Raw genomic sequence first — 121,735 nt, 5'->3', positions numbered from 1 at the left:
ATAATCACCTCTCTTGACCAGCTTGTTTTGCTGTGTTTGATGCACCCCAGGATGGGGTTTGTCCTCTTGGCTGCCATGGCACACTGCTGAGTCCTACTGAGCCTGCACCAGCACCCCCAGATCCCTTTCTGCAGGGCTGCTCTCCAGCCACTCCTCTCCCAGTTTATACTTGTTATTCCATCCTAAGTGCAGAATCCAGCATTTTGATTTGCTAGATTTCATCCCATTAATCATAGCCCAATGCTCCAATCTATCTAGATCCCTCTGCAAGGCCTCTTGTCCCTCCAGAATCAACAGCACCTCCCAGTTTGGTATCATCAGCAGACTTGCTAATGGTGTATTCAACTCCTGCATCCAGATAGTTCATAAATACATTGAACAGAATTGCCCCCAGAATCAAATGCTGAGGAACATGGCTGGTGACTGGTTGCCAGCCAGATGTAGCCTCATTCACTACAACCGTTTGAGCTCTGCCCTTCAGCCAGTTCTTCACCCAGCGCACCATTTATCTGCTCATGCCACAGTTGGACAACCTGTCCAGAAGGATGCTGTGAGGGACAGTATCAAAAGCCTTACTAAAATCCAGACAAACTACATCCACCTCCTTCCCTTCACCCACTGGGCAGGTGACCTTATCATAGAAGGATATCAGATTAGCTGGACAGGACTCTCCCTTTGTGAACTCACGGTAACTGTGCCTGATGATTGCATTGTTCTTTAAATGCCTTTCAGTAGTACCCAGTGTAATCTTCTCCGTAATATTTCCAGGAGCTGAGGTTAGACTAACAGGTCTGTAGTTCCCTGGGTCTTCCCTCACGCCTTTTTTGTAGATTGGAATAATGTCGGCTAGCTTCCAGTCAGCAGGGACCTCCCCAGACTTGCAAGACCTTTGGTAGATGATCGAGGGGGGTCCCTGGTGTATCATCCACCAGGTCCTTCAGTACTCTGGGGTGAATCCCAGTCGGGCCCCACGGACTTTTGAACATTCAGCTGATATAGCTGGTCCCTTACAATTTCAGTGTCCACAAATGGAAAGTCACTTTTCCTGCATTCATGGTCCTCCGACTCAGGGGACCGGGCAGCCCCAGGTCTATTGGTATTATTAAAGACTGAGGCAAAAAAAGTATTGAATGCCTCTGCTTTTTCTTTATCCCTATTAGTTGGGGGACCATCTTGGACAAGTGTCAGTCCAATGTTTTGTTTAGACCTCCCCTTGCTATTAACATACTTTAAAAAGCCCTTCCTATTATCTGCAACAACACTGGCCAGTGTCAGCTCTAAGTGAGATCTGGCCTTTCATGTCTTCTCCCTGCATATATGAACCACAGCTCTGTAATCTTCCAGCGGAGCCTGACCTCGCTTCCAGAGATCATACAACGTCTTTTTCCTCTTGAGCTCCACAAGGAGTTCCCTGTTCAGCCAAGCTGGTCTTCTGCCCCCACTTGGTTGACATGCTGGAATTGCCTGCTCCTGTGCTTCTGAAAGGTGGTTCTTGAAGACTGACCAGCACTCATGGACTCCTAAGCCCTGAAAAGCAGATTCCCAGGGGACACTGCTAAGTAGCTCCCTGAACAGCTTATAGTTTTCTCTTTTGAAATCCAGGGGAGCAACTCTGCTGTCCTTTTTTCTCATTACACTGAAAACTTTAAACTCAACCATTTTGTGATCACTGTGGCCAAGACAGCCACCTACCATCACATCTCCCACAAGTCCTTCTCTATTCACAAACAGCAAGTCTAGGAGGGCATCTTTCCTAGTTGGCTCACTGAGTACTTGTGACAAGAAGTTATCATCTCCTACAAACTGTAAGAATTTCCAAGACCTGCTTGTCTCAGCAGTATGGTATTCCCAGCTGATGTCTGGGAAGTTGAAATCTTCCATAAGGTCAAGGGCTACCAATCGTGAAATTTCTCTTAATTGCCCATAGAATCAGCACTTAGAGTTTGAGCATTGGAAGTGCTCAAACACTATAGTGTGAATTACCTCCAGGAGTGGGCTGAAGCTCCTGTTTGTCTATAACAGGAAGATGTCCTACTGCTAAATGTTTATTAATAGTATTCAGGTTGGAAGATTGGGCCAACAAGAATTGCATGAGGTTTAAAAAGTAAATGTAAAGTCATGCATGGATGGAACAATCCCAAGCAGCAGTAGAAGCTGGGGTCCGACTGACTGGGATGCAGCTCTGCTGAAATAAACCTGGTGGTCATGATGAACAGCAAGCTCAACAGGAGTCAGCAGTATGCCCTTGACGCAATGAAGGCAAACTGTGTCCTGGGCTGCATCAGTAAGAGTGTAGTCAACAGATCAAGGAGTGTGATTATTCCACACTACTTGGCACTTGTTAGGACATACCTGGAATATTGTGTACAGTTTTGGTCCCCCTAGTTCAAGAGAGAAATTGAAAAATTTGATGTGGTCTAGTGAATTGCCACCAAGATGATCTGAGCGTTGGAGAACTTCGACAACTTAAGGAGCTGGGTTTGTACAGCCTAGAGAAGAGAAGGCTTGGGCACCTCATGAGTGCCTGCTCACAGTTTTCCAGTGTCTAGTAGGTAGTTACAGAGAGGATGGAGGTACTCTTCAGTGAGGATACATGGTGACAGGACAAGAGGCAATAGGAAAGAGGGTAAGTGCCTCCGGATATAAGAAAAAAGTCTTCAATGTGAAAACAATGAAACGTTGCAATTACTTACCCAAAGAAGTGGATGAATCATCTTGGCTGGAAATTTTCAAGGCTCAGCTGAGTCTAAAACCCTGCTTTCAGTTCCCTTGCAGCCTAGATTTACAAATGTTTCTATGTTTTGAATACTTTTCCCTTATAATTGTCCTTTTGGCTGCTGACAGATAAAGGACTTTCAGCTCTGATTGTTATCCATTCTTCTCTTTCAAGAGAATTCCTTTGAAGATGGCAGAGTTAACATCCATGTAAAGAGGAGGAAGTCAAGCTTCTGGTGTATAGCATGTCATTTTGCAAGACTATCATATAAATGGGAAAACTGGTTTGTTTCTTACAGCTCTTTCCATTTCGGGGTTGCCTAGTGTTGAGAACACCTTAAGTGCTAAGGAAGATTTGACAAAACTGTTTTCACAGCCTCTCTGCACAGAAAGCATGACTGACTCGAGGTGGAATCTGGATGCCTCAATACTAACAGCAAATTCCTTCTAACTGGGGTAGCTGGTGGTTGTTAGAGATAAAAGAGTTATATCCTACTGGGCTGAGGAGAGCATTAAAATATATTACAGACCCTGGCTAAGTGTTCTGTTTTACTGAGCTACTGTAATAAAAGAGCATCACTGCTATGAGAATGGTTCTACTTTTTAAAGTAAAAGTGTGGTTTCACAAGGCAGATGAAATTCCTGCCTCTTCTCCATCTCCCAGCTGTCAAAGCCTGTCCTCCTTGCAGTGATTCTAGTGCTCAGTTGATCTCTTGCTGAGCCACCTCAGCTGTCTCAGGTAGTGGGAAAGTATTAACATTTTTCCTGAGTTAATTTAGTGAGCTCAATCCCCCCAACTATCTGACTATTGTTGAATCTGCCTTGTATCTACAGAAAGTACTTATCCTTCTGTAGGCTATGTAGAAGGAGTTGAGGCACTTTGCTTGCCTGCACATTCTCCTGTAGGGAGTAGGCATGTAAAAACTGCTTTGGGGCTAGACCTTTTTCCTAAGTTAGGAGAAAGTCAGAAAGGTGAAAAAGTCTTCATTATTTGCTGGAAAACTACCTCTGTGATTGGAAAGGCTCTGTTTGACTTGTGGATAGAAAGATAGAGGTTTTGCTGGAAGTGTGTATAGTAGTTTTGATTGGTGCACCACTTTTTAAAATGTTTATATAGTTATGAAATATCAGGATGAAAAAGGCTAAAAATGGTACGTACCTCTGCTGCATTAGTTGTTGCTTGTACTACTTCAGTTTATTTCAGTTGAAGTTCAGAGTTCAGTAACTCCTCTATATTTTACCCATGGAGTTGCGTGGATGACTGGGCTGAATCTTTAGGAATCATTTTTATGCATTTACAAGAATGATACTTTGCAATGCAGCATTAGTTGAACATGTTTATGAATGTACTCATTGCTTTGTGAATCTAAAGATACAAAACAGGGCAAGCTTCTATGAACTAACCTTTGCAATATGATTTCTAGCAACACAGTGCTTCTAAGTGAGGGCTTTTGGTGTTCCTGAAGGACTCCTGAAACTTTTATCTGTCTGCCATTTTGATTATCTCCATAGTCTGGTTCAGACTGTCGTTGGTTACAGTGTGTGAGGATCCATAACAAAGCAAAATTGATCATGTAGCTGCATCAAGAAGTGTTTGGTGATGATGATTCAGAAAACGCAGAGGGGCTTGGGAAAGGCCTGAGAGGTATCTCTAAGCAGTGTTTGTGAAACAAGGGGTAGAAGTCAGGGAGACTGAACAATGACATTTATACTACTGTCCTAAACTGTCTCACTTCCATGTGCAGTAGAGATGCTTTTTACAGAAAGCTTTCTGTTTGTCTGTTGTTCAGTCATGCCATGGGGATCAGACTTTATTTAACAGCAGATTTCTTTAGTTAAGATCACAGATTTCCCTTTTTCATTCTTTCTTTCTTCCAGTATCTCATTGTTGATCTTCGTTCTTCAGTCTCTAGGAAGCATTTTACCTTTCCCCTGTTTCATCTCACTATCTGCTCTGCCTCCTGCCCAGACTGCTACTAATTAACTTAGTACCTACAGTAAGCTCGCTTATCAGCTCGGTATGCAGAGAAGCTTGCTTTATTCCCAAGGGCTTGTGACGTACATACCACTGCATGATTAATCTCTCTCTAATCACTAAGTCTATTCTTCCCTATAACCTTGTCCTGAAGCAATTTCTGAGAGCCTGAGCAAGTACTGGGGACAAAGTGCTACTGAACCGCCTTTTCCTGTTTTGTCTACCTCTCCTTTTGTCTCCCAGGTTCTGCTTAGTCACCTTTGTGAAATATGACTTTGATTTTTCTGTTCAGGAGCATGATTACATTGTACCTGCAGAGGTCATGGGGCAGCCATGACCTACGGCTGATATGTTTCTGGTCAGTGTAATGTCTTGAGCAGGAGAAAGCAAAACCCCAAGAAAGTTATGCCTGTGCTCAGATGTTCAAAAAATACGTGTAACTTTGAGAAATCCAGTCGTGCTTGACCTGCCATAGCTGAATGTTCATGTTTCTTGGGACCTGTCAATCTCTTTTTGTCTTCCAGCTTATTCCAGTTTTCATAGGACAATGGTTGAAAGTTATCATATATGTAGTCACAGTATGGTGTGGTTTTTTTGGCATGGCTGTCTTCTACCTGCAGTGGCTTTTCTCTGTAGATCAGAGTTGAGATGTGGTCACCAAAGGCCTGATATTGCAAGGAGAGCTTCTACTGCTGCTACTAGTTCCTCACTTGTCTCAGGGATACCTGCAAAGCACAAATCTACAGAGATTGAGTCAGAGACACTTGTTATGTTGTCCAGAACTAATAGATTTCTATTTTCTGACAGTGGGGAGTCACATTTAAGGTAAGAAGGGTTTCCAGAGATGCCTGCACACCTAAAGTTCCTAAGTATTTAAAATTAACAAAGCAGCACCTCCTTTTCTGCCATGAGAATGACAGAAAAGTAAGAAGTGTTTTCCAAGGCTATGATATATGAGGTTTTTTATCTCCTCTTGCAGCCTTTCAAACTCACTTATGTCAGATGTTTCATTTTTTTCTCTGCAAAAAAGAAAGAAGAGGCTAGAAAAGTCCTCATCTTTTTATTCTGAATACTCCTTAGGGCAGGAGCCTTACAACTGTGAGGTTTCATTAGCACTGGTAAAACTCTGCAGCTGGTTTAGTTTGATGATGAAGCCCAATCTAGTCTATATTATTTACTTTTTGTTGGAAGACTTTCTATTCTTGTGTAGAATCTCTGCACATTGCAGTACTTCTACTGATGAAAAATCAGAACTTACTGTATATAGGATGTAAATTGGCAGTACGCACTCCTTTGAAGGAATTTACCCTGATGACTGTAATGCTACTAAATGGAATACTACAGCGACTTCTCATTTTGTGCTAATTTAGAGCTCCTAATGTGGATCAGAGGAGGAGAGAACTTGACAGCAACTAGGGGTGAAGGAGGGCAGTTAAGATCCTACTGCTAGAATATGGTGAAAGAATCGAGTGGAATATCTAGTGTGAAAAGAGCAAGTGATCAGAAAAAACCAGTTTCAAGATGAAATTAAGGAATCCATTGAGAATAGTTAAAAGAACACAGGAAGATCATTTGCTATCATTCTAGACTGTACTAGGTGTCACTGGAAATAAGAGAAAATAAGACCTGTATACACTGAGCTGCTTTACTACAGAACAGTGTTCGCATTCCTTTTCTCCAGAGGTAATTTCACCATTCCAAAATGGGAAAGTTTTCAGCCAAAGGATAAAAGATGCAGTGAGAAAAGTTAACGTGTAATTGCCACAGAATTCCTGTTCCCTATCATCCTCCTTAGTTCTAGCCACATATTCTTGCTGCTTATGTTGCCAAACCTGTTATGCGCTGGAGTCTGACATGCGCCCTCCCTGGCATGTTCTGAATTGCTAACAAGGCATAAACCTAACCAAGTAAAAAGGAAAAAGAAGAGCTATTTTATCTTGGGTTAGTAAACTAACAGTCACAAAACCATGCAGGAAGCGCCAGTGTGGCCACAAGAGAGGAAAAAGGACCTCATGGCCTATTTCTGTGTTGAAGAATAGGGGGATGCCCTTTTCCTTTCAACAGCACTAGATGGTTCTGCTAGGGAACCACACCTGAAATATTTGGGAATTACCACCCAACATTAAAATATAGTCTCCTTGTGTTGGAATTCTGTGACTGTATGCAACTCGCTGTAATACTAAATAACTGTGGACTGAAAAGTAACGGGCATGAGAGGAGGAGAAAGAGGTTGAAATTACTGTCAGAGAATGTAGTTTCCTGAGCAGGAATTTGGCATTGTTCACTGTCGCTGGTGGGACCCACAGCGTCTCTCCTTGAGGCGTTCTTACATTCCTGTTGTATAATGTTGCACTTTCTTCCAATTCTTTCAGTAAATAGTGGGGTGGGAGAATGGGGGAGGTATTGCCAGATAAAGAGCTCACTTAACTATTTTATTGATGAGCTGTGCTTTGGAGAAAAAGAGTACACTGCTGTTATTGGTACTGGTCACTCTTTGAGCGTTGTCCTTTATAGCAAATGTGGTGCAGAATCCCATGGGCTCCTCAGCGCCTGTTCCCAGCCTAAGGTGCTCATAGTCTAAAGCAAGTGAGACAAGGCCCCACAACAGCAATTCAAGTACAGAAGGCCAGAGAGAGATAACTTGGTAAGAAAAGAAATAAGAAAGAAAAAAAATTAGTCAAATCTATTTTAATAAAGGCAGTTTTTGCTTGAAAACTAGATCTATAACAGTGATCCTTTTTTTGTTTCATTAGATATTCTCCATTCAAAGGCAACACTTTGTTTCAGTGCTAGTTTAGCACTAGTTTTCACTGCATTTTGCTCCAGCCATGTGCCATAAAGGGAACACACCTCAGAGAGAGGAAGCTCGATGTGGATCCTTTCCCTGTCTGAGGAAAAATGAGTGTTACATTTCAGTTACATCCATGCAAATAGTCATTCACAGGGGTCAGTGAAAGAGCATTTTCTTTGTTTCTTTATGAAAGCAAATAGACACATGAGCTGATAAGAACATCACTTTTATCTTAGCATGGTTCCTCAATGTGCGAGATGACAGTTTATTTAGTGATATGTACAGGTTTTATCCAGTCCTGACATGGATTTACATTTCTAATGGCTGCTGCCAAATTAGCAAGAGCACATCATAGTGAATTTCTGGTATGTGCCATGATTGTGCCCTGTAGTATTGCAGTTTGTATGGCATCTGAATTGTTATCCTAGTACATTCTAGCATGGCATTGTGAAGATGTTTTGTATGTTTTTTCCTGTGGGGTGAACTACTGTTTCTGAGGTCAGCCATCAGCTGCAGGAACAGTCTTACAAAGAACACCGTGCCACATCACTGCCAGACCAGGCTGCTGTTTGTAAAATCTGCACTGTGAAAGCAATACACCACTTTTGCTTTCTCCTGAGGCAGCAGCAGTAGTGATACTGCAACTCCTATTATTTGTAAAGGGGAACTCTGTTTTATCAAGACTTCTGTTGCTGAGAGATAGCTTTGTTGTTCACTGTAGGCGACAAAAAAACAGGACATGAAATGTGTGGAACTAAATGTATATCTGGTTGAACTGACGGCTTTGACAGAATTTATTAACAGTGATAACTGTGCAAGTCTGCTTGTTCCACAGCGTGTCTGTACTCATGAAGAGTGAAGACTGGTTGCAAAGGATCTTTCTGTGAATGTGAGAAGATTGCCCATGAAGGGAGAATTTCAGGATAGAGCAGTCATAGTTCATGGACATCTGTGCTGGATGAAGTCATATTTGATGCCAAAGATGATCCATGTGATGGTGCCACTTTTTCTTGAGAAGAGTTGTCAAGTCTACTGCCTACTGGCAACCTCTGATTCATAAGACTGTTCTGTGAAATCCCTTCCAGATGAAAGATGTCAGAGTGATTCAGGACACAGTGTTGACTATTTGAAAAGCTCACATTGACACTTGGTACATGAGAGATCCTAGTTTTGATTGAAGAGACTTCTTTGAATATGTTGGAACTGCTGATGAAGTATATATATTCTTGTCCACTGCCTCCTCTGTTCCTCCCTGCTCCCTTCAAATTTTGTCTTGCTTGATTCCAAAAAAGGAATAATAGTCTCTTCTGAGAATCACTGTCATATGACCCTTCACTTCTCACGCTTGAAAGTGTGGCAGCGTGTAACACCCAGATCTCTCACAAGTTTCCACTCCACACCTGGTTGTAGTTCTACTGATATTGACAGAGTCTCCAAGTGTCCATTGGCGTTGATGAAGTTTCCAAGTCTCTGATACATGGTGGTGCTTCTTTTACCCTGGTTCTCCTGCTCATTAAGCTACTCAGCAACAACTTTGACCATCATCAAGGCTTCCTAAATTTCTACTCCTGCCACTGCTATGGGATGTACATTTGGCCATCTGAAGAGAAAATAAAGGACCTTCACGATGAGGGCTGACTCCTCTGCTTTCTTGGCAATATCATGTTCATCTGCTGTTCTTGAAATGATATTTGCAAAGTAGGGGATAGGGCAGAATGAGGAATGTGTGGAGGTGAAGAAGAATTGTAGCCTTTAGGTGATTTGTTCAATTTCCTATGAGCACTGTAAAGGCCAAATGATGAACTGATCTTTATTTATGCAAAATCCATGACAGGTGTTTGCTTATATTGAGTACTACAGTTTTCTGCATCTCTTGATTCTGCTTGCTGCTTTCCCTTTGCCACCCTACCCTGAAGTGTCCTTGTGTGGCAGCAGCCCAGCTACAGTGAACTTTGCTAAGCCTGTCTCACAATTTCTAAAATTCCAAACCTCAAGTACATGACACTGGCAACATGAGTTTCTACCAGATCAACACACTTCATCATGGGGCTGGGCAAGGCAGAAATACGTTCATTTCCATGCAAACTATGTATGGCTTATTTAATGTAATTAAGACTAAAATATGAGTCATTAAAACCCATTTAGAGATCTTTTCAGAGATTTTTTTTTATGCTTCTGTTTTATATTTTGTTAATTTGCAGACTGAATGTTTTTCTTACAGGTTGTTTTGAAACTGGTAGGTCAGACAAGAAGTGTAGAATCTGACTGTAAACATGTTTCCAAACAAACCAAAGACAAAAGCAAGGCTTCATGTGAACTGTGGCTCTCTAAATGGAGACATTTTGTCTAGAAACCAAACCAGTAAGAGGTTTTCATGGTAAGTCGGAACGAGACAACTGAAGTGATACAGCTTGAAAAACATACAGAAAAAGGTGAAAAATAAAACCCGATATTCTCCAAATCAACACCGTATGTATGCCTTTGGATGAGTCAAGGAAAAAAAAAATACTGTTTTGGGGTGATAGATTAAACACTGGTGTTATAAACAAAGAGGCTGTGGTTAGCTGATTGCCCACGTGTGACATGCCTATGAAAAACTCTTCAGGATGAGAGAGTAATTGGTGGTTGTTGCTGGTCCTAAAGTCTCTGGTTTAGCTGTTGACCCTTCTGAGTTTTCTCCGTAGTGTTCACGCCGAGCCAGCTGGGGTTTGAGCACTAACACAATATAAATATTTACTGCCTAACAAATCTAACTTTCCTCATTTTGGTAGGGCCCCACTATTGATTATAGTTCTACCTTTCATTCCATGAATATATTTCCATCAGTTATATCAGTATATTCACAAATTCTTAATGTTCTTTGAGAAGGAAGAAAACATCTTGCCCTCCTTTCATTATACTTTAGTTTGTGCAGCTCTACTTGCTGTTAGAAGATTGCTGGATTTTCCCTGTTCTTGGTTTTATGTGTCACCAAAGCATTGCTGGCATTCTTTGTTTCAGGTCTACAATTTATAGCAGTTTAGAAATTGCTGGACATTTCCTATTCCAGCCAAGTGGTCACTTGCTGTCAAAGAATGGCTGGATGCTTTTTATCCCATGCTGATTTCACTGCAATCTATTGGGATTTCTTTTGTGACAGCAGTTCAGTACCCTGCAGTCTTGGAATTCTGTTGGATTCATACTATTCATAGCGCTCTATGCAGGCTCATTTTCCAGTGGTGCTCAGTTGTTTGTCCTCTTAGCACTATCCAGGCCAGTGAGGTGCTTAACAAGCTGGGCCACAGAATCATTGTTCCTTAGTCGTTCCGTCATTTAAGTTTGATACGGAAACTCTGTTTTGTGAGACATGTTGTCTGACAGTACTCCAAAATGTTTAGGGAGCACTTCTCTATAATAAGTAAACTTTAAACCATAGATTTAGTTTTTACTGCAGGGCTGATAGAATATATTATGTATTTTATAAATATATTTGCACCTATACTGTACAGCCCACACATGCCAGTTGTGTCCTGTTGTGATAGGTACTGTACAAACACAGGAGGATATATATATTTAGCCATTCACACAAGCAAAATGTCTCCAACATTCTTCATTAATAGATTTTCTGGGTATTTAGAGTTAGTGTATGGTTACTACGTGCAGACATTTTCTTACTGAATATCACGAAGTGATTCTTTTTAAGATGTTATATGTGCTAAGTCTCAGCTGTTCTCTGCTGTTGTAATTACTTACACTACTAGACCCTCCTTATTCTTTATGTGTCCTTGTTGGTTAACAAATAAATGATCCATTATTTTGTCTCCTAATGCTCTCGATAAACCATCTTTGCCACTTCCCTTGTGGCTTGTCATTGTGGAATAATCCATAGGTGCTTTTTGATGAAATTCTCCTGAGACAGTAATTGTGAACAGTCTGCATATTGTTTGTTTACTGCCCTGATTCAAGTAACAATGTCCTCCCTTTCCTGTAATTAAAGAAAGGCACTGTATTTCATGTTTTTCTTCTATTGAGAAGTAATAGCAAGGAAAGGGGAAGCAAGGAGACTGTACTTGTAACTGCTTTCTGATTCAGGTAATCTCAGTTAAATTTCCAGTTGCTACAAACCTTTTGGCTGTAACTTTAAGCAAATCCATTGGCTCATTGCAGGTCTCTTGGAGAACAAATTTTTTGAGAGTGGGGACCGACTCTTATTTTGTGCCTTGCAAATAGGGCCGAGATCTTACTGAGCTCTCCTGCAGCCTCCTTCACTGAAAAAGAGAACAGAAATGTTTCATCATTTCACAACATTCCAGGTGTTGATGAAGTCTGAGAGATTAGCAGCACGGACTCACTCACCCCCTCGTGTATTTAGAAGTGAACTTTCGTACCTCGGGGTGTATGTCCCGTCGGGTTTCCCTAACATTTTTAGGGCAGGGGAGTGTGCGGATGCTCCCGCTCCCCGCCCGCTGCCGCACCGCAGTGGATCGTGCCGTCCACACTAATAAGCCGCTGCTCCCGCTCTTAAAGGGGCCGCGGCATCTTTCTCATTTCCCGGGAACCCTCCCAAAGGAGGGGGGCTCCTGCCAGAGGAGGGGGCTCTGGGCTGATGGAGTCTACAGCCAGGGATTCCCCAGCTTGAGGTGGCCTGGCAGGGGCCGCTCCCTGCCGCCCCTCATGCTGCAGGCTGCTTTAACCCCTTCTGCTCCCCTCAGAGTTTCAGGATGTTGGGAGATGTTTGTGGGGAATAATCCCAGCTGGTTTGGATTATCTGGACAGTGAGAAGTTGAGAGCATCTTTATCCCTAATTTTGCAAAAGAAACTTAATTGTCCAATTGCCTTTCCATCCAGACATTCCCCTGTTGTCCTCACCTGCACTGCCTCCCCCCGAGTCTGACCTCCCTTCCTCCCCGTCCCGTGTATCTTTCTAGCAGTCCCAGTGCCAGATTGGAAACTTGTGGGTATGTACATAGCACAAAAACTTTGCATGTGTGCCCTGTCTTTCTGTTTGGATTAGACTGCTCTTATTCCCCTTGTTTGAATACAATTTCATTGCTGCAAACTGTTAAACTTCTTGGCCCAGCCCAGGCAAGGCCTGTATCTTCACCTATGTGCTCTTCAGCCTTTCCTCACTCTGATGACTTGCCTCGCTGCTGTCAAAAAAGTCTGTCCATCCGTCTGTTTTAACACGACCCTGGCAATCCTTTCACTTCTCTGCCTTGATTTCACATGTAATTCATGGACATTAAGTGGCTTTGTATTATCGCTTTTGAGGGACTGGGCTGACAGAGTATAAAGAAAGCTTTTCTTTGTTAAAATTATTAGTTAAAGCCAATTATGAAGTTAATTGTGCAGTAAAGCCCAGGAACTAAGTCCTTTCTCTTAGGCATGATTGTTATATAGATAATGCATTACTGTTCGCAAAATATGGGCTTGTTAGAGTACCTTCCTCTACTAGAGCTGTCCTCATGTCTCATGTTTTCCCTCTGCCTGAGTTATCCTCTTGTTGAGCACCTGAGATGTACTTCCAGGGCAAGACTTGCTGGATGCTACAAACTCTCTCTGATTTACAGAGTGCTCTCACATATACCAAGAAAATTTCTACCTGCTGAATTACGAGAAAACTTGATGACTTCTGGGTGGAAACTGGTGGTGAAGAATTTCAACTTGGTTATGATCTGATACACTGCAGAACTTGAAGCTCTTACATTTCATACTGAAATAATGAACTTTGAGCTTCTGAACGTTTCATGCCACAGGTGTTCTAACATGCAGGGAGTAAAATCATAGTTAGGATGGAAAGGTCTCATTTAGGTCAACTACTCTGCACAAAATGAAAAATGTCAAAGCTAGAAAAGATTTCTTAGGGCCTTGTCCATACATCTTCTGAAGATCTCCAAGGATGGAGATTACTGAGGCTCTCTTGGCACTTCTTCCCAGTACTGAACCACTCTCATAGGAGGAATGCATTTTTCCTTACATATAGCTGAAATTTTCCTTGGTGGAACCTGAATGTTACTTCTTCTCGTTCTGCTGTACACATACGTGAGAACCTAGAAGTCACTTCTGTGGAGGAGATACTTCCTCTTTTCTGAATTGTGGCCATTCCAGGCATCTCGGAAATTAGCAAGGAATTCCATAATTTCCATCCATATGAATTTTCCCTGTTGACAAATATCCAGAGTTATACTGCCAAAAACTCCCCCAATTCATACAGTACCAACAATCAGATAAATTAATAAATACTTCTCATATCATTAAGTTCTACTAGCAGGTGACTTTGGTCAAAGCTTGAAAATAATAGGGGCTCTGCCAGGAGACTGATGATATCGTTTCATGGGCCAGTTTAAAATAGCGTTGCTTGCAAAAAAGGGAGTCCTGCCGTCTCCCATTTCCATCTCTGGCCACTTATTCCAGTCCTCTTCATTGGACCAGCACTAGCATTCAGGATGATCCAAGTGGGACTGTCCTGGTGGCAGTGCGGTACGCAGGCGTCGCAAGCTGTTTATGCAACTGTACTGATGGACTGCGAGCTCTGTTTGCTTTTCCTGGCCCTGGGTGACAGTGAGAATTCATCTCTCTGTGCTAGTTTATCTGTCTGTGGAACAGCGGTAATAACGGGAACCAGTATCAATAATGTATTGTGAGATTTTCAAATAAAGGTGGCAAGGAAATGTGAAGTGTTAGTACTTATATGGAAACAATTTCTTCTAGATTCTTTATAGATAAATTTGAAGGCACAGTCAATTTATAATCTAAGGGTGATTTAAAGGCTTGTAGGAATGGCAGGAGGTTATAATTTCATTAATCAGGTTATGAATAATACTAATTTTAAATTGTAAGATACCAGAATAGTCATACAATAAGTAAAGTTTGAGTCTAATATTCAGAATAATATGCATAAATTTATGGTCCTGTATCTGTAGGTAGATACACAGGTATTGATATCTGCTGTCTACTGAAAAGCGGAACATGACTGCTTTTCTAATATTTACAATGCCAGTTTTCTTACTTTTATTGAGTTTTAACGTACTTTGTTCTTAGCCTACTTTTCTGGAAACAAAACATATTTCAGACAGTTTATGTGGGTGTCTGTACACCACTATCCCTTAGTAACCTTTGGAATAGTTATCTTCTACCAAGATTAGGGGATCGAGGTCTCAAAGATAATTTGTTAATTTGATAATTTTCTCTAAATTATATTTTGATAATTTGATAATTATCTCTGTGATATGTCTTTGATGATTATCTCAAAGGTAATTTGTTCTCTTATCTCAGAGAAAGGTTCCTATAAACTTAATTAAAACTGTTAACCACGAAAAAAATTTTCCATAAATGTCACAAAAGAGGGAAAGGTTGCAAAGTGAACCTCATCGAAGATTCAGCACAAGAGAAGGGTCTTGTAAGTGCTCCAGCAGATTCAGTCAGGGTTCTTAGACCTGGAACAACTACACAAAACAAATCCATGGGAAATTCGTTGTTGTTCCATCTATAGAACTTGTTGGTTCCAATGCTCATGTGAAAACAAAAAGGTGCTGACTTTTTTTTTTTTTAAATAAAACATTTCTAGCCTGTATAATTGTGGAGAAAAACTTGGCAAAGTTTGATCCACGAGTTGATGTGGTTTAACCCCAGCTGGCAGCTAAGCACCATGCAGCCGCTCACTCACTGCTTCCCGGCAGGATGGGGGAAGTAACCTACATGTGATGGAGCCCTGCTTTTCTGGAGATGGCTGAACACCTGCCTGCCGGTGGGAAGTGGTGAATGAGTTCCTTGCTTTGCTTTGCTTGTGCGCGTGGCTTTTGCTTTACCTATTAAACTGTCTTTATCTCACCCCACGAATTTTCTCACTTTAACTCTTCTGATCCTCTTCCCCATCCTGCTGGGGGAGGGGAGTGAGTGAGTGGCTATGTGGGGCTGAGTTGCTGGCCGGGGTTAAACCACAACAGTGAAGTTTTGTAAAGAAGAACATAATTAAAAACAATTGTAGACACAAACATTCACAGTGCCCTCTTAAAAAGTTGCTGGTTTTCAGGAGTTTTGCTCACAGTTGCGGTAGTAATGCTAACAATTTTTTATTAGGCACTTTATTTTTAATCTAATTTCATGAAAATCTTTATTTACTTCTGGTAAAATTCCTGCAGATATTTTTTCAAAATATGGGACAAGTTAAATAAGGCAGAAAAGCCAATTATGACCTACTGTTTGAACACCCTAGTATGCTGCTTTTTTGTCTCTGTGGTGCCTCTGCCATGGTTATGGTCGTGGGAAGAATTAACAGAAGAAATTACTGTGATGTTTGAGATGACCTAATAGAAGGTCCCCCAGCAGACTGATGGGACCAGAATGAGTCAGGCTGAGTTACCCAGTGCAAAATGGAGTGGTTAATTTGGCCTGGGAATTAAACCTGATTTTGCTCTGGGACAGATGTAAACCACCCAATTTTACATAGTAGCCCACTACAGAGGCAAAATGCTTTAAACGCCTTCACCTAGGTCTGCCAGAACTCATTTTACCATTGCCTAAGACTGGTACCACATAGAAAATTCTTTAGTTATCTACAAAAATTGTGACTGAACAATCATTCCAAACCACAGATCAGTCTCATGACTCATGATTACCAAAAGCATTTCCAGAAAGTACCATGTCATCCTGTCCCCTCAGATTATCCTCTTTCAGTGCCTTTGCTATGGGACTAAGTCAGTACTATGTAAGCATTTTTCAGATTTTTCCAGTCCGCTATTTTGCTTCCTACTCTGATCTATATACGTGAATCCGCTTGACCCAGTTCAGTGGCACCAAATTACTGACATTATACTTGAGAGGACTAAAAAAATGTGCTTTCCTGTGGAAAAAAAACCTCCAATTTTTAAAGGTCATCCATGCAGGTCTGGGATTAGAAGTGCAGGGAGCCGGATGTGGGTGTACAGAGCTGCCCATGCTCCACCTATGGAGCTGCCAGTCTGGCCCCTTCCCCTAGGACCAAGCTTCTCTGCTTAAGAGCACAGCTGCTCCACGGGCTGGCTGTTCAATCAACAATGATCTCTAGTTTCAAGTATGACAGCACTGACCTGCTTGATCTCCATTCATCTGCAGGTGGGGGCAGCGGAAGAGAAAGGGAGGGAGGGAGAGGGAGGACACTGCAACATACGTGAATAATTGATAGTGCAAGGAAAGGAGAGCAGCTGGGTTCCCTGTCTCCATCCGCTCCCCAGCTGGGGATGAGAGATCCTTGCTCAGGTAGGGGATGAACAGCTTAGCTGCTTTTATTCTTGTCTTGCCTGCAATGCCAATTAAATATATTTTCCGTCTAGAAGGAATGGGAGCAAAGATAGCTGGGGGAGGGTTGATCTAGATCTTCTCTGCTGCTAGCTTGGCGTTGTGTAATAGATGGACCTTGGGGCAGTTTCAGCCTCAGCAGGGAAAGGGGCTGTATGCTTTTTAAAAGACATTGTGCTATAGTGCATTGTGTAGAGAAGCAGTTCGGGGCCGGGGGCGGGGGGAGAGAGAGAGAGAGAGGAGGTGGGGAGAGCGGGTGTCTGTAGGAAATGAGACAAACTGAAGAGATGGAGGGGCACGAAAGAGGGTCTGTCCAGACTCAAAGGAATCCCACCCTGATTCTGTCAATCTTTGACATAAAACGATGAGTCCAAGTGGGCAGTGGGAGGTGCTGTCTGTGCACACTCAGTACTATATTTAGAAGCTGTGTGCATAGATCTGTGGAAACAGCTGACATGAAAACATGTATGTTTCTATCTGTGGGCGCATCTATGAGTTTGTGATGACCAAGTGTGATATTGTAGTAACACAGATAAAAAAGACAGTTTCTGCCCTGAAGAGTTTACCATTGAAGGATATGCTGCTGTGTTTATGTGGTACTGCGCAGCTTCTGTGGAGCTTCTGATGTTCTTATGATGACTCAAATAATTGATAAAATTGCAGAGATCAGTTTATGTGTTACACCCAATACAGACTTTTCCTATGTGAGCAAGATAAAATGCTAATGCAGTTATAAGAATGAAAAAATTCTGTTAACAAAAACTGGAAAAATACATAGCAAAAGGTATAGACACCAATTACTGTAATATATATATTAACATAAGGATACCTGAAAGAACAGAAGCTTGTGTGCCAGTCCCTAAAACACACAGTAACTATAAAATGTATAATGATCTATGCAAATATAGACAAATATATGGATTACAATATGATACTATAAGTACACAGAATTAGTCATATAAGAATGCAAGCATCAATAGGAACTGGATCTACTTAGTACAACTAAAGCCTTAAATTAGATGATATTGTTGCATCAGCTGTGTAAATAGTAAGAATTGTTAGCTTGATTATAAGTTGAGGAACAGTAAAGCCTGTGATTTGCTTGTATGTGGAAGTGATTTATTCATATGATTATTGCTAAAGAGGCTAATTAGAACAGTAATTAGGGTATTTAATAATTGTTTGCTGGTGGGTCTTGAGGACTTCATACACAACTGGAGTTGCACAGGAGGTTAGGTAAAGCTGTGAGACGGTTAAATGAAAGCTGAGCCCAGTGTGGTTTTCAATGTGAACAAAGTTGGCTGTTGTCTGCAGTGGCAAGCTGCCAAAGAATGGCAGAAAGACCTGGGCCTCTCTGTATACTTTGCTTTCACCATAGCTAGGCTTGCTATTGCTGCTGATAATGACCCTGGGATGGGGGAGGGCAGTAGTTATTGTTGGCAACCCTCTCTAGCAGCAGAAAATAATATCTCTTCCTCCTTCCTGGATGCAGCAGAAGTGGCAAGCTTGATCTTTGCCTTGGCCCAGTCACATCTCTGCTCAGAGATTCAGGTCAATGAGTAAGAACTGCTTGTGTGGAGAGCAGCTGCTGTCTTCAGTGCCCTGGACTGGTGTGGAAGGTGTTCAGGTTGGAGCAAGGAGGTGGACTGTATGAGTTAGCCCAAACTCCATCATCAGATCTGCTGGGCCAAAAAAGGGTAGACAAGAGGAAATGGAAACACCTGGCTTCCACCCAAGTTCCTAAAACCAGCAAGTGGATCCTTTCTTTGTCCATTCAAAGTTGTCACCTGCCTTGATTTATTCCTTACTCCTTACAGTCTCTATTCCCACCCACAGACCCTTGAAACCCCCATAATGATGTCTATCCAAGTCTTTCATGAGTAGAATTTATAGGAAACATTAGGATGAAATTGCCACACTAAAACTAAGACTTTGATGTAGTTGCTTGCTTTCTCTATTTTTCTCTTTACCAGTCTGTATCAGCTATCTCATATTTTCTGTCTGGTCTCTCTGCATTCTGCTTTCACTCTTCATTTGCATCTTTTCCTATCTCTCTGGCTCCTCTGCAAATTCTGTCTCTCATTCTGTGTTTCTTACTATCCCCTTCATGAATTAGAACGAACCCAGTGTGAGGCTGACACTTGGGGTAAAAGGTTGTAGCTGCTGTCTTTATAGGTCTTGATGTAAAAAGGAAACATTACATCATCCTGTGGGATGAAATTGAGAATCACAGAAAAAACATGCCCACAAGAGGTCTGTGTTCTTACTTAAACACAAGTATATGCATGCTCTTGCAATGGAAGACTGTATTCTCATCCTCAGTTTTTATCAGGAATGACAATCTATCAATGCGTGAACACAAATACACATGAGGGGTTTCTGACCCCTCAAAATTTGAGCTTCCCTAGAGAATAGCTTACATGTTAGATCAGTGAGCTGCTTTGTAAGGGGGATGTAGTGCCAAATCTCTGTAGTGCTTGATGTACATCAGCTCCAAATACCAAAGGCTAGTGAGTTTGGTATCCCTTTAGACTTCCCTTGAAAGGAATGGGAAGTTGCAGAGGATTGCCATGATGCTCACTTTTCTCACTGGATACTGAGCTCAGGGAGATCTTACTCTACAGCAGAGTTGAATAAGGAACCCCTCTGCTCTTCCTGTCCAATTCTGCTTGCCTTATATCACCGACAACCCAGAGCACAGCTTCCTCGGCTCAGCTGTCCCAGCAGAGAGCTCCCGCGGGCTGCCCACCGCCCATGGATCCTTCAGAAAGGGGTAATGTAAGGGAAACTGATCTTCCACAGCAGAGGAGGGGCAGAAGTCATCACCCCATCCCCCACTGTCTCATCTTCCTCCGTCTCTTTTTCTTCTCTCCGTCGTTTCCCTGTGCCGCTGCCCGCCTCGGCGCGGCTGGGGCCCGGTCCCAGCCGTGAGGTGCCCTTTGCCGTCTCTCCTTTGAAGCCCGGCTTGGGAGGCAGAGGAGGGGTGGGGGCGGGAGCCGGGGCTTTGCAGGGAGCCGGTACCCTTCTCCATGGCGAGGCAGGAGGAGAGGAAGCTCCCGAGGCGGGAACCCGGGAGCCGACTCAGCGGAGCAGTGCGGCATGTCTTCCCGGCAGCACGGCTTCCCTACCGGAGCCTACGGGGGGTACGTACTGGTACCGGCACTGTTACCGGGCGGCCCTGCCTGTCCCCCGGCAGCCCGGGGACGGGGCAGGGGAGCGGCTGGAGGCGCCCGGGACGAAGCGCTGGAGCGAGTGCCGGCCCCCGCGGCTGCCGTGTGGCGGGAGCAGGAGGAACAGCCTCACGGGCTGCCCGAAAGCGCGGGGAGCCGAGGAGGGGTAAAGTGATGGCCGTGCCCCAGCCCGGCAGGTCTGGGGCCGGCTTTGGGGCCGGCCCCGGCGGAGCGTCGCGGAGCCGCCGCGGTCCCTCCCGCTCTGGGCCGCGCTCTGGTCGGGAGGAGGTGGGCGAGTGAGGCGGGCGGGTGGTCTCTTGGCGAAGGGAGAGAGGGGGCGAGTGCGGCTCGCTTGCTTTTCTCCAGCCTCCCTGGGAACGGATGAGCTCCAGGTTGGACTTCTCAGGAGGTGGGAGTGCGGGTGCCTGGCGGCAGTTCCCTTTTCTCCCGTCCTGCAGGGTCGTACATAGTGGGGAGTGAGAGCCAGCTGGGTTCTCCGGGCCTTTTCCATCCCCTGCCCACCTTTTTTGTCGGTACAAGAGGGGACCGAGGAAGTCCGGATGCCTATGTATCGGAGCAGGGGCTCTCACGGGGGGGCAATAGCTGCTCTCCCCCCCCCCCAGTCAGAAAGGGCAGTGCAGCTGGAAGTGAGGTTCCTAACTGGAAGTCAGAGTCTGTGGGCAGAAAAGTTTGTGACCAGCTGAGAGCAAAGTGCGTCTCATCAGTAGTAGTTGCTTCCTTTTTCTAGTTCTGGCTTGATAATTCCTTTTCTTGAATTTTAGAAATCCGTGTGTGAGCAAAATTCAAAGCTGCAGTTTCTATACGTACTGGTGCTAGTAGTAGAGTAAGGCAATTCATGTCATATTTTCAGCTGTCTTCACTGAATACCTAAAAATCATACTTGGCAGAGCAAATATGTCTCTCTAAGGGAGAAACAAGGGAGTGAAAGAGCAGAAGCTGTTGCTCAAGGGAAGTGGTTGCCCAGAATTTTCCTTATGAGCATTTCAGGCCTGTTCTTGTTTCAAATTACATTCAGTTCTTCTGAATTGCCTGTCCCTTCTAGTGAGTGATTTCAAAAACACATCAGTGTCTCATTGCAAGAATCGCTCATCAGGCTGGGACACCAGTTACCATATTGACTGTCGTTCCATAATTACCTGCTAATCATGCAGCATTGTTTGTCCTACTGGAAGGCTTCCAGATTAGCAAATGTTTTTACAATAGCTATACACCTGTTTCCCTATGAACTTTCAAGAAAATAGTTACCTGAGGATTTGGGGCACTTGTCTCTTCAGAGTGCAACAAATGTCCTCTACTTCTGGAATACTTATGAAAGATGGATGAAAGGACGTATGAAATCTGTCAATGCCAATTTGTGTTTTTCTCAGAACAAATATTTGCATTGACTTGGTTATTGAACTGGCTCAGCTATAGAAGATGGGAGTGAATTTGAGAGCAGTATAGAGAGATCCCAGGACTGAAATAGCAGAGGATGCTGCCAGACAGGAATACAGGATGTGAGCCAAGTTGTGTGTATGGAGATAGTGGCTTAGAGGTCCCGCAAAGGTGCTTCTTGCACCATTTCAGATTTGAGAGTCGAGTCTTTAGCAGCAGATCAGCAGTGCCTACTTTTAGTTTGGCTACCTGCTTGAAATTAATGCAGTGGTTACTGGCACTAGTAAAATCCTGGTTTAGTCTTCAGCATTTTCCAGGCCCTCTGCTTCCCCTTGTTGCCATTTTCTAAAAATAAAGCTTCAACAAGTATACGTTTGCACATACAGATTCCTCTCCTAGTCTGCAGAATTGCTTTTCTTTTTCAGAAGGATGATATTCTGCTTTTCTGTGGTCAAAGAGTTTGAAGTTCCAATTTGAAAAGTATGTTCTCTTTCTATAAATAAAGCTTAGAGCTTTTCATTCCAGAAGTTCAAAATTCACAAATGGATTTTCAAGCAGTAGTTACAATGCCTCCAAATTTTTGTGGTATTTCATAAAAGATACCATAAAATCTAAGTAATTCTCCTTGATTTTTAAAGTCACTCAGCACATTCCTAATCTGGGATAATTACAGAATTGAGAACATCTCTAAATGTATGATAAGACCTGTGATTTTGGCATCTGCTGGAGCCATTTTGACAATTTGTACTAGGATTGAATGGTAAGGAGCAGTTGCTGCATGAGGTGCTCCGTTGAGTCTAAAGTGTAGAGATGAATTCATGGTGAGAGAATAGGGGCAGGACTGGCCACACTCATCTCCTGTAGGAGCTGCCAGAGTTCTCTTCTCTACTGAATGATTCAGGATTCAAACTAGTGCCAAACAAAAAGACACGAGCATGCAACAAAGCCCAGGGCATCCAGTTGCACAAAAGTTCTACTATTAACACTTCTCTGGAGATGATTAGTTTCTGAAAATGAGAATTTATCAAACTAAACTCTTACTTTTTTAGGTTAACAGAACAGAAACTTCAGATTTCTGAAAGAAACAATGAAAATCTTTCATGTACTGCCTTGGACGTAAATTTTGTTAGCCCCAAACATGCTTCAAGTAAATGAATAAGATGATAAATAAAGCATATGTTGGTATAATATTAATATTAATTTAAAATACATTTGCTATCTAACTATTCCAATATTTATTTGAGGATGTCAAGATTATTATATCTTCCCTCCCATATACATTATGGATTTAATCTTCAGATGCATTACACAGATCTAGCTCATTTGAGTTTTAGGAGAAAATTGTGGGATGGAAGCATTATGTTGCTTTGTGTAGATCGTGTTACATGGTGCCATTGGGCTACCAAAATAAACTGTGAATTGTCAGAGAATTGGTGGACACAGAGACTCTTGGAGCTTGTAATAGAGTGTAGCTTCATGATTACAAAAATATGTTATACTTCCATACAACAGGGAGTGTAGCCACTAGTTTCAGAGCAAGAGTCTGCATGACTTACAGATACTGATATCTTAGCATGGAAGCAGTAGGAGTCATGCATCTAACAGCTAGATGATGACAATTCATGATTGCATTATATGATCACTTAACAAGCATATTCATGATTGCATTAGAAAATGGATGAGCCTTGTCTCTTGTATTAGCAACTTGGGCTTTGTTCCCAGCCCCACCTACGTGACCTTCATCATGACTTCAACCTCAGTTGTGACTGCTAGTAAAAGCTGTGAATGGCATGGAAAGTTTATTGACTAACAGTAAGAGAGCTGCAGTTAGCGGTGAGACTGTCCATTGTGCAATAGGCAATGCAATATATGTCTTTGAAACTGCAATGTATTGTTTGTGTTATTTTTTTGTTTTCTATGAAATCAAGTAAGTGCTGCTGCTATTTGTATACACTGCTCCTCCAGCAAGGGCCAAAATAATAAAATATTTTCAATAGATGATGTGCAGACAAAAGCCCATCTAATGTGCATGCTGGCTTTACCAACAGTGGTAACACAGAACTGTGCCTGCATCTCTCCTGCAGGGTGTATTGGTTCTGTTCTAGCATCACTTCTGTTATGTTCCTGACTTGGAGACTAATACCCAGGCTGTGGCAACTGGGGCTGTCCTTTAGGTGCTGATTTCAGTGATATTTCAGAACTTCCAGCTCTTAATATGGCTCAGTTTTGAGATTTGATCCCAAAGCTTCCTGTGAGACTTATCTTTATTCTGCTGCAAATCTGTGATGGGGGAGGAACTTGGCAAAAAAGATCATGCACTTACATGACAATTGTGAGGAAAATAGTGCATGTGAACAGAGAGCGATCAGGGCCAGAAGATATTTGCCGTTATATCCAGGGCATTTGCAGGTGGAAAGTGGTAAGTTAGCACAGCTAAGGGAATCTCGCAGGGAATGACAGCTTCCTCATAGGCAAGAAACGGTCTGGGGAGAGCAACAGTAAGCAGAAGACAGCAGAAGGTAAAGGAGGCACTGCAGGCAAGCACTGGCATCTTGAGTTCTTTAAAAGTTAGAAGTTTGTCTCTGTCTCTTTTTTTTTCTTTTTTTTTTTTTTCCCTTCTGCCTCTCTCTCTTGCAGGAGGTCTGAGGAGGGGGTGCGCTGCTTCAGTGATGTTATAGACTCTCCCACCCAAGGCTTTCCATGTGCTCTTGCTCCTGCTGTCTCCAACAAGGTAAAGGCAGTCCACAGTCCTCTGGCTCAGGATTGGAATGTGCCTTGAACCGCTGAGCAGGAGGAGTGACTGAAAGCAAGCTTGTGTGCATGCATGTGTTACAGCTATAGTTGCCCACTTCTGTGTGAGAATCCTGAACTTGCTCATTTAATCATTTCTTATGCTATCAAGTCAGTATTCTGACCCATTGAAAGAGAAATTCCTGATACTTGTCCGATCGGGTTCCAGGTCAAGCTGTTGCAACACAAGCTGAACACAATTTGGCCAGTTATATTGTCCATGCTATCAGTTAAGGAAGAACGATTCCATCTCGTCTTCAGTGAGCAAGTAGTTTCTGTGCCAAAACATGGAAGGAGCTGTTGGCTTCTTCAATGTCTGGGTTACCACAGAAGATAATGTTAGCTTCTGCAAATGTTAAATCCTTTCCCTGTTGTCTTTTCCTTTTCACAGACTGTGGACTTGTTTGAGATGATTGAAAAAATGCAGGTAAGGAGAAGTTACTCTGTCAAACTTTGGGATCTCTTGATTTTTCATAGCCAAACAAATAATCAGCTGGTATTTGTCTTGCCACTTCACTCCCAATACCCTTTAATTTGGACTTGCAGAATATTTAGCTCTTCTAGGCCCAAACTCCTATACCTACTCTTAAATAGGGTTTCAAAAGCGTTTTCATGTCTTCATTTTTTCAAGCAGCATGATGGAAGGAATAGACACAAATTATTATAATTGTCTGTTCTCTGCAGAAGTGTGATTCTGAGAGAAAACCAAAGTTGAATTAGGATATCTCTGGCATCTTCAAGAAACTATGTTTCTGCTGGGTAGCAGCTGCTAATGACAGGTGATTAATGGGATGTTAACATAACTGCATTTAGCAAGGTCAAACAGTTTAATAAATATTTATTGGAGGCCCTGTCTTTAATTCACACAAGAAAGAAGGACTCTGGCTTGATTCTCTCATGGAAAAATGTGCATTTAGTTGCATATATTACATTATAAAATTTAAATAGAGTAAAAGGGGAAAAAACAACTCTGCCCTACCAAATAAAGACATAGTAATATAATAATATATGTGTTTTTAATATATATTTATATATAAAACAACAAAATCTTTAAAACTAAATTTTTCAGATGATCTGTTCTCAGAGCATCCTTACAGACTGCCAATATTTTCTCCGAGTGGTACACCTTCTTTAAAATGCTGTGGTTAATTTTGACCTAACATAACACGTAATATGGCATGTAACTCCTGCCTTTTATTATGTGCCAGAAACTTACAAGAAACAATTAATTTCTTTTCTGGAATTTGTGTAATTAAATTATGGATATGAGGAGAATGCAAGACTTTGGTGGGACTATAAAGGTGAGGAGGTGGAAGGTAGCAGCAAAATGCTGAGTATAGAGTTATGAGGCTGAAATACAATCTGGCAGACTAGAAAGGAGAAGTGGGGAAAGGAGGGGCTGAAGGTATATCTTCTGTATATTCATGTGTAGGCAGACACGGGCCTTGAAACCACTGTACTGACACCCGAACTATGTTTGGGATATCAGTGCTTTAGAGTAACAAGCTCTGGAAGCATGCCTTGCTCATTTAACTGTGTGCTGGAAAGTAAGCTTGAGCATGCAGAGCTTCTTGCTCAGTGCAAGCACATGTTAAAAGGTATGACAATCCTTTCCAGGCCTCTTGAAATCTGTATAAGGAAGAATCACTGGCAGAGGTCCCTTATTGGAAGACTGTGCTGCTTAAGATTCTCAGTGTTTATCAGCTGCCAGTTGACCGCATGAAAACTGTCTCTCGCTGGATGTGGACCTCTTTATTTAGAGATATAACAGAGGGAGCTGATGAGAATTTCCAGCATATGCAGACCACCAAATTTTGCATCTATATTTGTTTCTTAGCTGCCCATTATTAAGACTGTATAGTGTATTTTATTTTCTTAAAATTTAGCTTGTTTGGTCACCTGACTTGCACTAGGAGAATTAATAACTGCTGCTTAAGTATGACAGCAATTTGTTGAAAGAAGGGAAGAGAGGTGTTTTCCAAAAGAAGAAACTTCTCCCCTCCAATATTTCTTTTTATTATTTGTTGTGATCTTTCTTTATATTTTATACTAATTCTTTATTCTTTTTTGTTTGTTTTTGCTTTCCCTTTCCTTCCATTTGACTCTGGCTATCCTTTAGATTTGTTGAATCATTCTTGAAAATTAAATCTGGGATTTTCATTAGCAATCATGAGTAAAAGGCAAAGCAGGAGACTTGGACATTTATCCTCTAAAGTAACAACAACAAAGCCACAGGATAGAATTAGTTTTTGAATACTTTAACAGTAGGACTTGAGTAAAATCCTATTGAACATTGGTGAGGCACTGGAACTGGTTGCCCTAAGAGGTTGTGGAAGCCTCATCCCTGGAAGTGTTTAAGACCAGGTTGGATGAGGCTTTGGGCAACGTAGTCTAGTGGAGGGTGTCCCTGCCCATTGCAGGGGGGTTGGAACTAGATGATCTTTAAGGTCCCTTCCAACCCAAACCATTCTATGATTCTATGAAAATTGTTTGACTGAAAATTGGCATAGCCATTTTACATTATGTGTGATGAATTAACAGGTAAAGCTGTGCTCTTTTTTTAAACTGCAACCTGTACCCAATATTTGGGAATGAAGTTTGCCATTTTTTTTTTTTTTAATCTTAATAATCGTTACTTGAAGTAAATGGGCTAGTGACTGCATTGTCCTATGCTTACAGATGTAGCGAAGTCACAGTAACTACTTTGTTAAAGACACTTAGGAATATGTTGTTCCTAGATTGCTCTGCAGTAAAAGCAGTTGAAAAACAAGCAAATCTTATTTCAGCTGATAAACTCAGATATTTCAGGTCTTGACATACTTACATAGCCAATCCCTCTTCAATTACCTGCTTTTGTCTTTATGGTGTGATGTTCACTACCTCTATTCTGCATTCGTACCATTTCAACATATCCTTCAGTCTTATTTTCTTACAACTATCTTCATGTTTGTTTTTTCCCTGTGTCCCCTTTTATATCTAAGTCATCCGTTTTGAACTAGTCCTCTCAAGGCACTGCTCTTTCCCCATAAAAAACATGTGTTACCATCGCATTGTTATGCCATGTTGGAACCCACTGTGGGTCTGGACAGCTTTTTCTGTGCCATCCATTCTTTCATCCTGCTTAGGCCAGTTGTTTCACCTGTACGAGACCCTGGGAATATCAGATTCCCAGGCTGATACTGTCTCCAGTAAGCTACCCAGGGAGACAGTGAGGGAAAGTCTTTCCTTAAAGGCAGTGCTGCAAGCCAAACCGGACCAAACCAGAAGGGTGTCTCAAAAGGTGGCTGAGACTGCTATAGTTTATGCCTCTCCCGTTTGAAGAATGACAGTGATCATCAACCACTTGTTCTACCCTTGTTTTGACACTTCAACAACTTACACTATAAGTTACCGTGGGACTATATGGCCCAGGGCTGCATTAGATCTTTGCCAGGATCTTAAGCTTCACTCTAGAGGAAGCGTTGGTAGATTTAGGCCTACATCTTCTGCTCCCAGGCTGCCAGGAGCCCCTTTAACAGTGCAGAGTCATGGAATATGCTGGCTCATTCCTTCGCTCTCTGTAGAGGCTCTGATACAAGCAGAAGCTCCTTTACAGCAGCTCAGGAAGTTTTCTCTTAGGCCTCCCTGAGATACTGGTCTTCTACCAGGACCTCCTTTGAAACTGGAAACTTTTTGCAGTTATCAGATCTGCCAAAAATGCCAGTGAAGGGGAGGGAGATCTTACAAAATTGTGATTTCCCAACCTCTGTTTCCTTGTGCAGAAATCCCCCGGTGCGTAGCAAGTTTGTCTTGGTACTTTCCACAGTTTGTTCCAGAAGGCTGGGGCTGCTTTCTACCTGCATGTGTCTCCAGTTTCAATCCTATTTAGATAGAGCATAGGAATTTCTTGCCCCGAAGAACTGTTCCCAAGACCTCTGTTTCAGAACCTAGCATTCCTCATGAGCCCCAACACACTAGGTTGACAAGTGAAACTCTGGGTCACATCAATAGAACATCCATTTGCACTTAGGATTTCATGCACTCTGCTTTCTCAGCTTTATGACTTCCCCAAATGCAAAATGGTTACTACTACCTCTGCAAAAGGTAATGATCACTTTTCAGCCTCTGTTCCATCTTAATTTCACAACCCACCACGTCCTGCTAATTTGTTCGTTTTGTCAGTGCTGCGTACTGCCATTGCAATTTGAATCAGGTCTCCTGATGCTTCCCTGTGAAGAATAGTTCGAAGCTGGTATTTGTTCAGGCTTCTCTGTTAACAATACAAAGTAAAAAAAAAAATAAATTTGGGGGGTAGTAACTCTCTCTAAGCTCAGTTTTTATAGTTTGATTCTGTGTCACCCTGTACACATTTTGGCAGGCTTCTTTCTCCTAATATAGTTAAGGAAAATAATGTTTCTTCTGTTATTATGTTATCTGCAGATTGTTCCTCACTTGCTTTTACTGTGTTTCTATATTTAACCAACTAAAATTTAGTTTTACTGCTATTTTTTGTGTTTGAACTCAACTTCAGACTTATGAAGAATGGCCTCATGCATCTACTACTAGTCTCCCTTACCCTGGAGTTTAGCCATACGGGTTTATTTCTGGTGTTTCTAAGAATTTTTTGAAGGTGTTATGCATTTGCTGTGAGCTCAAGGTCTGGCTCCTCCTCATTTGATGAAGGTTTAGCTTTTTTTATGGCTCATTTTTAGGTTCTTTTAATAAGCTTTCTCATTTTTCTATGACCTCATTTTTAGGTGTAATGAATGTCTTTTTTTTTTCTTTCTTTTTTTTTTCCTTTGTTGCTCCTGCAAGGATCATCCTGATTATTATTAATCCTCTATCTAATGTTGCTGTTGCTCAGTATTAATGTAGTTGCTATACTAGCATTTTTCACCCTATATGGCTGGAGCATTGGCCCCAAACTTTTGTTCTTGAGTCTCTTACATTTCCATTGTAGAGCTCCACTCAGATATACGTATTTCTACCAGATACCAGTTTATAAGCTAGTTCCACTGTAGAATACTTGCATAGACATAGCTGTTATAAATCAGATCCTGCTTATTTTCAGAACAAAGTCGAGAGCTGCTTACCCCATCTGGAATCCCTGATTAGCCACTCCATTAAGCAGTCACTGATGGTGTATAAAAATGTAGAGTCAGCATTATGTTCCGGTATGAGAGTTACAAGATTTAGGTGGCAGTAGTTGAATACTCGTGTATTGTGTATAAGAGAAAGCTACAACTTAAATCCTGGTCTTCAGCTTCCTATCTGACAATGCAAATTTTGCCTCTTACTCTTCTGTCTGTATTGATGCCCACTGTGACTATGGCTAGCATTTTATGGGAGCCTGTTGGCCCCCATATCTTTTTTGCTTCTTTTGTTCTGGGCCTCTGCTCAGTCCTCACTAAAATTTTCCTGTTCCTGTGTGCTTCTGCTGCAGCAGTGTGGTGGAAGTGAGCTAGGCTTGCCATGGTGAGAAGGCAGAGGATGGAATAGCCTTAAGAAAGAGAATCAAGTCTGCCAGCTGCCGATTCAGGAGGAAAACTAGGCATCCAATAATATTTTGCCCTGCCATTCCAACCCACCTCACAGTAATGGTGCCTAGGAAAGCAGATGTGCAGGGCTTTGCTATGTGGCTTCTTGCTGCCTGCAGGAGTCTGGTGCACTAGTATGGATGGAGAGATGTGTGGATGATTTTCTGTTACCTCCAGGAGACAGATTTGTTCCCTTATGTGGATGGAAGCAAGGCACATAAGCTGCTTAAAAGTCTTCTTGCCTAGCCCTAATCCTCAAAACAAGTGTTTGTTACTTCTCTTAACCCTACTCGGAGGTTCTCAATGCTTTGCCTGACAGTGTCTTCAAGGGAGAGGGAAGAGCAGAACAGAGATGAATGGTCTGAAATACTGTTCTTTTGCATTTTATCTTTACCTTTTCCTTTTTTTATTGCTTGGGATAGAAAGTAGTTAGAAGAGATTAGAGAACTAAATAAGAAAATTAGTTTGGGAGACTGCTTTTGATTTCTGCCAGCTTTCTGCTTTTTAAGAGATGTAAGGTGTGTGTGTGTGGGGGGAGTTTTCAGTTTTAATGCCAAGTTTTAGCTTTACTCCTGATTATTCCAAACTTCCAAACTTGCATAAAATAGAAGATTACAGAGAGAGACAAAATATGCATATTGGGGATATGGAAAAGGACACAGAGGATAAGTGAAACAGACATGCTAAAACATAGGATTCACTGTCTGTGACTTTGTTTCCAGGGCAGTCGTCTGGATGAACAAAGATGTTCCCTTCCAGCTCCTCTCAAGGTCAGGCCAAGCTGTTGTTGCTTCCTAAGTTGCTGAGAATGGCAGATAATAACTGACCTCGCTTGCAGTGAATTTTCATCTTGGAGTGAACAGGGAGTCTACAAACAGCTCAAGAACACATATATGCTTATCTTTTTTATTTATTTTTTTTAAGTTGCTGCGCAAGAGGGTAAAACTATGTAGCTGAAACAGAATCAATACTTCTCTTTTTCAAATTTAAGTGGTTCCAATAAACATTCAATATTATTAATAATCTTAATTTTGACTAAATGATTTCTTAAATTTTGTTCAATTTAAGAGCTTTAATAATATGTATGAAATCACATTGCATTTATTTCAGTAGTCTGCTAGAGGACCCATAGATGCTACTAGAAAGCTGGTCTGTTTCCCTCAATACTGGACCAATAAGAACAGATTCCCATCTTCAAATTCTCAACTCTTCCTCTCCATTCTTTCAGTCTCAGCTCAGGCACAATCAGCTCAGGCACAATGACCTTAAAATCAGGCTTGACCTTGAATTCAATCTTGGAATGACTTTAAAAAAAAAAAAGCCACATAGAGAATTGATACAGCTCAATTTTGACAGAGATAGTCAGTGATCTTTGTGGTGATGGAAGAGGCATCCAACTGGCATAAAGTGGCTCAGATACTCCTATTCTTGCAGTCATGCCTCAGTGCTGCTCATTTGTATACAACAGGTCTAGCTATAGAGATAGTAAATACAGTACTTTTTCTACCATCCCTACTGTCATCTCTGTCTGCAGCTGTCTAGCTGTGTGGAAGGAAAGGAGAGAGGCTTTCACTTCTAACCGCATCCAATTTGACTACCTCCTCATTTTGCATGCCTGTATTCAGTGTAGTTTCAGGGAGGAAGGTGGGTGAAATCTTACTCCTAAATTTATTGTTCTTAAAGTTCTATGATATAATGCTGAGACCTGGGAAGTGGAGTCTGACCTTAAATCCTGAATTAAAACTCTAAAGCTGGACTAGGGCAGAGTGGAAGCTGAGGGCACAGCTTGTGCCATCATGAGAGCATAACGCTTTAAATGATGTCATGCATTTTTGCTAACGGTCTCTTCTGATTTCAGACAGAAGAGGAGTATATTCCTTACCCCAGCATCCACGAGGTGAGTTAGTACTGCTGTCCTCTGTTTTTCCTTGGACTTTATTGGCCTTTCAGCTTATTGGCCTTTCAGCTCATTGGCCTTTCAGCTTTCGTGCTCTGTGTCCTTCTGAATAGGTATTACAGAAAGGGTGGCCATATCCTCTCATTATCTTACCCCAGTTTGGGGGCTACTGGATTGAAGGGACCAGCCACAACCTCTCGAGCTTGAGTCCAACTCTGCCTGACATACCCTTTCCCTTGAGTGGTAAAGTGAAACTGGAGAGCGACCCTACAGCCAAGCTGTACCGCAAACATTTTCTGGGGAAGGTAAGGATGATCTTCAGAGCCTTCTCTGCCCACAAAGCCTCAGGGCTGAAATGTGTCTCAGGCTTTTCCTGAAGGACTTAGAAATAACTGCACAGCCACTCCCTTTCAATTCCTCATGATGCCTTGAACTAATGTAAATAAGGTACATACTACTGTATGGCTAGTAGTGTGTTAGGTTGGTCCTGTCCCCTTGTGATATGTGCAGCATCCTGTACATTAACAGAAGAGAAAGGTTTGCACAGGAAATGCTTATATTTGGTTAAGAAGCTCTTTTGAGGCCTGGGCAGATACCAACTTTGGGATGACAAAGGGAAAAAAGTGTAATAATATTGGAAATGGAGACAGTATTATTTTAGAGGGTACTTCAGCATTGACAGTGCAAGCCCCTCAGCAGAAAGCAAAGTGGTCTGTTTTCCTTGGTGTAGATAAGTAGCAAGTATGGTCACCAACGAATGTGTATGAAGAAACTGGACAATGTGTTTTATAGTTGTTTGATTTGAGCAAGTTTGGTGCTAAGTGTTGCCTGACTTTAAAAATTTCAGTCTGATAGGGAGAGAAAGCTTGACTTCATTAAGTGGATGTTGGTTGGCTGGCCATTAAGGTCCATTTGGGTTGGCCTGTTTAGGGAGTTGCTTGATTCCCAGACTGGACCTCAGGATGATATTAACCATCAAGAACAAGTGAGAACAAGCCCATGATATTTTCTGAGATTCAGTTCATGGCACAAGGAGATAAGAAAGCCTGACAGATATACTCACGCTGCCTCTTATTCAGTGGTCTTCCTCTGCAACTGCTTAATAAGTTCAAAACCAGGAAGAGGTGGAGCTTTGTGCAGTGCTGAGTACCTGTTCTGTAGTAGTTGGACTTGTCTGAATGATCTTGTGTAGTATGCAACACTAGAAACTAATATTAATATAATTTAAATGTAAAGTACCCTTCCTGGAGGCTTCCTCTCTAGACCAACAGATCTGCGGTCCAATGGACGTCTATCCTGTGACATTCTGGAAGCCTTCAGTATGCCAACTGTAATTATTTTTCTGTTATGGTAAATTTAGGGTTGTGCTTGAAGGATTCCAGAGCCAGCTAGGACCAGAGGCAAACTGGGATGATTTCTTCAGTCCGATTGTAGGATGCTGACCTGGTATCACAGAATCACAGTATGGTTGAGGTTGGAAGGGACCTCTGCAACTCATCTCGTCCATACCTTGGCTCAAGCAGGGCCATATCATCATTGTTCCTTCCAAGCGAGATCCAGGAATTCCCATACCATTGGACTCTATACATTTGCGAAGTGCCTAACCATCAGTACTACTTCAGTACTACAGAAAAACTCCTCTCGCCTATGTTCTTCCTTTTCTACAGCATCCAGTGTTTTTTTTCTTTGTCTTAATTGACATGAATACGTGTCTATGTTCCATTAAACATGCATATTTTTGAGCAAGCCAGTGTCAGAAAAGAACAAGGTGCACAGGACTCTTGTCACAGGAAACTCTACCCATAGGTAGAAAACTTTATCCATGGCTTAAAGGCTTAGGTAAGGAGAGAGGTCAGAGCTTTTCCACGAGGAGAGTATTTCTTCAGTTCAAAATTAAGAGACACCAGTGATTTTGATGCTGTGTGGATTGGGTCCTTTCGTTGCTGATAATATGGGAAGGTAATTTCAGACAGGTAAAAAAAGGTGTCTTACATATTTTGAATAACTGCTAATAATTCTTAGCTGAAGAAGAGTCCGTAAGCATCATGTGATGGGAGAGGCATAGCCAGTGGTTTAGGGAATATCCTTTAAGCAAGATGGGAGATTAGAGTATGTGTGTGTCCTGGTTTCAGCTGAGAGGGTTAATTTTCTTTAGAGTACCTAGTATGGGGATATGTTTTGGATTTGTGCTGGAAGCAGTGTTGATAATATAGAGATGTTTTTGTTCTATGGACCTATTGCTGAGCAGTGCTTACACAGAGCCAAGGCCTTTTCTGCTTCTCGCACCGCCCTGCCAGCGGGATGGCTGGGGGTGCACAAGAAGTTGGGAGGAGACACAGACAGGACAGGTGACCCAAACTGACCAAAGGGATATTCCATACCGTATGATATCATGCTCACTTTATAAGGAGCTTGGGGGAAGAGGGGGGGGCGGCGGCATTGGGAGTGATGGCGTTTGTCTTCCTAAGTAACCGTTACATGTGACAGAGCCCTGCTTTCCTGGAGATGGCTGAACACCTGCCTGCCGATGGGAAGTGGTGAATGAGTTCCTTGCTTTGCTTTGCTTGTGCGCGTGGCTTTTGCTTTACCTATTAAACTGTCTTTATCTCAACCCACGATTTTTCTCACTTTAACTTTTCCAATTCTCTCCCCCATCCTGATGGGGGGGAGTGAGCGAGCAGCTGCGTGGTGCTCAGCTGCCAGCTGGGGTAAAACCACGACAGTGTGGTATTACAAACTTAATATGCATGTCTGTGTTGTGAGTGTGCATATATTAGGTCATTCGAACTTGGCTAATTCTTTTCACACTTTTTGCAGAACACTTTCTAGCACATCCTATGAAACAACCACAAAAAAAAGTGCTGGGACATACAAGCCATAGCTCAGTTCCTTTTCTTGTTTCATGGTCTATATTTTATATGACGATTACACAGTTAGATTCATTTTGCTGGTAGGAAGAAGACTGTAAAACTGTATTTCTTATACTCAAGGAATTATTAAATGTCTACGTTGTTTTTCAAGACTTGAAGAAGTAAGAGAGAAGTAGCCTGAAGCCAGGAAGGATTTAATAAAGATATACATTGGAAATGCCAGTCAAAGAATTTTAGGGTGCAATTTCACAAGCACTTGAAACTGGCAATGCTGATGAGAGAAGCTTTCTTGCCGTATATTCATATGTGGTCATATATTTCTCCATTATGCTCTCCTTTCTTTGTGCGGGTTAAAGTGGTGTTGCTGCAGTGCTGTTAACTGTTGCAGAACTGACTCAGTGGAGTCCTCTCAGCGGAAAGAACTGTATCTTAAGTTATTAGTGTGAAATTTTAGCTTAACCTAGGACAAAGAGGTAGAAACTATTTAAAGCAGTCAAAGAACATTTTTATTATTAAATACAATTGCAATGATCACTTTTGTTATTTTAAAGTCTCTCTAATTTTATTTAATTTCTACAAGTCTGTCATTCTAGTAAACTTGTTCTCTGACTTGCTGAGACTGCAGGTCTTCTCATATTTAGCATTGTTTTCCTCTGGTATGCAAATACATGTGTTTTGGATCTTGTTACTGTTTTCCTGTCATGACAAGCTGACATCAGCTCAAAATATTTATTTATTTAAGTTTTCTCCAAGAAGAGATGCAGGGAGGGCCTGCAAGGAAACAACCATATCAGGTATTATTTCAGGACCAGCCTAGCCTTAGTGGTTCTGTGTTCTGCAGTTGCCAACAATGGCAGTAGCTTGTAGGTGCTTGTTGTCATCTGACTGGCAAACACCTTACACTTTTACAAAAAGAAGGCTTGCTGGAATAATGATGCTGCCTACTCAGTACTGTAAGTTTATTAGTTACCTATCACTATTAATAGGTTTGCATGTTCAGATATCATTATCTTCCTGTAGGTCATCATATAATCATTTGGCCACCTACTTTTCTTCCTTCTTCAGGGATTAAATTATCCCAGTATTTTACCAGGTGACCAGAAGTTGCCAAGTTTTTTCAAAGTTAATTGTTTGGGTTTTTTCTTATTTTCAGTTGTCTTGAAGGAAGAGAATGGGCTAATGAACCCATTTTGAATCCTGTAAAGGTCTTTTAGTGTTCTCTGGCTTCCTGTGCTCCTATTGCTGAAATAACTGGTGAAACATACCAGGTCCCATGGGGAAGTCATCTTTTACTTTTGCCTGGTTTGTTCATCTTTGGTGCAATTGCTGCTACTGAGTAGTAAAAAATAATTCTATTTCATCAAAAAGAACCAAGGTGGCTAAGAACATGGCAGATATCTTAATAGCTTTATAACTTCTCAGGCAAACTGTCAGCACTTCTTGTGTATTCTGTTGGTCTTTTTTGTTGGCCCCATGCAAGATACTTAATTGCTTTTACAGAGATCCATCTGAGATGTGGAACTTACTTTCAGGCTGCCTTAAATGTTACAGAAACTGCTTCTATGGCTGAATAAATTTGTACCTATACATAGGTCATCTTGGCTCCAGGGTATCTTGTCACCTTCTTCATATTAACCATAAAGCCTTTTGATGGTTCATCTCTAACTTCAGGACAGCTAACGATAAATGGTGTTGTATTTTGAAGGACTCTGAGTCTGCCTTCTGTTGCCTATGTGTTTTAACAGAGAAAGAAAATCACAGTGGAAAAGTCTTCAGGAGGAAATTATAGTTTTGTTCATACACATACACTGAGATCTCAATTTAAAACCCAGACTTACATTCAGGATCAAGCTAGGCAGCTAGAGTAGCTTTGACAAAAATTCAATTGTTTTAAGACCTCCACTAATTCTAGTGCCTGTTCCTCTGTGAAGATTGCACCCCTTTGTGCAGCTCTGCCCAGTTATGCTGGCTGCAGAGCTGGTAGCCCAGCCTCCAAAGCAACTGAGATCCCAATGTGTCAGACCTTCTGGAGTCTGGCTTAGAAGTCTCATCAAAAGATGTCCTGTTTTCTGGTCTTTGCAGCTCAGTGTTACTTTTGGCTGCAGCTAACCTCAGGCCTTAGGTCCTATTCCTCTGTCCTGCCTTTTAGTCCTGACTTTTCTTGACATTATGCCATCTTTTATCCGTAACAGCTAGTCTTGGGCATCCACCCTAGCATATGCCTTCTTTGGTTTATGGACTTCTTTGATTCTAGACTTCAACTGACCATTGAACATGCTCTTGTTTTGCTCCTTGAATCTGTATTCCTCAGTAGCTCTGTCTTGCTGCCCTTGGTCACAATGCACCTAATTCTTGTTCACATCCTAAAAATCTGTTGGTATCCTGAAAGTCATGGTCAGGAGAAATAAACTGTCCTCTCAGCCTTCGTGGCCTCCTTTGATTTAATCTTTTCTTCCCACGTAAAGATAAGTTCAGTCACTGCCATGGACTTGTGTGACAGATCACACTGGACTTCTGTGAGTTGAACACTGCAGCTAGAGGCCACGTTATTCTGTTTTCCTGTTTGCTGTTCATTACTTATACCTTATCTTTTTCAGGACCCACTTGTTCAGTCTGCTTCAGCAGAAGGTAGACCATGCTTGCACCAGAACCCATGAAACTTCTCCCCATAAGTCAGTAGCAGGCCAGTTTTGGGTGTTGGGTTTTTTCTGTTTCAGAGAGGAAGTAAGGACAATGATTTCTCTAATACTCAAAGTAGTTCAATAGCTTCATCTTCACATACAGGTTCAGGGTAGTGACGGTAGTCTTAGTTTTGTTTGTTTTTTTTTTTTTTCCAAAGAGAGGATTGGTTTATGTCTTACTTCAAGATGCCTACATCCACACAGATACCAGAGTATTTCACTAGATGTATCTTTTTCACAGTGAGTCAGAACTATGACTAATACAAAAAATTGTTTAGTTTTTCCACAGCAAAAGACAATCTTACCGGTGTGCTGAGAGAGGTTGCAATCCACCAGAGACAGAACAGACCTTCTGTATTTTCTAGGCAAAAGGCTGAGGAAGGAACTCTTAGACTAGCAACTCTTTGATTAAATTAAACACTTTGCTCCCCTTCAGTCTTTATTATTAATTAATTGTATCCAGAGTATTCCTTTCACAGAACACATTCCAAATCGTGCAAGTTGTGACTGTACAACTGAACACTTAACTTACTGTCCCAGTGCATAACATGTTTGTGTCATGCACAAGGATGCAGTTATACAGTGCTTCCTGTGATGCTCCCTCTGAGTCTTGCAATCCTGGTTACTGACTTCATGCTCCCTGGCTGTCTTCTTGGGTTGCAGGTGACTCTGTCTTTGATTTGAGATGACTGCTATTCTGGTGGTAGAAAAGCCCATTCATTGTTTGCAGGGGAATAGTGTTTTATCTCTCTCCTCCATTTAATCTGACCATGACAAACACTTTGAATTTAGGCTGAGGAGATCACTTCTACAACCAAACAGTATAAAGCCACTGGTGTACATCAGAAAAGATCTGCGCACACTAAAATGTATGCAGAGTACTTTGATTATGTCTTTCAAGTAAGTTGGTGATGGGCAACGCTATCATTAGAAAATGTATCAACAGTTTGTACCTCTTCTCTATGAAACAGTTGACAAGTAGAATTTGGGAATCAAGCTCCCTGTTAAAGTGCGTGCATTTTATCTCCTGGGAGTGTCTGACTTTTCTCAGTGAGTGGACAGAGTTGCTTTTTCCAACAGAAACACGAGTGGAAATCCAGATGGATATCTTGAGGTACGTGATCTGGGATTTGGAAAATCCCAAGATTTGTCTACAAAAGATACCAAAAGAAAGCCTTGACTTTTGTGTGTTGTGTAAACTGTTCTGCACTGAATATCTCTGTGGACACATTCCTGATTCCACCATCAGCAGATTGCTGTATGATTTTCTGCTGATTTTCATGGTCCCAAGGAGGCGCTGATAATAAGGTGCATAAGGAGGCACTGATAATTCTGCCTGCTGTGGGGTAGCTGAGATGATTTTGGTTTGGGAATTCTTTGTTTTGTTTTATTTATTATTATTTTGCTTTGCTGAGAAAGAGTGCTACCTCAACTTCCATCACTGCTAGCTCAGAAGTACCATACCATTCTCACTATATTCTCCTGGGTTGGAGGCTAAATACTGGAATGTACTACTGCCCCTTTCAACAGAAGTTCTCATTAGCAGCAAGAGAGAATCGGATCCCCTGCATGACATTCTCATTGGTCTCTTGGTCCTGCTTAGACCTCAAACCCAATAATTTTGGACTGTTTGCTGAAAGCATGAGTTCAGTCTCAGCTCTTTGTTTAGTCAGAGTTTATGTAGCAGCCAGCTCCAATAACTGGCCATAAAATGGTTTTCCACTAGGAAGATGAGAACTATCTATGCATTTCTGGATGATTCCACCTATATAGTATTCTCACGGTGCTAGAAGTTTCAGTTCACATCCCTTGTCAAAAGGCTTTAACCTTTTGAGGTTAGAGGTTATATATATCATAGAATCATAGACTGGTTTGGTTTGGAAGCGACCTCAAAGATCATCTAGTTCCAATCCCCCTGCCATGGGCAGGGATACCCTCCACTAGACCAGGTTGCCCAAAGCCCCATCCAACCTGGCCTTGAACACTTCCAGGGATGAGGCATCCACAGCCTCTCTGGGCAACCTGTTCCAGGGCCTCACCACCCTCACAGTAAAGAATTTCTTCCTAACTCCTAATCTAAATCTACCCTCTTTTAGTTTAAACCCATATCAATACATATGTTATATATATAAAATATATATTGGTATACCCAGGTGATTAAAGCATGGATGTGTACTGAGGTGAAACATATGGCCACAGATGCTTCTAATAGAGCCTGTGAAAATGTTTGCATTACAGTTCATTGTCTGACTGAGTGACTGTCTGTTCGAGGCACACTCCACTAAAGCTCAAGCAGTGTTAGTTGCACTACTGAGAACAGCCTTCATCTGCAAAGTAGTTACCTGGAGCTCTGACTGCATCCTCCCTGAGATGTGAGCGCACATAGAGATCAACGGTTTGGTATAATGATCCTGCCATTACTGTTTGCATAGAAAATTCCTCTGACCACATCCAGTTGAATGTGCTGGAGGCCACTACTTATCCATTCAGATTGTGAGTGGATACAGGTAAAGTCCATGAAAGATTCAAATTAATTTACAAGAAACTCAATTTCTTCAAAATGTTTTGCTGAATGTTCTCATCCTATTCCTTCTCAGGAGCCCTGATTATGGACAGCTTAGGCAGAACTGAACTGAGAGTAGATGAACTTTGACTGATATGCTCGTGCATTGATCACCAAGGGAGCTGGGAGATAGCATATGCATGTCTTCAAGCATGCTAATGCTAGCTAATGAAAAGAATTAGCTAATCTTGAGTGACAGGTTGTATGCAAAAAATCTGGTAAACTTCTCTGGGAAGTGTGTTGGGAATAATGCATTTTTGGATTCCTGTTTTCAGGAGCACCAGAACTTTTACTCCAGTGACATGTCCTTGGGCTACCTGGTACTTTCTGTGAAGTATGAACAGATCGAGAAACAGGAAAATCTACGCCTGTTGCTGAGGTAACAGTGCCTGTGGTTGAAGTGTATGTTGCTGTGCTGTGCTGTGTCTCTCATCTTACCTTGAGCTTCCTCTGCATAGATACGGGTGTGAATCTTATGTCTTTATCCAAAAGGACTGCAAAGGAACCTTTGATCCTTCTTTTCTTGCCTTCCTCTCTGAGTTTCTCTCAGCAGTTTCCTTCAGGAAGCTGAAGTGGTGTTTGCAGACACATCTTTGTAGTTTCTGTGTGAAAACCATCTGTTCTTCCATCAAAAAGGAAGGTTTTTCTGTTTATTCTGTTTACTTAGAGACATGTGAGTACTCTCTAGGAGAATATGGATTCCCTGATGGAGGGCAGTCTAGTCCAGGCCTGTCTTTGGACTTTGTACTTGAGACCAAGACTCCCTTGAAGGTGAGCTGGAACATTCCTTAGCTTCCCAGGACAGCCTACAAAGTCCATAACCTTTAGGGCTTCCACAGAGAGCCATTACCCAGAGAGAGTTGCTGAATGAACTAGAAGAAGAACAGAGTTGGATCTTGCATAGGTGAGAGGCACCCTGCAGAAAAGCTTTTTACCACACTATGGGCTGGGCGCACTTCCTGTAGGCAATATGCTACTGAAAGCCACTGATGTACAGTTGCTGCTGACAAAGACTCATCCAGGACTGAGGGAAAATACTGGTTGCATAGGAGTCAGCCACAAGAGAATCAGTGGTGGGTTTCCTCCATTGTATGCAGAGTATACTTCAGAGTGCCAAGTGGAGCAATAATCTAGGGTGAAAAAAGAGAGCTTATTTGTGAGCTGTGCCAGGGAATGTTTGTGTGAGCCCAGAAACCTTCCTATATGGAAGAGACCAGTGAAGAACAAAAGGTAGTAATTCCTCTATTAAGATACTGTATTATATGCAGCATATTTTGCTCAATAGCTTGTTTATAATGGTTTGAAGAGGACTCTGACAGCCCAATATTTCTTCTCCCTTAGAAAAACATCTCTCCTTTAATATATGTAGAGAGAAAGGAAGCTTTTCTCCATCAGCTTTCTGGAACAATGCTACACCAGTTTCTACCTCCTATACTTTGCATAGATCTGCTTTCCTAGGCTGTCTCTACCAGGCCTTTTAACAGTCTTTCAAACCCTCATTGTATGATCTTATGAATCCATTATAATAATGTGTCCATGAATTGTTGTCCTGGTTCTGGCAAGGAAAGAGTTAATTTCACAAGGAGCCAGGACAGGTGACCCAAGCTGGCCGGGGACTATTCCATACCATGCCACGTCATGCTCACCATAAAAGGGGGGCTAGTCAGGCAGTGGGGGGGCGGCGCGGTTTCTCGGTGTGGGAGGGGCTGAGTGTCGGGTCGTTGGATCAGTAAATTGTTCTCTGTTATCACCCATTGTGAATATCTGTTATCAGTACTGTTGTTGATTGTTTCCTTCTCCTTTGCTGTCCCAGTAAACTGCCCTTATCCCAACCCTCGAGGCTTTGCCGTTATTTTTCCGTTCTCCTCCCCATCCCGCTGGGGGAGGGGTGAGCGAGCGGCCTCGTGGCGCTCAGCTGCCGGCTGGGCCTGAACCACGTCAATTGTATTTCAAGATTTCTGTGAAAGAAAATGGTGGGGGGTGGGGCAGGGGAAGTGTGGAGGGGTGAGGGTGGGAGGGTGGAAAGAGCAAAGTATTTCTTCAAGCAAGAAAAGAATGCAAAGTAGCAAGAGACTAAGCATCCCTATTTTGTCTTCCTCTGCTCCCCACAAGTGATGAGGAATAAGAAGTGTAAATACCCCCCTTTTCCAGTGGTTTTATGCACCAGGCTTGATATTAATCCTCTGAAATTAACTGCTTTAAGGATAATCTGAAGGAATGACTACTCATTCTTTAAAAAGCCATTGTGGCTTATGTCTCCCTTCAGCCTTTGCTCTAATGCCTTTTTGTGTTTTGTGTCAGGACTCGGATGGGCACCAAACATGACCTGATCCCCATTTCCTGTCTGAATGAGTTTCCCAATGCTGTCCAGATGGCGAAGGTGAGATTTGTGCTTGCCTGTTCGCTCTTACAGCTTCATTCTTCAAGTTATTTTCAGCTCTGTCCTCCCATTTCCTCTTTTCTACTATTCCTGAATAGTACTGTCACATACTTCCCTTTCACACTTCCATTTAGCTTCTCTTCTTTCTTTTCTAATTTTACTTCAGAATTTTTGCCTGAAGGGATTCGTATCGGATAATTATAAACAGTGCCTATGCTGTCATGCCCACAGCAAGCTAGGGCACATGATAATCACACTTCTGTTTCCCTCTCTCTCTTTCTCACTTCACAGCTACTGTGTGAGGATGTGAATGTTGAACGCTTCTTTCCTGTCCTCTACCCCAAGGTATAATGTTTTGATATGTCTGTATGTCTCTTTTCCATCAAAGTCTGGCTAATGAGGTCCAACTGATAATTTGTATTTTCATTACCTCAGGCTTCACAGCTTATTGTTGCATTTGATGAACATGTCATAAGCAATAACTTCAAATTTGGGGTCATCTACCAGAAACCTGGACAGGTAAGCTCCCTCAGATCCCATGATACTTGAGGCAAAACACAAAGTCCGTTCTCTTAGCTTAAATGTAATAACAAGGTCTGTACTATCCTGTGAAAAATACAGATGCTGTAAAGAGAAAGGATAGAAACTTGCCTTATTTTGATCGATTTGTTTGTGCAGGTCCTCAAAGCTGGTTGAACTGTGTGTAGAAATTACTGCCTGTTCTTTATACTGCTTGTGCTCCTTATGACTTCTCCTTTCCTTTTGAAGACAACCGAAGAAGAAGTCTTCAGCAACACAGAAGAGAGTCTGGGTTTCCTTGAGTTCCTGGATTTCCTTGGTGACAAGATTCAGCTGCAGGATTTCCGTGGGTAAGGTTTCTTAAAAATCACCTTCGATAATATTGATGTACCAAGCTACCATTACTGATATCTTCTTTATTCTCTCCACTTTCTCTTCTCTGTCCTGCCTGACCTGTGGTGTGGATTACTCAGGTTCCGGGGAGGCTTGGATGTCACTAGAGGTCAAACAGGCACAGAGTCCGTCTATACAAATTTCCGGGGCAAGGAGATCATGTTTCATGTGTCTACAAAGCTGCCCTTCACGGAGGGAGATTCCCAGCAGGTATTGGAAGAAGAACTAAGGAATTCAACAGTGTGGCTAAGAGGGGAGGGGTATTTGATGAGGGGCTAGTTAGAGGGGAGAATGCCTAACTGCATAATGTTGGGAATTATGGCTGGAGTAATGGAAAAAGTAGTGATGAGGGGTTTGGTTGAACAGATGGGTTAGAGATGCTGCACAGGCAGATATTTGCACTGTTCTACTCTTTTTTGCCTGCTTTCTTGCTTTAGTATTTTTTTCCTCTCCAGCTTCAGCGGAAGCGTCACATTGGGAATGACATTGTCGCCATCATCTTCCAGGATGAAAGCACACCTTTTGTCCCTGATATGATTGCTTCTAATTTCCTACACGCTTATGTGGTAGTTCAGCTCACTCATGGCACCACTGAGGACACTCTTTACAAGGTAAACAGAACCAATAGATTCCTCTGTACGGATTTATTGATACTGATCCCTGAAGCGGAAACCTGTTCTTGGGCCTTTGGGAGAGGTACAAGTTCAGCCAGCTGTCATCCTAACAGCAGTGCTTGCTCTTTTAGTAGACCAGATCAACGTTTTCAGTGAAAGGCAATAATTACATTTATCACCAGTAAACCTAAAAATCCAGTAGCTGCCACCAGCTCTCCTTCCACTTCACACAGTCTTTGATCTCTGACCAGAAGTCTCCTTCTTGCCAGGTTGTTCTCTATTCTATAGGTTTGCAGAGGTCCTCTCTGTTTGATGTGATTGCTAATACTTAGCAATCTGTGTTCATTTTTGTTGCATATTCAGATTTCATAAAGGTACTGATAAGCTGGACAGGGCTAGGAGGCGAGGCTGAGAATGATTACAGTTCTGGAACATAAGTATTTTACTGGAAGGAATTCAGCACGGCTTACTGCCTCTGCCTACCAAATAGAAGGTTAAAGAATAATTTGATCAATTTGTTAAGTATCTACACATAAAGCTAGAATGTACTTGTATGTTTTTCAAAGTAGCTGATGAATTTCTGAAGTTTAAAGCTTGGGAGCTGAAGCAGGATGAATTCAGATAAAAAACTTTGTTTGCATCAAAGAGCACAAGGAGCAATTGATGCCATTTTGGGGGATGTCTTGCTTGCATTATATAAGTCAGGTAAAACTTACTCATCTGACTGACAGCCATGTCTGCATTGCTCATGCTGCAGAGCACCGTGTTGAGAGCTTGCGCTGCCTGAGACTGCAGGTCAGATACAGCTGGTTGGCCTCATCTGTGGAATCCAAACCAGCTACATCTGCCTTGGGGGATCCCAGAACTGATGCCCACCTGGCAGGGAAGTGCTACCTATCAGGGCCCTCCAGTTGAAGAAGCCCTACTAGAACATGAATTCCCTGTCTGCAGCCTTTGGACACAGGTCTTTCTCTGTCACATGGCTCTCTATGGATGTCTGTATAACTTTATGTTCAACTTTCAATCATGCTGAGAGAGCAGAAAATACATAGAATCACACATTCTGTGATGGTTTTTCTATTGCAGAAGCATTTTAATCAAAGCGCTATGTCTCGTATTATGTAGGAGTTCTGATTTGGTGATGATGAGTCCTTATGCCTTGGAGATGTATAAGAACACCAAGAATATCAAAATTAGGACAGGATCCCCATCTCCCCACTAAAGAGGGTGCTGGAGGTGGAGCAACCACCTTCCATTGTTCCCTGTGCTATGGGCAGCCAGGTCTGTAGTGACGCAATAGCCTCATGGGGTTCCAGTCCTCCTCTTGCTTTGTTGTGTAGGAAACAGAAATTTTCAGGATTTTTTTAATGACAAGAGAAAGAGCCAGGGAAGCTTGTCTTGTCTCTTCCTACTATTGTTTTCATCTTTGCCTGTCTGCAATGCCATTGTTTTTGTTACTGTAATAGAGTTGCCTGTATCATTTCATGAAAAAGAAGTCAGGACCCTAGAGCCAATGCAGAATTTTCTGTAAAGGCTTTTCCAAAGGGGTTTTAACTCATTCTGCCTTGAGAGCATTCTAGTGCTTAAGAGACTGCAGTTTGGGAAGATTTTTTTTTCCCATCAATTGTCCCATTTACTTAAGCTTTAGTGCCTAGTGGTTAAATTGGAATATTAATGGCATTTATTTCTTTGAATCAATTTCTGCAAAAATTAAAAATGCAAAGTAGGATTTTAACTGGTAGATATCTACTGGGAGGGAGACAGAGGCCTTGTAATTAGGGGAGCTGGCCTAAAATGTGAGAAATCTGAATTAAATTCAGGGCCCCTTTCCTTCTTCCTCTCATTAAACTATTGCCTCTCATTGGCTCTGTGACATTTACACTGGAGTGTTATTTTGAGGCAGTTGCTGTTAAGTTGTTCTGACATTGTTCCCTGTTGTATGAAATGACAAATTCAGGAGAGCAGACTTTTGCCTCTTCAGGGACCTGCTTGGTAGAATACCATGGGACAAAGCCCTGGAGGGAAGAGGGGCCCAAGACAGCTGGTTAGTATTCAAGGATCACCTCCTCCAAGCTCAGGAGCGATGCATCCCAACAAAGAGGAAGTCAGGCAAAAATGCCAGGAGGTCTGCGTGGATGAACATGCAGGAGCTCCTGGAAAAAGTCAAACGCAAAAAGGAAGCCTACAGAGGGTGGAAGCAAGGGCAGGCAGCCTGGGAGGAATACAGAGAAAGTGTCCGAGCAGCCAGGGATCCGGTTAGGAAAGCTAAAGCCCTGGTAGAATTAAATCTGGCCAAAGGAATGTCAAGGACAACAAGAAAAGTTTCTATAGGTATGTCAGTGATAAAAGGAAGACAAGGGAAAATGTGACCCCCCTCTGGAATGAAACAGGAGACCTGGTAACCCAGGATATAGAGAAAGCTGAGGTACTCAACAACTTTTTTGACTCAGTCTTCACTGGCAACTGCTTGAGCCATGCTGCCCAGGTCACAGAAGGCAAAGACAGGGACTGAGAGAATGTAGAATCGCCTGTTGTAGGAGAAGATCAGGTTCGAGAATATCTAAGGAACTTGAAGGTGCACAAGTCCATGGGACATGATGAGATGCATCTACGGGTCCTGAGGGAACTGGCAGATGACGTGGCTAAGCCACTCTCCGTCATATTTGAGAAGTTGTGGCAGTCCAGTGACGTTCCCACTGACTGGAAAAGGGGAAACATAACCCCCATTTTAAAAAAAAAGAAAAAATGAAGATCCAGGGAACTATGGACTGGTCAGTCTCACCTCTGTACCCGGCAAGATCATGGAGCAGATCCTCCTGGAAACTATGCTCCAGCACATGGAAAATAAGGAGGTGATTGGTGACAGCCAGCATGGCTTCACTAAGGGCAAATTGTGCCTAACCAATTTGGTGGCCTTCTATGATGGGGTTACAGCGTTGGTGGACAAGGGAAGAGTGACTGACATCATCTACCTAGATTGTGCAAAGCATTTGACACTGTCCCGCACCACATCCTGGTCTCTAAATCGGAGAGACATGGATTCGATGGATGGACCACTCGGTGGATAAGGAATTGGCTGGATGGTCGCACTCAAGACTTGTGGTCAATGGCTCAATGTCCAAGTGGAGATCAGTGATGAGTGGCGTTCCTCAGGGGTTGGTATTGGGACCGGTACTGTTTAACATCTTTGTTGGCGACATGGACAATGGGATCGAGTGCACCCTCAGCAAGTTTTGCTGACGACACCAAGCTGTGTGGTGTGATCAACACACTGAAGGAAAGGGATGCCATCCAGAGGGACCTTGACAGGCTAGAGACGTGAGCCCGTGCAAACCGCATGAAGTTCAACAAGGCCAAGGGCAAGGTCCTGCATGTGGTTTGGGGCAATCCCAAGCACAACTACAGGCTGGGTGGGGAATGGACTGAGAGCAGCCCTGAGGAGAAGGACTTGGGGGCATTGATTGATGAAAAGCTCAACATGAGCCAGCAGTGTGTGCTTGCAGCCCAGAAAGCCAACTGTATCCTGGGGTGCATCAAAAGCAGTGTGACCAGCAGGTCGAGGGAGGTGATTCTGCCCCTCAACTCTGCTCTCATGAGACTTCACCTGGAGTACTGTGTCCAGCTCTGGGTCCCCAATACAAGACAGACATCGAGCTGTTGAAACGAGTCCAGAGGAGGGCCATAAAGATGATCAGAGGGCTGGAGCACCTCTCCTGTGAGGACAGGCTGAGAGAGTTGGGGTTGTTAAGCCTGGAGAAGAGAAGGCTCCAGGGAGACCTTTTTGTGGCCTTCCAGTATCTGAAGGGGGCCTACAGGAAAGCTGGAGAGGGACTGTTTATCAGGGAGCGTAGTGACAGGACAAGGGGTAATGGGCTCAAGCTGCAGGAGGGTTGATTTAGATTAGGAGTTAGGAGGAAATTCTTTACTGTGAGGGTGGTGAGGCCCTGGAACAGGTTGCCCAGAGAGGCTGTGGATGCCCCCTCCCTGGAAGTGTTGAAGGCCAGGTTGGATGGGGCTTTGGGCAGCCTGGTCTAGTGGAGGGTATCCCTGCCCATGGCAGGGGGATTGGAACTAGATGATCTTTGAGGTCCCTTCCAACCCAAACCATTCTATGATTCTAAATATTGGTATTGTTCCATCTCAAAACATGACGAATAAACCCCTGTGAAATAGTCTTAAGTGCTGTATGTATCTGGTAGGATAGCTGCATATAGTATAAGTAAGTGCTGTGAAGAGTCAAGTGACAGTATGTAAAAACTGGACTACATTAGGGTTACTTTTTTTGCATTTGTATGTCAGGTAGAAGCATGTTTAAAAAAAAATAAAAAGAAGCATGGATTTCTTTATCTCTTAGCGGGAAAGTGCTTTTGTATGTTTACCATATGTGACTTGGAGAGGTGGTGTCACTGAGATACTCCCCTCAGTGTGCAGTATGTCTCCATTGAGGATTCTCTGTCAAAAAAAATTGGTCAGTACAACCATATTGACAAAGGTTGTTCTAACAGAGGTAAATCTTGCAGCCTGAATAGAAGGTTTTTTTTTTTTCCTAAATACACTGGTTATTATTAAAAATATTTATTAAAAACATTTTTTTACAAAAGCAATCAGTTCAATTGTTTTTGTTGCTTTTACTGTGTGCACATCTAGCTGACTGAATTTCTGGGAGATAAATCGGCACATCCATTCACTGAGTTCAGAAACAGATGGACGTGTGGGACAGCATACTAGATCTCTTTTGGATATGTAAATGATTCAGGAGGGATCAGATGTACCATAGTAGTTTGAAAGCTGTGATAGCCTCACTTGTGTTATGATACTCACTTTTTTCCTCTTCTATTGTTTCAGGTTTCAGTCACAGCCCGAGATGATGTCCCCTTCTTTGGACCCCCTCTGCCAAATCCAGCCATATTTAGAAAGGTTTGTTTCTCTGGTCCAGCATTAGATGGCAGGGGGGATGTGGTACACACCCTTGTGTTCTGAGTCAGTATTGTCAGTCTGGCTACATGACTTTGGAGGTCTAAAAAGTAACAAGGTAGAGCTTTTCTCATGTGATATTTTTATTGCTGTTTTCTGCTCCAGTCTAGTCTTCATCTTGTCTTGTAGAGTGCAGAGTTTCGTGAATTCCTCTTAGTCAAGCTCATCAATGCTGAGTACAGCTGCTATCGAGCTGAGAAATTTGCTAAATTAGAGGTGGGTCTATTACCTGGTTGCTTCCATTAAAAATTATAAAACTATATTACTGCAGATTAAGAAAATACAGTATATTTTTTTACTTTCTTCTACTTTTAATTTTGTGTTGCTTAAAAAAGGAAGATGACATGTGATGACACTCAGCTATGTGATGCTTCCTTTGTATTTCACAGCAGGCATGATAGAATACGAACAGGTACATTCTAATGTAAAGATCTCATCCTTAAGTAAGAATGGGAATATGATGCATACACTTTCCTAGAGGAAATTCTGTATTAGCTAAAACTTAGTATTGTGCTACTGGATGCGTACTGATATCACTGATTTTGGTTCAAGGTATCAAAATTCTGTTCCAGACTGCTGCTTGCCTGATCTAGAAAAAACTGCCCTCAATCCATGACTCTGTAAAAAAATATTGATGTCCTTTATGACTTGCTTTTTAAAGAGTTTAAAAGGGCTGGGTATTTCTGTAATATATTCCATAACTATACAGCTAAAACCACTTCATACTGTTTAAATTAATTTTAAAAAGTGATTTTTTTTTTTAAAAGGGAGATGTGAGACATTGCAAAAAAAAAAAATCCCTCCACTCCCAATAATAGCTATGTTTTCATTCCCAATGTTGATGCAGGAAAGAACCCGGAGTGCCCTCTTGGAGAGCCTTTTTGAGGAGCTGCAGCTTCGCAGCCGCAGTATGATGGGATTGCCTATAGGGGAGGATGACAAGATAGAGAATGGCAGTGGGGGCTTCCTCGAGAATTTCAAGGTGAGCCATAGTGGATTGATTCCTTACCCAGTTGCTCACACTTATCTCAAGCTCATTGTGTGCCCTTCCAAGGAATATTGACCCTGCTGATCAGCTGCACTTAGGGTGAGACAGAAAAAAAGTCTTTCCATCCAGCAGCCTTTCTTTAGAGCATCTTCAACTGTGCCTTCCTTACCATATTATTCAAGAAAAGACATTTTTCCACTTTCCGTACTCCTTTCTACAGAGATACAGTGTGGTCCAGGGTGGAATTCCATACTGTCCCTGAGAAGCCAAACTCTTTCCACATGCTGGTGTCTAGTGTCAGATGGGGTTTCACTCCATGACTTAGAGAAAAAGGAGTGAGTGTTTGCAAGAGGAACTGTAATAAGTAGTAGCAATCAGCTTTCAGTTCCTACAGCAGATCTCTTCCAATTAATTTTCATTATAACTGAAAGAGTTTCAAGAGCCACTGCAAGAGAGATTCTAACATATCTGAGTGTACTGTCTAGAAAAACTGTGATGCTTTACTTACCCTCTAAAACCCAGAGTTAATTTAAATTAATTCAGTGTAGATGACACTTTTTTTTTTTTAATAAATCAGGATCAGGTAACAAAACTTTTAAAAGTGATCAAGATGATAGGAGAAAACAAAGTTTTTGTATGGCAAACTGAGTTTTGAACTGATTATAGAGAATCTTATATCACTTTCCTATCAACTTCCCCTTTCCCACTTCTGTGGGAAGTGTCTCACCACTTTTTTTGTATAATAAATTATCTGTCTGGACAGAGAGACATATTATAAATAGCATTTCTTCAGATGACCTCCACCTGCTTTGTATGGTGGGCTTGTTAGAGTTGTTAAGGGCTGTGAAATGAATCCATTCACATACAGGTCTGGTAGCTATATGTGTAGCTTTGGTCAGAGCTGGGATGCGTCAGTGAGGTGTATTTTTACGTACAATCAGTCTACACTGCCTTTTCTGCTAACCAGGAATTTCATACCCATCCATGTCTTTCTTACACTAATTATCCTGTAATGTCCTTTCCCGACTTTTAGCACATGCTGTGATTTGCATGTCATGTACACAGATGACCTTTGTAAAAGGCTGGAAAAAGCTGAGTGAACTCAGAAAACAGCTTTTTCAAATGCTGCAGATTTTGATGTGGCTACTTTCCCCTTGGAACCAGCACTCAAATTCATGCAAGACTGAACCTTACAGTCTTGAACAGGAGTTTGATTTTGTGTTTTGTAGCCTGTACTGGGTAGGACTGCTCCAGATGATGCTGTCTTATCCAGTATGCTGGGATGCTGTTAGGGAATCTGTATTTATTGCAACAGGATAGGACAAGGGAGGTGAAAGTAGAGAATATACTTGAAGATTTCTTCCCTGGCAATGAGGTCTATGAATTGTCTAAGACCAAAAATGGGTAATATCTAATATGCTGCCTTCTAGGAGTTAGGATTTCTGTGGTTCTGGTGTTAGTCTGTCACAACTTTCCACCCAATTCTGTGGTGCTGTTCATACTGCCCTACCGTGTGCATGCCTATATGTGTATCTGTGTTTGTCTGTTTCCCTGCCTGCCTTCTGTTCAGCGGGTGATCAGAGGCCGCAGCCAGAGCCTGGATACCATGGGGATATCCATGAGAAAGCAGCAGCCAGCCACCCTGTCCAGCCGCCCAACTACAGCTGGCCTTGCCCTCAGCCAGAGTGTCGCCGAGGGCCCTAAGGCCATTGCTGCGGTAAGGTATTCCGGTGGGCTGTAAGAAGAAAACCCAGCATACCTTTTTGACCCACCTATACCTTTTATTTATCTTTCCCTATTAGCTTGTCCTCTTGTCTTTCTGTGAATCTCTTTTTGTTGTATCATCCCATTTCACAAGTGGTGAGAGCACGTGTTGCAGTCTGTTTTGTCTGTGCCTATCTCTAGCCCCAGTTCATCTGTAAACTAGAGCTGAGATTAATGCAGACTGGGAGAAGAAAGCCAGACGTGGTTCTACATCAAATGTCTATCTCTGCTATCCTGGATTAGATTCTGTATGTTGCCATACCTTAAAAAAGTGCATGCACTGATGCTTGACCAGGATGGTACTGTATTGTCGTATGGCAAGAGCTGAGAACATAAGGACACTAGATCTGTTCCATTTTCTTCAATTTCACCAATCATATTCTTTTCTGTAATATAAGCAGGTGCACAATGTTTATTCAAGGTGCTGTTTTGTTGTAAATAGACTTTGCATGTTGGGAACAAACACCAGAATTAATAAAGTTTGGGGTGAGAAAGAGAGTGAATGTTTCTAGTCACTATTGAAGCCTTTCTTATTTGATAGGGGTACTAAGCATGTGTGATCAGTGTGAGCATAATAAATCCATGACAGATGTTTCCAGGAAAGGATCCATGTTTCTGATATTGGAATTATGGTTACCTTGGCGAAAGTGCATCCAGCTGATTATGGTCTCTGCAGTAGTGATGTCAGTACAGGCAAACTATAAAGAAAACAAAACAAAAAAATCTCTGAGTAAGCCAAGAAGGTGCCTTTCAGTGTGGAAATTTCTTGGTGACAGTTTTCTCAGTTGTATGCATTCTTTATGTCAGCACAACAGAATAGTAATGACTTGGGTTTGCTGCCTCGTTCTCTCCTTTAACTTGTAGTTTTCTCTACCTTTCTGATTCTGCCTCTCCTTCTCATATGGGGATACCTCTCTTCCTGAGCCTCTTTCTCTGTATACTGGCTGTGTATCTTGATCTGCCTTTGTTTCTGTATCTCTGTCTCTTTCTCATACCACCTTTCGTAAGCCCTAGCTTCCTTTTCTCACTGACAGAAAGCACTCCTCCTTGCACTGGTGGAGCTCTGCTGTGCTGTTGTATTGCAGAGTAAAGGAGAGGATCTGGATCCACATCGCAAACTCCCTCTCCCATGCTTCCAGTTCTCCACAGTTTTTCCTGCCTTGTTCCCCTGCCTCCTTTCTGTCACGCTTTCCTTTTTTCTAGTCTTTTGCCTTGCCTGGTAGGAGCCCATCACGTACTCGAGCCAGCCGCTTCCATGGGCGACGGAGTAGTGCCATTGGCATTGAGAACATACAGGAGGAAAAGAGGTATGAGCCATGGGAAGATGAGAAAAAAGCAGGAGGAGATGAGAAAAGGGAGGTAGAAAGGCACTTAGAAGGACAGAAAGGGAATCGACAGGAATGAGAACTGAAATGGAAATGGTTGGAATGGGATGGAAAGCCTAATTATCAGCTAATGGAGAAATGGACAAATGACAGAAACAAACAAAATAAAAAAGGACATTTAGAAATGGAGAGAATCAACATTTGAGGAAGAAGGGAGGAGATGGGTGGAGGAACATAGTAAGATCGCTCTTAAACATTGTGCAGTATGATCCAGGACGGTTGGCTCCCTTAAACATTGTGCAGTATGATCCAGGACTCTTGGTTCCCCTGTTCTGTATTCACCACTTTTAGGTAAGAGTCAGATGAAAGGCTTTTACTTGGGAAGAGGGAATTGGGTGCTTGTTTGATTGTTTGTTTGCTTGTTTTCATGTTAAAAAGTTCAAATAGACAAAACTTGTGATATCTTAAAAAAAAAGGATTTTTTTTTAAAAAGCTGTTAGTCAAAACAACTAGTGTCTAAGTTAGATGGTCTGAGAAATAATTAAGGGATAGCATACAGGTTCAAGGAGTGATTTGGAATATTTGACAGAATTATAACCATTCAAAAGTTGTCTACTGATTACAAGAGATTATTTAGTTAAATCAATAAATTTGTCTCGGCTCTAGCTAAGACACCTTTTTAAGATTATACAGAGTCTCAAAAGTATGAGTCTTCTGCATCTAATATACAGTTTTCCCAGTTGAAAGAATTCCAGGGAACAGCTTAAAGACTCGGTGTAAAAGGGGAAAAGCCATCTTTAATGTGGAAACAAGTGATTTCACAGCAGGAAGAATTACTACATTTTCCCTTCTTTCCAGTTATTCTCTTGGACCTTTCCTTAATGAGGAGCCTGTGACCTAATCTGAACAAAAATAGTATAGAACTTTGAGAAAAATAAAATTTTCTGAGACAACTTCCCTGTAACAGTCAAAGGCAACACAGTAGCCATAGCTCCTCAATGCTTTAAATAGTTTTGTGCCTTATGCAGCTTCACCTCAAACCATTACTTTGTGTACAACATCCTTCACTATCCCCTTAAAAGATATGTAAAAGTTTTCAACAACAAGGAAAAAACCTAGATTTATTTTCTTTCTTTCCTGCTCTTTGCTAGGAGGGAATTGGTAAGCTATTAATTAGGTTTGTTTAGCTTTATTTTTGCTTATTTGTAATCTTAGATACCAGGAACAGTGAACCTTATCTTGTGTTTTGTGAAGGTGCGGTGTGATTCTGAAGGTGCAGTTTCACTAGCAACTGGTCTGTTCTAACAGTTTATTGCTACTGAAAAGCAGATTTCATACTTTCCCTCTCCCAGTGTCTCTTTCAACTACCCCATCCTGTCCCATTCGTTGTGATGGCTCAGGTGCTTATGGACCCTTCGTGGAACTGATTCAGCCCATTAATCTAACAGGAAAAGTATCAACTTTCTTTCAATGGATTAATGGTCTGTCAGGTTCTGCCATGAACTGGCCCATGGAGAAGACTGATGGGTACCAGGACTGATGGAAAATACGCTCAGCAAAAGCGGAGGAGGCTAGAGCAGGCTCTTTCTCTGGCAACAGAGCGCTTAACGTGTTGTGTCACTTCAGCCTGAAGCTGTATAGTTTAATGCTATGCAGGCTTTGATGACAGAGCTGACCCAGTCGATCCTGCTTGTTCATGTGTCATAGAAGTTTCAGGGTTGTGTTAGTTTCAGGATTGTTTTTTGTCAGGATAATTTCCAGTCTCAAAAACAGTTGTATTAGGACTAGTGAGAGTACAAGGAACTGTGATGTGAGGGGTACAGGTAGGATCAACTAACCAAGAGAGCAGAGGAGGAACTTTGTAAACTCCATCACTGAAGGCACAAAAAAACCCCAACGAAACCCTGAGTTTTTCCAGTCCTTCATTAAATATACCACACTTTTCAGTTATTCACACAGACAGCTTTCTTCATAAGTATCTTGACAAGTAACAGTAGCAATAAAACTATTGTAACCACCCTGAAACAGGGAAATGTGCTGAATCCTTTTTATGTAATAAATGTATAAGCTCTCTAATCAATCATCCAGCTTCTTAAGACCAGTGAAGTGGGGAGGGCAGAATAAAAAGTTGAAGAATTAAAGAGGAGTACTGAAATTAATTTAGGCTTTTAGATCAATGCAAAAGGAGCTTAAAGTTGGCCATTTCTAATATATTGCCTTCAACAGGTCACATCTAAGGAGTCTGTCCTTTTCAACATAACTGCATTTGCTTCCCTTTCGTGTGTATATGAGAGATCCAGCTCTGTACTGTGGCTTGTAAGGAAGTATTAGATAGTGGTTGACTTGGGCATTGGGGTATAGCTGGTTCCTCTTTTGTCCCAGTAGAGATGCTGCAGAGAGGATACAGAAGGTGCTGGACAGTCCAGGAACTTTCTTTGACCTGAAGTCTGATGGATCATCCAGTCCCAGCTCCCCAGAGTTCCCCAGCAGGAAGAGCAAGTGAGTTGAAAATAATTTTAGTATTTGAAAGATGCTCACTGTGTCTGGTATTGGCTTAAATGTGGTGCATGTCTTGCTCTGTTGGAGGCTTTACTGAGATTTTCCACATCAGGCATTGCAGCACCTTAAAAGTTAGATGTCTGGCTGTGGCACAGTAATTCAGAGCATGTAAGTAAGGAACTCAGCTTTCTTAAATAGCCAGTGAAGAGATTAAAGGTGATCTTGGCTATATCTTTACTGTAATGTTAGCTTGCATCCAACAGGATACACAAAGCCCTAGCTGTCCAATTATCCATGCTTACTCATGTATATGTTTCCTCTATAGTTTGCTCTGGAGTGATTTTGGAGCTTCATGGAGAAGCTTGGACAAGGGTATGTTGGGTTGTACTCAAGTTCTGCCCCTTTAAGCAGGATTCATGCTGCTGCTCCCAACCAGTGTGAACTGTCCTCAGCCCTCCCAAAGTGTTACAGTAGGTGTTACAGCAGGGTCTCATGTGTTGCACCTATGTTTCATTGCTAAAGCACGCCATACCACACCCAGTCTTCTCCTGCAAAACACTTCATGCAGTCATCTGGAAAATAGTTCTCCAGTTTCTGGTGGTCAAAACCTGGAAAAATGCACTTTCCTGGTAGTGCAGCTTTACTGTTACTAAGCTGTATTATGCTGGGATGTGATCCTATCTAGGATACTTCAGGACTTCATGGAAACCACACATTTACATTTCCAAGATTTCAGAGCAGCCTGTCTCTAAACCCAAGACTGTGGCTGACTTTCTGCAACAGCTTGCCACACCTGATTTTTTTCATGAGAACTTGGATGAGACCTGTGGCAAAAAGGACACTGAGTACTTTGTAGGAGGGCATGTCCCTTTCTCAGGACTGCGGCTGCTCTAAGAAAATTTCAGGAGGTGCCCTAGAGCCACACCTCTATGGCTGTAGTTGCTCCAGGTGCCAGGTCTGACAAGGAAGGGCCTTCCTTCCAACTAGACTTAAAGGTCCCTAAGAATTACAGGCTGGTGACTATCTGCAGTAGTTCAGCTGCTCAATTGTATTGCTGTAGGACTTCCCAGAATTTTGTCACAGCCAAGATGTGGAGTTCTGGTAAGTATGTTTTTGTGATACTAGTTTTTTGGGTTGGGTGGGTGTCAAAAATTTTGGTGGGGAAGAGGATGGGAGCACAGCTAGGAGCTACAGACCATTTAAGATGCTAGCTCTGGCAGCCAAGGACAAGAGAGAATGCAGGATGTGGAACTGCTGATTGGTCAGCAACCTCCTTCTTCCAGCATTACCACATCATTCCACCTCCCCATCCTCATCCTGCCTAGGACCTTGTTAGTGAACTAGAAGTTTCTGGCTAGGCACATGTGAGGAACCCTTGCTCTGATTGGGTAGCCAAAGCAACCTTGCATAATCAGCAAGATTTCTGCCTAGTAAGAAAACATCTCATAGCTCGGCTAGTCCTGGTTACCCTACTGTAGAATGTGTGCGTGTCCTGGAAAAAAAAAAAAGATGAAGCTTTCTTGACTTCTGTCCCTGATTTCTGCATCTGATTGCAGGCTTCCCCTACTTCCCAACCCCCATTCTCCATTCATCAGCTGAGGAGGTGAGCCAGCTGCAATGGCTGTTTCAAATTGATAGCACATGCTTTCAGAGAGCAAACATAGCATGGCATTTCACTAACAATACTTGCATGAATATTGTTTGTGCACATGAGGCATGACTTGTATGATTTTGCAGTCTGTCTGCTTCTGTCCCCAGGATTCTCTCTGTGCATCTTTTTCCAGTCATGGACTCAAAACCACTTGTACGATCACCAGAAAAAGTCTTTTCGCAGTTGTGGTGGTTTAGCCCATTCCTGGACAGTTTGTTTAAGAGGTGGGATGTAGCATGATATTTCACACAATTGGCGATTAGCCAGAGTTAGAGTTGTGATTTCACAGTAGGGGACCAGCCCACATGCAGTCATATCTTCTGCATCATGTCTGGGACAAGGAATCAAGGACATGTAATTCCACCATGTAAAGCACACCATTTTCACCAAGACAGTATTGCAGGAACAGGGTAGGAATGTAATTCTAACAGTCTGTCTCAGAGAAAGTTCCACTGAAATATTCTATTTATTCATTAACTTCATTAATTGTGGAACCACAAATCAGGATCATGATATAGGCATATTTGTAACGCAAAAAGAGTTCCAGCTGGTTCTAGAGTAATTTATGCAGCCTATAGTAAAAATCTTATCCCTCGTAGTATGTCATCAATCCACTCCTGGTTCTCTCCAGGAAGTAGAGTCACAGGAAATTTCTCTATCACAAAAATGTCCAGCATGTTGCTGCTGATCTTAAATAATCATTTCAGATTCCAGACTTGAATGATCGAACTTTTAATCTATGTTCTACTAAAACTAACCTGGAAATAAATGCAAAGGGAACACATAAATAATAGATTAATTCTTACAGTACAGACAAACCAGCATGCACTTTCTTTCCTCACATGCTGATTTCCAACACACCCTTCTGCAGTGATCAGCCTGCAATCCATGAAACCGCGTTGTTGACTTGCGCTAATGGTGTCTTCTCTCCCACATGCAGGGACAATTGTCCTTAGTTTTTCTGCTCTACTGTCCAGATAGCCTTCCAAATAATTCTTCTTCCCAAGGGACAGACGCAAAAGAATGAACCCAGCCTAAGTAACCAGGTAGCAAAACTCCTCAGGATGGGTTGCATCTGAAAAATCAAGCACTGTACTCTGTATGTCCAAATCCTAGGAAAAGTACATGGGGTTTTTGTGTGTGTGTTTTCCCTCCTCAGACACATCTGAGTGGGGACATCAAGCCAATCAGCAGTGGACCGGATGCTACTCAGTCATTGGTTACCTCACTGAAGATACTGGCAAGACTTTTGGGGTGAAATGAGAGTCCTGGCTAAGAGAAGCATGAACTTAAAGGACCTCAAGGACTGTGGAGAGACCAAGTGGCACCAAGTAACGCTCCACTGGCAGTTTCTGGAGCAGGAATCCTGAGAAAGGGAGATGGACACATAGCTTGTATTGGAGCATTTTGGCTCTATGCCCTTCCCATTGCCCAGTCAGCAGCCACTGAACCAGCCTCTACTAATGACGGGAGAAGGAGACCACCTTGAGTGCTCCCCTTCTCTTCCCCTTCCCTCAGATGAGCAAGAAGAGAACAGCTTGGCCCACAGAAGGCAAGAGCAGAAGAACATGTTTCCACCTCTGTCTCTAGTGCCTTTGGATGACATAGGTCAGGAAGTGCAGTGCAGAGAATGAGGATGGAGAAACCTGCTGAAGAAGGATGCTGATAAGGAGATACTTTGTGGAAATCTAGGTCCCAGCTCACTTAAATTCATGTTATTGATTTGCTCTGCCAAGGGAGAAGCATGTTGGCCTTTGTGTCCTCCAAAATATATTTCCTAATCTCCTGAGGAAATATCTTTGGCCTATATTGGTCCTATCTTTACTGTTCTCCCTGTTGCATGCTGGCATGTAATATGCCTGGGACTTTAGATTTCATTACTGCTTGTAGGTCAAGACTGGCCACATTTTGCAGTGTTTCTGAAGGAATAAATATATTTAGTATGTTAAAGGTGTCTTATCTTTCTTGCCTCCCTTAGCTTTTTTTGGTTTATTAACATTTTTAAGCACTTCATCTGTCTTATTGGCTGGTCTCTTGTGCAGGCAGTATTTCACCATAAATGTTAGGTTTACATGCACAGTGCACCTTCCACCATGTAAGCATATCAGCCTCATGGACTGCTCTTTCTCCTAGATGACTGCAAGCAGTGGATCCCAAATTCTGAGTTGAGAGAAGCTGACCTTAAGGGTCTTTCTTGACAGATATGAAACTTGCACCAGGTTACCTCAGTGTCTGTGACATTTGAGAGAGTGGTGGTCAAGTGATCCAATACAGTTTGCTTTGAATGTTCCCTTTGTAATGACTCTGTGGGAGCGAAAGGTCTAGTGGGATAGTCCCCTTGTACTGTCTGGAATTTCATGTAAGACCAAACATGATACGCTGAGAGTGGCTGTGGGAATGGGTGGCCTAGTCTGGGTAGTGCCTTCTCTTTATACTCAGTTTAACACCTTATCATGTTGTATTTGGGCTCCTAAAATCTCTGACCTCCAAAATGAAGGCATCTGTTGATTTTAATGAACGTCTAGACATAAACAGTCCTTAAATGCAGGTGGTTTGACTCACTCTGGTTTAAGATGCTTAAGCCTGTGACTTAAAAATTCAGTTATTCTTGTCCTTTCATAAAGTTACCCAGAACGGAAACAAGAAGTGGTGTTTCTACTCAATGAAGTAGCAACTAGAAACTAAGGAATGCAAGCCAGTTCACCTGAATTCTGTTCCTAGGTGGAAAAACTAGCTGTGGATGAATAATTTCTACTTACCATTTCTGACTGCTATATCATAAAGCTATGTCACAAAAAGTGCAAGCCTATGTGTAACAATAAGCATGATGATGTTGAATGCTTGCATTTCACAGAATGCTCAGGAGTCAGACTTCAGGATACTGTGTGATGCAGCCGTTCTCACGTTCTTCATCCAGTGGAAGCAGTTGTTGTAGTGGTTTGAGGGAAAATGAAACATCTGAGGAAGAGGAGAATGACAGGGTGGGTGTATGATCTCTAACAAACAGGCTACCCTCCCTGCTTTTACCAAGTGCATTATTAAAACACATCTTCTTTGCCCTCTCCAGGAGGTGACGTGCTCTCTTAAGGGCCCTCCAAAACAGGATTCAATGGTTCAGAGTATGTGGCTGGATGACAGTGACTGCACACCCAGTACTTCCAGCTCACCAGGTAAAAAAGAAGGAAAGAAACCCAGAAAAAATCTTCTGCTTATGCTTCTAGAAACATATGTGATGTTGAGCCACATTCGTTTGGCAAAATCTTTTGTATGCTATACTTAAGATTTGAGAAGCATAGGTGATAGGCTCAGAGAAATCATCTATCTTCATAGACGACAGACTCAGAGAAATGGGGAGAGAAGCTAGCATGCAAACTGTAATGGGGAGAGAATGGGAAGGGGAAGGGTGTTTCAGTAGCATGAATAAATAGTGCTTCACACATTGCAGAAGGAGTTACAGTAGATTGCAAAGAATGAATGCGTTTATGTGTTTCTATGGAGAGCATGTATCTCAATGGGTGCTTTTCTGAATGCAGTGCCCATAGCCCTTTATAAACTAGATAGTTTGGATATGGGAATTACAGAAACAGTGCTTCCTGAACAAAGCACTATGCTCCTGAGAAGGTGGGTAATCAGGTAGCTAACCTGCACTGAGCTTTTTGACTGCCAAGGCTGGGCTCTTAGTGTAGTAGTTGATTAAAGTCAGCTTGGATCCATTCATAGTGCAGAGATGATTATAATCATTGTAAGTTCTCTATAGTCCCATAGCAGGCAGAAGTATTGCAGTTATCTGTTGTTGCAATTATATTAACTGCCCTAATCTCAGACCCTGTTTGCAGTTGTGTTTCACTTTAAATGGACTGTTTTGGATTGAAGCATTTCTTGTTGAGCATCAGCCTAAAGCTAAAAGTATGGAAAACTTAAATCAGTTTCATTCTGTTTCTGAGAATGAGGCTGAAGGGACTGTAAGATTTTGGGGGATTGAAAAAATGAAAATTTTCAGATTAGGAAGTCATTAGGAACTGTGGAAAAGGAAACAACATTTGTTGAGAAAAGATTCTGGAGTAGGAGGAGGCTGAGATTGTAAAAGATACTAGGGATTATGTGGATGGCAAGGAAGAGGGTTGGAAGGAACAGTGACATCTTTATAGGAATTCTGTGAAAAGGGACTGTTGAAAAAGATGACAAGTCAGAAAGTGGAGACAATTTACTTGAAAGACAGAGGTAGGTCTCAATCTCTGCAGCAGCCCTGTGTGAGATATCAACAGTGGCCATCAGATCCCCGCTTGAAATTGCCTGTATCTTAGTAACAGCAATGGAGATGTGATACTGTGAGATGTTCTGCAGAGACCTCTGTTCTGTGAGAGGTTCTGTAAGATTTCTCCACTTCTGCAGAACAACTCACAGCATGAGTGCTTGTATACTTAGAAGCAGAAGAGAACCCAAGGGGCTGGTATTGAAACTCTGGAAGACCAGGAAAAACAAGTGGAGTTATTGATCGTGCAGAGGCAGAAGACAGCCATGCTGTATGCTCTAATTAGTAAGTCAGGTCCTATATACAGAGCCTGCCTCTCCTGAGGGAGACATATATAGGCGTTAAATGTGGTGATAGGAAAAAGCAGCATGTCAGGAACCTTCACAGTAGAAGACAGCTAATGAGCTGCTATTAAAGGGAAGAAGCTGGGAATGAGCTTCTGTAGATCCTTGTGTTGAAGGCTAGGAAGAGAGTTCAGTATCATCAGCTCAGAGCAGGAGCAATAAATAAATACAGTAAGGCCAACAGGCCCAACACCATGTCATTGTCTCTTTTTGAAGGGATCTGGAATAGCTGCTTTATGCCTGGTGGTGCAAGGATTTTGACACCATGGTGTTGTCCAGGTTACCGTTTCCACAGGTCTTGGGTTTATCCTGAGCAGGCCATAGCTCCCCTCACAAATGTTTGAGCTTTATTCATTCCCTTTGCCTTTGTGGCACCGCACTGAGACCACGCAGGTGTGAAAGATGGTTCCCTGTCAAAAGTGAACACCTTTTATTTACTTGTGATGAGAGCAGAAGATTAGTGTAAATGCAAACTAGTTTGTTTTGCTTGAGTGTCAGAAATTGTCCATTATAGAATCATAGAATCATTTAGGTTGGAAAAGACCTTTAAGATCATCAAATCCAACCATTAACCTAACACTACCAAGTCTACCACTAAACCATGTCCGTAAGTGCCACGTCTACATATGTTTTAAATACCTCCCACTTCCCTGGGCAGCCTGTTTCAATGATTGATAACCCTTTCAGTGAAGAAATTTTTCCTAACATCCAATCTAAACCTCCCCTGGTGCCACTTGAGGCCATTTCCTCTTGTTCTATCACTTGTTACTTGGGAGAAGAGACCAACACCCACCTCACTACAACCTCCTTTCAGGTAGTTGTAGAGAGCGGTAAGGTCTCCCTTCAGCCCCCTTTTCTCCAGGCTAAACAACCCCAGTTCCCTCAGCTGCTCCTCACAGGACTTGTGCTCTAGACCCTTCACCAGCTTCGTTGCCCTTCTTTGGACACGCTCCAGCACCTCAATGTCTTTCTGGTAGAGAGGGGCCCAGAAATGAACACAGGACTCAAGGTGCGGCCTCACCAGTGCCGAGTACAGGGGGACGATCACTTCCCTGGTCCTGCTGGCCACACTGTTTCTGATACAAGCCAGGATGCTGTTTGGCCTGCTTGGCCAGTTGTCATTGAGGATTGTACATTCTTTTGACCTTGTGTAGTGGGTTGACTCTGGCTAGAGGCCAGGTGCCCACCAGAGCCGCTCTCTCACTCCCCTTATTCACAAAACAGGGGAGAAAAGGCATAACGAAATGCTTGTAGGTCGAGATAAGGACAGGGAGAGATCACTCACTAATTATCGTCACGAGCAAAACAGACCAAACTTAGAGAGGGAATTCATCTAATTTATTACTAGGCAAAACAGAGTAGAGGAATGAGAAAATAAAATCAACTCTTAAAACACTTCCCCCCACCCCTCCCATCTTCCCGGGCTCAACTTCACTCCCGGCTTCAACCTTCCCCCCCTCAGCCGCACAGGGGGACGGGGAATGGGGGTTACGGTCAGTTCATCTCACGGGGTTTCTGCCGCTTCTTCATCTTCAGGGGGAGGACTCCTCTCATCGTTCCCCTGCTCCAGCATGGAGTCCCTCTCATGGGGTGCAGACCTTCAGGAGCAAACTGCTCTAGCGTGGGGTCCCCCACGGGGTCACAAGTCCTGCCAGCAAACCTGCCCTGGCGTGGGCTCCCCTCTTCACGGGTCCACCGGTCCGGCCTGGAACTTGCTCCAGCGTGGGCTTCCCACAGGCCGCAGCCTCCTTCAGGTGCCTCCACCTGCTCCGGCGTGGGGTCCTCCACGGGCTGCAGGTGGAATCTCTACACCCCCTCATCCTTCCTCCATGGGCTGCAGGGGGACAGCCTGCTTCACCATGGTCTTCACCAGGGGCTGCAGGGGGATCTCTGCTCCGGTGCCTGGAGCTCCTCCTCCCCCTCCATCTGCACTGACCTTGGTGTCTGCAGAGTTTCTTACATCTTCTCATTCCTCTCTCTGGCTGCAAAAGCTCTCTCTCTCTAACTGTTTTTTCTACTTCTTAAATATGTTATCACAGAGGCGCTGATTGGCTTGGCCTTGGCCAGTGGCGGGCCCGTTTTAGAGCTGGCTGGCATTGGCTCTATCAGACACAGGGGGAGCTTCTAGCAGCTTCTCACAGAAGCCACCCCTGTAGCCCCCCCACTACCAAAACCCTGCCACGCAAACCCAACACACCTTGTAAGTAACTGCAGTTCCCCTTGCCCTCCATTCGTCCGAGAGCACTCCTAGGCACAGACATAGCACAGTGCTGTTTAACAGCTGTTACACCTCCCCTACCACAGCCCATAGTTTAATCCAAGTGTGATCTTTCCACAAATCCACTTGTCACTCCCACCTACCTGCATCACGTAGAGCCCAGTGGAAGTGATCCACTATAAACTTTTATTATATTGGCTTAGGTTCTCTTACCTTTTACCCCTCTATGTGCTTGTGCAACATGTTCCTTCCTGCATTCTTTTTCTTGCCATAAAATCCCACTGGATCCTAGAGCTGTAGCTGAGCTCTCTCTGGGCTCCCAGCTTGCCACCTTGGGGAAAAGCTGCTGACCCAATATACTCTCTGGTATCTCCAGAGATACACACTCCACTCTCCAGAGTGCTACATTATTCAGCCTAGCTGTTCCCTTTACGGATATTGGAAGTACGGATGCTTTCCAGTGGACTCTGCTGCTCTTCTCAGATAGTTTCCCTATCTGCTGACTCCTTATTGTCCCACAGGTATATACATCACTAATATGCATCACTGAGAATAATGTGAAGTTTACATGATATGAAGTTTAACCTAATTTTTAGGTTTTATATACTCCATTGTGAATGGCAGTGATCCAATACTGACACTGCAAAATTTTCACTGTGGATTCTCAGTACCCTGGCATTGTAAGACAGCTGCACCCTGCAGGAGATGTTATTTTTTGCTGTACCATATCTACTCTTAAATCTTCAGAGCAGAGGGTTTTTTTTTAAATTATATATATAGGTACACCAACAAACATGCAGGTTTGTCTATGGACTTCTGACTTATTCCAGGAGAGCCATGGTTAAAAGGGGTAAACACAGTGGATGCTTTTCTGACTATTGAAATCAACTCACCTAATCAGGAGACTGTAGAGATGCAGTCTTGAGTGCCATTGCTGACTGCAGTAAAAAGCTTGATGATGTCACCATCCACACCATTTAGAATGTGTTTATAGTAATAGATGAAGGAGCAGAGACAAAGGAAATAAGAGGTTATGTGTGTGTGTGTGAGGTACGTGAGGTAGCAGAGTTGAGCCTGCATTTTCTAAGCACAAAGTGAAATCTTGTCCTTTAACTAGAAAAAGATAGTATTAAGAGCAACTTGTTGTGCTAAAAATTTAGGAAAAAAACAGGAATGATATATTGATTTTTGCAAATACTAAAAATGTTTCTATCTATGTACTACAGCCAGTTCTAACAGAACACTAATTACCAAAAGATGGAGTGTGGCAATACATGTTAATAGTCCAGTCTTGTTCAACATATTCATCAATGACCTGGACGAGGGGACAGAGTGTACCCTCAGCAAGTTTGCTGACGATACAAAACTGGGAGGAGTGGCTGACACACCAGAAGGCTGCACCACCATTCAGCGAGACCTGGACAGGCTGGAGAGTTGGGTGAAGAGGAACCTGATGAAATTCAACAAGGGCAAGTGTAGGGTCCTGCACCTAGGGAGGAATAACCCCAGGCACCAGTACAGGTTAGGGGTTGACCTGCTGGGAAGCAGCTCTGTGGAGAAGGACCTGGGAGTCCTGGTGGACAACAAGGACTGAGCCATGAGCCAGCAATGTGCCCTTGTGGCCAAGAAGGCCAATGGGATCCTGGGGTGCATTAAGAAGAGCATGGCCAGGAGGTTGAGGGAGGTTATCCTCCCCCTCTACTCTGCCCTGGTGAGGCCACATCTGGAGCACTGTGTCCAGTTCTGGGCTCCCCAGTTCAAGAAAGGCATGGAACTACTGAAGAGTCTCCAGCGGAGAGCTACAAAGATGATTAGGAGACTGGAGCATCTCTCGTATGAGGAAAGGCTGAGAGAGCTGGGTCTGTTTAGCCTGGAGAAGAGAAGACTGAGAGGGGATCTCATCAACACTTATAAATATCTAAAGGGTGGGTGTTGAGATGATGGGGCCAGACTCTTTTCAGTGGTGCCCAGTGACAGGACGAGGGGCAATGGGCACAAACTGGAACACAGGAAGTTCCATGTGACTATGAGGAAAAACTTCTCTGTGAGGGTGACCGAGCACTGGAACAGGCTGCCCAGAGAGGTTGTGGAGTCTCCTTCTCTGGAGATCTTCGAAACCCACCTGGACGCGATCCTGTGCAACCTGCTGTAGGTGATCCTGCTCTAGCAAGGGAGTTGGACTAGATGATCTCCAGAGGTCCCTTCCAACCCCTGCTGTTCTGTGATTCTGTAATTTGGTTGATCTATGCAACAGGGAAGAAGTGTAATTATCCATAATCAAGTGTAGTAAACTGAAGAAATGCCACAGTTAAGCTAAACTGAAAATAAAACACCTTGGGGCAGAGAGAAGCATCTGAGTATTGTAGTCTTCCCCTTTAGTGAGCTGTACAATAACTATTCAGCCACAGTTCATGTATTGTGTAAAAATCAGACAGAACTGATTTTTTATGAAGAAACCTAAGACATTTTGGATGCCCACTGTAAGTCTGGATCTAGAATTCCTAATGCTTGTATACATTCTTGGGTTCCCCAATTTGCCATTCAGATTGTGAGATAAAAGTTACAGAAAAGAAAAAAAGAAAAATTGGTAGCAGTCTGTGGTAATTATGCTGCCAGAGCTAGATAGACATAGAGAACTGTCATTTCCAAAACTGCTATTTTTCTGAGCTGGCTTTAAAGCGTCAACATGTCTCATATGCTAGTGCATATCACATGAGGCAGGTGACTTTCCCCCTAGCCTCAAGGCCAGGATATAAATTCAGCTTTAACCCTCTTTAATACTTTTGCTAAGACACTTTTAGGTTAGTTCATATGCATAGTTCTTTCAGATGTGTTTTTGTTCAGTGACTTGGTCTATTAGTCACTACCTACAAACAGACATAATAAAAGTACTGTAGCTGGGATATATACAAAATAGAGAAGAATCCTGGTACTGCAAATTCACATTGTTTAGCCACAGTTTAGCAACAAATGGCAGTGATTTGCCAGTTTTGTTTTAAACCTCAGAGTTTGAAATTACATCATGAAACTGGGAAAGGGGATAGTCTACCTTTGAAAAACTGCTGAAACACAATTGCATCTCATCTGTTCCCTAGAAAATACTGGTATGATCATGTATAGTTCAAAAAGAAAAAAATGTTCCTGTGAGGATCTTGACTTACCATCTTATTGCAGGAATCCCTCATTAGCTGAGTTTTACAGCTTTCTTAACTTTCCTGATTGAATGATGGGTAGTTATGCCATCAAAGTAATTCATCTGCTCCTTCTTCCCCCTTAGCACATTCCACACTGACACCAACTCTTTAATTAAAATTCTTTCCATTTTCCTCTGACTCAAAGAGTTATAATACAGATTTACTGTTGCAATACAGCTATGCATAAACTCCCAGAAACTATACTATTTATGAAATGATGATATTTAATAATTTTAAGCCATCCTTAGTGCATAGGTTAGAGGGTCACCTAAGAATAAATTAGAATGGTATAAGAAAGAGGGCTGTTACATTGAAGACATCATACTCATTTCTTGTGAAATGTGTATGGTGAATATAAGCAGATGATTACAGAAAACAAAAGAATGTTTTAAGTTTGTGAATTTTGCGAAGTATTTCATCCCTGTTTTTGCTATGGTGTTGATATGTGATGATAGGAAAATTCCTTAAACCCTGAGGTCAGGTATGGGAATCTTAGGGGGCAGAGGGAAGAGAAGGAAGAGAAACACTGTGAGAGTGTAAGATTAGACTCTGCTTCACAAAGTATATTCTTAAGGCTAAGGCATTCAGATTGCACAGATATATTCAGTAATGGCATTTCTTCGCTTGACTGCATGACACTGCCACCTACTGGAATCTGCTGTATTATTTTAAACTAGTTTTTGTGTATAACAGTAAACTGATAACAGAAATTGAAAAAGGGACTGATGGAAACATTTGGGAAAGTTGGAGAATGCCTTTATTACTCGTTAAATAGCTATAGATATAGCTTCTTTAGGCAAGAAGCTATAGCCAGAACAGATGTGGCATTGAAACACAATCTGGAACCAGTAGTCAATGACTTTTTTTTTTTTAATGACACAAGAGCCAAGTAGTTACTTTCCTCGTGTTTCAAGCTGGTATGAGAAATAGGTCAAGTTGGGCATGGATGCATTTCCTTTCACTCCTACCTGTGGATGAGCCACAGATCTGTGAAAAGTTGGGGTAAAACCACTATATGTGCACCTCCTGGGATACCCTCTTGATTATTTCTTTATTGTTCTATGCTTGGTTCCCTTCTAGGAAGCAGGTTGCTTCCTTCCAGCAGTGTTGCTGGCTCCACTGGAAAAGGAAAAGGCAGCAAAGCAGATGCTCAGCACCATAATCCAGTAAGTGCTTTAATAAAATGTTTCCTTCTCACTTGCATAAAGATAAGGATGGGAGGAAAGAGAGACTTAATTTAGGAGGCTTTGCTTTCTGAAGGTTGAAAGGACAACAAGAAGGTGTTTGCAGGGGGAGGTTAAAGAACTGCCTTGTTCTGCAGGCCTCCATTCTGTGCTGCGTGTGAGGTCACCGCTGGAGGACTCTCTCGGTGCACACTGGGTGAGGAGCACAGGTAACGGACATGGAGAAGCACCGTAGGCCTGTGGTTCAGGGTGGAGGCAGACCCCTGGGCCATCCCTGTTCTCATAGAAAGAATGCAGCAAGTACTGTACGGCTCCACAGTAAATACGGTTAATCCTATACCTTTCCTTGCCCATTTTCTTCTCTGGCTTGACAGCTAAACAGCATGCTACCTGGAAAGCGATGTGGATGTGAGGCTCTCAGGAACTAGTTTGGTATATAGCCAAGTAGAACAGGTATTATCTTTATGGAGGAAAATTCTTTCAGCTATTCCTAAAGAGCTGGCAGTTCTTATTACTGCTTAGCATTTACCCCTTTGCCTGGTAAAAAGACACAACAGTTTAGATGCTCAATGTTTTTCCAAGTAATGCTCAGCTTTCAGCTACCCTGCCACCTGGTGGCATTCGGAGCAGTCAGGTAAACAGTTCAACTCCATGCAGTGGTGGCCATTGCTGTGGCAGCGGACTGACCGTTACAGACAGCACATCAGAAAGGGAAGCCAGGTAAAGTGCTGAGACCACTTAAATGCATGCTGCACCAAAGATAAGTACCGAGAATGACAGCATACCTGCCAGCCAGTGTTTACTGGGAAAGTCACCAGCATCTGCCAAGAGCTTGTGCTCACGATCAGGTCTCTCTAATGCAGGAGTAAGGTTGTCTAAAAAATGAGGCAGAACTTCCTCAAAATTCTGCTCCCAGGCAGCTTTTGCTCAAAGTAGGTTTACAGTCAGAATTGCAACAATATGCATACTCACTGATATAAATGCAAAGGCTGTAACCACTACTAGTGGTTATTACAGGCAATAAGCAACGTAAGAAAAACCCTGAGTTTTGATTTTGTTGATCTCAGTAGTGTTTAAGTACTGTTTTAGTACCTAAGGCTTTGAGCATTTCATTTCCACTGATTTCAAGTAGGTCTAAGGGCCTTTTAGATAACTGTGGGAAATACGTAGCAGCCTATAAGATCCATCTCGTTTGGTCCATCTGTCAAACCAACAACGCTCTGTCACAAAGGCTGGCTTTTTTTTTTTTGTCAGGCTGGTTCAAAGGACAAAGTTTCATAAGAGGCTGGCTTTCACCATAAGATTTCAAGATGTTCCTTGCATTCTCCCCACCTTCCCACCAGAGTTCATTACTTCCACAAAAGTGCATTTTACCCATTTTCGAGACTGCACCACCTATTGCAGTGGCTCCAGGTCACTGGGGTGATCTGGCTTAAAGTGATGTTTCAGTCATTCCATTTTTATCACAACCTAAATCAGTTTGATAGCACAAATTGGAGACTAGCAAATTTCAAGGGGAAAATGGCAAAAAAATTCTTTAACATGTCTCTTTAACAAGGGACAAAAAGAAACCTATGGCATCACATACGTGGTAACTTCCCTGTCATTCTGACTCCTGAATGAATGTAGCCTCTTACATCTCACAAAGATTTCCTTAAATTCCAGGCTGGTTTTGCCCAAAGACTAATGGGTGTGCTGGTGGAAAGGAGGAAGGAGTTCTCAAATTATACGATATTTCCTGAAGAACTGAAAGAGGTGTAAGAAGGAAAAATTGTGGATAGGGGAACAAATGATACTCCCACAATACTTACAGCTGTAAGAACATGAAGGATAGAGATTTTTTTCTGATGCTTTGTTCCAGGATTTTCTGTTCAAGGGAACAAGCATGAATATGCTTAGAAGTTCAGAGACAAAAAAAATGGAATTCCAGCTGCTGCTAGTTCTGCTTCCTTCAGTGATGCATCAGACACAGCCAAGAATCATTAAGTCAAACCTCATACAAATCAAATTAATTCAAGTGTGTTATTCCAATTCAGCCAATATCAAACTATTTCAGTGTGTAATTTCTAACTACTGTAATCAGAGGTGAGAGTGAAAAATGAAGTGTTTTGGTTTTAATTTTAATGTTTGCCTATCTTTCCCTCTGCAGACTATATGATGGGAAGCCCCTCATAGCCATAACCAAATCACCTCTGGGTAGGCAACGATTCGGCCATCCTTAAGGAAGCTAAACAGAGTCTGGTTCAGTTACCAACTAAACTTACATGGTATTCACCACTGTCCTCCAAAGACATTACTGTAAAACTGGCATTAATTAAAACCCCCTGCAAGGTTAGTGCCTGAGAATGCAGCATGTGTGTGGTGGTCTCCTCAAATGTCAGTCACTGCAGAGCAAGATGTATAAAATACTGTCCAGGAGAGGGACAGTTCCTTTTGAAATACCTGATTGGTTCCCCAGATTTTTCTTTGGGCTTGAATTGTCCCTCTCTCTTCCACTCTTGTCTCTCATGTCCCCTCCAATTGCCATGCTGCAGAGTAAAAGGAAGCGTGAATACCTTGTCCTGTGCTTCTAGTGTCTATGTAGTATCTTGGACTTAAAATAAAAAGCTTCTCTTAGGCTGTATTTGTGTGTGTTTCTAAAGGACAAGCAGGAAGATATGAGAAATCCAGAACTCACAGTCCCATAACAACAATTTAACCCTCATGCTTTTAGGGTAAGAGAACTAATCAGGGAAGAAGAATGTTTAGTCTGTAAGAAGTTAAATATTTAACATTTAATCTTTAATGTTAATCATTAATCTGTTGGGAAAAAAAGAGAAGCGTATTTGTATTGGTAAAGACCTCACCAGACTGGTAATACTGGCAAACCTTGAACTTCGTAATTAGAGATGAGACTGAGCTGTAAAGTTAGCTGTTAACGATGAGAAAGCCATCTCTCCATAAAATTGGATACATTCAGATAATCGCTGAAAATTGACCAGGTACCATATATTTTCACTCTTATATATTTCCCCAGGACTTTTCACATCTTGGGGTTTGGAACTGATGGAACTGGTCCCAGCCATTTTTCACCTGCAAGACAACCCAGCACAAAAGAGAAAGTTAAAATTTAATACATAGAAGTGATTGTCCAGTCACATTTCTGCAGCAGGATGACTGTTCCTACTCCTCTTTTGAAGAGGAGGTAACTAATGATGACGGAATACAGATTTCTATCTTGTTTCGCATGCTTCAGCCAGGTCCATAAATCCTTCACTGTCTAGTCACAACTGAAGCTGTACAGAAGAATTACTTTCCTCTATCAGAGATGAGAGATTCTTCAGGTCTGCAGCACTCCGCATGAGGGTGAAGTCAATTATTTTTAGGACTCCTTTTTGAGGGGCTCAGGGTAGGGAAGAGAAAAAGGGTGGAAGGCTGGGGAGTCAGAGAAACAAAAATCTTTGTAAGTCCTTGGAGCTGAAACTAGAAACCAGACCACAACATTCCAGTTAGGATTAGTGACTATCATAGTGGGTGCTGGGAAGTGAATCTTCCTCATTCTCATTTTCATCAAGAAGAATCAGAAACCCATCCAGTAAAGAAAATAAGTCTCTGAAATATTCCCTCCTGTTTAAGCTTATAACTAATTTAATTTACATGAATTAAGATTTTCTGCTGAAATTTTTCAACAAATGCAGCAGAGCTAATTATGTGCATAACTCTTTCTTGTGATGGCTCTCCTATTAAACAAGTGCTGCCAAGGCTTGAGATCAATAGTCAAAATGCCCTCTAACTCATGTAACAGCAGGTGACTGAGTTTTACTAGTTATCACAACCTATTCCAATTCTCTTTAAAAATTTAAACTTCATATTCTATTAATAGTAAACTGAAAAGAAGGATGGTCAATAAATGAATTTCTGTTCAAAAGTTGTGTAGTTACATAATTACAAGTTATGGATTGGGGAGCTGCAATAACGTGCTTTTTATTAGGAAGGGACAGATAGAAAATGAAAATGTTAAAACTACAAAAAAAAAAAAAAGCAGTATCAGCCATAATCTTAATCTTAGTCAAGATCTAATGCCCAGTACCAAAAGGTTAAATATGAACATCTTGAAACCTAAGGAGTTTCAGTAGTGATTTGAGAATGGCATGTGGATCACAAAGCCTTGAAACATACCAAGAGAGAATGGAGAACTCAAGTCACTGCTTGTTTGGACAAGGACTACATCTCTGGTCACTGTGAGTGTACTGAGACACTTCTCATGGGATGAAACTGCTGACTGGAATGTATACTCAACATTGTTTAATATTTGAAAGGCGTTAAGAGTGTTTTATTTAGCTGTATTACATATCTAATTAAAAGAGGGTAAAAGCATGAAATCAAAAGTCATGTTATTAGGTACACTCACCTATAACGCTGCCTAGTAGCTCTAAACGATCAGAGCCAAAAAAGAGATGAGGTTCCCCATTAAAATGTGCCACAACAGCAGGCATCCCAAACGCCTATTGACACCATGGAGATGAAACAGAGAATGTTATAATGAAAGAAATTTTTGCAGACACATGTTCAATCTTCAGGAATAAAAAGCAAAAACTTTGACTTTTTTTCCTCCCTTTGTTTTCACCTTTTTCATTCTTAAAGATGAGTCTAATGGAGCCATCAAAAAGTAGGGGACTCTCCAGAGCCTGTGTGCCCCTTTTGAAGGAGCAAAAAAAGCAACCTGATAAATCCAGAGTTTTACGTCAAGTAGCAGTAAATAGTATCTCTTAGTACTGGTCCTGTAGCTCCCCATCCATGCCATCCAGCTGGAATGAGCTGAATGGGTCGACCTTGTTTCCCAGATGACAATGCGATAAACTACCAACAACAGTGAGTTAGCTTTCACATGTTTAAAAAGCAAAGACACCTAAGAGAGATGGTCTAGATAATGCTAATCATCACCTTCATTGTTCCTTGCATCCCAGTATTCTTAATAGGGAAGGAATACATAGCTGTGATGCCAAATGGCATTGGAAGCATCTCACCCCATATTTTATTGCTTCCTCTGTTGTCTCTTTCAGTTGCTTCTTCACTGCAGGGGACGAAATCATTTCAAGTAGCTTCTGGGCGACCTCTGATGATAGCCCAGCCTGTCCTGCAACCTGAGAAGAGAGGATATGATTAAGAGTACTCTAACACTAAATATTCTGATTCCTACTATGGTCTATAATTTAATCTTCAGTGTTATCACCCAAGATCTATTTAAAAAAAAAATTCCAAAATACCCTTGAAACACTTCTTGCACAACTGTCCTGCTGTATTCCCAACCCATTCATCATTTATCAACTCTCAGATACAAAGTAGAAGAGAAATCTTAAACTTTCAAGCCCCAAATCTGCACTTTTTTTTTTTCAGTTCCTAAACAGGGGGGAAAAAAAAGAAAAAAGTTTAGCCTCTGATCCAATGACTTATCAGATAACTTACTGGAAAAAAATTGTTGTTCTGAAAATCTTACTGTACATGCCTGCCAAGACGAAAACAGTTTGTATGACACATGTGGCCATAAAGGAACTGTAACCGATACTGCATGAAAGAGACTGTAACTCACAGAGGTTAGACAGTTGCTAGTGTATTACTGTATCTTCTCAGTCTCCTCTGTACCTCTGCCACACAGGAATGAGATAAAGTGGCCAAAGGTAAAGGTCCAATGCTTATTGGGTAACATTGATGTTACAAGTACCTATTTTAACAAAAAAATGTTAACTTCCATGCCATCTACCTGAATGACATGTGCTTTTTTTTTTTCCTTAAAAAAAATAATTAAAAAATGCTTAAAGTATTGCACACAGACCAGTAATCCTGCACATGCAGGTGTTAATGATTCTTTCAATCACTTTTTCATTTCACATCCACATTTTCTTGTGCCTTCTCCTACTTCCACATCAGGGAGATGAGCTCTTTTTAACTCTGCTTGAATGGGAGATACACAAGTGTAGCACTGGAGTACAACAAAATGCTGTGTATGCTTGGTAGCCATGGTGTTTAGACTGCAGTATTTACATGGAGACATAGTATCTGGTTCTCACCATTCTTGGGCAGAAAGGATATTTAACTGGACTGGGAAGGATTCAAAGACTGTATATTGCTTCTACAGTAATTTATGTGAAGTTACTGCAGACTATAAAGAGAAGTAAAAAAACACTAAGGAACTGTATCAAGTAAACAACATTCAATTTTTCTAATTGATGTGTAAAATAAATTCACCTATAGATTCAGATGAAAGGGTTAGGACCCCTCAGCCATCTTTGGATGGCGTATTTCCACAAGAGAGGAAGGTCTAGTACTTGCTGCAGGGGTGAATGAAGACAGACACAAGCAAATAAGGAGATGCCTGTCTCTCTGCCTTGCTGAACATAGGTGGATACTCACAGACTGCCAAACAGTGACTAAATGACACAGAGATCTTTTTGATTATGAAGTTTGCTTCTCTGAAGTTCTGCATATCCTTGCTTTATCTTTATTTAGATAATGATGGATTCAGAGACTGTGCAAGGATTTTCTGTGTATATTTATGTACTGGGTCCGACTGGGATGGACTTTATTTTTTTCATAGCAGCTCATATGTTTCTGTGTTTTGGATCTGTGACCAAAACAACGCTGATAACATGCTAATGTTTTACAAGGCAGATGACCTGAACTAACCAAAGAGATATTCCATGCCATATAACATCAAACTGAGCAATAAGAAGTGAGGATGGGGTTTAGGGAGGTTAGCCACCTTTTGCTTGGGAACTGGCTGGGCATCAGTCTACCCATGGGAGGTGGTGAGTGATTGCCTTTGCATCACTTGTTTTCCTTCTCTCTTCTTCCACTTCTCCTTTGCTTATGAAGCAATTTTATCTCAACCCACAAGTTTTCTCGCCTTTATTCTTCCTTCCCTCTTCCCCTGTCCTGCTGGGCAGTGGGGAAAGTGAGCAGGTGGTGGTGCTTAGCTGCCTACCAGGGTTAACATGCCACAGTTTAATTATATCCTTCAAATCCTGCCTCTTGAAAAGGCAAAATGCAAACTTCTGCTGAAATTCTGGTAAAAAAGGTACAGTAAGATGAAGTTGAAGTGCAAGGACTAGATTCTGGGGAAACAGCAAGACTGCAAGTTTCAGGTTTCAAGTAGGGATGTTGGATAGGAGAGACTAGCCATGGACAATTCCTCTCTTCATATTCCAAGAACTTAAAAAATAAAATAATGTAGAAATGAGAGTCCTTAAAGAGGTTCTCATGGTATACTCACTTACATGCCATTATAGCTTTTACTGTAATAAAAAAAAAATCTAAACAGCAAAAAAACCTACATGAAACAACTACAATTTCTAAGCATGTAAAAGGGCAATACAGCACTGAACTTAATAGTAAAGCCTGGCTCCATCACCCCAAGGAAAGTCATCTTCCCCAAAGCGCTGCATTTCACCTGAAGACTTCATATAGCAGCAAAACCTCAATGCATTCTGGAGACACTGTTCACTACTGTTAATAAAACAGTATGAACAGATAATTCATTGTCCATCCTTGGTATCTCGCCACATGAATTAACAAAAAAGGAGATTCTGGTTCTGAGTGTCATTCAAAGCATGACCAAAAAAAAAAAAAAAAAACCCAACCCAAACCATTCCAACATTCCAAACACAGCTGCTAGGGAAATTAAATCTACTTTTTTCTAGCTGAAATTTTTCAAAAACTCCAAGTGATCATTTGACTAAGCTGTCTATTACTAATCCAAGCCACCAACAAGAATCTTTCAGAAATGCAGAAGCACCAACAAAAAGGAGACACTTACAGCCAACATATTCTCCGGCTGACTGATATCTTCATGCTGGTAAAAGAATAAAATAAGTAATTCAGTACTTAAGAACAAAACCTCATCTCTAGACTTGAAAGCAAGTTTTCTAAGAAAATAGAAATAAGAACAATACTAGTTGCTGGAGAAATTTCCTCAGAAAAAGTTTTAAGTCACCTAATCCAGGAATGTATTAAATGCATTCTGATATGAACTACTGATCCACTCAGCCCATAGGACTCACCATACATACCTAGTTCTTTTATTGTAATGTCTCCTGAACCACTATGCCTTAAGTTTCCTGCTATGACTTTTCATTAAAAGACACTTCCTTTCTTTTGCTCAAATTCCACATTTGAATGAAGTGGGAGAGGAAGAGTGACAGAGAAATGATCAAGAAGTTGGCTTCATAAAATACTCACCTGTGACCAAAAACGTATCCAGAACTCCCTAGATAAGGGTTCCAAGTATTGTGGTTCTGTCATATCAATGGCTGTAATAAAGCGCATGGCCCCAAGGCTGCCTGGGATTAGCGGGGAGACAGAGAAACATACTGAAACAAGGCACAGGATCAGGCACAGGTATGGTCTGCACAAGTGCTACCCAAGAACAGTATGATCCTCTCTGTAACAGTGCCCAAACAGTAAAGCTTATGTAGATTCACAGTATCTTCCATGCTATTATCATTCACAAGTGTATTTCTCCAGAAGTTCCTTTTATGGTTAAAAATGCACAGATTTCATCTTGCTCACAGATAGAGGAAGAGGCTGTGGACAGCAAATTCATCTTCACCTTTACTGTTAGAAGGACTTGAACCAGAAGTGCTGGAGTTGAAAGATACCAGCTAAGCTAAGTCTCTTACTTACTTTTTCCAAGTACACGTTGGAAGTCATCTTCTGAAATTTGTATGGGCACTTGGTAGTATTTTGCCATCCTTTTTATATCCTTCAGCAGGTATTCTGCACGCTTTGGCAACATTGCTGGGGGCTTGTTACCTTTCAGAAAAAGTTGAGATTTTCAAATGTATTATAATAAAACTAGATTAAACAAAACTGGACAAATTAGACCTCATCCATTACATGTGCCTAAGGAAGAGTATAATTTCCTGTTAGCTTGCTGAAACATACACAGCTTTTCCAACAATAATGCTAGGACTTAAACATTATTTTGTTTTTGCACAGATCGACCCTGTTAAGTTAGCAGAACAAGTTTTAAGCCAAGATACACATGTCCTAGCAGGGATTTCTATTGATTCAGAGAAATGACTTCTAAGCTAAACAACCACTAATGCACGGATAAACAAATGTAGAATTAAGTTCATCATTTCTAAGTCTTAGTGATTAATTTGTTCTAATAAGGCCACAGGTACTATTTTATGGCATACTTGGATCCTTCATGCATATTACAAACTGCAGGTGTTTCATAAATTAATTCAGGTTTGCACTCAACAAAAAACTTTTAGGAAAACATTCCATATCAAATTATTATTATCCTATGTTAGAACTGACAAACTTTGGCAGATACCATACGTGCCACAAACAGTATAAGCATCAGGGGCTGTGTAGTTGCAATAGTATGAAATTCCTTGTGGCTGATTTCTCAGTCACTACTGAGCTCCACAGTCCTACAGTTAATTTGTTATTTGTGCCAAAACTTAGTTTAAAGCCGGCTCTTTGGGATCTGCAGTCAGTAAGAGCTTGTCCACTAGTTTCCTACTAGTGAAGAAGGCATTTCCCTACAGAGTTAATCTCCCTGTATATGCCTACCAGTTGCTTGCATTATGCCACCAAGGAAAGCTGGACGAAAGCGCAGCTCAATGTTCCAGATGTGCTGGTATCGGCAGAGTACCTGCAACATAAAAAAGCAGTGGCAGCTTAACAGTCAGAGGAGATGTCTGTCGAGCCACGTGCAGCTAAGAAGCAAGCTAAGGTGTGAAATAGACACTGCAAATGAATCCTTTTCTATTAGTGATAGTACTAAAATCTTTTTCTGGGTGCCGCCAGAGAACTCTGATCTCAGGAAAACTGAAAAGACCGTGTTCATATGACGACTATACAAGTCTAAGCAGGGGTAAATAAGGAAAAAATCAAGCTTATGAGTAGACACTTGCACTTGCTAAACATCAAAAATATGCCTAAAGCAATATGTTCCCTCCCAAACAAGCACAGACCATGCTGCCATTTGGCTGAGACACGCTTCCTTAATGTCCCTGGTTTTCAACACGTGAGGAAGAAACCGAAATACCCCTCGCAAGCGAGGTAAAAAATAAAACCGGAACCGGTGGTGAGGGCGCTGCCTGCAGCAGGGTAGGAATGCACCGCGAGTCGGCCGGACGAGATGCCCTTCAGCCGCTCCCGAAGCGGAGGCAGCGGCGGGAGCGACCGTCCGGGCCCGGCCGGCCCACGCCAGCAGCCGCAGGGGGCGGCCGCAGCGGCCCGGGCCGCGGGGGAACGGCGGGGCGCCCCGGGAGCGGCCTTCCTCTGTGTCCCCTCCTCCTCCTCACCTCAAACCCCAGCCAGGAGTAGGGGGACACCACATCGTAAAAGAGCTCCACCAGAGTGCGTCCCATTCCGACCCCGTCCCGCCGCCGCTGCTACCCAGCGCACCCCAGCGGCAGCAGCACCTCCTCCGGGCAGGCGGGGGCCGGGCGCCCTTCCGCTCCCGTGGCTGCAGTGCTCGTACGTCAGCTCTGACTTCTCTCTGTCGTTCCCTGTACTGCTGCACGGTCCCAGCCGTGAGGTGCCCTTTGCCGTCTCTCCTTTGAAGCCCGGCTTGGGAGGCAGAGGAGGAGTGGGGGCGGGAGCCGGGGCTTTGCAGGGAGCCGGTACCCTTCTCCATGGCGAGGCAGGAGGAGAGGAAGCTCCCGAGGCGGGAACCCGGGAGCCGACTCAGCGGAGCAGTGCGGCATGTCTTCCCGGCAGCACGGCTTCCCTGCCGGAGCCTGCAGAGGGTATTTAAAACTTAAAAAAAGCAAAAAATTCCCCCCGAAAACTAATCCGTTGGGGTAACAAATTGAAGTTCTTGCTAGCTAGAAAGTTCATAGTTATGAACCAAAGTACCCTGACATTTTCAAGAATTCTTATGCTGCAATCTAAAGCACAGAAACATTCACTATTTTTCCTTTTTTTGTGTTATCCTTTTTTTTTTTTTGTATTATGTTACACCAGTCAAATAATCTGTAAGTCTCTTTTAGTCTCCTTTCATGATATTTAAAAATCTTGTCAAGTATATTCCAATATCCCATTGAAGCATGTAGCACATGGTTGCAAAATATTACCTTACTACTTCCCATCTCCTTTTTGACACATCCAGTGAGTTCATTTCACTATTTCAAGCATGGCTTGTGTACATGAGCAACAGTGCAAAGTCAGCTCTTCCAGAAGCACACAGCCCATGCCGATTCCATCATCTCTTTCCTCAGGTGACTTCTCATGTTCAGAGACAATCACAGTCTGGCCTTAGAGAAGTGAATTTCATCTGTCATGCTGCCTGATCTGGAAGTGCAGTATTCTGCCTTCCCTACCACCTTCTTCCACCATTGAGTATTTGTTCCTTGAAGTACCTGAGGTACTTCTACAGACTCAGCTCTTTGGTCTTTACTTCCTCCCTTATACTGATGAACAATATTGAATAAGCTGGGCTGAATTCAGCTTTTGTACAGGCATCTCACACTGGGTTTTATAGGTTTCCAAGCACTTGAAAGCTCTGAAAATGGGCCTGTTCCTCTTCAGAAGCTGAAACATGAATATGTCTAACTTTAGACAATAAATTTTAAATGTTGAGATTATAACAGTTTCCAGCATAGAACTATGGTTGCTTACAAACTTTTATGTCTTAGAAAAATAAGAAAAATGTTCGTTGTAATAGAACTGTTTGTCTTTATATTTAGCATGTTTAATCTATGAAACTATACTGATTGATCATTATGTATCTATCCTTTGCAGAGGAAATATGTGTGCTGTTTCACATGTAGTTCTGGAATGGACAGCACTAAATGCATGGTTTGGGTAATCTTAAAGAGCTGAGTCAAACACTATTATTTAGTGCTGTCCATCTGTACATTACCTCTGACAACACTCATAGTAAGGTAAAGAAATTAAGCACAGATGGAAAGAAGGAAGCAAACCCCACTCTATTTGTCCTCTAATTTATTACTTGTTATATGAATGCACTGAGAAACCTTGCCATAAAGCCAGGTAGAGCCAAGCAATTTTCCTGTTAAAAATCATTGCAAAGTGTAATTTAAGATCACAAAGACTTCTCCTTTGTTATTAAACTAAGCCTTGCCTTCTTTAAAGAAGGCAAATTCTTTAAAAAGTGATTTGAAAAGTAAGCCATATGCATGAATGTAGATCAGCATTGATAAAGCTTTCCCATTTGCACATGCACACATATACACACACACAGACACAGAGGATGCTAACAAAGCGAGCTTCACAGACTGCAACAGGCAGAGTGCTGCCTGTAACAACACTCACATACCAGCACTCAAAAAAAATGTAAGTATAGATAGCCCGGTCCTTTTGCTCTCTGGGTGAAGTTCACTAGTGAAAACACACCCCTTCACCCTTTAGATTCACAAGCATATGCACATTTGCAGATCCCTTGAATATCAGCGTGGGCCCTCAGCCTCTCTCATGTTCATGTCCCAGTCCTGAGCCCTTACCCAGTATATGGGTCTTCTGCTTGCCAGCTAGTCCAGCTCCATACTCGCTGTCAGAGGCAGGCGCTTACAGACTTGTCTCACAAGCACTCTTATGCTCATGGATGCCTTGATTATCAGCAAAGGCTCTGGGCTTGGCCTGTGGACTGTGCTCTAAGCTCCCTTAGCCACCTCCAGCTCAGACGTGAGGCTTACCAGGTTTTCCTCCTATGCACCAGGTAGTACAGCTTGAAGTTGTTAGGTTGTCTGATAAAAACTGTAATCTGCACATCCACAGAGGAGCATGGAAAGACAATGGTGGGTGGGGGAGCCCACGTAATAACCTGCCCTGGCTGCTTCCAGGTCTATCACAGGAGCATGTCACAGGCCCATCTCTACGAGTCCAGAGGCACTCAGGGACGCAATGGCATGCGAGAACCCAAATTCCACCTCTCAGAGAGGTGGACACGCTGTCCTGGGCTCCTTCCAGGGCTGTCCCAGGACAGACATCAGCCCCATGGTCTGGAGATAAAACCCATCAAGTCAGCAGGAGCGGGACTGGTGTTTTTTTGAGGGGAGGGAGGTATTGCAAAGGGGTCTGAGATGCAGGGCAAGATAATTTTGGGTTTACAATAAATTTATGGGGTGTTTATGAGAGGAACCAAAGACAGGGAAAGGCAGGAATCAAGGTGATTTGGAGAGGAACAAGCATGGGAAAATAGAGGTATAAGGGGATCAAAAGGGCTGGTCACATGTAAACATGCCTTGGCTACCACAGGGACCAGGGGAGTCTCAGTAAGCTTTGCGTGCGCATGCCTACACATCTCAGAGGGCAAGAGCATTGAAGGAGTACATATATGCACCCACTCACATCAGGTTAGGGGAAAATATAAATGGACAGGTCCCTGCAGTTGCTGGCATCCCAGGTACAAGTGCCCTATGACCCATGGTCCCTCCTGTTTCTGATGCTGACACCCACCACAAAGTTGGTTGCTGGCACCACAAAGAGATGGGTTGTTATAACCCATGGTTATCACCCATGATCTAACTTGAATTGCTGGAATTTGATTTAGTTAGTCTGGTCTCTCCAGCTACTGTCACGTAGACCTTTGAACAGTGTCACGTGGGGTAGAGGGTGAAATTAATATGAAAGATATTTAATAAATATTAGTAACATAGGATGACTGTGATCAGGCCCAGGGCTCATTCAAACAATGTTCTGACCAGCAGCTACTTACACACAAATGGACCCTTTTATTCTTCCCCTCTGTTCCCCCCACTTTGTTCCTCCCTGATTCCCCTTTTTCCCTACCTTTGACTCTTTCCCTAAACATTCCTTAGTAAGTTTTACATAGTCCCCAAGCCCCTTCAAATATCCATAATACTCATATTCTCTTGCTTCCCCCGTCTTATAAGTTACAAAGTCCAAGTCAACTTTCTTCAAAGCTATTCCTGTAGATTCTTGATGGCCCATCAACTAGTGGTTGAGGAATTTTAGTCTTACTGTCTCTCATCATTTCTCAGTTGTGTTTGTGATTCCATATGCCTAAGAGCATAAGAATGTATCAGAGAGGGGTGCCTCATTTCCAACCGATTGACCCCAACATCTCCATCCTTCAGTCTCCCACTCAAGTATCTCATCTCGGCCTGTGGTGGTTCAGTAGTTAGAGTAAGTTCAATATGAATTAAAGCACGTTTCTTCTGCTTTGGTGAATGAACTTTTCATTTGTGGCACTCTAGGGTGGGGTGGTGCTGGTCTCTGAATACTATTTCAACCCTCTTCCCTCACAGTGACCCCTTTTAAGTGCTGTTATTTTTAGCACTTAAAGTATTGGGAAGAGGGGAGATGTTGATGACTGGAATATCATGCATTGTGACACATAAACTGTGACCTGACCCCTCCTATGTGTCCATATTTGTGTTGTTTTTCAAGGGCAAAATCTTTAAGGTTCCCTAGGAGGGTGCAAGCTCTTTAGAAATTATGTATTTTCCCTTGGGTCAGGATCTTTATCCATGCATCCTCAGAAACACAGGCCCTTGAGCTGCTAAAATAATACTGGCCAAGGTGGAGGCCAAGAGAGATGGCAGAATGCAAGGGAGGCTTTTTGTTTCAGGACCTGGACCTGAAAAAAATTTAATTAGGAGCCAAGACAATACTTCACCTTCTATTCCATCAGCATGCAGACTTTTTCAGTCTGCCTTCATATGATTAAAAGAAATGACATGACAGACAGCTATAGGTATGACCACCACTTGCCATTTGTGGAAAGAAATAAAACATTCTCTTACTGTATAATTGGTATGACTTTGGGAGACAATAAATCATGATGGTATAGAAGGAGAAAAGAGAAGAGGGGCTTTTCCCTCCAATGAAATGCGTGATTCACTTGTATCTACTTCAAATGACAGATCTGCACCTAAAGTGAGGACAAGAATAACCTCTTGCTGAGTTTCTCATCTCACAAAACACTACTTAGAAAATGAATTCTAGTCCTTGCATTCTGTGTGACAAAAAAGAATATCCAAAAGATGAAATAGAACTTTGATGATTTTCTTGCAGTTTAGTCTCTATTCCTAATAATCTCCAGAAAGCTGCCCTGTGTATCTGTGAGGAGAAGCATAAATTTGAGAAGAGATCTTTAAACAGTTTATAATAAGAAAATATCATAAGTTGAAAAGTTAACTCAGTAGAAAAAAAATTACTATGAAAATATTTAGAAGTAAAAAGCAAAAGTGTCCATGCAGTCTTGGCAACAAGAAATTATAAGGGAAATTAGAAAGATTTGCTAAACAGTCATGCTTGTTTTCCTTCTAAGTATATAATTGCTGCTCTGCAAATAAAGCAAACTTAGGTAAACTAATCCTTAATGCAGGTTGTTCTGGTTCTACTAGTACCCGATTAGCATTTTATGAACAGAGGTGTATTTCCGAAAGTGGTCAGTACAGCTCAGCAGTCTCTGTCAGTGTCCCAGCTCTTCAATGTCATCATAGCCTGTATCTTCAAGAGCAGGGAGTGAATGTCTCTCAGACATCTCAGACGTCCTGTTTCCTGACACATTAGGACTCCAGTCTGAAAACACGAAGGGAAGAACACTGAGGTAAGTGCACATCCTGTATGTATTACCTTCACATGGTTGTGCAGCTGGCAGCATGGGCTGTCCGTTGTCTCCTCCAGAAATTAGGACCATAGATATGCATGGCTGTGAAAGCCCCAAGAAATGCTTGTCTCTTCCTGCCTCCTGCTATATGTACACATATGCCAGGACCAACCTTACTGTTCCCGGAAAACAGGTTACTGATCCGACTTTAAACACTTCTAATAAAGGCAATTCTTCATAATCCCTAAATAATCCATTTTACTGCCTCAAGTGTTCTCTGACACACTGCAAATTAAGTAGATCTGTCCTTGTCCATCCCACAAGTGTGCCCTGATCCGGCTTCTTACAGGAGAGTGCTCAGCCCATTGCCTGTGTTTGAAAGCCATTAAGAGGATGTAACCCACCTTACGGACCGAGGGGTGTTGTTGCCCACAAAAGTATGACACTTATTATAAGGGGGAGGAGCATCTTGGGTATTACAGAAAACTTACTATAGAGGAGGAAACAAAAGCGCAGAGAAGGAGGGATCAGTGCAGTTTGGGGAGGAACGAGCATGAGAAAATAGAATGATAAGGGGATAAAAGGGGCTGGCGGCATGTAAAGAGGCTGCTGGCCAGTATGCATGTTTGGCCATGCCCTGCATCTGATCAGCAGCATCTGTCCTGTTTTTCGTATTACACTCCATTTCTAACAGCTTTCCTGACTAAGGGGGCTCTCCATTCTATGTGTGTGTTTGTATGGACGTGTAAGTGCCAGCAACCAGAGCTGGGCCATGGGTCAGAGGGGTCTGTGCATGTGTGGTGCCAGCAACTGGAGAGACCGGAGTGGACAGAACTCTAAAGTACCACCAACTGGGGGGGGTCTTGGGGCTTGCATGCCCAGACACCAGCAGCTGGGGGAGGTCAGTGGGTCAAGGGACTAGTTACTTGGTAAACTGCATGTCTAAGCCCAGTTACTGGGGGACACGTTGTGCATATGTGTGGGTGTTAGTGTGCATGTGGGTGTGTGAAGTAACTGGAAAGCCAAGGGTTTCCAGGACCTGTTACTGGATAGACTGAGTGTCTAAGGCCAGTTACGGGTGGAAGTATAGTGTTGGTATGCATGTGTGTGTGCAGTGTCTGTAGGTCTGATTACCAGAAACTGGAGTGGGTCTGTGGGCCTCCAGGTTAGTACATGCAGGTGCCAGCAATGAGAGACCTAGGACCCAGGGCCAGCTACTAAATAGACTGTCTAAGGCCAGCTACTGGAGGGACCCATATTTTGTGTGTACATAGACATTTTCCACCAATAGGCTTTCATCCTTGTCAGCCAGAGAGGGGAATAGGATGAGGTAATTGGGGCTGCTTGCATTTGAGTGCTATGTTTTCTGTCTGTGTTGGCTCCATAAGCCAGCCTTGTGTATCTGCATGTATGTATTATATGTGCGTGCATGTGTGTGCATGTCTACACATGCTCAGCCTCACTACCGGCTGGACCTAGGGACATGGAACCTCCATCAGACTACCAGATTTAGCAAACCCTAGTATCTCCTAATTTTTGGAAGACAAATGACAGATGAGAGAGATTAGTATACCTTAACTATACACAGTTTTTGCAAACAGCAGTGTTTGTCAATACAATGGAGCAGCTTTTTATGAAGTCAACAGCAAGTGAGGTTCACAAAGACTCTGAGAATTCACTTAAGTAAGGTAGAAATGTATACAACTTTATATATAATGTTAAAATGAATATAATCATGGGCTGTTAAAAAAAAAATCTCTAATGTTTCTCTAATCACTTTGAGTCCTAAAATGTTTTGATTATTTTTTCATGTCTTCAGTCTGTCAAATATATTTATCACTACCCCAAAAGGTGGAGTTCAGCTGCTGATCAGAAGGTGTTCCACAGTTATATTAAGTAGAGAAATAAAAGTCTATCTTAAATATTTTTTGTTAATTAATTTTTAATTAGATGGGCTTGACAAAATTTAGTGCTATGATAACGATCTAGCTGAATCCATCCTCCAGGCACTATCCACTGTCTTTAAGAACTCACAGAGAACGGGCTCTGAAGGACTGGGAAAACATGAACAACATATGCTTATTTTTAAGATGGTGTGTGTCAGAGGAGAAACAAGATCAGGAGTTACAGAAAGTTCAAATTCAGAAAGACGGGAAAACAAATAAACTACTTGTAAGGAGACAGAAGAAAAAAAACCAGGTAGATGATAACATAACATGGATTTATCAAAAATAAATCACACCAGATAAATCTGGGGTATTTTGATTTTCTAATAGTGCTTTTTTAAGGAAATAGAGCAAATTGTCACTCAACTCACATGATACTTTTATAAGTAAATTAGAGAAATATGGTCTAACTCAAACCTCTGTAGACTGGGTACAAATTCAGTCAAAAATGGTATCCTTAGCATAGCTCACTGTACCAGATAAGATTCTTTGACAGCCCTAAATACAACTAAGTATTTTTATTAAGTCCTAAGATAAGAGACACATGTTCTTATTACGTTTTCCAGATGATACTATACTATACTATGATTCAAATGATCCTGTGTTTTGATGAACGCAGAATGAAATCTAGTAAGGGCACTTAGAAGACTACAGATGAAGGCAGAAACAATCAACTGCATAATTAGAAAGATTGGTGTGTAACGGTATGTGGTATTTTATAGAGCAGGATTTGAAGTTGCAACAGGCCAGACATTGAAAACTGTCAGGAGTGCATGCTGTTGCAAAAAAGGGAAACATCATGCTAGCATGTGTAAATGGAATGATATCCTATAAGATGTATGAAGTGGTCCTTCTGCTCTACCTGACACTAGTAAGGTCTTAGTACCATGCTGAACAGAAATACTGTAGAATTTTGGTTTTGAAACACTTTTTGAAAGATATGGACCTACTGACACAGCCTGAGTGGAGACATACAGAATGAGCAGAAAATTAACTGATTTAGGTTGCGGCAGTCTAGAGAAACGAAATACAAAATGGAACTGAGAGGAGAGATGTTAACATTCTTCAAGTACTTAAAAGGCTGTTACAGAGATGAATGCCACTGCTCCATCCCCACGGTCATTGTAATAAGAAGTAACAATTTAAATTTGCAGCAGTGAAGACAGGTTAGGCTACAGGCAAGAATTTTATAGCTGTAAGGAAAACACAGCATGGGTATAGATTACCTGTAGAGGTTGTGGAAACACTGCTACTGAGTGGCTGTGAGAACAGAATAACAAGCATCTAACCTACACTCTTCATATAGGTAGGTAATGTTCCTTCCTGACAATGGTTAGATAAAATCTAGGTGGTCCCCTGAGGTACCCTCCACCTTGATTTTACCTGAGATCAGTGCAGTAACTATAGATTATGAAAACTAACAGCACTGCTCTTCTGGCCTCACCTGTCTGTGAATCCTTGTTTCTGTCACTTTCTTCAGGGATCCCAGTGATTTCCTGTTCATTCTGCCCAGAAAGAGAAGCATCTTTAGGTCCAGGAACTTCTGTCACATCATCATAACCATCTTCCAGGGCATTTCCAGGCAGTGGAGAGACCTCTGGAACAATACAGGTATTAACTTTAACAGGGAGAAATCTTCCATAGAGAAAGCAGTAGCTGATGATCCAGCGATAAGGATCTGTAACACTGACATTATCATTATGATAATGAACAGTAATAAACCAAGAATCCTCCAGAGGATTCTAAAATATTCCAGACAACAATGATATAGCTCAAATAATTGTTGTACATTGCTGTAACAAGTAGAAAGCAAAAATCAACATGGAGGAGGTGGCAGTTAGTGACGGTTTATTTCAGAGTAAGATTCCCCATTGCATTTCATAATTGCACAATGACAAATTACTCCTTGTATATCTCTGTGTAGCACTTGCTTCCTTGTATTTTTATTACTTTAACCACCTTCTGTTAAATTTCTCTGAGATAGTCTAGCTAACTAGCCACCCTTGGCCATTTGCCTATGGACATGTGGCTACAAACTTAGGCCAAACCTTTGGAGAAAAATACCTGCAGCTCTGCTTCTCTTCTCCAAACTGAACAACCCCCAACTCTCTCAGCTTTTCTCCATAGCAGAGGTGCTCCAGCCCTGTGATCATCTTCACGGCCCTCCTCTGGACCCGTTCCAACAGCTCTATGTCTTTCTTGTACTGGGGACCCTACAGCTGAATGCAGTACTCCAGGTGGGGACTCATGAGAGCAGAGTAGAGGGGCAGGATCACCTCCCTCGCCCTGCTGGTCATACTGCTTTTGTTGCAGCCCAGGATATGGTTGGCTTTCTGGGCTGCAAGCACATGTTGTCCACTCATATCCCATCCCCCAGTCTGTACTGATCCTGGGGATTGCACTAAGCCAGGTGCAGGACCTTGCACTTGGCCTTGTTGAACTTCATGAGGTTGAGGTTCATAGTCACCTGTTTCTCAAATGTCTCAAGGTCCCTCTGGATGGCATCCCTTCCCTCAAGCATATCAACTGCACCACTCAGCTTGGTGGCATCTGCAAACTTGCTGAGAGTGCACTCAATCCCACTACCTATGTCATTAATGAGGATATTGGAGAGTACTGGTCCCAGTATGGATCTTTGAGGGACACCACTTGTGACTGATCTCCATTTGGACATTGAGCTATTGACTGCACCTCTTTGGATGTGGCCATCCAGCCAATTCCTTATTCACTGAATAGTCCATCCATCAAATGCAGTTCTCTGAGTAGACAGCTATGTGATTCCTCAGGGGCAGCTAGCTCTATGGTCTGTAGTTAACTGGAAGCCATCCCTCAGAGGATATTAGTTTTCACTGTTTAATAGTATACATACACACATGGGCATACAAATAATGCATATATAAAATTAAAAGTCAATCAAAGCACTCCTATTTCACTTTTTACCTAGTACTCAATATTCAATCTAAATAAGAGATCTTATTTGGAACAATTGTCTTCTTGATGAGCATTTCAAAACAAGTAAGGAAAAGAAAAGCTTTTAGTTTAATTTTAAATAATAAAACCCCCTTAATATAAGAAAAATAATAGAAAATAAAGATATAGCACAGCAGAGTCGGGGATATGGGCAGCTGAGGTCCAACACTGCTTGTGCCTTTGGCAGTTGAGCTCTCTGAGACCAGGCAATAGCTAAGAGCTAGGATCAGCCGTAGGAAAATGAAATTCTTCTCCAAACACTTGCTCTCCCTCAGCTTTTTCAATTTTAAACCCCCCACATCTGGCATACTACATTTTCTTCAGATCACTTGTATTAAAATTACCCAAGCAACTCCAATAGTATGTCAATGTTCTTATTTGGAGCTTATTTTCCCTCTGTCTTAATTCTCCCCATTTTTCTCATAAGTGAAGCAACAGCTTACAAGCTGTTACAGTTGCAATTTCTGGGAGAAACAGCTGTCAAATTGTTGGATTCATGTGACTGGATCCTGTGAAGAGTGAAATACTACCAGCAAACATTTATTTTCAACTTCTCATACAGTAGAGAAGACTAGCACTTGTATATGAGATTGAGTGATATTCTTCCACCACAAGAGTTAAAGAGAAATTTTTGTTTTGCATCAAAACATCACTAGTGGACATGAAGTGCAGCAAGAAAAAAATTTAATCACCAATAATGCTTTGGAGATTAAAAGCTAGCCTGATTTTGGGTCTCTGTAGGATTCCCATCTTCCATTACCTTGAGTTGTTCCAGGACCAGTTTCTTCATCACTGTCCCTACTATAAAACTGTGCCTTTGTTTTTGAACTCTCTGAATAAGAATCTAGGTGAATGAGAAAGAGAAATTATATCAGATTAAACTCTTCTTAGCTGCTAAGGCTGCATCATGAGGAAGATAGTAGGCTACAGTAATACCACCCAAGTCAAGCAGATTCGTGGGCAGTCAGTATTACTCCTGCAGGTAAAGGGCTTACAGTGGAATAGCCAAGAATCCCTCAGGAGCCTCATAACACCTCTCGTGGCTCATGGGGGAGGCAAGCCATGAAGGGAGAAAAGCAGTTGCCAGGAGGAAGCCTACAGAGACACGTGGCTGCTGGGGGGGAGATACAAATTATTCTTTCATTTGTTCCTGCTATAGATAATTACAGCAAAAGCCTTTTTTTTTTTTTTTTTTTTTGTTTGTTTGTTTGTTTGACCTATACTGATCTATGTTCTATGGCATGTCCCTAGGAGAATAATTGGCAGAGTTCAGCGGGCAGGATCCCCTCCCCCCCACCCCAATCTAGGAATTTTCTGTTTCCCAGTAGATTTAGAAAATGCAAAGTATCAGACTGGGATCTGAGCCACCAGAAGGAATCAGCCTCAGTTATTTTCCCTTGATGAGAGCAAGACACACAGACCTGAGAAGCCGGTCATGCCCTGCTTTTCCCTCATCAGGTTATAGTCAATCTCTTCATAGACGGCCTCAGAGAAGGGGTCGTAGGATAGTCTGGAGCCTGAAAGTAAGAGGCAATGATCACTCAGTCTCTGCTCATATGCAGGCTGGGTTCATGGAAAGGGGTCTGCATGGCCTGGTTGGTATCCAGAAAGTCACTGAGAGGTGCTGACTGAGGATAAGCACTGCTGGGCTCTTTCACTGCCAGGTGGCAAGTGAAAATGTCAGTGTGGCAGCAGATGCCGTTCATCTCAGTCGCCCTTCCCCCCAGCCTCTCCAGCCAACTAAACACTTGCCAGCCATGCCAAGGAGGCATTTCATACCAGTCCTGAGTGACTCACCTCTCTGCCCTGCTCTGGCGCTTCGGATCTGTCCAGCAAGAATGGCAAGGACCAGGCAGAGAAGGGCCCCCAGGATTACGCAGAGGATGACAGGCATTGAAATTCTCGTACTGTCTGTTGCAGGGCGGCGGGGAGGATCTGAGTGGAAATGAAGAAGCAACAGGTAGAGAATCAGATGACCCAAAGGGCTGCTCCTCTGCAGCCTCCTGCTCTGAGTGAGGCAGGTCACCTGCTGCCCAGTTGTGGATCCTACTCAAGCAGCTAGAATTCAACAACTGTGGATAGTGCCACTCAGCTCTCCTTTACAAAAGGCTGTGGGAGATGCTTTCTGATGAGGTGGAATATACTGCTGGTTGACCTGCTATGCAGTATCAGGGACATTAAATCCTCATTTGATGGGAGAAAGGAAGAAGGTGGAAAGAATGTTTTACCTGCTCTAGTGGGTGATGCTGTTGTTTCTGTCATACCTGCAAAAGGAAGGCAAGTCCAGATTAAGGAAGAGGCAAGTGTGAAAAATAGGGAGAACAACTCCACATCGTTTGTGAGGTTCCTGCAGTCAAAATTATGAAGAGGCTAGTCACTGGGATGTACAGCTGACATAATGTTACTCTATCCACCTCCTTCCCAGATCTGTGTAATGAACCAAATGACCAGTCACTAACCGGAGCAATTCACAGCAGCATCTTCCTTATGGTCACAGTTTTTGCTGAACAAGGGATTGACAGGACAGTCCCAAAAAGACAGCTCTGTTCCTTTGCAGTGCACCTTCTCCAACCAGATGGGACCAGTCCCTTCCCCAAAGGCAGCTTCATGCAGAGCAGACACAGCAGATCCACAACCCAGCTGCCTGCATACAACATTAGCATCTGCCATGTCCCAGGAATCATCACAGACTGTTCCCCAAGAACCGTGTTGCCAAATCTCCACTCTGCCTGAACATCCATCCTCTCCTCCTATGACTCGTAACTTCTCCCTGTCTGCAAAACACAGAAACCTTCTGAATTGCTGAAACAGCAGGAAGGTCCGTAGGGACCAATAAGTAGAAACAAAGAGGTACCTGAACAACCTGTGGAGTTTGGACACTCAGCAGCTGTGGCTGGAGATGTTGCCTCTTTTCTTCCTGCAGAATTTAAATACTGAAGTAATTAATTTGATTATTCTCTGAAAAGAGTGAGGGAGTATAAAATGCCTGAAAATTAATCATCAAGTTAATTTTTTCCTGTAATATATATATATGGCCTATTTAGTACTTGCTGGATCACTGTTTGACTATTGCTATGAATTAAATAATCTTCCTGGTGACTGTGCTTTCTTTCTTCTTGTGTGAAGCAGCTGCAATCCCTTTCAGAAGATCTGAATGTCATCTAGAATTCATTTATACTATAATGGGAACCCACATGTATGAAATACTGTCATAAGACCAGGCATTAGAAATGAGCCTTTAGAACTGAACTAATTCATACACTTGTCCATGGCTATGTGCATGCACATGTGTACATGTACATATGCACCAATATGCCTCCACACATGTAGAAACACATACATGCCTCTAGATTTCTTGAGAAGTTTGATCTCACAGACTGACTGTCTATTGTAGATTTTTGCTTTAAAAATATGCAATGGCACCATCCTCTCAGGGACTTCCTTGGGATTTCCACTGGGTAACTGCACTTGGTGAGACTCATGTAATTTTAATTCACTCATTTACATCAGGGATATAGACCAAGAAAAATGCTTGTGTCATTTGCATGAAACTAGAAATAATATATACCAGATAACAAATGAACATGAGGTAATTACTACAATGTCTATATATGCATGCATAGGTTTATGTGTATGTCTGGGCAGTTCTGTACACATGCATTTCTAATTACCAGTGCAAGAAATATGCGTCTCTTCTGCTCGGTTATCACATGACTGAGGATTCCAGGGGTCTGACTGACATTGCCAGAGAGAGCTATGCCGCTCAGTGCACTCAACGTGGTCCAGCCATGTGGGCCCAGAACCGCTGCCATATTTGAAGTCTCTTGCGATTTCCCCGCCGTCTCCACAGTTCAGGTGTTTGCATACAGTTATTGCAGTGAGTTGAGACATACGATTGGAGCAAATGCTCCCCCATGTCCCATTGTAGAAAACTTCTAGCCGCCCAGCACAGTCAGTGCCATTTACCAGCCTCAGAGCCAGGAACTCTAGAAGAAAGACATAAAAATGGAATTAGAGGGGCCCGATTCTGCTAGGAACTTGGCTGTGATGATTGAAATTCAGAATCTGCTAACAATCCTGTTCATCACTCTGAATATGAAAAAGTGCCAGAGGAAACCACTCTAAAAGTGACAAACAAAACGAAAAGCCATACAGTGATCCTGTCTGGTTAGCCAGCATTCACCAGCATCTACATCAACAAACAAGTGATGGCCACACCCCACAGTGGCAGGCATATTTCTTTGGTATGTTGAAGCATAGGTGCCATGTACTCCTCTGATTTGTTGAAGTTTTGGGGTGCAATGACTTGTTTACAATAATTTCAGAGCCAGCTGGAACAGCTCCCCTGCAGAAGCACAGGGCACCCCTGCAGCCTGTGGTGACTGAAACCCTGGCCAATACATTTCACCCCTCAGCTCTGTGAAACACCTATTTAAGAACACACATCCATTATAAACTCTACCATCATCATAATCATAAAATACATGCATTATTATCCCTTAGTCCCAGATAACAGGCATTGACATTGTAACAATGTGGACATACAGTCAATAAAAGGCTACCTCTCATTCTGGGAACCACATTATAGGAGTTAACATCATACCAATGTCCACGTACATTTATTACAAAATTCAGACCTTGTCCCTGCAAAACACATGAACAAGAATGTAGTTTATGAGGTAAAGTAAGATTGCGCTCTTCTATTTACTTTGTGTAAAGGCACACATTTCATCGTTCTTTTTCCAAAGACCAGCCAGTAATTAAATGCTGCTCTTCAAAAAATAGAGACTACTTCCTTAGGGATTTCAACTGTTGCAGGCTCCCCAATCCAAGCATCCTCAGGACTGGCTGATACTTTATCACCCATTTGACCTCAGGTTTTCTTTTGGGCTGCTGTGGCAAGTTCCTTGCTCTAGGTTAACTAGCCACACATCTTCCTGGAGGTGAGGAAGGTGAGGATGCCATTTATTCCCTGATAGACCCCTTCCCAAGTGTTTTTAGCATGGATTTAGGTAAACCATTGCACAGCCCTATTTTTCCAGCTGTCTGGTGATACACCCCCTCTACTCATTCTTATATGGTTGTATTTTTGTAATGACTTATATTGTCTGACTCCTGCCTAAGCAACATTCCATGGTGCCAACATATATGTCTGTTTATTCCCTCTAGGGTGCTACCTGCATTTGCTGTCTGAGTGGGGAAAGCTTCTAGCCACCCTTGTGATGCTCTGCCACTATGAGAACATAGCATCTGCCAGTGGTGCTGGGGAGGAAGGGGTTGGTCTATATAATCCACTTGTCAGGTGTCTCCAAACATTAATTTCTCTCATTGTACATAGTTTCATCATTCACACTGTATGTTGTGTTATTCCACAGGCATCAAACTGCCGAATTGCTTGCATTCTATCTTCCCAAGACAAACCTAAGCCTAAGTCCTCGATCCTTCACAGCATGCTCAGCAGTTTCACAGACTCATCTGCCTAAAAATAGTTTTCCTTTATGCTCCATCCCAAATCTCTACTGACAGGTTAAGCCAACTGGTCAGCTTGATTGCTGTTTCTCTTCTTGAGTGGCCTTTGAATTTGGGATATATGCATTATTAGCATGACATACTAAGCAGGTCTTTCTTCAGGCAGCTGTTGTACCACTGTCCATACTTCTGCTCAAAATGGTTTTCCTCACTGCTGCCAGTTATCACAATTTCATTCTTGAAGCAATTTCCTTACCACATTATTTACCATCTGGGCGTCCATGCATGGGTCTGTTGATGCTCCTAAGTATATTCCAAGGCTATTTTCAAGGCCTTTCAAACTTCTTCAAGTCTCCATCCCGGATGGCAACTTCTCCTGTAGGGGTTCTCCAGGGGTTTCCACCTCCTGTTTCCTACTGTGCATTTACAGGATCCATCAGTGAACTAACTCTGTTGTTTATTTTCAGTACTTAATTCATCATATGCTGGGGCATAGCCAAAACAAACAGCCAAAGGTGTTTGGTCTTCCTCATACTATTGATTAGCTGACCATTGACTTAGTAATTCAGCTAATCCTGGTCTGGAGCTTGAACCAGTATGTGCAGATTGGCAAAGGGCTGGTATCCATTTTCACTGTGTGGTTGTGGTTGCTTTTCCCTCAGTAGTTTTGAATCCTTGAACCTAAAATTCAGGACAGTTAGTCTAGGGCATAACCACAGTGACTGCTCTGCGCTCCCTTTCATGGCATTCAGACACCCTCTGCATATACAGCCAGGACTTTGTGTTTTGGGGGGACTAGTTATTTTCTGCTCCTTCATGGCTGTGACTCCAGAGTTCCAACAGTGTCTCTCATCTCTTGAGATGCACATTGCCACAAACTCCATTTGACGCTTTTCTTTCTTGCATGTGTATATAACAGGCTTTTTTATATTGCTACCTACCCATACTGGTCCTAATGCCATGGCATGAACTATCTTGTACTGATCAGCTCCAAAGTTTGCTGGCGTTCCTCTTCCCACTCAAAATAAGGCTTATTTCAGGTCACTTGCTATGTAGGTTGGGTCAATTGGCTGTAACCAGGCATGTGTCTGCATCAAAATCCAGTAATGCCCAAGAAGGCCTGGGTCCTTGTTTATTGTGTGGAGGTCCATGGTGCTTATGAAAGCAATTTTGTCAGCTGGCATATATCTCCATCCATTTTTGTATGCCTAAAATCTGTATTTCTTGAAGGGGCCTTATTACTTTGGAGTGCTTAATGGCAAATCCAGCACTGAGAGAGGTAATGATTTCCTATAGCCCTTTATTTAGTACTTCTGGAGTTGTTCCTCCAATCAATACATCATCAAGGTAGAGGAAAAGTTATTTTGAATTTTGTTGCTTTAAATTTTGGTGGATGATGCCATGGCAGATAGCAAGGGCTGTGTTTCCACCCTTGGGACAGCTGGTTCCAGATCTACTGCACACCATTCCAGATGAAGGCAAACTGAGGTCTTGCTTCTTTGGCCAGTGGGATTGGGGGGTGGGGGGAAAGGCGTTTGCAATATCAGCTATAGCATACCAGGTATATTCTTTAGCTTCTAGCTCATACAGAAGCTGCAATGTGTCTGGAACTGTAACAGCTAACTGGGGTGTGACTTCATTCAGAGCTCTGAAGTCTATTGTAAACTATCATTCTCCAGCAGATCTCCACGCAGGTCAAACAGGACTGTTGTAAGGTGACTGTGTTTAAGACCACTGCTTGTTTTTCCAGGGAAACAATTACTTTTGGGATTTCATCAGTGGCCCCTTGATCAGTTTGATACTGCTTTCAGCAAATTACTTGGATTGCCAAGAGACTACACCTGGGTCTATTTAAGCAAGTTCAGCAATGTTTGGGTGATTAGACAGTCCTACACAGTCCCATAGCTGGTTCTCACCTATGCAAGCCACACTGCCTATTCCAAAAAGCCCAAAGCCTTCCTGTCCCATCCATCTCTAGTGGTCAAGAAAGTCAAAACCAAGAGTGACAGGGGCAGTAGGGCCAGTGGCAACAAGTAAGGTGTACCAAACCTATGTACTTAAGCTTAGGTTCCCTTCCTCCAGAGCTGGGCATGTTTCTCCTCCAGTTACTCCAAGAACTATTTGTTTATCAGTGCTACACAGAGAAGACAATAAGGTGCACTGAGTGCCACTATCATTAGGTATCCACTAGGGCGCAACATTGTTGAGGCAAGGGTGCCTGGCTGCCTTATCTGGACAGTCTAATAACTTTGGTTAACTTCATCACCCTGATGCAGGAAGTTCAAATCAGTTGTCAGAGCAGTGTGTGGTCCAGAAGCGGGGGTAGCAGAAAGGAATGGTTTAAATAAGCTATCGCCTCTCTCCTGTGCTCACAATGCTAGGTCTATGAAGGGCTTTTCCCTCCAGTGTGGGAGGGGGACATGCAGAATTCTCATTCTGTCTTCCTGTTTTTCCTGAGGTTGACCATAGTGCTGCATCCTCAGTATTATCCTCATCCATGCTGCTAGTTTGCACTCTTCTTCTGGCATCCTCACTCCAGAATGGTATACATAGGTCACTCTTTGATCAACAGGGCATCTCACCAGGTGGTACCAGAGGGGCATTAGTAAGTGTGCCTAGCCATTGGAGATTTCAAGCCCTAGCATTAGTGATCACAAGCTTTTCAGGGTCCCTCTCCCTTTGCCTGTAACCACACTCTAGCAGTCCAGGAAACTGCAGTTGATTATCCCATTCCTCTCAGTCCTTTCAAAGGGGTATTTTGTTTGCAGGATCAGCACGCTTAGGCAACGCTCAACATATGTCTCCATAAATTGATCCCAAATCCCTCCTACATTGTTCAGAACAGTGTTTACAAATAGCTTATGCCCCAATTCCCCAAAGTCCTGCTGTCTCAAGCTGTCAGCTGTATCTTATCTGCTCTGGTGTCCCAGCAATGCCATAGTGACTGCAGAGCAGTGACTGTAAGTTTCTCCACATTTCTGTATTCAGTTACACTCAAATACCCATTGAGTGGTCACAGTCTGGGGAACAGTGTACCCTTTTCTGTAGGGCTCCTTATTGCAACTAGAGCTGCCCGAAAAGACTCATTTTTTTAGTTCATGATGAGCCCCTAGTTTCACGTCCCAAGGTGTCAGGGTTCCCCTCCAGGTCAGCAATTCAAGCTCTAGGTGCTACCGCAAGCATCCTGAAGCTTGCAATTTGAGCATTTCAGTGCTACTAGCTGCTAAGTTCTGACCAGAATCCTCCCTTTTTTACTGAGCATTAGTTAACACCACTTTTACCAGACTGTTACTCTGACAGAGACCGTCAACCAGATTCCCAGTTCTGCTAAGCTGCCCCAGTGCCTCTTGAAGCCCTGCTGTGAGCACATGGTAGGCTGTGGTGTACTCCACAGCAAAGCAACACGCCACTCTTTTGGAGTTTCAGAGGCAAGTCTTTCACAAAAAAATATCCAGGCTCCAGGTCACTGAAGTTCTTCCCAATCACCTTCTCCTCCAACAAGGTCTGTCACACTCTCCGTTTCCCACTTGTTTACACATAGTTTGTACCCTTGCCTGCTCCCATCCCCCCACCCCCTGACAATGAGCGTACCACTTACACCACACTACAGCAAATTTCCAATATCAGAATCAAGGCTTCTCTGGAGCTTTGAAGTCACTACAATTATTCCAATCCCAAGGCATGCCAGGTACTAGTGTTGCCAGAGCATCTCCCACATTTACTGTCTGCTATCATGGGCAAAACAGTTTCCACTTGGGAAATTTAACTTAATTTTATTTTTTGCACTTAACATAAACTTAATTATTGCTTTGGGTAATGAGGAAAAAAAGAAAACATTAACAATTACACAAACACTGAAGGAAATGCCTTTGATCCACTCCATTAGTCCTAACTTCCTTTGTTTTCCCTCCTAATTCCTTCAATAAGGGTGGCAGTGCAGGAGGTTGTGGTTTTTTTCTGCTGCTCCTTGCTTCTTATTCATTTTCCTCTGCTCCAGCATAGATGCTCCAAAGGCTGCAGTACCTTCAGGGGTTGTATTTGCTTCATTGTGGGTTCTCCAGATGCTGCAGTTCCTTCAGGTTTTGTACTTGGTCAACATGGCTGACCAACTGCCGTCCACAGGCTGCAGTCCCTTCAGGGTTGTTACATGCTTCATCGTGGGCCTTCCACGTGCTGCAGGTACCTGCTCCAGTGTGGGTCCTCCACAGTCTGCAGTTCCTTCAGGGACTGTTCTGGTGTGGCTTATCCACAGGCCACAGCCCTCTCAGAGGCATACCTCCTCTGGCATGGAAACCATGTCTCCAGCCATGTCCCCAGCAGTGGCTTTTTCCACTTCTCCTTCATCTCTTGCAGGTGCCACTCTATCTTAACTATGCAGGAGCAGATCCACCATATGCTCCTCTGACTGGTTGTTGCTTTGGTACACAGTGTGTTGTTTCCATTGGTTTCAGAGCCAGCTGTAACTGACTGTAACGGGCACATGGCAGTTGATGACCTCCTCCTGCACAAGGGGCATCCACAGCCCCTTGCAGTGGAAACCTTTACAGAAACCCTCCATTTTATCCCCCAAATATCCCACCCCACCACACATTTTGTGTGTGTGTTAATGCAAAATAAGGACTTCTGTAGACCCTTTGCCTCTTGGTGGGACCAAGGCAATGTGCTGACCAACTATGCTTGTAGTCAAGAGAGAGCAAGAGGCTGTCCAAGCAAGTCTCCACTATTCTCTGCTTCCCCTTCATGTAACCCTCTCCTTTCAACCCATAGGGTGAGAAAAGGATTCTCTGAACACACCTGAGCACAGGACTCCAGCATCCTCTTTGTGTTGGCAGTTGTGCTGGCCCCATGCCCTAGAGGGACATGCCCAGAGATCAGATTCAGCCCCGGTGCAGTTCACATCATCCAGCCAGATCTGTCCTGAGCCTTGGCCATAATGAGCAGAGACAAATGCCTTGATGGCATGTCCACATCCCAGCTGTTTGCAAACAACATTAGCATCTGATAGATCCCATTTATCATCGCAGATGGTGCCCCAGACGCCATCATGATAAAGCTCTACTCTCCCAGCACAGCGCTTTGTTCCATTCACCAGCCTGATCTGTCTGCTACCTGCAGGAAGAAAACCCAGCAGTCAACATACAATATAATGATAATGCACAGGTCTGTGTAATGGCTCTATGTTTAAAGCATGTTTAAGGCATCATGTTATATTCCAGTTCTTATGTTATGGTTTCTTGGGCAGAACTCCTGTGATCCTAGAACTGCATAAAGGAAAAGGCCTAATCCTGCATCAGGTAAATGTTTGAATCATTCCTGTGAGACATTGCAAACAAGAAGGAGTATTTAGTCATATTAAGTATATGTGGAGATCACCTTATCTTAGAAAGACTGAGAAGCTGTTTTCTGTCTAAACTCATTTAATTGGACAGACACAGAGACAGCTTCTGTTACAGATGGGTTACAAAATAAGAGAAGAGACAGTTCTAATTTACTTTAGAAAGGCTGCAGATATCTATAAATAGACATCACAAAATAAAACCTATTTAATTCCCAAGTGACAGAACGTGTGGCAGTCATGGCCAAATTAGTGTTCTTATGACTTCTGTATTCTATTATTTATTTTTGATTCTGTGAGATAAATTCTTTAAGAAATTCAGATGAAGAAAGCATTATGTAAATTGCACTTGCTTCCTTAACTACAGTTTGTTCCTTAGAGTATACAAGTAGGTGGGTATCACAATCTCAGACCCATGCGTATTTAAGGTGAGACCACAGCAGAAGGTGGGCTAGAGGCATTCTGTTCCTTTTGCACAGTAACTCACCTGAGCAAATCACACCAACATCTTCAGCAACTCCCGTTGGCACTGTCTGAGAATGGAAGGTCTTACAGAGCATTAGCTGAGTCTCATTTCCAGCACACTGGACACTTCTTAAGCCCACAAGACCAGTGCCTCGCTCAGACCTTGGAAGGTAATAGGCTTTCTCGGCAATTCCACACTGGAGCTGTCTGCATACCACATGAGCATCCTTAATGTCCCAGTCATCATCCAGGACTCTGTTCCACATGCCATTGAGAGAGATTTCAACTCGCCCATCACAGCGGCTCTCACCACCTGAGAGTCTGAGTGATTCAGCAAGACCTGGGCTCAAGAGAGTTGGAAAACATATTGAATAACATCTGCTGCTCTTACTGCAGTAGAACTAACATACAGGAGAGAGATGGAAGACAAATTTCTATGTTGGTAAAAAAATCTTACCACTGGTTAAGGAGACAGCCTCTGTTAAGGCTTTGTTTGCTTTCATGCCCACAAAGGTCTGCAATGGGAAGCAAGAAAGGCTTCCCCAGCTCAAAGACTAGATCCTGCGATCCAGACTTACTTGGCAGAGTGAGATCGCCAATGCTGCTTTGGTCTGAAGTTGCGCTGCCCATAAAAGGCCACTCCTGACTTACCTGAGCAAATAACAGTGGCTGCTTCTTTGGCCGAACAGGTTGGATTGCCCAAAGTCACTTGACCACAGTCCCACAGGCAGGACTCTGTCCCTTCACAGTGAAAAGCATCTCTCCATACAGGCCCATTCCCATCCACAAAACGGTCTCCTGTCTGGATTGACTTTGCGTAGCCACAGTTCAGCTGATGACAGAGAACGTTGGCAGCTTGCAAATTCCAGTGGGAGCGGCAGAGTCTTCCCCATGTGTCTCCATGGCGGATCTCCACTCTGCCAGAGCACGTGGTGCCATTCACCAACCTGCTCCCTGAGCACCCTGAATATAAGAGAGAGTACTGAGGTGTCATGTTTGTAACTGCTCACAGGTATGACATGAAAGTGACTGGGAAATGGGAATGAATTTTCCTTAGCATTCAGTAGTAAAAATGACTCCACTGGGCCACTGGAATTTCCATACTCATAACTAGACTTCAGTTTTTTACTGAGAAGAATGACTAGAAATCAGGATCTGGTCCCCTTTGCAATTTTTAAACTTGGGGCACTAGGTTTCAGGGTTCTGGGTGAAGCTAGAGACCTTAATTGTTCTGACCAGCCTCACCTAGGGCCTCCAGCTACGCATCCAAGGCTACTGGTCCAAGGCCTAACTTAAAACCTGGACCAGTCTGTGACTGGTGTAACTGTTTCCAGTCTTGTCTCCTGCTACTCCTGAGTGTACTCTCCAGTTGGACCCTACGTCTGGTGGATTACTTTGCCTTGTCTGGGACTGTCCATAGACCTTGTTATCAATACCTTCCTCTGTCCTCTATGCAGACGCTTTGGATTGTGCCTTGGTGGGTAAGGACATGCCTGTGTTGCCCTTGCGCTCTGTCCCCAGCTCATCCTACCTTGTGGAGCAGCCCTGTTCTTGATATTCCCTGATGCTAGGAGCATTTCACAGAGAACAGCCTTGTGTTACAGATGAAGTGCAGCCTCAACTCCTGGAAATGCCTGTAGCAGCAGACAAAAGATGGAGCTTGGCTCCACAGACACCCTCTGGATTTTGGGTCCATATTTTTCCTCAAAGAAAGAGTTTTTCGGTTCTCTTCTTAGACCTTTCCGCTGCTCACCTGAACATACCACACGTGCATCTTTTCCAGCAGGGCATTCATCAAGACCTAGCACACTCACAGGACAGTCTCTCAGGTGTGAGCCATTCTTCTTGCAGCTGAATGTGCCATTCCAGACAGATCCATTTCCTTTCCCGAAGGATTGTCCACCTGGTATCAGTAGGGCAACTCCACAGTCCAGCTGTTGGCAGAGGGCATTGGCAGCTGGTAGATCCCACAGGTAGTCACACAGAGTTCCCCACGTGCCTCCATGAAGAAGCTCTACTCTCCCTGAACATGTGGTACTGCCATTTGCCAGCCTGTAGCCACCATAGCCTGCAGGAAGAATAAAGGAACTTAGCAGTTACTTTTTCTTCTTCTTTTTTTTTTTTTCCTCTGTGCTATTGCATTGAAAATTGTGGGAGAGATCTAGCTGCAAGGAACTAGCTGCAAGGAACTAGCACTCACTATGTCTCAGGTTACTGGGAAGCATATTAGACTAGGATATTCATAAGCCTGCTCTGAAAAAAAAAAAACCCCTCTTTATTGTTCATGTTGTAGCCTGCACTACATGATTAAAAGTCTTTTGACTCTTTAAGTTCAGTCTCTTGTCCTCTGCTCTGCTCTCTTCTCCCCGCACAATACTGCTGCTACCTCGCAACAACTTTTCTTGCAGAGGCAGTTCCAGCATTGCCTTGCATTTGGAGCATGAGAGACCTGAATTTCCTCTCTGAGCTGTGACTCTTGCAAGATGGAGGCAGGAACCAAGACCTGTCAGTTACTGATACCTTAACTGCCACAGCTCCCCAGTCAGTGCTCCAGATTGCCATGGCCAGTGGGACAGTGTCCAAGGCAGTCTTGAAACAGACTGCAGCCCTTTGACTAGGAATTGGCCATGAACTGCAGTCCTTTCCAGGCTTGTTTTGTGACAGGGTGTTGCCAGCAGCTCTGCCCCATGTTCAGATTACCCATTTTGATTTAGGCCCTCAGGAAAAAAGTTGTGTTTGCTAGGTCTAATCATCACTTTTGTAGTGGGTGGCAATAACTTAGCTGTATTTAGAGACCCCAGCAGCCATGACTGTATGGAGTTCTTAAATAATGTTACCTGGCAGTCACAACTAAAGTCATCCAGGCCTCTGATAACTTTTTTCTTTTTTTTTTTTTTAAAAAAAATCTTAAATTTGTAACTTGTGCCTCCTTTGACCTTTTGGAGCTATGGTATCTCTTCCAGTTTTATAATTAACTAACTGAAGTGCCAGGGATTAACATACACACTGGCAGCACAGAAAATAAAGTAATTTCTCTAGGTTCCTTCTTGTCTGCTCTGGCCATCTCTCCTTTTATTTATATGAGAAAGACATGGAAGGAATTCTCAGTAACATAAATGTCAGCCCTTTTGATATCTGCATCCCTGATGCAGAAGCAAAGTTGTTAGAACAGCCCATGTTAAATGCAGACTTTCAGTAGAGTGAATGAGAGACCGTGGGGCTGCTCCCTGTTACTTCCTGGCCTTCCCTGGATGGCTCAAGGTGTGATAGGGAAAGCACCCAAGAACCCTGAGGACCACGGAAATATGCAGTGGCTCTGAACTGTGGATTGACAGCAAGAAGACATATAGGACACGTGTAGATTATGTCCATCAGTCCAAAGTCTCACCTGAACATACAACAGTGGCATCATGAAAGCATGTCTTACTATGGTGCAGCTTCCTGGGACAGTGTGCAAGGTGAGTCTCATTCCCTACACAGCGAAACTCTTCTTGCCAGATCAGTTCACGTCTGTCTCCAAAGTGAGTTCCTCTCAAGATTTCCACAACCTGGCCACACTCTAACTCATTACATATAACAGAGGCAGTTTTGAAATCAATGTGTGAAAAACAGACCGTAGCCCAAGTTTCTTCTTGCTTTACTTCCAGATGTCCAGAGCAGGCAGTGTCCCCTCCACTCAAACGCAGCCCAGAAAAACCTGGGAAAAAACCCCAAGAAATCCATCATGAATGGTTGGTTGTACTGATCTAATTTAATACCTCCCATACCTTCATGGGCAAGACACATGTCACTTCTCTGAGGACGACTGATACTGTTAAATAACCATTGTGGCAATTCCTGTATGCCACTGAGAAGAGAGAAAACGGTGTGTGGAAATGCTTATTACTCAGTATGTGAAAATACTAAATCCTTGGGAAGCTACAGGAGGGAAGTTTTGAAGATTTGCCAAATGCTTGAGAAATAGCAATCCCCAAATAAATAAATAAATAAATAGCTATTTACTAGTGTGTGTCCTCAAGACTTCATTATTCAAATGAATAGGAAGCTGAAGCACCCCAGAAAGAGGAAAGAGGAAATGTTGCACCCATCTTCAGAACAGGCTAAAAAAGACAGTCTGGAGATCTACAGGCTGGTCAGTCTCACTTTGGTACCTGGGAAAAACATGGAGTGAGTCCTCCTGGAACACATTTCTGGGCACAAGAAGGTGAATTGAAGAGTCAGCATGGATTTACCAAGGGTAAATCACGCCTGTGTGACCTTGTTACTTTCTGTGATAAAAGTAACTGTATTTGTGGATGAGGGAAGACTAGCACATGTCATTTACCTCACATTTAGCAATGCCTTTGACACTGTCTTGTACAATATTCTTGTGTCCAAACTAGGATGTTACAGTCTGGGTGGGTGGACAACTACATGGTTAAAAAGCTGATTGGATGGTCAGGCTCAGAGAGTAATGATTAGTGGGTTGCACTCTACCTGCAGGCTGGCAACAAGCAGAATACCACTTGTTGGGTCTTTTCTGGGACCTGTTCTGTTCAGCATGTTTACCAACAACCTGGGGGAGGTGATGGAGTGCATTCTTATAAGTTTGGGATGTGGAGGGAGATAACCCTAAGGGCAGAGCTGCCGTTCAGAGGGACCTAGACAGGCTGGATTAATGGGCTGACTGGAACCTTATAAAAATCAAAAAGCGCAAATCTAAAGTCTTGAAGCTGGGGAGGAAAAACCTCTTGCAATGGTACTTTATCCAAAGAGCAAAACCAAGCACATCTTGCAGAGGAAGGCAGTCAAACAGACATTGGATTTGTTTGTCATTACAGACTATCCTGCCTTAGTGTACATGAAGATCTGGAAAAGAAAGGCAGTTATATGGCATAACACAGCATTTTCTTGCTTCTCCATCTACACCTACTCTTTTAGCTCCCATTCCTGGTCAAAGACAAGTTTAGTACTGCTCTCCTGTTGCCTGGGAGAGCTGTGGTAGAAACAAGTAGTATTTCTTTTTCTGTTCTATGTCATTTAATATCTCTACTTCGATTCTATGTCATTGCTGGACCCAGGCAAAGAAGACATACGCTTGCAGTCAGCAGAAGACTTAACGCTGGTGCAACTTGCTTTGCCTGAGTGGAGGCCAGGGAGAAAGTGTTACCTCTGTGCAGTACTTGGACAAAGTTTGATCTCAGCTTGTAGCATTTTTCTGTTATACAAGGTTGGATGACTTCTTACCTGAGCAGATCACTCCAGTATCAAAGTAATGAGGGCAGGTAAAAGAACCCCATCCTGTATGTGAGCAGTTCCAGAGAGTGGATTCATCACCACGACAGTCAACTCGATACAACCACGTTGGTCCAGATCCTTCTCCAAAAGGAGCTCGATTAAGGGCCTGAACAGCAGATCCACATTGTAGTTGCTTACAAACAACCTCAGCATCTTCTATGGTCCAGTCACCATCGCACACAGTTCCCCACTGCTCCTCATGTTTTACTTCCACTCTCCCAGAGCAGGGTCCAGTTCCATTTGACAGCCTCAATTCATCAGCACCTTCATACACAGAGACAGAGCACATTTATGGAAAGGACAGTGTCTAATCACAATTATCTATTGCAGATGGTAATGACATTATTATTACTCTTATTTTACTCTTAAATCAGGCTTATTCAGTTCACCTTTCTAAATAGTCCAACTTGAAGTTTTTTGCAGGCAGTTTTGTCTGTATTTACAAGTTTGAACTAACCACACTGCTAAAATATAAGTTATTTCTAATAACAGGCAAGCTTTCACTTCTTCTGACCTATCAGGGCTGGGAAATGCTGAGTAATGTCCTGCTGTGTGATTCACAAAGGCTTCAACAGAAACTCCTTTCTCTGTTGTTCTGCCATGATGATATCCATCTGAAAATGTTCACTGGGCACCTGTTTCTTCATTGCTGTGTTCAGTATGGTGTGAAGAAGCCATTTCCCTTGTCTGCCTCAACTTGTTCCTCTCAGGCAAACTATTGCTTGCAACTCAGTGTCCCAATACTCTATTCTTTCCCTCTTCTCTTGCCCTAGCAATGGGGTACCCAAGTCAGGGGTACCCAATGAGAGAACAGAATTCCTCATGAGGGGTGAGGAGATGCAGCAGCATAAGCAGAAGACAGACAGGTAGGTCTTTATGTTGTTCCTCATGCCTCACCATCTCTCGGGGTAGGGCTGATGCCCAAAGAACCCTCTTTTCCTGCTCTACTTCCAGATCTGTCTCTTTCCTTTCATATGGATATACATTTCCCAGTTCGTTTTACCTGTGGACTCACAAAATAACATTACAGTCATCACAGAGCACTTGATAGAGAGCTTGACAGAAGAGGGAAGATGTACATGTTGGTTTCTTGCTTTACAGTGTTGGACTGCTGCTATAGATGCTTCAAATATTACACAGTAGCTTAGCACAGGGACTTAAAGGCTGAAAAACACAGAGAGAATTTTGCTACATTAAAAGGCAGGAATGAAGGTGGGACACAGAAGCAGTTCTTAGGAATCCAAGCGACACAAAGGCCTACTAGACCAAAGAAACACAGGGGAAAAGGTCTGAGTCTGCATCTGGCACAGACACAGTAAACATTGGAAAAACTGAAGTGTGTAGCCTAATATGTAATGACATGTAAAGAAAAAAAGTGGACTTGTTCAGGAATTGTCTTTAATTTTATTTTTTTTTCCCAGTCAAGAATTTTAAGACAAGAGTTTTGGAACATCTTTTCATAAAAAAGATTCTTTACTTGCAGAAAGTCTCATATCTGCTTGACTAAAAAGCATATACAGAATCACAGAATCATAGAATATGTTGAGTTAATATTCTGAACTGACGTAGACAATGATTTTCTGGAGGTGTTTGTGAGAACAAACATTGAAACAAAAAAATCCCCAACCCAAACCTTCTGCTAAATTCCACCAAAATCAGTCACCTCTGTAATTAAACAACAATATGTATAGCATTCCCTTGTTAGGTTATGTGATAGAAAGCTTGTCTTCATGTGCAAAAGAGAACAGAGGAAGAATGGCAGGTGGGGGAACCCCAATAATCCAGTCAGGGCCCTGTCCTGATCCCATCTAGGGCTCTTCCAGCAAAGCAATCTAGGCCCCATTGTCCATCTGGTGTGAAACCCATCAGATGAATCAATGTGAGGGTGTTCTGTGTCACCTTAGAGACTGAGGGGGCCTAGACGGTATGGGACACCCTATGAGATGCAAGAGAAGAGCATCTTGGAATTGCACAAGGCTTATTATGAGATGTTCAGGAGAGGAATCAAAGGTGGGAAAGGGAGGGATCAAGGATGTTTGGGTAGGAGCAAGCATGAGAAAATAGAAGGGTAAGTGGATAAAAGGATGAGAGTCAATAGGCAGAAATGGGAGTTTCCTTCTGAATATCAAAAAACACTTTTTTACCATGAGGATGATTAAGCACTGGAACAGATTACCCAGGGATGTTGTGGAGTTGGCTTCCTTGGAGGTATTCAAAAGCCACCTGGACATGGTCCTGACAACTAGCTCTAGCTGGCCCTGCTAGAGCAGGGGGGGTTGGACTAGATGACCTCCAGAGGTCCCTTCCAACCTCAACCATTCTGTGATTTTGTGAAAAGTGGCCAATGGTGGGTAAGCAGGGTGCTGGTCAGCATGCTTGTCTGGCTATGCCCTGCACCTAATCAGCACTATCCATTGTGGTTTTGTATTAAAATCTGTAACTGTTTTCCTGGGTGAGGTGACTCTATTCAGTGTGCATGTATGTGTATGGAGTTCTAAGTGCCAGCAACTGCAGCTGGACTACAGGTCACAGAAGCACATGTCTTTGGTGCTGTGCTGGTTTTGGCTGGGATAGAGTTAACTTTCTTCATAGTAGCTAGTATGGGGCTGTGTTTTGGATTTGTGCTGGAAACAGTGTTGATAACACAGGAATGTTTTAGTAACTGCTGAGCAGTGCTTACACAGAGCCAAGGCCTTTTCTGCTTCTCACACTGCCCCACCAGCAAGGAGGCTGGGGGTGCACAAGGAGTTGGGAGGGGACACAGCCGGGACAGCTGACCCCAACTGACCAAAGGGATATTCCATACCATATGATGTCATGCTCAGCAATAAAAGCTGGGGGGAAGAAGAAGGAAGGGGAGGACATTTGGAGTGACAGCATTTGTCTTCCCAAGTAACTGTTACACATGATGGAGCCCTGCTTTCCTGGAGATGTCTGAACACCTGCCTGCCCATGGGAAGTGAGGAATGAATTCCTTGTTTTGCTTTGCTTCTGTGTGCATATTTTGCTTTACCTATTAAGCAGTCTTTGTCTCAACCTAGGAGCTTTTCTCACTTTTACCCTTCCGATTCTCTCCCCCATCGCTCAACTTCTGCTCAGATTTTGGCTAACACAGCTCATGCTAAGGCCTGATGTATGCTGGGAGCAGCACCATTAGGTCAAAGCGAGAGCACTACATAGGCCGGACAGGTGCCGGGAAAGAGCTAAAGGGCCATTATACAGCCATTATCACCTGCTGAGTGCTGGCTCCTGCAGACATCATCTTTGTCTCCCAGTTTCTTCAGAATCTGCTAACTTAGAGAAATGGTATAGACCAAAATTCCAAGCTGGAAGGTATAAAAACATCAGCTTACTCAAAAAAGTGTTTGAAGCAGATGCAACAGCTGTCTGACTGCTGTGATACCTGTGAATATTGAAATATTAAGATCAATTCAAGCAATTAGAGCCATTGCTCAATAGATGTAACCAAACAAAAGGGAAACCATTACAAATTAGAAAATAGTTAGAATAGTTGTAAGATAAGAAGCTCTGGAATAATCTCATTTTAAAACAGCTTGGCCTTGGAAGAACAGATGTGCAAAGATAAGAAAGTTACAAGATGATCACAAAACCAGCCTTGAAGGATAAGGTATACGTGATACCAGGACTGAGTCTGCCTAGAAGTAAAGGTCAAGAAGAGTATGAGCCTTCATCTGAAGACCCCCGACAACCACCCAGAGGTGCCAACAAACATGCGTGAAGGACATTAGTATATGCTAATATATTCCTGGAAAATCCATGAATGGGATAAGCATTACTCAGAAATATAATGAATATGTATATTAACATAGCATAAATACTTGTTAGTTTTGTCTTTAGGGTGTGCATATTAGGTGGAGTTATCCCCCGTGCACCCAGCGCTGCAATAAAGAATGCCTGCTTTCTAAAACTTCAAAGTAAGTCTTAGAGAGTGAATTATGTTGCCGCTTTCCGGTAACAGCTGAGGTGTTCATGTTTCCCAGTGTGATACAGGAGACGCCCGCAGCATGATGGAGGAGGAAGGATGAGCACTCTCACCATTGGCTAAGTTAAGTGCATGAATTAAAAGTTACAGGTTATAAGTTATGCAACCTTATGACTTGAATGGTGAATGGCTGATCAGATTTGGCCGGAGCTTGCCAGATCACAGGCTTCTTGTAAGTTAAAGAAGGGAAAAGGGAAACCTGTTATATGCTTATTACTAGGCAGTTGTCTTAGAGCATGTGTTGGGTTTGCGTGGCAAGGTTTTGGTAGCGGGGGGGCTACAGGGGTGGCTTCTGTGAGAAGCTGCTAGAAGCTCCCCCTGTGTCTGATAGAGCCAATGCCAGCCGGCTCCAAGACGGGCCCGCTGCTGGCCAAGGCCAAGCCAATCAGCGCCTCTGTGATAACATATTTAAGAAGAAGAAAAACACTTAGAGAGAGAGAGCTTTTGCAGCCGGAGAGAGGAGTGAGAAGATGTAAGAAACTCTGCAGACACCAAGGTCAGTGCAGATGGAGGGGGAGGAGGTGCTCCAGGCGCCGGAGCAGAGATCCCCCTGCAGCCCATGGTGAAGACCATGGTGAAGACCATGGTGAAGCAGGCTGTCCCCCTGCAGCCCATGGAGGAAGGATGAGGGGGTGTAGAGATTCCACCTGCAGCCCGTGGAGGACCCCACGCCGGAGCAGGTGGAGGCACCTGAAGGAGGCTGTGGCCTGTGGGAAGCCCACGCTGGAGCAAGTTCCAGGCCGGACCGGTGGACCCGTGAAGAGGGGAGCCCGTGCCAGGGCAGGTTTGCTGGCAGGACTTGTGACCCCGTGGGGGACCCCACGCTGGAGCAGTTTGCTCCTGAAGGTCTGCACCCCATGAGAGGGACTCCATGCTGGAGCAGGGGAACGATGAGAGGAGTCCTCCCCCTGAGGATGAAGAAGCGGCAGAAACACCGTGAGATGAACCGACCATAACCCCCATTCCCCGTCCCCCTGTGCCGCTGAGGGGGGGGAAGGGTGAAGCTGGGAGTGAAGACGAGCCTGGGAAGATGGGAGGGGTGGGGGGAGGTGTTTTAAGAGTTGATTTTATTTCTCATTCCTCTACTCTGTTTTGCCTAGTAATAAATTAGATGAATTCCCTCTCTAAGTTTGGTCTGTTTTGCTCGTGACGATAATTAGTGAGTGATCTCTCCCTGTCCTTATCTCGACCTACAAGCATTTCGTTATGCCTTTTCTCCCCTGTTTTGTGAATGAGGGGAGTGAGAGAGCGGCTCTGGGGGGCACCTGGCCTTCAGCCAGGGTCAACCCACCACAGAGCAGCAACAGATACGATTGATGCATTGAAAGGTGAAGATGTATGGTTGAAAAAGAAATGGAAATAATACTTGGAAGTAAAGTGTAAGCAATTAGAAATGCAAAATAAACTGCTTGAGTTAAAACTTCAGCCCCAGATAATTCCAGAAGCTGAGCAGCAGAGGAGGACGTTGTTGGAAACTAAAGTTTATTGTGCCACATATGATGGTGATTGGGATGGGGATATCTGGAAAGAAGCAGATGTGCATACCCTCCCCTCAGGGCATGGTGAGAATGAGGATAATTCCCTGACTCCTGCCCTCTTGACACCTGTAATCAAGTCTGAACAACAGAGCGTGCTCTTGGGGGCACAAAACACACCTCCCTCCACAACAACTACTGGAGGGGTTACTGCCCTAGAATTAAGAGATCTGGAGCAGAGATACCCAGCTAAGGCAGATATACAGAGCTACCGATCTGGAGCAGAGATACTATATAATGTGGACCAGCTAGCAAGCATCTAGATGGCTGGAGCCAAGCAGCTCCACTCTGCCCCAGCTGAAGCTCAATCATTGGCATTAGGTCCAGGAGTCTTGTTAGATACTGAGCGGCTAAATATAACCGGTCCCTTACGGACTTGCACTTTGTGCTAGGGACACACTATCCATCCCGCTGACTGCGGGGACAAAAGTACAGTCATAACAACAACAACAATAATAATATAAAACAAGTGATGCACAAATGCAATTGCTCACCACCTGCGGAAGAAAACCCTTGATGCCCGGCCTGTTCCAAGCAGTGATCCCACCTCCCCAGTTATATACGGAGCATGACATTATATGGTAGGGAATATCCTTTTGGCCAGTCTGGGTCAGTGTTACAGCAAAATCAAATGTTACCAAGACTATCGCTGTTCAGGATGACCATTGTATAGTCCTACCCCTGTGTTAGTTACTGTTTATCCAACAATGTACTACTTAAGATGTGATTGTCAAGAAGTAGAAGCATAACTGATAAATTGTTAGTTTGACCAACAAGCCTTGAAGAACCATGTGGACTTGCCAAAAGTACCAGGAAACTAGAGGAAAGGTAACTCTGGCAGGGGGAATTGTGACCACCGACCCATGGACCACCTACCCCAATTATACACCTACTCAAAAGATAAAGGCGGAGAAAAGAACTGAGCATGTGTTCTAGTTTGCATGCTAGATGAAAAAATCTAAACGAATCATTTAATAGAATAACAATGCATATGTATTAGAAAGATGAATATGTTAATGTTGTATGTATAAATAACCACTGATTTGGAGCTTTGGTGTGCTGTCTTGGGACAGACACCCATATCTGCACAAATATGCAATAAATTACCTCTGCTCTGTGTGTATATTGGCATGTTGCACACCTGGTAAGTGAACACCCAGTTCTGGGACAACATCAGCTGTTGCTCTTCCAGCTTCTTGTGCACTTGACAGGGTGTGAGAAGCTGAAAAGTCCTTGAGTTACTGTAGACACTACAACTATCCAGCATCAACTGAAACATCAGTGTGTTATCAACATTATTCTGATCCTAAATCTAAAACACAACACTATACCGACTACTAGAAAGAAAATTAACTCTCTCAGCCCAAACCAGGGCAGTTATGAAACCTTGTGACTTGAATCAGTGAATTTACATGACAGACTAGTCTGGACAAAGGAGAAATGAGCCCCTCTTGTTGTGTTTGTTTCTTGTATGTCTTAATGAGCTCCTAAAATAAAGTTCAATTCACAGAGTATGTTGTCCTGTAAATTTGAGAGATCCAAATTGACTCTGACACCCCCCCATCGAAGGAGAGTGAGTGAGTGGCTGTGTGGTGCTTAGCTGCCTACTGGTGTTAAGCCACAACAGATGCCAGAAACTGGAGTGAGTGAGGATAGGTACTGCATTTCAGTGTGTGATTGCTAGTGAATATCAAGTTGGACTAGCCAGTGAGTCAAGTATTTGTATGTGTCTCTGGGAGTGAGGTAACTGGAGGAGGTGGCTACCAGAGGGACCAGATGGTCCAGGCCAACTATTGGAGAGATGATAAGGTCAGAGGGTCAACTCACAGACCCATTTGCATATATGTTAGTGCATGAGGCAACTATAGAGACTAAGGATCCAGGACCAGATGCTGGATGGGCTGAGCATCAGGAGGAATCCAAATTGTACATATTTGCATATTTCCCACTGATAGACTTTTATTCTGATCAGTCAGAGAGGAAAACATAGAATCATAGACTCACAGAATGGTTTTGATTGGAAGGGACCTTAAAGATCATCTGGTTCCAATCCCCCTGCCATGGGCAGGGACATCTTTCCCTAGAGCAGGTTGTTCAAAGCCCTGTCCAACCTGACCTTGAACACTTCCAGTGATGGGGTATCCACAACTTCTCTAGACAATCTGTTCCAGTGTTTCACAACCCTCATCATAACAAATATCTTCCTTATATCTAATCTAAATCTACTTTCTTTCAGTTTAAATTAGTTGCCCCTTGTCCTGTCACTACAGGTCCTGGTGAAAAGTCTCTTTCCATCTTTCTTATAAGCCCCCTTTAAGTATTGAATGGCCACAAGGAGGTGCCCCTGGAGCCTTCTCTTCTCCAGGCTGAACAAACCCAACTCTCTCAGCCTTTCCTCATAGGAGACATGTTCCATCCCTACGATCATTTTTGTGGTCCTCCTCTGGACCCACTCTAACAGGTCCTTATCTCTCTTCTGCTGGGGACCCCAGAGCTGGATGCAGTACTCCAGGTGAGATCTCACTAGTGTGGAATAGAGAGGCAGAGTTGCCTCCCTCGACCTGGGGGCTACGCTTCTTTTGATGCAGCCCAGGATGTGATTGGCTTTCTGGGCTGCAAGTGCACATTGCTGACTCATGTCCAGTTTGTCACCCACCAGTATCTGCAATTCCTTCTCTGCAGGGCTACTCTCAATCCGTTCATCCCCCACTCTGTACTGATCCTGGGGATTGCCTCAAGCCAGGTACAGGACCTTGCACTTGGCCTTGTTGAACTTCATGAGGTGAGGTTCATATTCACACATTTCTCAAACCTCTCAAGGTCCCTCTGGATGGCATCCCTTCCCTCAAGCATATCAACTGCACCACTCAGCTTGGTGGCATCTGCAAACTTGCTGAGAGTGCACTCAATCCCACTACCTATGTCATTAATGAAGATATTCACAGATTCACAGATTGGTAGGGGTTGGAAGGGACCTCTGGAGATCATCTAGTCCAACCTCCCTGCTAAAGCAGGATCACATAGGGCAGGTTGCACAGGATGGCGTCCAGGTGGGTTTTGAATATATTGAAGGATACTGGTCCCAGCATGGACCTCTGAGGGACACTACTTGTGACTGATCTCCATTTGGACATTGAGCTATTGACTGCAACTCTTTGGATGCAGTCATCCAGCCAATTCCTTATTCACTGCATAGTCCATCCATCAAACCCATATATCTCCAATTTAATGATGAGAATTTTGTGTGCGACCATGCCAAAGGCTGTACAGAATTTAAGATAGATGACATCAGTTGCTCATGATAAGGCCATTGGTGCTGTTTGTGTTTGTGTCACTGTTGTCTGTTTCTGTCTGTGTGGCCAGCCGTGAACAGGGGTGTGTGTGTGGGGGGGATTGGGGGTGTGGGGGTGGGGGGTGGGGGGGGTGGTGTATGCGTGTATGGACCTCAGGAAATAGAGCTGTAACTGCCATCTCTTATCACGCTACCAGTTTCAGCAACCCCTGCACAAGAAAAGTTTTTAAGAAGTATTTTATCAAGCCATAATCAGACATTTAAGCAGTGATAACATGAGAAAGAAACATGCCTTAAACCTTGGGATACAGGCCAACCTGAAATGAAGACAGGTATGTAATTATTTGCTGGATATAAATGCTCAATTGAATTACACATAGAATATTGAACTATTTGAAAGGAATTTTATGTTTCAGAGGAAAGGAAGCTCTGCAGCTTTTGTGATGGAACTAAGAAGCCTGAGGCACTTTCTAAAAATTTAATTCTCAGTTTTGACAACTAAATCATTCTATACTCATCCTGTTCATCTGTTAATCATTGCTGTCAGCTCATGCATCCCTTGGAACCAAGTTGTTGGATATGAGATTTAAGCTTCTCAAGGAGAAAACTTAAAAAGAGAAAATGGGAAAAAAATGTTGTGTTCGCATTAGTGAGCCACACGAATTGAAAGCCACTGGTGTTTACAGCATGAAAGAGGACATGACAAAATGGGTGGAAAATCAAATGGCAGAAAACCTCATACAGGATCTTGGTATTTCCTGGTTAAGGACAAACTACAAGCTAAATTCACACAAGAATCAGGAAGAGCTTGGCCACCACATCTGAGACTTGTCTTCAATTTGATCAGATTTTAATTTCAGCACATTATGGAACAGGTAAATCTCTGAAGAGGGCTGGTTACTTCTTTTGGGGTCTGGAGGATCATTCAGATTGACCACATAGCTAGAGAAGGTTTACAGGACAGTCACGTAAGAAGCCTAGTAACTTTGGTCCCAAATTAGCAATGTTTTGAAACCTGACACACAATGGAAAATTAAAGCAAACATCTATGGGACAGGTTTGATGCAACTGTCAGTGCCCTAATCCTTAATGGCCTTGCCCTTCCCCACCTGGGGTCTACACAAAGTCTGCCCACGGGCCCAGGCCTTCCTTTAAAGCACAGGCCTGGACCTTCTGTCCCTGCCTGAGCTACATTGTAGGTGCATCTGTGTTCAACTTGGACACAGCTGTGCCTGGCCATGGGCCCTGTTGATCTGCATGCTGAGCCACAGATTGACTGCCTACCTTGACCTTGGACCTGCCTCATCACCATGAACTTGCCTGATGATCTGAGGCAAGTTGGCAACAAGAGTTGAACCCACCTACCACCCCTAGGTCTGCCCTGCTTGCCTCTCTTGGGTACTGTGGGGCTGGACCCTGGCTGGTGAGGCCACCAACCTGCGAGACATGTTATTGCGGTTGGAGCAGCTGGCCCTTGCTGTACCCTCATACCATCTCTACAGCTCATGAGTCATAGGAGTCACATCTCCAAAGCTGACACAGTTAGCTAAGACAGTCACAATTCTTAGTGAGTAAGACTGCACTGGAATCAAGAAAGGTATGAGAACCTGACCAGGTACCAAGAGAAACCTCCAGTACTCATTATGACCCAGCACTGGGCAGCGATGTGAACAGAAAACAGTGCAGCTGTGCATATCTTGCAAATAGTCCAGAAAGACACCTCTCAGAGATCATCTCCTATCAATAATGGTATGTGATAAGTGACAAAAGATAACCTCGGATTTTCCAGTAAGAGTTTTCAAAACAATCCGGTGTGGAAAATATGACATTTCCTCTCTTCCTCAAAAGAGAGAGGTGTTCCTATATATTATACTGCTTGCTGTCATTTGAGATTGTGAAACAAGAATATATCATTTTTCTTTGCATTTGGAAACAAATCTAATTCTTCTTTCTATTCCCTGTAAGTATGGCAGTCTTAGCCCATGAACTGATGCTAATGCAACCACTTCCTTCAGTAACTAAACAATGAAACTGTTGTTTCATTTCTCATTCCAGAGTAAACTGCTAGCAGTAGTCAATTAAAGGCAGTTTATTTGAAGAACATAGTCAAAAAAAGTTTTCTTAGCTAAAAAAAATACATACATTTAAAAGAAAAATAACTTCTAAGAAAAGTTGAATTCATAATACATTGTTAAAGGCACCAGATAATCTATGTCCATTAGCCATATCCAGGAGTAAACAAACAGCTTCTCACTTGGTTGATCCACCTCTCTGCACTTGAATTTTAAAATAATCCAACATCTGATGTTTTCAACACATGGCAGCATGCAAGGCTGGATGCGGAGGTAGGCATAAGCCAATCAACAGATTTAAATATTCCCTAATCAAAACTATCATTTGCTGTAATCAATCTTATGTGAATTTTTTTATGATACCTACAGGCACACTCTTTTGTGTTTCCTCAGACTCCATAGCATGTCCCACAAGTGCTTTCATTGAATTCAGTGGTACTGTTGGATAAGAAGACTTCAGATTTTGGCTTGCTCCAGTGAAGACCTGGTTACTGAAGGCCAGGGGTGAAAATGAGCCGTGCATCCCTGTACTCAGACTCTAAGTGGAGGTTTTTGCAGGCTGCCCACTCACTCCCTGATGGCTGAGCCTCCTGGGCTGCCTGCGTGCTGCACCCTCCCTGGGGAACAGCAGGGGGCTGCCGCAGCGTGGAGAGTGCACGTACCACCAGATCAGAGGCGTGGGTCATAGGTGCTGATGATGGTGTCAAGGTAAAGCTACTCTTGTGTACATCTGCCACTGAGTTACTCTGGCACTATTCCCTGTTATTAAAAAGAAGTTGTCAGAAAACTCACCCTAATTTCTACAGTACTGCTCAGTTGACACTCAAACATTGCTAGAAAGATACCTAAGTACAAATGTTTAATATCGTTCTTCACACTCCTTTGTACAGAAAGGCCTGTGTCTCCTCTTCCCATCCACTTGAACTGTGGCTGCATCCATGCAACTGGTGAGAACCTTTAAGACTAGAGCCATGCTACATCCAAGTATCAACCATGAAGTCTTATTCTCATCATATGGGGATGTGACCACCAGTCACAATGCCATAGTACTACCGCCATGTGCATAGAGACAAAAATGGGAATTCCAAACTCTGGCTCTAATCATCAGCTTCAAACATGTACACATGGCTCTAAAAAGAGCAGAGAGACAAATAGTGATAAGCTTCAGATATACAGGAACAACTGAGGGGATGGTATGTTACCCAGTCAAACTCCACTGGACACACAGAGCACAGCAACATCATTTTAACTGGTGATGAGTAAAGACGTGGAGTTATTGATTCTGTCTACACAGAGCTCAACAGGGGAGGCAACACAGTAGTCAAAATACTGAGATGGTTTCCATTACAGCTTGGCTGTTTACTAAACTTGGACTCGAATTCCTATGAGAATGGCCAGTCACTGATGTCTGAGTAAAATACAAAACTATTACAAATAGCTTAGCCTTCTTTCTCTCAGGATCATCAAGGAGATTGAATCAAGGATAGAAATGTATTTAAACACCTTCTTGACACTTTGGCTTACAGGTTGGTGGAACAGCAACCCATTTATATCGAATTTACATTCTTTTCCTATCTCACTGCCTTATTTAAAATAAAACATGTACTTACCCAGGGAGACCGGAATGAAGAGGAGAAGCAGGCACAGCACTGGAGTAGAAAAATGTCCTTTTGTTGCCATCCTGATTGTGTGCAGATGAAACTTCACTATCTGATAGGCACTGCCTAGACCAAACTCTGCATGGGCTTCTCTGTATCTCACAAATGTCTACAAAGGAGGAAATATATAGATTCACATGCTAGCATGAAGGAACCAATAGAAATATTGCTCACCTTTTTAGACGTTATCAACAGATTAATCTCAAATCTGAAAGAACCAAAACCTCCAATAAAATTCTAAAATAGTGCTTGTGACCATATATGAAGGATGATTACGCTTCTGATGTCATCATCGGAATTGTCGTGCTTTACTATGGGACCAACATAGGTAGTACAGGCGGAGCGGTACGCAAAATGGTTATTTCTCACCTGACAAAGTGATATGAAAGTGCAGGACATTGTCATGAATCATTTTGGAAGAGAAAAAGGCAAAGAAAATCCCTACTTTTGTAGCTCATCGATCTCCTTGGGAGCAATTGTACTCTCATTGTAAAATCAACAGAAGCAGTGTTAATCACTAGCGGTAGTTCTGTGAGTAAAAAAATGACACCCGCTCTGTCTTTGAGACAAGTGCTGCTCAGGGTTTCCTTATTCGGTCAAAACTTGAGAACTGTATGGGCAGAAGCTTTTGAAAGACCATCTTCCTTAGGATGTGTATTATAGGACTTCCTGTTTCCTTTGCTGAGTTTCTTTTTGCTTCAGGTTATGTATGACCATTGCTGGTAGTTCTGCCCACTCTCTCATTCACTCCAGAATGATGACTTTAGGGAAATAAAAACTGCTGTTAATTAAACTGTGGCTACTTGACTCATTGTCGGCAACTGGGATAAGTTGCAGAGTGCTATCTGTTTACACCAATCTGAACACACATTCCTCTTTATGACACTGACACACATGCTTTTTTTGTCTGATGGCATCTATCTGGTGTTTATCCAGAATCCCAAGTTTAGTGATGTCCAAGCTGTTAGGTCCACCAACAAGCTCTGCAACCTCTTCCCCTTCTCACTGGGCTTTGACTGCCTGTTAAAGATCTGTATAACCTTGCAGCAGCGTAACCTTGGGTCAGATTGCTGTGGAAAGAGCTGCATGAGGAAGAGCGGAGAGAAGTCTGGCCAGAGGCTGCCCATTGTTTGCTCAGAAGTTGCTCAGGAGCTCAGACACTTGCCTGTGGTCTCTGCTAGAGCTATATGGCAGCCAAACTTGGGTCTGGCCATGAACTTTACTGATACTGACTCTGACCTGCTGACTTGACTTTATGGCTTGATCTGGGACCTACCACCTTACTATGGTCTTGTTTGGATTGCCTGGACTGCTGACTTAACCTGGCTGCAGTCACCGGACTTATTCTGTTCTTCTTGTTCAGGTACTATGGGACTGTACCCCTTGGTGAGGATCTAGGCTCATGCCTGCCTTGCTGTCAACTTCAGTTCCTGTGTGACCTTCCCTTGCAGAGCAGCCTGTTTCTGCTCCCTGATGAAGACCTCTGAAAAAACAGAAAGTCACTGCCATTCCACTGGAAATACTGCAGACATACTGCTCCCCAAGCAACATTTTATTCCAGGGGCTCCTGTTGCCAGTTCTAGGGGTACCTTCTGGCTAAGGATTACTTCTCAGTTATTTTGCAAGAAAAATCTGGTGTTGATTCAGTTTTTCTCACTGAGATGAGTAGAAATTAAGAGGTGGTCAGGGTGAGGAAAAAACCACTACAGATGTGTTAATGAGAGATAGACAAGGTGTCCTGGTTTTGGCTGGAATAGAGTTAATTTTCTTCCTAGTAGCTGGTGTAGTCCTGTGTTTCAGATTTAGGATGAGAATGATGTTAATCATTGCTGTCAGCTCATGCATCCCTTGGAACCAAGTTGTTGGATATGAGATTTAAGTTTCTTCTTCCTACCTTCCTTTTCTGTCCTATTAAGCTGCCTTTATCTCACCCACAAGTTTTACTTTTTTTCCATTTTCGGTTATCTACCCCATCCCTCTAGGAGCGAGTGGAGTGAGTGAATGTCTGTATGGTTGTTTTAGCTGCTGGTTGGGTTAAACCATGACACAAGGTATCCATTATAATGTCTGTTCCTGTACTGAGGTTCAGTGGTTTCACCTAGTGCTCTTTTCCTTGCTGATTAGTAGCCATCAATAGAATTCTCACTGACATTTTAAACCCACTCCAGGAAGTCTAAGAGTGAGATCTATTTCTCAGCATGCAGGCCCTTGATGACCAGAGTCTCCTTCATGGGCACTATGACCAAGTGACCAGGTACATGCCAGTGCCCATGGATGTTAGAACTCCAGAATTCTCAGCTGGAGAGAATCTGGTACTCTGCTTTTCCTCTCTCTCCCCTTGCAAACAGGGGTGTCATCAGGATCAGTATTCACTTGGATTGGGACTGGCAGGATGGATTCCCTGTGCCCAATGGGCATAAGAGCTTATGTAAAAACCACGGTCCCCATGATGACTTTAACAAGTCCTGACTATGTCTGGTGACACCAGAATGTGCTTCTAGTCAAATGACCAGGAGAAGACATCTATTCAAGGGCAAGTTCAATGGCAACATGACATCACAGCTATTATCCAGCCTTATTCACCTAGCAATGTTTGTGAAGGATCTCAAGTGTATCTTCTCATTAGACTTGGATACAGAATGTTCCCATATGGAAAAGTAACCCATCAGTTATCATTGCACAGCCCATCATATCTGTTGGTATCCTTTGCCTGGAAGACGAGGAACATTCTGGGACACCATCTGTGCTCAGATAGCAGAAGAAGAACCAGCACCATCTCCACTAAGCACAAACATCTTGGTCTACATATCCAGAAGTTCTACTCCTTCCTCATATGGATGAAACACTTTCTTCTTCTCTGAGGAACCCACCTACCACTCTCCCCCCGCTCCCCAGTCAAGCTGTCTCCCTTCTTCACTTCTTTCATGGCCACTTATAAGCCAGTCACAGGCTGAGGGTTCTGTCTCTTCTCTCCTGGAAACAGGGATGCTGAGCAGGAATCTTTCATTTGTCTTTAAAGCAGAGTATATCTGTCATAAACTGAGTACCTGTTTAGAAAAGATGCTCTGCCATCAGTTTCATCCCTCTGAAGGTCCGTCCCCCAATTTTCAGAAGTATTCTCTGATGCTTTCCACACTGTATTCCCACTGTTGCCCTTAGAAGTAGATGTCCTCTCCTCCACAAGGAATTGGTCATGACAGCAAAAATATGTAAAGGGGCAAAGAGGGGAAATTGAAAGTTTGAAACAAGAGCATCTGATAGCAGGTCATCAAGTGGGTCTGGAGGACTAGGAACGACTTCAAGATTTATGAAGAAATACTGAAGTATATTTGCTTTAGGTTTAGTTTTCCCAATGTGAACATATATTTCTGAATTCTTGGTGCTCTTTTTTTGACTCCACATGAGTTTCTGGGACTTCTGGATGGTTTGTGCCACTTGTAAAGGCTTTTTCAGAATTGGCTTCTCCTCCAGAAAAGCCTGGGAAGATGGACAAAAAACAGCCCTTATGGTCTGGAGGCATGGAATAGAATGTGCTGGGGACAAGACTCATCCTTGTGTGCTTGAGAAACAAACTTTACAACTCTGTAACTAAAAATCATATTGCATATGGAGTTGCAGGGACACTGGTTAGCACACACCTTGGACAGGAAGATGTAACAGGTGTTGGTGCCTAGAATCTGAATGAGGTATAAGACCCTCACATGAGCTCTAATAAACTGTGAAATTTTGCAACCAATAGTTAGATTGTGTGAGAATGCAGGAAGAAAATAAAAAGAGAATTTCCTTTGCTGCATGAGAAACATCATACTAGTATCAATTGCCTGATTTCTCTGCTATACATTCTGAGAGAAATGAAATTCTTTTTTCACAGAAATGAAAACGGAATCTGAGGATACTGGTTGACAGCTGCTTCTATGTTTGCTGAGTAGACAATACTGCAGACATACTGCTCCCCAAGCAACATTTTATTCCAGGGGCTCCTGTTGCCAGTTCTAGGGGTACCTTCTGGCTAAGGATTACTTCTCAGTTATTTTGCAAGAAAAATCTGGTGTTGATTCAGTTTTTCTCACTGAGATGAGTAGAAATTAAAAGGTGGGCAGAGCCCACTGTTTTCCAGCTTGCAAGGAAGGAAGAAGAAAAGTAGATATGGGGCAGGGCTCCAATCTGGTTCAAACACAGAATGAGGCTTTGTTGTTCTCAGGATCTGTCCATATACAGGAGATATTACTTTCCTGCAAAATGGGCATACATGGTGGGAGCAGCC

General features: G+C 42.8%; 3 protein-coding genes across 15 annotated transcripts; 1 reads left to right on the top strand and 2 right to left on the bottom strand.

The window, feature by feature from the left end:
- Positions 1 to 16,449: 16,449 nt before the first annotated feature.
- Positions 16,450 to 69,293, top strand: LOC129197738 (rap1 GTPase-activating protein 1-like). 13 transcript variants are annotated; one of them, XM_054806461.1, is made up of 23 exons: positions 16,450 to 16,553; positions 23,939 to 24,032; positions 24,483 to 24,518; positions 30,330 to 30,377; positions 31,466 to 31,504; positions 31,618 to 31,809; positions 39,894 to 39,997; positions 41,920 to 41,998; positions 42,290 to 42,343; positions 42,434 to 42,517; positions 42,767 to 42,867; positions 42,991 to 43,120; positions 43,366 to 43,521; positions 48,370 to 48,441; positions 48,628 to 48,714; positions 49,346 to 49,480; positions 51,057 to 51,203; positions 52,454 to 52,557; positions 54,961 to 55,074; positions 59,580 to 59,706; positions 59,793 to 59,895; positions 67,814 to 67,899; positions 68,055 to 68,187. In XM_054806461.1, exons 3-23 carry the CDS (start codon positions 24,501 to 24,503, stop codon positions 68,076 to 68,078), a joined length of 2,004 nt encoding a protein of 667 aa, XP_054662436.1. In that variant the 5' UTR covers positions 16,450 to 16,553; positions 23,939 to 24,032; positions 24,483 to 24,500; the 3' UTR covers positions 68,079 to 68,187. The 13 variants fall into 13 exon arrangements, 11 of the variants coding, with proteins under 11 accessions (XP_054662436.1, XP_054662494.1, XP_054662463.1 ...); XM_054806519.1 differs by lacking the exon at positions 16,450 to 16,553 and adding an exon at positions 16,638 to 16,697; XM_054806509.1 differs by lacking the exon at positions 16,450 to 16,553 and adding an exon at positions 19,436 to 19,509.
- Positions 69,294 to 70,644: 1,351 nt separating this feature from the next.
- Positions 70,645 to 78,369, bottom strand: GSTK1 (glutathione S-transferase kappa 1). The gene is made up of 8 exons (XM_054806629.1): positions 78,213 to 78,369; positions 77,476 to 77,557; positions 76,576 to 76,704; positions 76,132 to 76,232; positions 75,710 to 75,745; positions 72,924 to 73,040; positions 72,308 to 72,401; positions 70,645 to 70,989 (listed from the first exon to the last, which is right to left on the bottom strand). The coding sequence occupies exons 1-8, from the start codon at positions 78,276 to 78,278 to the stop codon at positions 70,940 to 70,942; spliced, it is 675 nt and encodes a 224-aa protein (XP_054662604.1). The 5' UTR covers positions 78,279 to 78,369; the 3' UTR covers positions 70,645 to 70,939.
- A 3,861-nt stretch (positions 78,370 to 82,230) lies between these two features.
- On the bottom strand, positions 82,231 to 117,547 carry LOC129197613 (scavenger receptor cysteine-rich type 1 protein M130-like). Its single transcript, XM_054806230.1, has 16 exons — positions 117,424 to 117,547; positions 104,861 to 105,175; positions 103,023 to 103,331; positions 101,388 to 101,702; positions 100,286 to 100,597; positions 99,657 to 99,974; positions 98,629 to 98,943; positions 92,037 to 92,351; positions 91,220 to 91,282; positions 90,825 to 91,139; positions 90,594 to 90,629; positions 90,163 to 90,300; positions 89,787 to 89,882; positions 89,126 to 89,209; positions 86,840 to 86,992; positions 82,231 to 83,421 (listed from the first exon to the last, which is right to left on the bottom strand). Exons 1-16 carry the CDS (start codon positions 117,491 to 117,493, stop codon positions 83,312 to 83,314), a joined length of 3,264 nt encoding a protein of 1,087 aa, XP_054662205.1. The 5' UTR covers positions 117,494 to 117,547; the 3' UTR covers positions 82,231 to 83,311.
- Positions 117,548 to 121,735: the final 4,188 nt, after the last annotated feature.

This window comes from Grus americana, chromosome 1 (assembly GCF_028858705.1).
Source record: "Grus americana isolate bGruAme1 chromosome 1, bGruAme1.mat, whole genome shotgun sequence".
Lineage (NCBI taxonomy): Eukaryota > Metazoa > Chordata > Aves > Gruiformes > Gruidae > Grus > Grus americana.
This window is presented reverse-complemented; position numbering and strand designations above follow the sequence as displayed.

What these genes read in the sequence shown, in the direction of transcription:
- LOC129197738 (XM_054806441.1), top strand. Translation starts at nt 19,836, where the DNA reads ATGTCTTCCCGGCAGCACGGCTTCCCTACCGGAGCCTACGGGGG. An exon ending in AGAAATTTGCTAAATTAGAG is followed by an intron (nt 48,715 to 49,345) that starts GTGGGTCTATTA and finishes ATGTTGATGCAG; the next exon opens with GAAAGAACCCGGAGTGCCCT. An exon ending in ATGCTCAGCACCATAATCCA is followed by an intron (nt 67,900 to 68,054) that starts GTAAGTGCTTTA and finishes CTTGTTCTGCAG; the next exon opens with GCCTCCATTCTGTGCTGCGT.
- GSTK1 (XM_054806629.1), bottom strand. Translation starts at nt 78,278, where the DNA reads ATGGGACGCACTCTGGTGGAGCTCTTTTACGATGTGGTGTCCCCCTAC. An exon ending in GGATACGTTTTTGGTCACAG is followed by an intron (nt 75,746 to 76,131) that starts GTGAGTATTTTA and finishes TTCTTTTACCAG; the next exon opens with CATGAAGATATCAGTCAGCC. An exon ending in AGCCGGAGAATATGTTGGCT is followed by an intron (nt 73,041 to 75,709) that starts GTAAGTGTCTCC and finishes CTCTCTTCTCAG; the next exon opens with GTTGCAGGACAGGCTGGGCT.
- LOC129197613 (XM_054806230.1), bottom strand. Translation starts at nt 117,493, where the DNA reads ATGGCAACAAAAGGACATTTTTCTACTCCAGTGCTGTGCCTGCTTCTC. An exon ending in CTTCATTCCGGTCTCCCTGG is followed by an intron (nt 105,176 to 117,423) that starts GTAAGTACATGT and finishes CTGTGTATGAAG; the next exon opens with GTGCTGATGAATTGAGGCTG. An exon ending in TGCACGTGTGGTATGTTCAG is followed by an intron (nt 100,598 to 101,387) that starts GTGAGCAGCGGA and finishes TCTTATATTCAG; the next exon opens with GGTGCTCAGGGAGCAGGTTG.